Raw genomic sequence first — 138,463 nt, forward strand, 5'->3', positions numbered from 1 at the left:
CGCGCCCCTCCGCACGCGGGAGCAGGCCGCCCGCCAGCCCGGCCCGCGGCAGGCTCGCCTCTGGGCCTCCCGAGCCCCCGGGACCGTTCCCGTGCACACCCACCTTCTGCTCCTCTGCGGAGGCTGCCTCGGGGACTTCCGCGGACATAGTGCTCCCTCTGCAAACGAGACGCCGGGAGGGGACGCGATTACCGGGTGGCCGAGGCCGCCCGGCCGCCTCACCGCCTCAGGCCCGCCCGCCCCGGCTCTCCGAACGCCCTCTCTGGCCGCCTCCGCCCGCGAAAATGGCTGCCGTCTTATGACGACACGGAGCCTCGCAGTGCTCGGTGGCCGGCCACTGCAGCTCGCCGCGGCCCTGCCGCGCGACACGCACCGCGCCCCGGCCTACCTTACCCCGCTCCTCCGGCTCTGCGACGCCGAAGCACTTCCTTTCTTCCTTCAAAGGTCGCGGCTAGCCCCTCACCTCACATCCGTCTGCCAGATGCTTTCTGGGAATTGTAGTTTAGAAGTATAGCCGCTCTACACCGCCCTTTCCTGCCTATTCCGGGAACTTTACTGTTTCTACTTTCCCGGACCGGCCTCATACCGTTCTTCTACTCGCTCCACGCAGTGAAGCCACGCATACTTTTTTGGGGGGTGCTTCAAAGCTCTGTGCTACTTCCCTCCACAAGCCTCTCTCCTCTCTCCTTTGCCTACTTAACCATATTCATCTTTTGCTTCCCAAATTCATGCCCTCAGGCTTTTCCTGAGCCACTACCCTGGGTCAGACCCACTACTTAAATGCCTTCACATCTCTGTATGGCCCTTCAGCAACACACACTGTACCATTAGACATATGATTATTAATGACACCTTTCCTGCCCAAATAACTACATCAGGCTAGGGGCTTCGTCCATATTTGCTTATGTTTCATCCCAGAGCCCAGCATTTCCTAGATGCTCAATAAATATACGACGAAAGAATTCAAATTCCGTTCATTTGTCCACTCTTGGAGGTCCACTCTCACAATTTTACTGAAACCCCTGCTACCAAACTAATCCAATGACTTCTTAACTACCAAATCATTTGGCTTTACATTTAATCCTCATAATAGTTAACATCTGAAATAGCTACTGGCAATACTGTATAGGGTGATTTCAATGACCAGTTTCTCAGAAACTTGGGAATAGGATTGCCCTCTCAGAGTTAAACTAGTAAAAAGCAGCAGATAATGAATGCAATCCTGTGGGAATTTGGAAACCATCAAAAAACTCAACCAGAGTTTCCTAGGAAGAATCTCAGATAGGAAGAATTACATAAGGATTGCAACTTGAGAAACCCAAGTGTTACACTGCACTCCTTTTGGAGAAAAGAAGGAAGAGGTTTGTCAGGCAAGCAAGTACTTAAAATAGAATTCAAGATGCTAACTCTTTGACAAAGATATCCCTTCAGAGTGTTGTTAGCTGGACCAGCTGAGAAACTTCTTAGGATCAACTATTTGTTCTCATTTCATACTCACAAAGCAACCTACTGAAAATTTTCCTCCCCTTCACGTCGAACAATAGGAAGAAAGGAGAATGCACTAGATTAGCTAGCTGGAATATCTAACAGTTGTATTTTTACTAATAAATTGGCATTCTGGTATATATCCTATATCAATGTATTTCGAGCTTGAGTTAAAATCTAAGACACACACATAAAAAAATCAGTATATGTGATCTTGGATAAAGACATTCTGTTCCTGAACTCAAGATTGAATTTCTGGGAGGGAGACTTTGGTCACTGGGGAATTTACAAAGGTGACTGCCCCATTGTGGCCACTGAGAAGCCATCCTTCCCCAGGTAACACTCCTCTACATCATTAACCATTTTCCTTAATATTTAATATTGCACACTGATCCCTAGAATCCGGTTTTTCAAAACTTATTTCTCTTGACCTCTAGGATACTACTCTCTTAATCTCTCCTACTTCTCTGTCCATTCCCTCTTAATCTCCTCTTTTGAGTCTTTATCTGCCTCTTTTCTTTCTTTTCTTTTTTTTTAGTTTATTTATTTATTGAGAGAGAGAGAGCAGGGGCTTAATCTCTCTTATCTCTCCCACTTCTCTGACCCTCCCCTCTTAATCTCTTTTGTTGAGTCTTAACCTGCCTCTCTTTTTTTTTTTTTAAGTTTATTTACTTATTTACTGAGAGAGAGCAGGCAAGGGAAGGGCAAAGAGAGGAGGAGAGAGAGAATCCCAAGTAGGCTCTGAGCTGCTAGAACCCACAAGCTGCAAGATCATGACCTGACCCAAACCCAAGAGTCAGATGCTTAACCAACTGAACCACTCTGGTACCTCCCTTCTTTTTCAAGTTTTACACTCTCCGGATCACTTCCACCTCATAGCTTCAACTGCTATATATATCTATAGCCCAGATCAGTGCTATACAACAGAACTTTCTGTGATGATGAAAATATTCTCTATCTATGCTATCCAATGTAATTGCTACCAGCTATATTTGACTATCAATATATAGTCTCAGTTTTAGACTGAGTACAACTGAGAAATTGAATTTTAAGTTTTATTTCATTTTAATTAATTAAATTAGCCACAGGGATTAAAATCACTAAGAAACCCTATTATCAGAGATCCTCATTAGGGCTAGGGCAAGGTTCAAGTATTCATGTTTTACCAAAGCTCCCCCTGGTGATTCTGATCCATACCTGCACAAGGTTTTCAGGCTTGGAACTTGGTAGGTGTATAAAAGCTTTTAAAAAAAAAACAAAACACCAGAGGTCTTTTAGAGGTTTAGGTGCCCTTGCTCAAGAGTTTATACAAGTCAAGGAGATAGTTTCCTACCCCATCCATTCCTCGAGCAGCTGAGAGAGGAAATCCACCGACATCACTGCTGATATTGTAGCAACAATCAAGAACAGAATACCTTAAACCCCTGAGGTTGTGTTTCACATTTAATTGGCCAGAGTAGAGAGGGCCTCCTCTCTGTCACCAGAGGTGCTCACAATTTCTTCAGTTGCTCCAGGCTTGGCCTCTGGGGTCCTGGGGGTGGCTGGGCATGACGGGCATGTCCCAATCATCTCAGAGGGATGCTGGATAGATATACGATGTGGCCTGGTCAGTCATGGTGACATATTTGATGAAAGGGCTTAGGGTCGGCAGAATTGTAGCAAGGCCTTGATGGGGAAGTGTGCAACCAGCACTAGTTCCATGGTCCAGGTATCCTTGAGGAAGGTGGCATAAGCCCTTTTATTTTATTTTTTTTAGAGATTTTAAGTAATCTCTAAACCCAGTGTGGGACTCAAACTCACAACCTTGAGAGCAAGAATTGCATACTCCTCTGACAGAGCCAGCTGGGTGACCCAAGAACAATATATTTTTACAAGACCAGTGCTCTAAGGAACAATATATTTTTAATGAAAGGAAGATAAGGAAGAGCCTGGAAGATCCACAGGGGAAGCCACGTGAGACACTGAGTGCCATAACCCCTGAGGATAAATGGTAATTTCTGAGAGCTAAGCCCAGGAAACAAAGATTACCTGAATAGGTAATACAGGTCAGATAACTATAGAAAGCAGTTTCAACCACTCGAATATTGACAATGGAATTTAGAAATTGAAGGATGCCACCTCTCTAGGGACTGAGATGAGAGATCTTTATATGAATTGAAAATTCAAACAAAAACTTTGAATGAATTAAAAAGAATGATGAACAGTGGGGTCTAGAAGAGACTTCATAAACTTTAAATCTTTTAAATCTCATAAAATATTTGCCACAATGTGTTTCTGAACTTTCTCTCAACTTCACTTCCATGCCTCCTGACAGTATACTAAGTTGAATGGCCTTTGATTTGGTTTAGGACATTCCTTCCTTCTTTACGTCTTTTCAAGTCTTTTTTCCCCCTAATGATTAATAGGCATTGCCTTATACATCTCACTTATCACATGCAAATTATAAGCTCTATTGCCAAGGATATTGATGAAAAGTATATTTTATGCTAGGCCAGGCCATAAATACTAAAGGAAGAAAGGATGGAAAAAGAGGCAAAATGCCCAGAGTGCAAAAGACATAAGCTTTAACTCAGATTTGATTCCTGATTCTTCTAACAGTGACACTTTGGGCAAGCTCTTCAAGCTTCCTTTTCTTTCATTATAGAATATCTATACTCTCTGCAGTATGGCAATAAGTATTAAATAACATATTAATTGTTTACAGTGCCTACCATATTCATAGTAGGCATTGACATGTTCTCTTCCTCCTCCCAGTGTCTAAGATTAAAATATATATCTTGTCAATTATACTTAATGTAATAAACATTTTTAGAAAGGACATCATTTTCATAGATGATCCATGATAGAGTAAAAGGGGCTGATTCCAATGCACATATAGTTTTAGGAACTGAGAATGAATTTCTACCATGATGAAAGCCTTCTTCCCATCTAGAGAGACACCATATTATTAGGTCTAGTAGACCATATGGAGTGTCAAATACCAAAATTTAAACAGTGACCACCTCTGTAAAATGATAGCTACAAAGGTGAACAGAGAAAGGGACTTACATATTTACATAATTATGTAGTGTGAAAATTTTTATAATGAACATGTATCACATGAATTTCTAAAATTAAGCTTGAAAAAGGATCACCACTTCATTCACAAAACTAATTAAGAAAGAGTGAAGAGGGAGAGAGGGCAAGATGGCAGAGAAGTACGGAGCTATGTAATTTTCACTCACCCGCATCTATCAAACTGAGAAGGACTGAAGCCACAATACTTTGACCAGCAAGAGCTGGAGGAAAACACATAGAGTTCAAAAAAGAAGACAGCCTCATAGGTGCCTGAGTGCAAACTGGGGAAGTAGAAAAGGGCTGGGCCCTGGAAGCGCAAAGGTAACCCCCCCCCCCCGCCAGCCCAGCACAGAGCCAGGGAGAGCATGCAGGGCCTCAGAGAGATGAGCGGAAGAGAGAGAGAAAGACTGAAAATGCTCATAGAGCTGTCTCTAGAGAAGAGAAAAACCTTCCCCAGGACGGAGAGGGATACTATCATCCCATATATAACCCCTGGGCTTGGGGAGAGAAATACGTCCTCTTTAGCTGGCCCATTTTCCTTGGGCTCCAAGTGCCAATTCCAGAAGGAGCCAGGAGAAAGCTGCTCCCCTGTTCCCCTATTTAATCCCAGTTAGGAAGCTGCCACCTGCAGGAGGTACATCTCATCTCGGTGGGTATCATTAAAGTGCATGGACTAGGATTTGGAAATGAGGTAAGGCTTAGAAAATACAACTTGGCATGCCCATGGCACAGGGAGATCTGACTCAAAAGAGTGACTTGCAATGCTTGGTTCAGGAAGGGCTTGGGGTGCCCCCATTCTTCTCCCCACAACCACCAAGATGGGGTCTCGGAGAGCAGCCCCTAAGACCTACCTACACCAAACCACGCCCATCCACTCTGGTGCACTGCTTCCTGGAGCCCTGGAAAGACCAACACTGATTAGATCAATTCTAGCCATTCATATGTATACTTTCCCTTATCTCATTCTTATCTTTCCCCTCTGCCAGTTTTATGCTTTTAGACTGTCTTTGTCTTTCGTTGTCTCTGTCCCCTCACCATTTTCTTTTTCTTTTCTTTTTGTTTCATCTCTGTTCTTTTCTTTCCCCTTTGGATTTGCTTGTTTGTATGTCTGTGCATTTGTGTGCTTTTGTTCCCTGTATGTTTGTCTGTTTTCCTTTTCAGGGCTACCTCAAGAAACAAGCCAAAGTATGCATGGTGGAGAGTTCCAAATATCACTGAGTAGGGAAATAAAATAACGAAAGGCACAACAAGAGAAACCGAGAGACACCATTAAAAGAACAATTCCTGAACGGACAGGCCATGGACAGTCAATGAGCCTCCTTTAAAAAAGCAATACTAACAGATGGAGAGTGCATAATGAGCTCTTAAAGCTGATGAGAGACAGAAAGCTAGCATAAATGATGAAACAGAAGAACTCTCCTCTAAAGAAGTTCCAAGAAGAAGTCACAGCCACAGAACTGCTCAAAACAGGTATAAGCAACATAACTGAGCAAAAATTTAGAACAACTGGCATAAAATTAATTGCTGAGCTTGAAAAAAGCATGGAACTCATCAGAGAAGCTATTGATATAAAGACTAGGGACCATCAAAATAGCCGTGACAAGTTAAAAAATGCTAAAAATGAGGTGCATAATAAAATGGAGGCAGCCACTTCATGAATTGAAGACGCAGAGAGGAGAATAGGTGAATTGGAAGACACAGTTAGAGCAAAAGAAGAAGCTGAGAAAAAGAGAAAGAAATTGATCCAGGAGCACAAAAGGAGATTTTGAGACCTGAGTGATACAATCAAACTGCACAATATCCATATCATAGGAGTTCTTGAAGAAAAAGGTCCTGAAGGGGTGCTTGATCAAATTATAGCTGAGAATGTCCCAAATTTAGGGAAGGAAATTGACATTGAAATCCAAGAGGCACAGAGAACTCCCCTCAGACATAACTTGAACAGACCTTCAGCATGACATATCATAGTGAAACTGGCAAAATATAAAGATAAAGAGAGGATTCTGAAAGCAGCTAGGGATAAAAGGGCCCTAACATACAAAGGGAAATTATCAGTGGTTACATACCTATCTACAGGCCAGAAAGGAATGGCAGGAAATCTTCAATGTGATGAACAGAAAAAATATGAAGCCAAGAATCCCTTATCCAGCAAGCCTGTCATTCAAAATAGAAGTAGAAATAAAGGTTTTCCCAAATAAACAAAAATTGAGAGAATTCATCACCACCAAACCAGCCCTACAAGAAATCCTAAGAGGGACTCTATGAGGGAAATGTTGCAAAGAATACAAGGAGTCAAACCACAAGAGACTCTTAAATACTGAAAACAAACTGAGGGCTGAAAGGGGAGGGGGAAAGGGGAAGGTGGTGATCGTCATGGAGGAAGGCACTTGTGGGGAAGAGCACTGGGTGTTATATGGAAACCAAGTTGACAATCAACAAAGAAAGAGAGAAAGAGAGAAAGAGAGAAAGGAAGGAAGGAAGGAAGGAAGGAAGGGAGGAAGGAAGGAAGGAAGGAAGGAAGGAAGGAAAGAAGGAAAGAGTGAAGATCCTTAGAATGAAGCCTTGAAAGAGAAATGCTTTCCTTTCTATCATGCTGGGAATGATGAAGACCTGGTGGGAGAAAAATGGCAGGAAAAGGCAACCTTCTTATCTTCCATCCAGTCCCCATTTCATCACTTACTATTTTTAAATCTTATCTGATAAGAAAATTTCTAAAGACTTTCTACAGGTTGTTTGTGACCTGGAGTTCCTTTTTAAAGCAAATCATCAGTATGATTCATTGTTTTAGTCTGCCCAATTGTCAAGTGAGCCTGAGGTAAATGAGGAAATCTCCATTACCTATGACAGGGGTATCTTTACCTGCATGCCAACACTCAATCTAGTGACATAATCTGTGAATACAAAGAGGTATGATATGGGAAGAGTGGTAGAGTCTCAGCCTTTGACAAAAGAAGGTTAGGAAGAGAACTGTTACAAAAGAGATGGTGCTAGGGCAAGTGAGAGCAGTAAGGTGCTGGATCACCATACCACAAGTGGGAAAAACAGCATGAACAGAAAAGACCCTGAGAATAACAGGGTCAAAATGCCAGCATGTTTCCCTTGAACAAGCATGCCAGCAACGGCATGGAACCAGATGTTTCAATCATCTTCCTGACATTTTCTTTAAAAAAGCCAGAAACATGAAAAAACATGTACTAAAATAAGTCTAGAAAGGTTAAAGTATCCACATAAGAAGACACCCGCATCCAACATATATCACTAGTTTTTGGATTACTGGAGAGGTCAAAGAATAACTTTTAAGTTTTAATTTTATTAAAAAAATTTTTTTAATGTTTATTTTTTTGACAGAGAAAGCATGAACAGAGGAAGGGCAAAGAGAGAGGGAGACACAGAATCTAAAGCAGGCTCCAGGCTCTGAGCTGTTAGCACAGAGCCCGACATGGGGCTGGAACTTGTGAATCTTCAGATCATGATCTGAGGCCAAGTCAAGTGCTTAACCAACTGAGCCACCCAGGCTCAGTTTATTTATTTTTTTAAAAAGCATTTTGATGGTTTAACTACTTGGTGTTTTCCAAGTTTCATTAAAATTGTCAATATTTACTTTGGTCAAATGAATAAGAAATCTGGATACATATATTGGCATACCTATTTCAAAAAATCAGATGACAGAATTTAAGAAGGCATATTACCAATACTCTCACTCCATCTTCTCAATCACACAGACACAGAAAGTTTAGAGGATTCCTAAGATCAGTGCCATCAGATACTATTAGAATGTATACAGTGCTATTGTAAATGTGTAGAATTACAATTTAAACATTTTGGGTCCTAATTCTGTATCATTTCCACAGCCTGAACATTAAAAATAAGTCTTCAAAATTGTGTACCATTGAAAAGTTGTTTTTTTTTTTTTTTAGCTCTATGGAATGTAAGTGGCCTTTTCTCTTTTAGCTGGTATTTTACTTATATATTTACTTATTTACAAGAGGGAGAAAGAGAATGCACAATCAGGGAATGGTGGAGGGGAGAGAGAGAGAGACAGAGACAGAAACAGAGAATCTTAAGTAGGCTCCATGCTCAGCAGGGAGCTGGATGTGGGCTCAATCTCACACCCTGGGATTATGGCCTGAGCTGAAATCAAAAGTCAGATGCTCAACTGACTGAGACACCAGGGGCCCCAGCAAGTATTTTAAAAGACATTTATAAGAGGCTTCTTGCTGGCCACCCCACAGCCTGCAGCCACCTACTCGGTCGGTCGCTCAACTGCAGTCACCTACTCAGTCGGTTTCCTTTGAATAGTCTATCCATATCTGGGTCCCAAGGTAAGGACCTCTGGTCTCCCAAATTCCAAAGTGCTCACCTGGTTCTTGGCTCCCGGGTCTCTTGGTCTGGCCTACTTGAGTAGTACATATTCTCTAACCTGCACTTGCAGCTTTGTACCAGTATTCCCAGTACCTGTGCCTTGTTATCTGATCTGCTGTTTCCCACTGTCCCTGTATAAACATCTAAAACCACTCTTCTTTTTAAGGGGGATGGAGGGAGGGCTTTTGAGGCACTCAATCAAGTTCCCTTTCTCAGTGGTTTTCTTAGTTACCAAACCCCTTCCATAGCGACCCTGAGCAAGAATGTGATAAATTTCTTTGGGGAAGAGGCTCAAGACATCTTCCTTCTTCTCTTGTCCACCGTAAAGCTACAATGGAAACTGTCTGATGGCTACCAGAAATTCAATCACATGAACATCTCATCTAAAAATAAAAGCCAAATACACATTTCTTTGTTTTTTGCATATATTTACAATATAAATACTAATTTGTTTTCAAAGTACATATTCTTTTTAACAATTTGCAAAAGTTATCTAGCATGGGACAGCAATTTAATGTAAAGCCTCTGTAGTAGTAATTAAGGAAAATAGAACTGTTTTGGGAATAAGGAGTTCTAGAAGGAATATGAATGGGCATTTTGATCTGAACTTGCAAAGGGAATGTGAAGCAGCTCAGTCCACGTTGCACTGCCAAAATAGCTTGTTACAGGACCAGTATGTCAGACAGCAACCTGGATGGGGTACTGTAAAAACTAAACCTGGGAGATATAAAAAGTACACATGCTTGCATAGTGCGTTAATCTTAAAGAAGCTCAACATTTCATTCTCATTTTCAATAAATTAAATGAATAGTACTTAAAACACATCACACAAAATTAAAGATTTGTGCATATATTTTGGATTTCAACATTAATGTCAAAAATACATAGTATGATTTTACGTAGGATTTGTGCTACATTAGAACACTAGAGACAAACATCACTTGAGTATTAAGGAAAACATTAAATATTAAATAACTGAGAAATAAAATGTGTAAACACTAATCTAACTGCCGGGGCGGGGGGCTTGCTATTGCAACACGTCCAATGAAGTGGTTTCAACAGTACAAAACGAATTAGGACATGAGTGTTTCCAGTCTACTTGGAATATGTGGATCTCATTCCAGGAATCCTTTAATAAAAACTGGTCCAGGATAACAGGAGAGGATCCACCCTCCTGGTTGTTAATTGGTGCACTCTGTTCTATGCTAATTTTTACTTTCAAACTTGGGCACTGAGCAAATACTTCAAATTGTCACTCCTTATCAACATCTTGGTGAAAACTGAGGGTTTGTTGGCGATTCAGTGTAAGATTTGAGTTCATACGCAGCACCGCTATCAACTTCCATTGACTTTCTAGAGAACAGGAGCCGTACATCTCTATGGAGGTAGATCTTTCCAGATTTAGAACTCTGGAACCTATACAAACAAACAAAAAGATGCATTATTTCAGGGGATGAGTCTTTAAAACAAAGTTGAGTGAGTTTTGAAAGCAGGAAGAATTAGTCTTGCTACCAACGTAGAGGTAACTATTTAACAAGATAGTCGTTTTTTTTTTTTTTTTTTATTTTTATGTCTTTATTTTATTTTGAGCAGGAAGTGAGCAGGGGAGGGGCAGAGAGAGAGAGAGGGAGACACAGAATCCGAAGTAGGCTCCAGGATCTGAGCTGTCAGCAGAGAGCCTGATGTGGGCTCGAACCCATGGACTGTGAGATCATGATCTGAGCCAAATTTGGTTGTTCAACTGACTGAGTGACCCAGGCGCCCCAATACTTAGTCTAACATTGCCAAAGTGTGTGCTGCTATTTAAGTGCCTCTTTCTTACTATTTTCTAAACATTCCATACTCCTTTTCCTTCTTACAATGTCAGAGATATTGTTTTTTTTTAAGTAATCGTTGCTCCCCTATGTGGGGTTCAAACTCAAGACCCTGAGATCAAGAGTCACATGTTCTTCTGACATAGCCAGCCAGGTGTCCCAGAGATGCTTCTTACTTCTGTAAAGTTTATTTCACATATGATCCTGTTTTTCATCTCTGACACCATAACACATGCACCTTCGTTCATCTATAGTGTCAAGTTCTAGTTCACATTAGCCAATTATACTACATTTGGGCTTTGCAGCCCTAGCTAGCACCTTATAGTCACATAGACTGCCTCATTTCATATAACTTGCCCTCCCCCAATTTTGAGTACATTAAAATGGATTCCACATTTGAGAAGTCATCACAGAAAATAATCAGCTAGTGAGGACAATTACTGCTATCATCAGTAATGGCTAGCTAATAAGGCCTAAACATCATTAAAAAGATAAAAATTGGTAGTAAAATGAAAATGGTTATCAATACTATATACGGAACTGTATCTATCCCCTGGAGTCTTTTGTCATATAAACTTACCTGGAAGATAGTCAAATATACCTTTTGGTGCTAATCTCTCTGATTTATCCTTTGCATAGCAGACATACTCTTTGGGTTTATGAATTTTATTCCTAAATTAGATGAAACATATGGTGGCCAGCTGTATGCGAGCTGAATGTCAGCTTGCTATTTCAATGTCTGAAGTTTTTTCCCCTTCTCAATCTAAAGGAGAAAATGGAGAGCTTTGGAAAGTATACCATACTTCTATATATATATGATATACTTCCCAAAGAGCTTTCTTTACAGCATTTAAAGAATCTAATCACTATGTAGGGATTATATAAAAGCTGGTGTAGTTGATGCTTACTTTGATGAATGTTGGTTAGTTATGGTGGTTAAACTTCAGGAGGAATAGTATCAAATGGAAGTTTAGAGAGAGTTAAATCTTATCCTAGCTCAGGCTATTCTTATAGTCTGCTCTTTCATTCCATTTCTCTTTTTCAAAGTCTTCAGAGTCTGTTTTCAGATTTTCATTCTCACAATCTGTATAACATTTCCTAGGCTCATGTCAGGGAGGGTAGAATTGGGTTTAAACACTGCACCAGTTCATCATGTCCTTAGAATACAGAACACCAGGCAGAGGACCCCAGGATAAGAGTACCAATTAAGCAGTACTATGTGGGAACCCATTAATAGACTTTTTCAAGTATGGGATTAAGTGGACAGCTCAGTCTTCATTCACTCCAGATGACCACAAGGCAGATCTCTTGAAAGATAGCTGGCAGTCACATCAGCAGCAGATTAAAGAGGTCTTCTGCCTGTGCCCTAAATGACAGGTGCCTCTTCCTCATGAATAGGATCTTTGGAGTAAGGAGTTAGGCTAAAACGAATTACTGTCACTGATGTGGTTAAGAACTTACTATAAATAGCATCAGAAAATTACTAAGAACAAAGTTACAGGCAAATGACTATTCAGCTCTCTAGCTCTCTCTTAACTAATAGATTTACTTATTGCCTGAGAACCGCACTAGCATGTCAGGGCCAAAAAACTTACTCTAGGATACTAGCAACATGGGCTTCAAGGGCAAACAAATGGTTTTTCAATACCTAGCACTGTGACCTGGGTAGTAAAAGCTAGAGGAAAGTTATTTCTGATGGAATTGCTAGAATATAAACTCTATGAGAAAAGAAATTTTCACACTGCTGTTTCTCTAGTGTCCAAAAACATACTCAACGCATAAATATTTGGTAAATGAATGAATGAAAGGGTTAAAAACTTCCCTGTCCAATACAATAGCCACTAGCCACATGTGTCTACTGAACATTTGAAATATGGCTAGTTCAAACTTAGTAGTAATGTTAGTAAAAATCTATATTCAAATAGATTTCAAGTATTTAGTATAATAAAACATAAAATAACTCATTCATAATTTTGGTATTGATTATATATTCAAATTATCACATTTGGGTATGTTGGGTTAAAGGAAATATTAATCTTTCCTGTTTCTTTTTTTTCTTAATGTTTTTTTTTTTTTTTCAGAGAGAGTGTGAGTGGGGAATGGGAGGAGAGAGGGAGAGTGGGAGAGAGACAGAGAATCGTAAATCGCTCCACGCTCAGCATGGAGCCTGATGCAGGGCTTGATCCCATGACTCTGGGACTTAAACTCACAAACCATGAAATCATGATCTGAGCTGAAGTCAGACATTTAACTAACTGAGCCACCCAGGCACCCCTCATCACTTTTCTTAGTGTGGTTACTAGAAAACACAGAACATATCTGGTTCATATTACAATTTTTTAAAGATTTTATTTTTAAGTAACATCTACACCCAAAATGGGGCTCAAACGCACAACCCCAGATAGAGAGTCCCATCCATGCTCTAATGACTGCCCCAGCCAGGTGCCTTCCTATTACAATCCCACTGAACAGCACTGGGTTAGAAAATGTGTTTCACTGGCCTAGTTAATCAGCACTTGTTTCGATATAAAATACTTTACGTTACATAGTTATAAATGAAAATTTGAAACTCCCCTAATTCAACAAGTAACAATGAATGAAGATATGCTCTGTGTTTTCTGCATCTTGGCATATGAAGAGTTTCCAAATTAAGCAAATTCCAAGGGGCCACTGGTCTAGTTAGGGTGACAGGTGTTAAACAAAAACATATGGAGTTGTTCTTCTGAAGTAACATATTTTCATATTTATCTGAAACATTACCTCAGATGTATGAGGTAGCGCAATAACCGTTCTTCCGTATGTCGGATGTTTTCTTTATTAACACTTCTCTTCATTTCTTGTTTAACAGGTACAGAAAAAGTTCTTTGTCGTAGGAATGTCTGATGATTAGCTGGCATATCTCGTAAGTCATATATCACAACAAACATCTTCACCACCGTCTTATTAGGATTAAATAAGGTCTGAAGAAACAATATAAAAATTATTTTTTAAAAAGTGATTTATTGAGTTGATGCAAAATGATTGTGCCAATAATAAAATAGACTTTTTAAGAAGAAGTTAATCCCAGTGGATATAGTTTACTTTTGGGAACTAAAGTTAATTACATTTTAGAAGTTTATGAAATGATATTCAGTATTTTAAAAAATTGTTTGATTTATTTCTTATAACAAATCAAAATCTTTAGTCAAAAATTTCATATCAGACAATACATAACTTTTACTCTTTTTTCAGGTTTTAAGAAATGCTTCCACTAAAGTAAGCAAAATACACCCATACAGGTTTAAAATATTCCAGTCACTTATTTCAAACATTAGTTTTATTAAAGTGTGTCAACTCCAAAGTACTGAAAATAGAATGTTAATTTTTATCACATTTTAATCATGAGTAAATAGAAATCTTTTTAAATAAAAAAATCTAGGTAAAATTAAGCTTTTTGGTATATTAAGTATGTATAGTTATTATAAAATTAAAAATATGTTCTCAAAAAAGAGACCTTTTCTTATTTTTTTTTCCCAAGGTTAGAAAGTAAAGTTTATTATTATTAGTTACCAAATAGGCTAAATAATACTTCATGTTCTCACAGTTGGATTCATTTCAAAAACTGTAGTATAAAATAATCAGTATCATAATAGACCAAAATATGTATACTTGGTTAAGACTGAACTAAATTCAATTGATAATTGGCTACTAATAGCCAGAGGAATATTATTTTTTAAAGTACTATTTTTTAAATAAGATCCAAGCTGCTGATCTGACTTTAACCAAATTACCAACACATCAATAGGTAACTTGGTGCCCATGCTTTCAGAAGCTCATCCGTGGCACTGGACATCACTCACTGAATCAAAATGAGAAATATATCAATATTATGATCCAATTTTTGAAATCTAGTGAGTCTTAAGATTAAGGCTAATACATTCAACAACCACAATGAGTAGCAAGCTACAAGTTCAAAGCATGTTTATGTATAATTAAACTATATAAGGAATAAAAGACACCTAAGTTTCAGACTTAAAATTAATCATTAATGTTGGCAGTCCTCAAACCAAGAGGTGTGAATGTGCTGCCTTGGGATTTATGCCTCATTATTATGACAACCGATAGCTAGCTTCCCAGTGACCCATGGTTTCACCTGAACTATATAGCCAGAGGCAAGAGAACAAGAAGATTATCACTCTTTTAAGTTCCAGAAGTCCATTTAAACATAGAAGTCTTACTTTAATATGCAGTGATTCTACCTCAGTAAAATTATATATGTATGTATTGCAATATGTGTACACATATGTGTCACATAATACCATGTTTCATCCTTTTGAGATAAACAAATGTACAGAAGACTCCTTGCTATATTTGCACAATGGTGATGAGTAAAAGTGGTCTCGTTAAGCACTGATCACATTGAGGACAAAAGGCATAAAAAGACTTGTTGAATTAGACCAGATCCTGAGCTAACGGACTTAGCTAGATTTATTATTTTTTGAAATTTCAGCGTTATTCAAGTATAACTGAAAAATATCAGTTAGATTATTTTCAGTCTGCAAGAGCCAGCTTTGTAATACACTTTTAGACCTGTAAGATTATCCTGGGTCTGACTTCGAGATGAACCCAATTGCAAACTGGCCTTGATATCAAATTACTCTTCTGAAAACCCAAGACCAATGATGATGAAATACTGCTTTGGGCTACAGGAATTCTCCTGAGTCCAAACTAGATCAATACCTACACCAAAAGGAAAGATGCTTTCTCTGCCCTCACATCTGTCAGAATACATTTCTACTTGGTGTAACCGTTTTAGTAGACTAATTTAGACATTATTACACCAGGGATAATTTTGTTTCCCAAGTTTTCCTGCCAAAGCAATACTAGTATTTGCGGTCTCCTTTTAAATAGGTCAATCTCAGTCTGACTATATTAAATAGAAGGCACTAGTAATGTTAAGTTCTCATTACACTGAAAACAGTTCTATTTCTGACTAGAGATAAACTGTCATGTACTATTTTTCTAAAGCATTCACCTTGATTACATTATTAATGCTTTCCTTTTATGGAGGTCCCCACATGGCCATTCCTGGGGCAGAGCAGGGAAACTCCAAAGAAAGCTGCAGCCCCACTGTTACTTACCAAAGTTGTTGCAGCAGCAGTAGCAGGAGAAAGGGCTAAGTTCTATATGTATGTGAGAGAATGATTATTGCAATTGTAGACTATAAAACACATACCACTTGTATTGTTCCTGAAGGAGGTACTCGATAACCCCTTTTACCAAGGGACTCTAAAGTAATCACACCCTTAAAATAAAAGAAGACAAATTGAGTACAAACTGATGCATATGTATATGAAAGAATAAAATAAGTATAATAAATCATGTAATTACTAAAATTTTAGAATTATACTTGTGTGCAAAAACATTCCCATCAATAGATAAATTCTGAGTATTAAATAGTGAGGGTCTCCCCCTCAAAGGAAACAATTTACTGTTCTTCCTGGAGATGTCAAAATTTCTATTAATATATACAATATAGAAGTTCCTTAAAAAGGGAATACAGTGAGAAGGTAGGATTATTTCCTTGTATCATCTGAAGGAGAGAAATGAAGAAGCAACCAATTTATTGTTCTTTGGACATATAAAAAGTCAGGAATGCAGAAGTGTCTGTAGTTAATTCTTCAGTCAGTGAGTTAAATTACATACATGGATTTCTGACTAGAGATAGACCAGCATCATCAGCATCACCTATAAACTTGTTAGAAATGCACAATTTATAGTTTCTCCCTAGACCTATCAAATCAAAGCTGTATTTTAAGATCCTCCAGATGATATAATATGCACATTAAAGTTTAAGAAGTACTATACATTTTATAACACAGGAAGTAATTTTCTGAGAAGGATGTTCTAATCAATACAGAAACCAAAACAATGGGAAACAGATATAAATTAAAACAAGGAAAACTAGAATTGAATGTATGCCAGTTTCTAGAGTACTAAAATGATCAAATAATCACAGGTGGTAATTGTGAGATTTCATTCTTACACAGCTTTAGGAAAGGGAGGCTGGTTCATTGGTTTTAACTGGAAAATAATTTCGAGTAGTTAAGTGGAATAACTGCATGCTTTGCATTTCATATCCCATCATTTTACATTGTGCATGCCCAAACATGTCAACTTAGGTAACAGCAAATATAAAGCAGGACTGTCCCATTAGACCTCTTTGCTGTTACTTGTAAGACAGACCACAGTTGATAGGCTAAAAAAAAAAAAAAAAAGTGCACAAAGGTGAAAGGGAGGGCCAGACTGCTATGTCAGTCAAGTGCCATACTCAGACTGTTAAATTAACACATTGATATTAGGAAATGTTTGTGTAAATGGGCACTGAAAGGACATATGTTGTTCTTGTCTAATCTGATTTACCACATGGTCATTTAAAGCATAAAAGCAGCCTGAAGACAAACTGCATCCCTAACCAAAACAGCAACGAAGCTTTAACAATTCCTTACGATCCGCTTTATGTGAAAAAAAAGTTATAGCATATAAAGCCCCTCTTCTTCCTAGTTCCAGAAAAGAAAAGTGAAATATATCCAAATAATTGCTACCTTTCATCATCACATTGCTATAGGCAATACATTACTGTTCTTTCCTTGCCACCTTCCCCTAAATACAGGTAAGAAAACTGGTAGGGCAAAACTACTACCAAGTCTATACTTATTTCCTTTAATACATAACAATTCTAATAGTTTTCAGAACATGGTAACAGTAATTAAATCAACTTATTTTTTATTTTTAGTTTATTTATTATTGAGACAGAAACAGAGCATGAGTGGGGGAGGGGCAGAGAGAGAGGGAGACACAGAATCTGAAGCAGGTTCCAGGCTCTGAGCTGTCAGCACTGAGCATGACGTGGGGCTCGAGCCCACGAACCATGAGCTCATGACCTGAGCCGAAGTCGGATGCTCAACTGACTCAGGAACCCTGGTGCCCCTTAAATCAATTTATAAAGACAGTATGTGTATTTTTAAACCTTATAGTTTAACCCAACACTTTATAACCATCTCTAAATGATGTAAGATAAGTAAGAAAAATTAGGAATTTTAGAAATTAGGAAATTATTTGTAACTTTATTAAAATTTAGTTAGATGGTCAGCATATTCATGTTTCTACCTATAAAAATTATACTTATTGTATTTATTTTTTTAAGGTTTATTTATTAATTCTGAGACAGAGAGAAAGTGCAAGCAGTGGAGAGGTAAGAGAGATAGGGAGAAAGATGGGGAGAGATACAGAATTCCAAGCAGGTTTCCTGTCAGTGCAGAGCCCAATGTGGGACTCAAATGCACGACTGTGAGATCATGACCTGAGCTGAAGTTGGATACTTAACCAACTAAGCCACCCAGGTGCCCCAAAAGTTACTTTATTTAACCTAAAGAAAAATACATTTTCATCTAGCATTTAACAATGGAAATAGGTTAAGATAAACTGAATGGAGTTAAAATCTTACACAAAAACTCCTCAAATTACTCTGCTCTAGAGAACATGCAATAAGTAAACTGAAAAAGTTTACCTTACTTTGGTGAATTGCAAATAGAGAAAGATAATATATGGTCCCGTTAATCTGATAATAACTGAAGTCGTACTATGAATTTACCACCGGCATACTTTCTTTAGACCATTCTACCTGTTTCCACTATTCAATAGTTTCTAAACAGTGAAATATTGTTATATAACAGCTGGAGAACATTTTTATCACTGATACCCTAATTGGAGAGAGATGATATATGGCTTTTTGAGTTAATCTTTAAAGAATTATTTCATGAAAAGTCCTGTACCAGTTCTATACCACAAAGACAGAATTCTCTGTAATTTTACCTTTGTGAGTCGTTTGTATTATTTGTGATGAGAAGTCCCAAGGTAATAAGTAGGAATTTGGTATCTTAGCTCTGCTGGTCTGTGATATATATTATCTTATCAAAACGTGATCAATCCTTTAAAAACACACTAAACTAACAAAATGTAAAGAAGATTCCCTGAAGAAACATGATTAATTTTATTAACTTATAGTAGGAAAGACTTGTGGTCTAAGATTTGGTGGACTGGTTCATTTGCAAAAGGGACCCATTCCTAATGAGTAAGCTAAAAGAAAAAATTTAATTACATGATGGAAAGTTTACTGAAGAATATTATCAAAGAAAAGTAACTCAGGGATTCTTTAATGTTTGTTTGGTTTATTTATTTTTAATTTATTTTTGAGAGAGGGGGGTTGGGGAGGAGCAGAGAGAGACAGGATCTTAAGCAGACTCTGGGCTATTAGCCCAAAGCTGGGTACAAACTCACAAACCGTGAGATCTGTAACCTGAGTTGAAGTTGGACACTTAACCAAGTCAGTCAGGGATGCTTAAAGGACAGACTAACTCAGCTCAATAACCTGATTTCATACTGTTTCCAATATCTATTCAAAAGTTATAATCATTCGTGTGTACTTTTGGAGACAGTGACAAAACTCTTTATCACTTAATCCTATCTTTTTAAATGTCAACCAAGGTTAAAGATTAATGCTATTCTGCTTTAAAAAAGCATAGTTCAAATTCTCTCTTGCTTGTGAATTTCACTCAAAAAGTATATTTTTGAGCTGATTTCAGCCATTCATTCTTATCTTGTTTCTAAGCCACTATAATGGTCATTAGTCCGGGACTTTATACATTAATGACAGATTACAATATTGTAGACCTCATCTTTCCATTCTCTAAATAGTAAGTGCCAATCGAATATGTGAAATTGATAAGGCTTGTTGATGTCCTGGTAAAACAAAATGGTTATCTTTACAGCTCTATTCGAACACTGTAAGCATGCCAGTATGATGTCTTTATTCTGATACTGAGCTTCTCTCAATTGTACATTATATGTTATTAATTATCCCAAACTAGATGTTATTTTTCCAAAATTATACTGGAAAAGTGGATACAACTTTCCATGGTAAATGAATAACAGGAGGCTTATAGATCACTCCTTATTGTGAAGGAGTGGGTCTCTGTTTTTGATAATAATATTATGCCTTTTTATGGGTTATGATCCACAAGTGTTAAGGATTACTGGTAAAAGAAAACTGAATAAATGGACAGACATCACTGTGTTTTTTCATTCGAAGTATGAAACACTGATCAGGCTCTTGTCTAAAATTTTTACCCTTAGAATGGAGTAAATCTAAAGCAACTTTCCTTGAGCAAACCAGGTCAACAATGAGTAGGCTATATTTAGGTCCCTAAAAATGCATAATTTCCTTTCTTTTGTTTTCAATTACATAGAACTCCCTTTTCACAACTGTTAGGTCTTGAAAATCTAGAAGGTTTTGGAAAGGTATTAGGAGAGGAAGCAATTGGGCCATGTGGTAAGCTGGGAAATTCAAATATCAAGGCCAGAGCTGTATACTTCTATAACTGTAGCAGTTTGTATTTCTCTAAGTAAGACCTAACATGAAAACACAGATCTGACCACTTACTTGATACCATTACTGTAAACTTTGTACAGATTTGCATTATTAGCCACTTCTGTTTCTTTGTCTTTTGTAAAAGGGCTGATACCAAACATGCACCAAAACCTAGTATCATTTTTGCAGTTAAAGGCTTATTTTATCCTCCAGAGATAATAAGAAAATGGGAAAGCTGTAATCATAGGATCATAGGCTCAAAACTGTGCTCTTACTTAGCTATCTTATTCTCCACTAGAACATTAGTGTGGAAAACAGAAATAGCGAGTATTCTCAACAATGTTAGGGTTAGAAAAAAACAGTCTCAAAACAAACAGGATAAAGAGAGTGAAAGAGTCTTACAGAAGACTTAATTCACCAAATCTTTACCTAAATCTTCCTAAAATGAGGATCACATGTGAAGGCAACATTTATGGGACCAGAGTATACAGTGAGTACCTGAAAATTTGTGTGAACTCAGCAAAATATGAAATCACAATGTTACTAATCAAAGATTTATCATGTTTTTAAATCACATAGAAACAAGTAAGTTTTCAATAGAACCTCGAATGCAAAAGAGGATTATATTTTGCTAGAGCTAGCTCAGAAGGAAGTTGTGAGGTAACATGTTGGTGCTTTCGTTTCTATTCAGCCTTCAATTTTCTCTTAGGAAATGCTTTATGTTTTCAAGTATTACCATGATGCAGGATTAATTTTTTTAAAATTTAAAGATATTTGCCATTAAGTTGGTTATTTTAGCAGACAAAGACATTTTTAAAAAATACTTGCCATATAAGGAGAGGGAGCATTATCATCTGAAACACTGTAGAATGATACTTCAACTGGAAGGGTCAAATGTGTGGGGCAGAAAATACCACTTGCCCCTACCTCGGCAGTAAAACCATCAACAATACCAAGAGGATCTAAACGATAGTTCAAGACAGACTCCTGGAAGACAAAATAAATTTAAGAAACAAATTTTAGAAGTTGACACATTCATTTCTTTTTTCATTTAAATTAATACATTACTATGATTTCTGGTACCAGAAAAATGGTTGCTACTGAAACAGAATCCAACAATACATTTAAAAAAATCATTCACCATAATTAAGTGGGATTTATTCCAGGAATGCAAGGATGGTTTAGTATTTGCAAATCAATCAACATGATAGTCACTTCAATAAAAGACAAAAATCATATGATCATTTCAATAGATGGAGAAAAAGCATTTGATAACATACAATATGTATTCATAATAAAAGCCCTCAATGAAGGAGGTAGAGGGAACATATGTTGACATAATAAAGGCCTTAAGTAAAAACCCACAGCCAAAATCATACTCAATGAAGAAAAACTGAGAATCTTTCCTTTAAGGTCAAGAACAAGACAAGGATATTCACTCTAAAGTCCTAGGGACAGTAATTAGACAATAAAAAGAAAAAAAGGAATCCAAATTGGTAGGGAAGAGGTAAAATTATCACTCTCTGCAGATGACATGATACCATATTTAGAACATCCTACATACTCCACCAAAAAACCTATTAGAACTGATAAATGAATTCAGTAAAATGTCAGAATACAAACTCAGTGTGCAAAAATCTGTTGCCTTTCTTTTTACTAACAATGAAGCAGAAGAAAGAGAAATTAAGAAAACAATCCCACTTAAAATTGTACCAAAAATAGTAAGATATCTAGGAAGAAACCTAACCAAAGAGGTGAAAAGACCCGTACTATAAAAACTATACAACCCTGATGAAAGAAATGAAAGAGGACACACAAAAAATGGAAAGATATTATATTCTCATGGATTGGAAGAACAAATATTGTTAAAATTTCTATATTACCCAGAACATCTGCATATTAAATGCAACCCCTATCAAAATACCAACAACATTTTTCACAGAACTTGAGAAAAAATACTAAAATTTATATGGAATCCCAGAAGACCCCCAAAACCACAGAAATTTTTAAAAGTTTGTTTATTTTAAGAAAGTGTGCAAGCAGGAGAGGGCCAGCAAGGGGCAGAGAGAGAGAATACCAAGCAGGCTCCACAATGTTAGTGTGGAGCTCCATATTGGCTTAAACCCGTGAACTGTGAGATCACGACCTGAGTGAAAATCGTAAGTTGGATGCTTAACTGACTGAGCCACCCCTGTGCCCCAACTAAAGCAATTTTGAAAAAGAGAAGCAAAGCTGGAAACATCATAATTCCAAACTTTAAGTTATATTACAAAGCTGTAGTAATCAAAATACTATGGTACTGGCACAAAAATAAACACACTAGGTCAAAGGAACAGAATAGAAAACCCAGAAATGAACCCACAACTATGTGGTCAGTTAATCTTTGAAAAGGCAGGAAAGAAAATCCAGTGGGAAAAAGACAGTCTCCTCAACAAATGCTGTTGGGAAAATTAGACAGCTACATGTGAAAGAATGAAAGTGAACCACTTTCTTATACCATACACAAAAATAAATTCAAAACGGATTAAAAACCTAAATGTCAGACACCTAAAACCATAGAACTCCTGGAAGAGAGGAGAGGCTGCTATATATATACACACACACACACATATATATCCTCACACACATATTATATATGTGTATATATAATGCTACACACATATACACACACACACACGTGTGTATGTGCATGTGTTCAATGGACTATTATTCAACCAAAAAAAAAAAAAGAATGAAGTCTTGGCATTTGCAGGAACATAGATGGAGTTACAGAGTATAATGCTAAGCAAAATAAATCAGACAATTACCATATGATTTCACTCGTGCGATTTAAGAAACAAAACAAGTAAAGGAAAAAGAGACAGAGTTACGCTAAGAAAGACTCTCAACTATAGAGAACAAACTGATAGTTACCAGAGGAGAGGTAGGTGGAGGGAAGGGTGAAATAAGTGATGGTGATTAAAGAGTGCACTTGTCATTGAAGAGCATAGGCTGATGTATAGAATTGTTGAATCACTACATTATACACCTGAAATTAATATAACACTGTATGTTAACTATGCTGGAATTAAAATTAAATTAAATTTAAAATAGACTAAAAATAAACAAAATAAATGACACGTCAAAAAAATATGGTTGCTACCATTTATATGTCCTCATTCAGATGTTCATCTAAATTGAAATCAACTTTTTGCTCTCAATCTTCTACAATCCTATGAAATTTGGCCTCCTCTCACTATTCCCACCCACACTGAACTATCCTTAAACTTCACCATTGGTGAAACCTAATTATTTAATATGTTACACTTCTCTCTCTAAATAAAACTATATTCTATCAGAGCAGGTATGATAAAAATTTTCTTACCCTTCATAGAACCTATTCAAGGTGCGAGTCATAGAGAAGGACTTAAAATCTTAACACTCTCAAGCTCACTTGATGACATAATCACCTGTAACAATTTAGGGTTAACTTGCTAGGTATAAGAAACATTTTCGGGCACCTGAGTGGCTCAGTTGGTAGAGCATGTGACTCTTGATCTCATGGTTGTAAGTTCGAGCTCCATATTGGGTTTACAGATTACTTAAAAAAAATCTTAAAAATATAAAAAGATTTAATATTCTTAAGATTTGACTTTTCCACATATTGATCTATTATCAATGTAATCCAAATAAAATCTTGGCAGTCTGTTTTGTCAAAATAGATAAGCTAACTCTAAAACTTGCATGATGAAGGGGAAAGGATCTACAGTAGCTAAAGCATTTTTAAGAAAAAATAGGGACCTGGATGGCTCAGTTGGTTAAGCATCTGACTTCAGCTTAGGTCATGATCTCACAGCTTGTGTGTTTGAGCCCCAGGTTGGGCTCTGTGTTGACGGCTCAGAGCCTGAGGCCTGCTTTGGATTCTTTGTCTCCCTCTCTCTGTGCCCCTCCCACACTTGTAGTCTGTCTCTCTCTCCCCCTCGCAAAAATAAACATTAAAAATTTAAGAAAAAAAGAAAGAATAACATGTTAAAGAACTCACATTAGTTCATGTCAAGACTAGAATTGGGTTTCATGTTCATAAAATGAAACCTGACGATAAACTACTTATCATAAATAAAAATCAACTCAAAATGGACCACACAACTAAATCTAAGAACTGAAACAATAAAACTTGTAGGAAAAAGTTTTGTGCCAGAGTTAGGTAAATAGATCTCAAGCAGGGTACATATGTGAGTGTTTAGACCAGACATTTTTTACTGCTATAGCTAGGGGGTTAGGGGCAGATGATGGTACTGAACTCTAATGGATAGAGGCCGAAGATTGTACTAAATATCCTACAACGTACGAAACAGATCCTGTAACAAAGAATTATCTGGCTCAAATATCAACAGTGCCATGGTTGAGAAGCCTTGGGTTAGGAAAAGATTTTTCAGATACAACATCAAAATTAAGATCCATAAAGGAAAATAATAAATTGGATATTAACAAAATTAAAATTAAAATCTATTGCTCTTCAGGGGTGTCTGGGCGGCTCAGTTGGTTGAGCGTCCAGCTCTTGATTTCTGCTCAGGTCATGATCCCAGGGCTGTGGGCTGGAGTCCAGCGTCAGGCCCGTACTAAGTGTGGAGCCTACTTGGGATTCTCTCCCTCTGTCTCTCTCCTCTGCTTACGTTCTCTCATTCTCTCTCTCAAAAAATAAATAAAAATAAATTTTAAAATATTTTGAAAGTCTATTGCTCTTCAAAAGACATTATTTCAAATATATAAATTGAAACCTCAGAATTAGAGAAAATACGTCCTTACTTGGGAAAGCAAAGCTAAATGATGAAGCACAGAAAAGAGGCTTAACAGTATGAGTTATTAAGGAAATACAGATTACAACCACAGTTCAGTAGTATTGCATAACTACTAGAGTGGCTAAAATGCAAAAAGACTAACCAATGCAAACACTGGCAAGGAGATAGATGATCTAGAACCATTATACACTACTGGTAGGACTTTAATATGGTATAACCACTTCGGAAAATAGTTTGGGAGTTTCTTAAAAAGTTAAAGATATACCTACCATACTACCTAGACATTCCATTCCTAGGTAGTTACCCAAACAAAATGAAATCTTATGTCCACACAAAAATGCATACATGAATACTCACAGCAGCTTTATTTGTAATAGCCCCAAATTAGAAATGACCCAAATGTCTAGAATCAAGTGAGTGAATAAACAAATAGTGGTATATAGTGGTTTATCGCTGTATAAATCAATAAACTCTTGATACAAAGGACAACTATAAATTAAAGAGGATTTATGGGTTGGACAGTCTCAGAACTTCTCTGTATTTCTCTAGTGAAGTCAAGTGAACATGTATGCATATCTGCACAAATAACATTCCAGTGTACTGATCTTATAACCACCTTTTCTTTCCTAAGATTTTCACATAGCAGATGTTCTTTTTCCCCACTCACACATTTTCTTCTAATACAAAGGTTGCAGAATAAGTGACACTCACAATGGCCTCATGACATTTTAAAAAATGACAAAGAATACAGAGCTCAACATCTCTGAATACCTTGAAAATGACTGGAAAAGAAATAAACTTATAACTCTTTTTAATTTTAAAACTTGAAAGATGGCTCAAAATTAAAATATAGTTTTAAATACAGTGCACTTGTTAACATATCAAACTGCCACAATTCCAGTAAAGCTATTTAAATTAAAACTACTATTTTAAAATTATTTTCCCAGAAAAAACTACCAATTAAATTACTTTTAAAAAACACCATTTACAGGTTCATGTTTCAGGTTGTTTTTCTTTTTTTTTTTAATTAATGTGTAGTTGGCATACAGTATTAGTTTCAGGTGCACAACACAGTGATTTAATGTTCAAGGCTGTTCTCTAATTAAAAACAACTAATACCATAGTACATTTGATCCCAAGTAAAAATATTCTTATTAAATGAAATACCACATTATTTGAGACTAACCATTCAATTTTTTTAAATAATCTTATTTTAGAAGATATTTGGGGGTGCCTGCGTGGCTCAATTGGTTGAGCATGTGACTCCAGATTTTGGCTCAAGGCTGTGGGATCAAGCCCCACATTGGGCTCTGCATCAAGCATGCGGCCTGCTTAAGATTCTCATTCTCTCTCTTAGTCCCTCTCCCCTGCTTGCTCTCCCTTTCTCAAATAAAAATAAAAAAAGAATAGATTTAGATTTATTAAAAAGTTACAAATAGAGTACAAAAAAAATTTTGATTTTGAAAATCAACCTCCTTGATCATGAAAGGGCTGCTATCAGCCCACCATCCTCCTTCCAGGGTCTCAGAACCAGTACGACCAGGTAAGATGTGGTCAAGTCCCTACTCTGGCTACAGTAACAGACACCTCATTCCACTTTACCTAAGTCCTTTAACTCCCCTACAAAACGCCCAGTTCTAAAATGTCAGTACCAACAATTCTCCTAACTTCACTTCTCACAAAAAGGAAAGGGGAAAGGAAAAGAAAAGAAATAAGGTGATTTTGAGACTTTGAATAATATAATCCACTTATTTATTTCCCTTTCACAAAAAAAATGACATAAATAACATCCTGGGTCTAGGTTAAGAAACTTCAACTCTTAAAATAGTTTTTAGAAACATTACCTCAAAATTTCCTAAGAGACTAAGACTTGTTATAGGTGGAGCACTAGAACTCAGAAATGGTTTTTCATGAATATCTGGATCATCTTCAGTGTTTAAACACGGCCGAGAACTATTAAAAAGAAAATCGGCAAATGAAGACATTAAGCACAGTATTCTCTAATTTACTTTTAGCATAAAATTAAATTAGAAGAATATGATCAATTTTACTTAAACTACATGATAAAAAATTAATCTAACCTAATTTTAAGATATGAAATATCTAGTTTAAAATCCTGATAGATTTTATGGTCTTTGTTATAATATTTGACAGAAATATAATATTATAGGTTTCAAGACAGAATTTATAATATGCCACACAGTGGCATCTACTAGAACTATAACACAGCCTTCTTTATCAATCTTCATTTTCAGTTAAAAATGAGAATATAAAGGCAAAATTATGTGACTAAAGAAAATAATGAGAGTATTATTCATCAACATGGACACATTTCCAAGGCTTTTTTTTTTTTTTTTTTTTTGCAAAGAAGGGTAAGGTAAAGGAGGTGAATGATCAGAAATATTCAAACCTACTTTGTGAAAGCCAATGTATTGATTATCATGACCAATATGTAGTAGCTACTCATTTTTAAATTTCTGCCTTCATCCTTAATAACTGTGTGTGAAGTTAATATTGAAAATGATAACTAGAAAATAACATTTCTATTAGAATTGTGATTTTTAAACATTATTTATTAAACAAGAGTAGAAATGAGTAGAATATTATTTCAAAAACACAAATTTGTTTTAATATAAATACCTTCTAGATGATAAGCTTTTCAGATGCAGTAATGAAGAATCCAAATCAAAGCAACCTGATTGTGTCTTTCTTTGAGGAACCTAAGGTCAAAACAATCATTTGTGATATTTAAAAAGACTATAATTTTTTCTTGAATTGATAGAACACTTTTCAAATGAAAGCTAAGCATATCTTGCAAATACTGTAACTTCTCTCCAGTCTACTTACAAGCATACTCTTTATTACATATTGTCTTTTTGTTCTCATTTTATTAACTGGTGGGAAAAAACAAATGATTAATAAAAGCACTTTTACTATGTTTTGACTTTTTAGGAAGCATAATTTGTTTTTTTCTAAAACCAAATCTTACATGGAATCCCAATATATAATAAGACTTTTATTTTTTATACAGTTGACTCTTGAACAACACAGGGATTAGGGGGCACTAACCACGCCTCCCAGCCCCTGTAGTTGAAAATCCACAAAAAGTTTTGGATCCCTCAAACATTAACTACCAATAGCCTACTGTTGACTGGGAGCCTTACCAATAGCATAAACAGCCTATTAACACGTATTTTGTATATTATATGTATTATATACATGTTGTTCAAAGGTTGACTGTATTGTGGGTTTTTGTGGGGGGAATAAAAGACTTATAGCTTAAAAATAAAAATAAACCAAAAAGAATTAAATGGTGATGGGAACCTGGGGTCCTACCAACTTTGCTGCTTTCTTTGTCCATTCCTACCCCACTGTACATCTCTAAGAACCCTGAGGCTTCACAGAGAATAGGTTTGAAAAATACTACTCCAGGTGTTCAACCACCACTGTATACCACATTACATTTAAGACCATGATCAAACCACCATCTAGCTGAAAATATCCTACAAAAAAGACCCAAATGTAAATTAAAGGTACAACATGCAATATGCAAGTTAGAAAGACTTGTTCCTAGAATATTAAATATGTACTGTATACAGTACATTAGTGGCTAAGAAGAGATAATACTGAAAATCTAAACAATCTCAATATTTTTGAGATTTTCACAAGTGCACCATGATTGTTTTTTGTAATCTGAACTTAATGTGGGGACCCTTTGGTGGCTCAGTTGGTTAAATGTCTGACTCCTGATTTTGGCTCAAGGTCATGATCTCAGTTTCTTGAGTTTGAGCCCCAAATCAATCGGGCTCTGTGCTGACCCTGCAGAATTTGCTTGGGATTCTTTCCCTCTCTCTTTGTCCTTCCCCTGTTTGTGCTCTCACTCTCTCAAAATAAATAAACTTTAAAAAAATTATATAGGGGCGCCTAGGTGGCTCAGTCGGTTAAGCATCCAACTTTGGCTCAGGTCATGATCTGACAGTTGTGGGTTTGAGCCCCACGCTGGGTTCTGTACAGACAGCTTGGAGCCTGAATGGAACCTGCTTCAGATTCTGTGTCTCCCTCTCTCTCTGCCCCTCCCCCACTCACACTCTGTCTCTTTCTCTCAAAAATATGTTAAAATATTTTTTTAAAAATTATATATAAAAAAGAACTTAATGTGAACTTGTCAATCTAAACTCTCAAGTCTTCAATTCTGAAAAGTTCTTTACCTTCATTTCTTCTAATACTGTTCCACCTAGGCCTACTTCTAGAATTTGTACTTGACTTATATAGAGTATCTCATTTTATCCTCCATGGCTCTTCCATATTTTACATCTCTCTTCCTTTCTGTACTTTATTCAAGATGCTTTCTTAGTACCTGTTCACTCATCACTACACTGCTATTCAGCTGATTCTGATTCAATGTTAATCCTTCTGTATATGTAGGCACACGTGTGTACACAGCAATTAAAATATTTTTCATATGTAAAATTTCTATTTAGTTATTTTTCAAGTCCCTAAGTTCTCGCATTCCTACCACATTTGTACCTGTCCCAGCAGATGCATTAAACCCTAGGTTCAGATATCCCAGAGGGCCATAACTTGCCTCCAATTAGTATTTGGAGATTTATCTTTCTTTCTCTTATGTAATATTTTGTACTTAAAGGTTATATCAGGTATTATGTACCATTTTGTATTAAAGGTTGTACATATATACATATATATTTTAATGTTTTATTTATTTTTGAGAGAGAGAGAGAGAGACAGCGTGAACAGGGGAGGGTCAGAGAGAGAGGGAGACACAGAATCCAAAGACAGGCTCCAGGCTCTGAGCTAGCTGTCAGCACAGAACCCGACACAGGGCTTGAACCCACAAATTGCGAGATCATGACCTGAGCCGAAGCCGGACGCCCCTTAAAGGTTATATTCTATCTATGATTTCTGTGTTTGAGGAGGAAGAGTGTTTCTAAATAAACTCAGTCTACCATGCTGAACAAAAGTCTACAATGCCCTTTATATTTGTATGATGCTGGCCAATCTTTTTTCCTAATCACTTGGGTCTTTCAAAAGCCCCTCATACCTAGGTCAAATGTTTGGGGTTATTTTAAAATGTTTGGAATGCAGCTTTTCTAAGATAAACACCTGAAGTCCAAGTTATAAATTTAAATTCTAGATCTCTTATTCAATAATTATTTCTTGAACATAGGCCAGATATTGTATCCTTTGAATTTATTTAAAAAACACAGATAAAGTCGGGTGCCTGAGTGACTCAGTCGGTTAAGTGTCTGACTCCTGGTTTTGGCTCAGATCATGATCTCATGGTTTCGTGAGTTTGAGCCCTGCATTGGGCTCTGCACTGGCAGTGCAGAATTTGCTTGAGATTCTCTTTCTCTCCCTCGTTCTCTGCCCCTCCTCCATTTGCATCACACATAGATCTACAAATTTATTTTTAAACATAGAGTGGGGAAATTTCTAAGTCTCAAAATAAGATGTTGCATGGGTTCCAAGTCAAAAACAACCACAAATTTGATTCCCAAATGACCCAGCTGGTGGTGTCAACCAGCTCCAGTGCTAAGATATAAATTTATCTATATACAAACCCATTTGACACTAAATATTTTCTTTGTATTTAGTAATAATTAAGAGATTAGACAAAATAATTTCAGAGAAATTTTATAATCCTAATTTTTTGGGGTATTTTTAGCCTTTTCTAATATTAACACATAGCTTTTAAATATATTAAAAAAATAAAATGTTTTCTAACTGGAAATTCCTTTTAAATGCATTTAAATTTTTTCAATTACAGTTCAGATAAAATAATTTGCAAATATTTTAGATATTTATAAGTATAAATATGAAATACAAGAAAAAAACCTTACAGGGCTTGAAAGAAGAGGCAATCCAGTTCGAGGATGAAAAGCTCTGGTTGAAGTCCCATCTAAGGAATGAAAATTATGTTTCTGCCAGACACTTGAATGTTTCAGTGGTATAGTCTTCTGCTAGAAAAATGATAAATTTTAATGATAATATTTAAGTAATTTTTGGCTTTAGTTTTATTCCTGATATGTACTGAGGTATTATATCTTGGGTGGTAATGTTAATAATCTATAAGATATAGATCTACACACACATATACACACTTTAATAAAAATATGTCTAAGAGTTTTTTCTAAGATACTGAATAAACTCAAATATTCTAAAGAAAGTATGTTCAAATATAATTGCTCTATCAATATATGCTCATATTTATAAATACTCAGAGTCTAACATCTGGTAAGCTAATATTTGATACTGGCAATTTGTGAAAAAACAACTACTCATAGGTAGAAAAAGAGTATTCTGAAATATAAAACTGTCACTAATAGCCAACCTCAAAGCATGTAACTTGGTAGAGCATGACACAAAAATACAATACAATAAATACAATATAATAAAATAAATACAATATAATTGTTATTCATAATAAATCTGAATTTAAAAATATATCTAATGAAATTGCAGTACCATGTTTTTGATGTGATACACAAACAGGCTACTTCTTAAGAATTTAGGAAAGCTTAAACCCAAACATGAGAAACAACACATAAAAATCAGAAAAGACTCATTTGTGTCCTGGCTCTGCCACTTACTAGGTTTGTGACCTTGGGCAGGTTACTTAACCTCTCCAGTCCTAGGGTCCTCATTTGCAAACTGGAGTTAGTAATAACACCTAATCTCATAGTTTAGTGGAAGGATTAAGTATGTCAACATGTATAAAATATTCAGAAGACTGCCTGGGCACTTAATAAATGTGTGATTATATTTAAAACAAGAGCATGAAAAAATGAATCTCAGTAGCTTGAAAATTACTATGGCCAAATTAAGCCTTCCTATTAAGTATCAGAAAGGATTATGAAAAGCTAATTGTTTTTGTAACAAATATAGTTTTAGAGAATTGGAAACTACCGTTTGATACAATCCATGCTAGAAACATATTCTGTTGAAAAATAGAAATTGGAAACATGGTACAATTATTAAAACTCTTAAGTCTAGCAAAACGAATTTTAGTGATCAAGAAGATAAACTAAGGTCCTTCAGATTTAGATCAAGGCAGTTAAAAAGTAGTTTTCTAGTGGCACCCGGGTAGCTCAGTCGGTTAAACATCGGACTTCAGCTCAGGTCATGATCTCTGGTTCGTGGGTTTGAGCCCAATATACTGCTCTGCACTGATGGCTTGGAGCCTGCTTTGGATTCTCTGTGTTCCTCTCTCTACCCCTCCCCTGCTCATGCACGCTCTCTCACAAATAAATGAACATTCAAAAAAAAGTACTTTTCCATATAACTGAGATTTAAATTTGTGATAATACATGGAGAAATAAAGGAAATTTAAGCCTAATAATTTTCTAAAGTTATAAAAATGGTTTGGTAAAAGTTAAATAAAACGTAAATAAGTTAACTATCTTATAATTATATAATGCATTAAAGATTTACACATTTTAAAGTCTATTATGTGACTGTCACAACTCTGAGATAGGCAAAAGAAATTTATCATTCTCATTTTCAATGAGGAGACTGAGGTTTTTAGAATTTACATGGCTTATTCAGTGTGACTCAAGGACCAAATTGTGAAGTCAGGACAGGAATTCAGGCATTCTGACCAACAGCCTTGTGACTTCTCTACAGATATTCCTAAAATCTTTAGCTGAGCATTGGCATAACACAACAGGTACACTGTGTTAGGCAGAGCTACAAATATGTTAAGCTGATGTGAGTTTCATTTCTGACTCCTATTTACTCTCCAGCAATTGTCCACAGTATTTAAATAACCAAAAAAGGGCAATGGGAAGAATTCACCTAGCATTTGCTCTTAAGTAGGTTATTTTGCAAGGATGTTAATACTATTTTTGTAGCAGGCTTAGTAGAACTGATTGTATAGTATATAGTACAGTATGTGCTATAATTAATGGAAAACCTGGGCCTTTGTAACTAGATATTCTGTAAACAAAATTCAAACCATTATAAATGTTTGAGAATTGTATTTGAAAGATGTTACCTACCAACACCTCTGTATTTTTCAGTTGCTCACATGTAGACAAAGAGTCTTTTACTTTCTTTCTCTGAGAACAGTTTTGAGATTTTTCATCAATTATGTCTTCTTTCTTATCCTGTTCATTTTTTAATAGGTCTGGCTTTTTGCATTTGCAAACTTCTTTATCTTTATTGAGATAATTTTCTATACTATTAAGTTGAGTATTTTGCTCACTTGTCTTGGGCTTTTTTAAGTCTTTATTTGAGCATGTGCTTTCATTTTTGTTCAAATATTCAGACATTTCCAACATAGCTTTTATTTTTGAGTCATTTTTTGGGGAATTATCAAATTCATGATTGTTAAAATATTCTGGATTACAATTTTCATTTTTTATTCTTTTTTCCTTATACTTATCTGTGTAAATCTGTTGGTCGATACTGTTGCAATTTGAATACTTTTTATCAATTTCATTGCTAACTTCTTGCTCCTTAAATTGACACTCAAAAAGTGTATTTTCCAATCTGACTGTCAAATCTAAATTATTTTTTTTGCAGTGAGGCATTTTTGAGGGAGTCAATAAATTAGTGGCTTTGTTCTGTGTCTCTTGAAAAACGTTTTGGATGGTTTCACTAGGATTGTCCTGATACAGATTTCTTCTTATTTGAGGTTTCAAAGAGGATTTGACTTTACCATTGCATTTAAAAGAACTAAATGATTTATTAGGTATTAAATTTTCCCCTTCACAACTGTCTTCTAACAAGGAAAATTTTGTATTGGAAATGGAAACAGAGGTATCATCCTTGTTTTTCTTCCACAAAGTTTTGCCTTCATATGTATTCCTAAACACTTTAGAAGCAACTGAACTGGACTCATGCATGTTGAATGACTGCCGGGGTATATGTGATGCTGTTGGGTCAATATGCTCCAAGTGTTGAGCAATCCTTGCAATAACATCTTGTCGCTCCTGGAGTAAAGAGCCAATCAAAGGATTTGTCTCACCAACAGACTGACGAGAATAAAGACCACTGGAATTGCCAGTTTCACTTCGAGAAGTATCTGGTTTTACTTGAATTTTCCCCTCACTGGTGTCTTCTGAGGAGGTGAGGTCTGGACTACCAAAAGAAATGGAGAAAGTTTCTTTATATGTTCTCACATTTTCATTTTCTTTTGAAACTCGGAAAAGTTTTGAATTAAGTGAACTAGAGTCTTGCATATTAAATGGATGTCCAGAAACAGGTGAAGTGCTTGGATCACAATGAATCAAATGCTGAGCAATTCTTGCAATAACTTCTTGTCGCTCCTGAATTAAAGAGCCTATTAAAGGATTAGTCTCACCAACTGACTGCCAGGAACTCTGGTGGCTAGAAATCCTGGAATCAATCATTGAAAATGATTTTAAAGTTCTCATTGGTGTTTCATGTGACCGTTTGTCTCCTCTACCACTGAAGCTCTGAATATTGGCTTGACATGTTCCATAGTCAGATTTACTGCCAGTGCCTGGATACAGTTTGACATTTCTGACAGCTGCAGTATATTCTGAAGTTGTGCCATTTTTGGCATGCAATATGCTTTCAGGTGCCATGGTCCAAGGTTGTTTGCTACACAGATGCTGTGAACTATTCGTACTACATTGTTCTACTTCATTAGAATTGCGGTGCTGATGGACTTTAAGTTCATGGTCTTGAATTCTTTTCTCATAAAGGCCAATATTCGTGTGAATACTACAGGTCAAAACTGGATAATTAGATTGTCTGGGCAAGGAATGAACGCTGACTTTCAAGGCCACATTGTGAGAAACATTAGGAACAGGAAACACATGTTCAACTGGGGCCTGTGAAAAATTCCACTGTAGGTCTACATCAGCAGCACTGATTCTAGAATCATACAGAAAAATAAAGAAATACATTATAACACTTATAACATTATTGTATAAACAATATTAAATATTGATATGCTTATCTTTATTTGCATTAATTACTATTAAGGTTTTACATTCAGCTACTTTGCCATGCATGTCATTCTGATAAAAACAACATAAAATGCACAATAGTCTATGCTTAGAGATGATCTTTTTAAGAACACAAGACTACTTAAGCATTAAAGTTCAAGAATACTATAATTTAGAATTATTTGTTAAAACAGAAATAAACAGACTCTGTATTTACTACTAAATAAATGGATTCAGCTAATTCTGTTATAAGATGTGATTAAGAGATACTCTATCTAATGGCCACCAGCCTAAAGAAACAATTAGACAATTGCTCAGCAGCCTACAAATTTATAGTTTTCAGGATACAGAAAACAAACAAACAAAAGATGCAGAAATTAAATAAGTCTACCATTATGGAAACCCAGCAGCCCACAATGATTTTCTATTTAAGCCCATTGTTGGTTTTTAAAGCTAAAAAGCTCTCTGAAAACCATTCTATCCCAGGGGCATCTGGGTGGCTCAGTTGGTTAAGCGTCCAACTTCGGCTCAGGTCATGATCTCACTTCTCCTGAGTTTGAACCCCATCTCAGGCACTGTGCTGAGAGCTCAGAGCCTGGAGCCTGTTTCAGATTCTGTGTCCCCCTCTCTCTCTGCTCCTCCCCCATTCATGCTCTGTCTGTCTCTCAAAAATAAACAAACATTAAAAAATAAAAATCAAATAAAATCAACATTCTGTGCTAAATTTAACCCAAAAAGTAAAGTTCTTACTGATTCGCATTTAAATTTCTCTCACTTGTTTTATGAAAAACTTCAGTAAATATGATTTACTTCCATGTAGAAATGAAGGAAATAAATTGCTTTTAAGGTAAAATATCATTCAGTAGCTAACCAACAAAGTTAAATATACACTGTCCTTATTTTGCCCAAGACATACCTGTAAAGAATATTTCGTGGAATAGCACCATGAGAAACACTCAGCCAAGCACTTAATTGAGAAAAAAACACAAATGAGCGGACAGCCAATAGAAGAGTCTTCTCTTCAATAAATCGATCACCACTCCTAAGAGAAGTAAAAAGTATCATTTAAATGTCAGCAAGTACAAAATGATTGAATTTTAGAAAGAAGCTAAAATAAATATATTCTGGGTATGTGCTTTCAGGAGTATAGAAGTGCAGTTACTAGTGTCACTTGAATTCACATAAGTACGAAATGTCTAAATTTTACTACATAAAGAGAGTCAAAACATGATATATTACTAAAATAGTTTACAGAAAGGAATCAAAAACCTGATTTACCAAGAACAACTTGAAACACAGTTTAACAACTTACTGTCGAGGAACTGGCTCCAATATCCATCTTTCTAATAACAACGCATCTTGCTTAATTGCAGGATCATTGAGATCGATTCCATCTGTGGTGGGCCCATCATCACTGTAGCAGCAATCTGGGAGTAACATCACTTCCACCATGATTGGAAGGTTATTCTTCCACAAGAGTGAGACCTCTGACCTAGTTCTCCTGGCTTGGCGGCACTTAAGAGAAAATGAATATAAGCAAAATATCTCAATAACCCAAGGAATTTTATATTTACACTTTAAAGTTATAATTGTAAAACAGACATCTATATGAGAAATGAGTCAATTTTTATTCAATTTATTCAAGTCAATAATGCTTATTTATTTAGATTTCCTCATTAAATAATGGGTTAACACTAGTGAGTTCTAGAGTGCAAGGATTAGTACTGAACATTTATGATGTAAGTTTGCCGGGGGGGATACTTTTGCTATATTTTGTGGAAAAATAACTGCCATACATGTCTGACAGGGCTTGAGGTGGCCCAGTCTATTCTAGTTTTGTTAATTATATCATTATTACAAAACAAAAATTCATTCTAAAACCAAAATATTAAGACTCATTTTCATTAAATGCTCAAAATAGACAAGATTTTAAAAATGTAAAATTTTGGTTTATATTTAAGGAACTGTTATGAAAATCCTTATAGCATATTATACACTACCTGTCAAAATAAATATCTTTAACATTATATAAAAATACTACTATGATAGCAAAAAGTATCCTTCCATAGAAAAAAATATAAAAGGGAAATTGGTTAATTTGAAGAAGACAATCATAATTTTACTCAATAAACATAAAGTCAATAGCAATAATAATCATAAATCTGGCATATAAAGAGGCAGGCATGAAATTGGCTGTCAACCTGCATGCTGCTCTGCAAAGGTACCTACTATGCCTTTAAGAGCATTGCTTAATTAAGAGTCAGGGGTATCAGCCATGGTCGAAGGTTAGGATTTTTTCAGTATAGTTATAACTGATTTCATATTTAAATGTGAACATTATAATTGTCATATAACAAAAGTGGTAACAGAATTTAAACTAGTTTATATGAAAGAGAAAGAACAAATACTCACCTGAGCCAGCTTGTCACTACATTCATGTTTGGTAGTTACTGGATAACAGGACTGTGCTGGAGGGCAATGGAAACTTTCTGTGCGACCTTTTACAGAACATTCAGGTGTTCGTCCCTCTGTTATTAACAAGGCCAAAGAGACCAAGAACTCCTCTGCATCATATTCAAAATATTCATCTAGAGTATCTGGTATTAAAAAAAACAAGGAAGAGGAGTCCCCAATTTAATGTATTTGTAAGAACTCACCATTTATGCATAAAATACCTAAAGTCACAATCCATATTCAATTATATTCACAAACAAAGAGTGAAAGGGGGAAAAATGAGGCAATTAAAATACAGCAAATTCTTGATTCACAAGGTATACAAGGTAAGAAGAGTACGGATAATTCCAAATTCCAGTTAAGGCCAAGATGGTTGAAACTACAGCATAAAATTATTTTTATGTCAACTTCAGTTAAAATGTCTAAGATTTAGAAATCATTTATAATTGTATAGATATTTATATTTTCGTATGTCAAAAGCAAAGTTTTCACACACAAAATTTCACCAATAACCAAAAGGTTAAACAGTCTTATTATATTTCTCTTAGCTAAGATATTTTGTTACTATTATTAAACATTAAAGATGCAAATTCAAATACATGTTTCTCCCTTTTTTTCCCTTGTCTCTTTCTTATCTAGTTCCTTATTCTTAGAACCCGTCTGTGCTGTGGACATTCAGAGCTATGGAGACCTTCTCTGCCTACGCTGTACATTATGAGTAATGTCAAAACGAGAAATGCTATAATCATCCAGCAAGAAATGCAGGCCCAGATTACAATATATAAAGTGTGATTTTTTTTGGTTACTATGCAGTTCCAAACAATTTGATATGCAGGTGTTTTCACGTATTTGCAGTAATTTTTATATTTCTCACAAGTGCTCCAAATTTGTGAAACAGTTAAATTTCATAAGCATTAGCCTGTTACATAGGTTGAACACTCATGCAAATGTACACACACAAAATTCAATTTGTTGTGCAATCCAATTCAACAACACATACTTCAGGTACTTGCTACACCTTATTATGTGACAGGAGATACAGAATCGTAATGCAGCATAGTTCCTATCTCAAACGGTTTGTGATTCATTAACCATCTTAAAAACAAATGGAACACTATAGCAGTTAATGAATTCCAATGTGTTCAGATAATAGAGATAAAATTTTGCAAAAGAGGTAGGCATTGAAATAAACAAAAAGCAGAGTCAGATCTATAAATACAGAGAACAAATTGATGGTTGTCAGAGGAAAGGGGTTTGGGGATGGGCAAAATGTGTGAAGGAGAGTGGGAGATACAGGCTTTCAGTTGTGCAATAAATAAGTCAAGAAAATAAAAGGCACAGCATAGGGAAAATAGTCAATGATATTGTAATAGCGTTGTATGGTGACAGATGGTAGCTACACTTGTGAGCATAGCATAGGAAAGCTGAATCACTGTGTTATACACATGAAACTAATGTACCATTGTGGAACAACTATACTTAAAATATATTTTTTTGAAGGAGATAGGCATTGAGCAGAACCAGGAGAGAGAAAGTGCAACTTTATTAGAGAATTTGTATAGAGAAAGCATGGAAAAGAAAGAACGGGAGCCAGATTGTGAATAGCTTTGAAGGAAATGACAAAGAATGCCTATTTCTAGACTCAGGAAGGCTTATCTGGAAAAGCAGCAGCTTTCAAGCCAACTTTATTGAGCTGGTATTTTAAGACCATTCAGAAAATATTCCCTAAAATGACCATCTGCAACATATGTAAATGACAGTAAACACTTCATAACACTGTCAGACATTGCCAATTATAAGGCCTTTCTACACATTAACTCATTCAATACTCAGAGCAGCTCTGAAAGGTAGGAACTTTACCATTTTAAAGATAACTGAAGCACAGAGAAGTTAAGTAACTTGCGCAAGATTACCCAGCCAGTAAATAGTGAAGTTGGAATTTGAATCAACAGTATGGCTCCAGAATCTGATTCCTTAACCACTACTACCTCATACCTGCTTTCTTTTATTGCAGTTATAAATACTGCTATGACATACTTTAATATATGTTTATAAAAATATAAGTCAAATAACACATATGCAACATATATATTAACACATATTGGAACAGACAGCCCCTAATCAACTTACTATTTTTTGACTTGATAATGGTGTGAAAGTGATATGCATTCAGGAGAAAACTTACTTTGAATTCTGATCTTTACCCAGACCAGCAATATGGTAGGGTGCTCTCTCGTGAGGCTTGGCAGCTGCAGTGAACTCCAGCGCCAAGTCAGCCACGTGACAGAGACAGCAAACCACCAATACACTTACAACCATTCTGTAGTGATACAACCATTCTCTTTCTCAATTTCAGTGTAGTATTCAATGAATTACAGGCATATTCAACACTTTATTATAAAATAGGCTTTGTTTAGATTATTTTGCCCCATCATAGGTTAATGTAAGTGTTCTGAGGACGTTCAAGGCAGGCTAGGCTAAGCTATGACATTTGCTAGGTTAGGAGTGTGTAAATCCATTTTTCACTCAAGATATTTTCAACTTATGAGGGTTTATCAGGATATAACCCCACTGTAAGTCAAGGAAGACCTGTCGTTTCCAGACCCTAATTTGTAATAATGTGACAAGAAAAACAAGAGAGGTATCTCAACTTTCAACTTTCTTCCAGGAACCAATTAGATTATAAATCAAGGGTCTCCTGTAGTCTTCTGGGATTCACTGAGTTAAATCCTGGTGTCTTTCAAGGGAAAGGAAAAGATGTAAAAAGAATTCCACTGAATCCCATTTTCTGGTGGTTCTGTGAGTTTTCATAGCTACCTCACGCTTGGCATGAACTATATGATAGCATGATTTTAGCTCCTGTGATATTTCTCTGGGCTCATTATGTTCATTTCCCTGAGTCTGTCAGATAATCCTGGAAAACTAAGAATTGTGACAGAGCAGTGGTTCCTAATCTTTGGAAAGCCAGATGATGCCAATATGTCAGCTACTCCCTATGAATACCAAGGATGACCCATAGCCTAAACAATACGTCTCACTTTTATGTGCTACTATATAAACAAACAAACAAAAAATGATACTTAAGAAAAACCCTACAAGGTCAGATTAAGAAAGGGGGAAGGGCACAAAGAGTGGGGAGTATGAGAGTGTTGTCCTTATGTCTGCAAAACTATAATTTAATCTCTAAAGCCCTAGCAAAGAATGCCTTACACACTAGGAGTCATCAAGTTTAAAGTGATAAAAACTAAATGATTACAAAAATAACTTTTCCTTTAAGGTTTATTTATTTTGAGAGAGGGAGGCGCAGAGAGAGGGAGAGAGAGAATCCCAAGCAGGTTCAGTGCTGCTAGTGTACAGCTCAATATGGGGCTCAAACTCACCAACTATGAGATCACGACCTGAACTGAAGTCAAGAGTCAAATGCTCAACTGACTGAGCCATCCAGGCTCCCCCAGAGTATTAAATGTTTAAATGAAAAATTCAAAGCAAAGAGAGATGATAGCAGTTATCTGTTAGCTATCTATGTAACTATTACATGAGAATTGGAGGTCATTTGGGTGGCTCATTAGGTTGAGCATGTGACTTTGGCTCAGGTCATGATCTCGCAGTTAGTGAGTTCGAGCCCCTCATTGGACTCACTGCTGTAAGCCTGTCAGCAAAGCCCACTTTGGATCCTCTGTCCCCCTTTATCTGGCCCCCCCCCACTTTCACTCTCCCAAAAATAAATACTAAAAAGGAATAGCATGGATTATACTGTGGTATTATGAAAAATGAAATATTACCTAAATGCATGTGACTTGGTGGTGACAACCTTAAGGAATTGTCAGGAAAAATGTATGGGTGTCTGAATTTTAAGAAATGAGAATACTAAATCAGAGCAGCCATTAGAAAAGTTGTATGGTTAAAATTTTGGTAATGTCAACCTCTAAAACACAAGACAGCAGAGTTTACCATAAGGAATATGAACAATAACTGAGAAATATGTCATGCTAAGGAAAATTCAACCACTATAACTTGATATTTTGAGTTTATTCTAGAAGTTATGATTTTAGGGCCTCTGAAAACAATGTGCCTTTATAACAACAAAAAGTGTTTCCTATCTAGACAAATATGGATTGTAAATCTTACCTAGTAGTTACATATTTTAGAAGAAATAAATTATTTGATATAAAGCATAGAAGTGAAGCAAACAGAGGATGTATTAAGTTTTCACAGTCCATGAAGTACAGATCTTTGGAGACTGGGGAATCAATGAATTAAAACATAGTTCTAGAATCCCTCTATCTCTAAGACCTCAATAAGGATTGTGTTTACACCAGTTTGACTGAGAGCCATGACCAAACTGGCTGCTTTTGTAGTAGCATGTACTTCTGGCTGTGGAGTTCAGCTTTTTCTTATAAAGTTCCCCATCTGTTCTGTTTAATAAACGAGATGAACAATTTGGTAACCAAAAAATCTTTGATCAGAGTGATCTACATATAAAATGGACTCCCAACAGAAGTAAATTTTTTATCATCAGGAATATTCAAGGACAGACTGAGAGACACATGCCAGGGGTGTGATTAATGGATTTAGTTAGTAAGTGGTAGCAAGAGTTCTTTCAACCCTGAGAGTCTATGAATCTCTGTTTTTCAGAAGCAGCACAGAAAAAAACCCAGGAGAGAAGCCAGAACCACTACATCCTTCTAAGGAGCCCAGGAACCCCTCTGAACAAGTACTCATCATATAGTGATTTAGAACAAAACTCCAGGATAGCTTGGAGCTACTTCAAAGCCCTGCCTAGAATGGAAAAAGAAGGTCTTACCCATTACTGGGCTGCTAGATAAGCTGTTCAGTTTACTTCTAAAGCCTGGCAACGTAGCTGAAAATTCCACACTTCTAATGACATGGAAGACAATGACAAGAGAAGCAGGAAAATAACCTGGGGGTTGCTAATAAGAAAAAAAAGTTTCTCTAACAATAATGTCCTTTCAACTTCATAGAAGACAATCTGATAATATGAATTAAAATCTTCCTTCTACAAAATAACACATACACTGAGCTGAATATTAAAGGATATTTATTAAAATGTTTATACCAATTAAAAAACTGGAATAAACCTAAAGGTCCTATAACATAGGACTGATTAATAAACTGGGTACAGTTATATCTAAAATAATGATATAGGTCTACTTTTGACAAGGGAAGTGTCAAAAGTGAAAAACAGTGTTTCAAAAGAAAGAATGTTATGATCATGTGCTGTGGGATTACATGTGCCACATACAAAGACATACATACAACAAAATATTATCAGCCCTTTCATAAAAGTAACATACAAACACATAAAATTTTAAATAAACTACTGTCCTCTAGTTAGTATCAGATAAATGATAAGGCCTTTTAATTGAAAAATAACATGTAAATAAAAGCATTACCTAGTATCATGAATTTTAGTCCCTGTCTTATAGAACTCCTATTTAGTAGGCCATAGTTTTATTTAATATAGGAATTTGTGAAGACAAACATAGGTAACAGCATTGGTTGAAATATTGGAACTTAGCAGAATGCTTTTCTTGGCTTTTTAAAAATAAATTTTAAAAAATTACGTGAAAGGGGCGCCTGAATGGCTCAGTTAAGCATCTGACTTTGGCTCAGTTCATGATCTCACAGTCCATGGGTTTGAGCCCAGTTCGGGATCTGTGCTGACAGCTCAGAGTCTGAAGCCTGCTTCAGATTCTCTGTCTCCCTCTCTCTCTGCCTCTCTCCAGGTCACTCTGTTTCTTTCTCTCTCTCTAAAAAAAAAAAAAAAAAAAAAAAAAAAGACATTAAAAAATTAAGTGAGATCTAGAGTCTCATACTAATAACATGAGAAACATATATGTAGGGAACTGAGAATGGGTGTTAAGAATTAGTGGAAAAGGTTATGCTCAGAGAACTGGACTCAGTATAAAAGTATTAAGACTCCATTTATTCAACAATTATTTATTATATATCTATTGTGTGCCTGGTATTTTCCTAAACACTGGACTTTGAGCTTATATTATAGTGGTGGTGGAGAAAAACAAGAACAAATTAATAAGAAAAACATCAGATGGGGGCACCTGGGTGGCTTAGTCAGTTAAGCTTCTGACTTTGGCTCAGGTCATGATCTCATGGTTCATGGGTTTTAGCCCTGCACTGGGCTCTGGGCTGACAGTTCAGAGCCGGGAGCCTGCTTCAGATTCTGTGTGTATTTCCCTCTCTACCCCTCCCCCACTTGTGCTGTCTCATCTCTCTCAAAAAGAAACATTAAAAAATTAAAAACCAAATAAAATAAATCTAAGGACTTAAGGATGGAGACTCAGCCTTAGGTATTTGTTCGCTTAGTATCCAGGTCATTCTTACTGTTCTTCCTACTGTATCAGTTATCCAGCCTCTGAATGTTGATTGTGGTCCTTTGCTATAAAACATCTTGGTGTCTAATCCTCAATCCCTGTTTTCCTGGTAATTCGAACTGGACTTTCCAGTTTACATGGCCACTTCACTCCTCCCAGAATGGTCTGTTTCTCTGCCCATGCAAACCTTCTGAATCCCATTTTTTGCCACTGAGACATTAGATGCTTAACCACCTTAGGCGTGCTTCCTTAATATGTACTATATCTGATATGAATTGCTATATTCCATGATCATCCAATCCTGACATTTTGAATATTTCAAAATAAGAGTTATAAATGAGTGAGAAAGCACCAAAGAGGGAAAAGAAGCAGGAATTAAAAGGAAGAGATGCAAGAATTAAAGGCACCTTGGTGGCTCAACCGGTTAAGTGTCCAACTCTTGATTTTGGCTCAGGTCATGAACGCATGGTTTGTGAGCTCTAGCTTTGTGTTGGGCTCCACACTGATAGTGGGGAGCCTGCCTGGGATTCTCTTTCTCCCTCTCCCTCTGTCCCTCTCCTGCTCACACTTGTGCTCTCAAAATAAATAAACTTAAAAGGGGGGGGGCTTAACAAAAGACTACAATGCTACAAACTGCTTATTTTCCAATAGAGAAGATGAAATCTTTCGACTTCTTTATAGTCCCTGATTTCAATTAAATTTCAGCTTAGGTGGGAAGCAGATACAGAACAAAATCCTCTCATAACTTTCATGTGTTCCTGCTGTAATTCTCACAATACTATAATGGCTGTTTGTCTCTAATTTAGACCATAAACTATAGGCATGTAGGAGCCCGGTATAAAATAGTCATTATTCTATTACTTGTACCTAAGACAGTGCCTGGCATTTAAAGGTGCACAATGAATACATTAGCAAAATGAAAAGGTGCTTAAGTAGTTATTTAGCTAATTAAAAAGTGTTGTCATTTTTTTTTAATGTTTTATTTATTTTTGATACAGAGAGAGACAAAGCATGAGAGGGGGAGGGGCAGAGAGAGAAGGAGACACAGAACCGGAAGCAGACTCCAGGCTCTGAGCCAGCTGTCAGCACAGAGCCTGACGCGGGGCTCGAACCCACAAACATGAGATCTGACCTGAGCTGAAGCCGGAGGCTTAACCGACTGAGCCACCCAGGTGCCTCAAAAGCATTGTCATTTGTAAATCAGCTTAAGATTTATGTTGAAGTATGAGCAGCTCTGAAGAACTCAGATATTATAGGTAAACATCATAATGATCCCTACAATCAACAGCAGGTTGAAGGTGGTCAGTATATCAGGCAATGTGCAAGAAGTTCTTCAACTTCTATTTAACATTCTATTTATGTTTTTAAAATATAGAACTTATTCATACTAATATTTAAAAAAAGAGTTGTTAGCCCCCACCACCGCTGAAATTATTATATTCATGTATATTCCTGGGCCTTAGTAATCTGTTTTTCAAGAGAATTTATTTCCTTAATTCCAACTTGATAGGCACTTCTATCATCTGACAGGGTCTTCTCTAAAATACTGAGAACAGGTAATTTTGAGGGGTAGGTCTCAAAGATTTCATCACAATAAATCTTTAACCAACAGAAATGACAAAAGATATCTATGTTTAGTGATTTGACATGCGGAAATTAGGGTACTTCAATTATTTTCAATGCCTTAAAATGTTTCTTAAATTTTCTTAATGTCGCTGCTCATGTTTGTAGACCTTCTGACTTACAGCTAGTATTTTGCAAATTTTATGTATATAAATAAAAGTTTAAGATAATTGTAAACAAAACCAACATAAGGTATTCACTCAATCATTTTAAGTTTAATAGTATTTAAGAAAGCACTTTGAACTTAAAACAGGATCTAAATAATATTAAAAGCAAAATATTTCTAGTCCAAAGACTAAAAATTACCTTAAAAAGTCCTCAAAGTATAAAAAGTGTGATGTGAGGGTTGACAGGCCTTGTGTACTCAGAACTCAGGCCACACTGAGTTTCTATGCTCTCTAAGTTACTTACAGCCAAGTAATAAGTCAGTAACCCTTTTTCCACCTTCACACATATTGTATAATATAAAACAACTACCTACTGACTTGAATTTATCATAAAACCATTTACTATAGCAATGAAAAGTACAGTGGTTTATAGTTTTTAAAGCACTATCCTAGACTGTAGCAAAACCTTAAAATGGAGTATATTTTATGTCACTTAAACTGCTCAGGTATTATAATATAAATAGATTCAAACTATATGACAAAAATGTGGCAATTGTGATTAGTATTTATATATCTTCCATGAAAATAACTTTAACTAAAAATGCTACAAAGGCACAACAGAAAACAATTTTTTATAGTAGTAAAAGCAATTAGTAAGCTCATAAAAAAGTTTCCATCTACTTAATGCAACTTATTTATTGTTAGATTTCCCTCCCCAAATGTTAGCAAAGATGATATTTTCTAGGCCACTAAAATAGAGTTCATCAGAGACCAAGGAAGGTAAAATTGTATATCATGTAACTCTGAAAGGGAATTCTCTTTCCAGAGGACTATAATTGGGGTTCCTAACAGACATCTTTTCCTCTCCAATTCAAATTTCCAATTACACAAAGCTTCCAGAATGTAAGTGCCATCTATATTTCCCTCCTGGCTACTTACCAACTCAAGTATAGTCATTTGTGTAAGGAGTAAGGGCATTCTTTCTTCCTTCCTTCCTTCCTTCCTTCCTTCCTTCCTTCCTTCCTTCCTTCCTTCCTTCCTTCCTTCCTTCCTTCCTTCCTTCCTTTCTTTCTTTTTAAGAAAACAATCAGAAAAGGGGCACCTGAGTGGCTCAGTAAGTTAAGTGTCCAGTTAGTGGGTTCAAGCTCTACGTTGGGCTCTGTGCTGACAGTCTGGAACCTGCTTCACATTCTGTGTCTCCCTTTCTCTCTGCCCCTCCCCCATTCTCTCTCTCAAAAAATAAACATTCAAAACTTGTTTTTAATTTGAAAAAAATCAGAAAAGAAAAAATAGTTAAGATTTGGAATCAAAATACAGAGAGAAAAGGGGAGGGAAGGAAGAAAGAGAAACAAAATAAATGAAGAAGAAACAATAAACAGCAGGAAAACAAGGGAGAAAATATAAAAGGAAGAATAAAGAAAATAGAGTACTAGTAGAGCTAGAGGAGGTTGAACAAATAAGGAGTAAGGGGTGGAAGTCTTCTAAGGAAAACCAATACTTTGTTTCCTAATGGTTTCTCATGATTTCCCCAAACTCCCATCTTTCAAACATTCCAAAGTAGGTCTTCCTGTTTCCTCACACATTTCTACTAGCACCTCTATAAAAGGAGCCCCAAACTTCTTTTTGAGAGTGGGGGCAGGGGGACAAAGAGAAGACACAGAGGCGAAGGCAGCTAGCTCACAGGAGGGACAGCAGGGAGCCTGACATGGGGCTTGATCTCACGGACCATGAGATCATGATCTGAGCCGAAGTTGGTCACTTAACTGACTGAGCCACCTAGGTACCCTTAAAAGAATTGTTTTAAACTATGTGGTCCAAGTGGGTCGTTGAGTTAAACAGTTGCCTGTATTAAATGGTAGGCTGTAAGAAGTTCTTGTGGAAGGGGAGCAAAGTGCTACACCAAAGGCACCATAGAGGCTGAAAACAAGCCCAAAACAGGGAGCAAAAATCTGTAATCTAAATAACCAAAGATAAACACCTGGAATATTTTACCTAAGAACCCTGAGAAGCTAATGAACATATGATGCTGAGCTTCCCTAATCATCTTAAAATATAAATTAAATCCACAATGACATACCATTTCAAAATCACCATATTTAAGGGGAAAAAATTAGTCTGACCAAATAAGTGTTGGTAAATGGGTAAAGCAACTGAGATACTCATTACTGCTAGTAAAAGTATACTAAGGTACAATCATTTGGAAAAATAACCTGGCATGATCTAGCAAAGAAGTGCATGTCCCACAACTCAATAATTACTCTGCTAGGGTATATAACCCAGAGAAAATTTTCTGCCCATTCACTAGCAGACCAATATGATAATATTCAAAGAAGCACTGTCTGTAATAATAAAAATGTGAAAGCAATAACAAATGTCTATCATCTATAAAGTGAGTATTTTGTGGTATATTCATATAATGGGGCACAATACAGCAATGGACATAAATATGAGAAAAGTGATAGATACAAACAAGTTATAGACGATTATAAGTAGGATGATTCTCTTTACATAAATGTGTAAAAAACAAGAAACATTAAACATACTTGATGATCACATACATATACGGTCAAAGTATAGTGAAGTACAAGGAAATAATTAACACAAAATTTAAAACAGCGGATATTTTGAGTGTGACTGGTGGAGCTATAACTGAGGCAAGGCACAAAGGAGTCACCACACAAGGGACTGATAATGCTTTTGGTAGCTACTGCATGAGAAATTATAATGTACATACTCTTTGTGTGGATAATGTGCTCCATAACTTAAAAAACTTACTATATTCTTTTATAAATGGGATAAAAATAAACCAACGCATGGAAAACTGACATGTGAGAATGCTGCACTGTAAGACAGTAAGATCTAGTGAAAAATAAGCTGGGACTCATGAGGTCTACATTCTCCATTATTAGCCTCTTTTGTTCTAGGTTTCTCTGACTACTTTCAGACTCTACCACCTCTAAATCACCTTGCCAGCTTTGGGATTCTAGGAACTGATGAAGATATTAAGGTGAAGAATCACAGCATAAAAGAAAGAAAAATACTCCATTTCTAATACTTTTTAACTTTTTATAGTATCTAAAGCTGATAAATTCAAGTAATAGGACAGATATCGAAGGCTAATTTGCCATATAGGTTATTTCTAGAATAAATTTTACTTTTTCGCACATAAAAATCAAGCAAGCTTTCAAGCAAGACTTATTTTGCATTGAGCACAAATGAAAGCTACTATTAATGAAAAGTTAAGAGATTTCCCTGTTGGTTGGATAAGTAACTAAAATGCTCTAAAATACAATGCTGATCCACGTAATTACATGGCTCACATATTTTCTTTTGAAATTGAATAAGCAGCCCTTTGCTTTCAATATTAAATTGCTTTTAGGGTAAGTAAATGTCACTAAATATACAACAGACCTAGTCTGTACTACAACAAAGTTGTACAACTACCACTTACTTCCTTAGGGTGCCGTTGGCATCTTGTGATGTAGTCTTCTACAAGCCTCTTTTTTGTTATAGAACTTAAATCACTTCTATTAGCCAAGTGATTCCCCTTACAAACTATGAGATTTAGTTATTTATATTGTTACTGCTTGCCTGCTCCCTGTAAACTCTACAATGGCAGGGATTTTGGTCTGTTCAGTTGACTGGCATAGCCTCAATATACAGGGACTATGACTGCATATAAAAGCATTTAAAACTATTTGTGAACTTTTTCTCTCTCCAAGCCATCTTGGTGGCTGCTTTTGGTTGGGGCCCTCCCACACCTCAGGCAGGAAGATGGTGGCCACAAAGATGAAGAAAAAGTCTCTGGAGTTGATCAACTCTAGGCTCCAACTCATTATGAAAAGGGGAAAGTGCGTGCTGGGGTACAAGCAGACTCTGAAAATGATCAGACATGGCAAAGCGAAACTGGTCATCCTCACCAACAACTGCCTAGCCTTGAGGAAATCTGAAATAAAATACTATACCATGTTGGCCAAAACTGGTGTCCATCAGTATAGTGGCAGTAATATTGAATTGGGCACAGTGTGTGGGAAATACTACAGAGTATGCACACTAGCTATTATTGATCCAGGTGATTCTAATATTAGAAGCATGCCAGAACAGACTGGTAAAAAGTAAATCATGCAAAATTTCTCTCTCTATATATGTATTTGTGGAGGGGAGCCTGGGTGGCTCAGTCGGTTGAGCGTCCCACTTTGGTTCAGGTCATGATCTCTGGGTTAATGGGTTCAAGCCTCACATTGAGTTCTCTGCTGTCAGTGTGGAGCCTGCTTCAGATTCTCTGTCCCCTCCCTACCCCTACCCTACCTGCACTCTCTCAAAAATAAACATTTTTTAAAAATTTGTGGATATAAGTTTTCAATTCGACACTGTGAAGAAGCTAATTATCAATATCAATCCTATATCTAGCCAAGGACCATGTTAGTCTTTCTTAAATAACATTCTCTTAATTATAAGAAGTTAGCTGTATATCCACTGATTAAAATCATTTTAAAGTAGAAAGACCAATTCAATGAATTTTAGTTCATAATAGTGCTCAAGAGGTACAATGCTTTAGTTTAGTAAGCATAAAATATTGACTGAAACTTAAGTACTTCTCATAATTATTTCTCTGGTATCTAAAAGATGACTTATTATTTGATAACTATATTACTTGTATTCATTTCTTCTATTGGTTTTCCATAAATGATCTTAAAAGATTAATTCTGCTAAGGGTTAAATAAGATGCCAAAATTATAATTCATCTTAAACCCAAAATACTGAAATTTGATACTCTTCTATAGTACTGTGATAGTTCTGTACCTGTGGTCGAATGGGAGAAAAAAGTAAGCTTTATGATCAAGTAGATGTAAATTCAAATATTGAGCAACTCTAAGCAAGTTAAAATAATAATTCTATTCTCTGACAAATTTCTGAGAAAAAAAGAATCTACCCTTGATTTTAGAAGGCATATCCTTCTATGGCAGGAATTATGACATTAGGTATCAGTTATTATTGAACCTAAAATAGCACTCAGTGTTAGTTGCCAAGTATTTAAAAACCCTCTATAAATGCATTCATTGCTCCTTATAGTCAGAAAACATATCTAGTGGAGTTTTCACATAAAGGGCCAGAATATAAATCAAGAAACTATTGATTTAATGGGGTATTTCATTCATAATATATTTAATTCAACAAAACATAAAATCTTCCTATCTTTAGAAATGAAATGAGATTCTATAAAACATAACTGATGGCCAAAGTAAAAATTAAAATTCATATAAAGATTGAAAACAAAGCTGACCTTTGATAACTATTTCATAAATGCAATGGTTAAAGTATTCACTGTAGAAACTGAAATTCAAAATTTTACCACTTTCACAAAGACAGCAAGTAAGATCCAGTGTCAATCCTAGGCGAGTTCAGGCAAGTTATTTAGCTTCTTCCTTTATAAAATGGTAATAAGTGTTAGAGGAAAAAGAAACTTCTTCCTTTTACTCAGGAGGGGTCTCTGTACACAGGGAGAGCAGGACTTTACCACTAGCCTATCTTTCCACCAGAGGACATAAAGAGAGGAAAAGGCTCATTCCATTTTATGAATTTTTCCACAAGGCAGGTGAGGTGGCTAGTCTGACTGCTTTGATTTTGGTAGTTATTGGGCTCTTTCCAGACAAATAGAGTAAAAGGGACTTGATTTACCCACATACCTTAAATCACACAAAATACACAAAACAACTATTTTCAGACACTGGACAAGAGACAGTGAAAGACAATGTTCTCTGAGAGGGAAATCAACAGGTGAACCTTTCAACTGCCATCCTTACTGTCTTGAGTAAGTTTCCAAGCTGAGTGCAGGGAAGGGGAACCAGATGGAGCCTAATAGTCTCCCTGAATGTAGGACAAAGGCATTAGGGAGAAGGGAAGTCAAGGTGGCTAGAATCACAGGGTGAACCGACAGACGGGAAAGAATAGCACACAGAGGACAGCTCTAGACAAAAAGAAAAGTAGTGACAGAAAAAAGGAAAACTATCAACCTAGAATCCTTAAAAAAACCAAGCAGAATGCTTCTTCAGACACACACACACACACACACAGTGAAAAAATTAATCTACAACAGACCTGCACTATCAAAAATGTTAAATAAAGTTCTCTGTCAGAAGGAAAATGACACCATGTGGAAATGTGGATCTACACAAACAGCATTGGAAATCATAAATATATAGGTAAATATAAAATTATTTTTAAACCACTTTTAAATAGAATTAACTACTTAAAGTAAATGTGGTTTATAATAATATAAAAGTAAAATGCATCATTACAATAGTATAAGGGCCAGAAGAGGGTGAAATGGAATTATATATTATTGTAAAATTTTATACTATACAAAAAGTGGTATAATGTGCTTAAAGGTGAACTTTAACAAATTAAACATGTTTATCACATACCTTAAAATAACTAGTAAAATGCCAAAAACAACAAAAACCAAAAAATGAATCAAAATCAAAACCAAAACACCCACAAAATTAATTATAATTAGTAAGTTAACAAAGGAGATAGACTAGAATTTTTAAAAAATCCAAAAGACCAAAAAAAAAAAAAAAAAAGGAACAAAGAGGAACAAAAAGGGGCAAACAGAAAGTAAATGATAAGATGGTAGATTTAATCTCATCCATATCAACAATAACCTTAAATGTGAATGGTCTAATTAAAAAGCAGATTGTCAGATAGGACTAAAAAAAAGACACAATTACGTATTGCCTATAAAAACTCATTTTGAATATAAAGGCACAAAGAGGCTAAAAGTTAAAAACTAGAAAAAGATACACCATCCTAATATTAATTAAAAGAAAACTAGAGTGGCTATATTAATATCAGATGAAATAGATTCCAAGGCAAATGATATTGCAAGTGATAATGATAGCTATTTCATAATGTTAATGAAGCCAATCCATCAAGAAAGCATAACAGCTCTAAACATTTATGTACCTAACAAAATAGCTTCAAAATGTGTAAAGTGAAAACTGATAGAATTATAAGGAGAAACAGATTCACAATTATATTTGGAAATTTCAACATCCCCCTTTTCAATAATCAATAGAACAAGTAAAAGAAAATCAGTAGGAATACAAAAAACTTGAACAGTACAGTCAACTTGACCTATCATTTATAGAATGCTCCACTCAACAAAAGCAGAAAACATATTTTTACTAGGTACCCAAAAACATTTACTAAGATAATTTGACCATATTCTGGACCATAAAAACAAATTTTGATAAATTTAAAATCAGTAAATTTAAATCAAGCAAAGTATATTCTCTAGCCATAATGGAATTAAATTAGAAACCAGTAAGAGAAAGATATTGAGAAAATCTCTTACTCTTTTGGAAACTAAATGAATGGTGTGATTTTAAGCCATTGAATGACCCCTTAAGTGAGGTTAACCAAATACTATGGACTCAATTGTATCCCCTTAAAACTCATATGTTGAAGCCCAAACCTCCAGTGTGACTGTATTTGGAGACAAGGTTTGAGGAGGTAATTAAGGTTAAATGAAGTTACAGGATAAGGCCCTAATCCAATAGGAATGGTGGCCTTATACAAAGAAGAGGGATCTCTTTCTCCAGGCACAGGTACCCAGGAAAGACCGTGTGGGCATGCAATGAGATGACATCTGGCTGCAAGTTAGGAAATCCTTACCAAAACCCAAATCAGCTGGCACCCTGATCGTGGACTTCCCAGCCTTCCTAATCCATATGCCAAAATGGATTTCCTGTTGATTAAGCTACCTAGTCTATGATGTTTTGTTATGGCAGCCCCAGCTAATACATAAAAACTAACAGCCATTTAGCTTCATTTGGCCTCATATTTCCTGTTCTTTCCTGAAACTCAGAGGAGGTAGTCTGGTATTTAGCTCTAGATCCCTGGATAAGGCAAGCTGAAGCTTGTCCCCTACAGCCTACATATTCCCAATTAATATAAGAGGGAGTGAAAACACCAGGCATAAATGGGTTTCCAGAAGCCTTGTGCTTGTGGGATTCCAGGGTGCATGCCCAGTTGAATAAAGTGATACTTTCTTAATCTACTATCAATCATGTGTACATACTTCTAGTTGGAACTCAGAGGGAGAAAAAGTGGGTAGTAATGTGACTTTCTAACAATTATAATAACTATGTAAGCACCTTACATAATTCCTGTGATCATCAGAAGTCAGGGATGTCAAACACTGAATCCTTAGATTGCTCTTTCTCAAAAGGGGGGCAGGGAAACCCCTTTTGTCCTACGGCGTGACTACTTAATGAAGTCAAGGTGGAGACAAGAGGAGAAAATTAAGACAAAACAGCGAGGAATAAAGGGAAATTGAAAATAAAAATAAAGATTAAATCCATTTAGAATTTACTAAGTACAATATTATATCCTACTTCCTCCCACCAACAATGTTCCTCCAATGCCAAATTTGCTCTTCCCTCCTGAGTTTTCTATATAGTCTTACATTATCCATGCTCAACTGCCCAAGCCAAAAACCTGGTAATTCAGCCCTATAAATTGTACCTCCTAAACAACTCTAGCCACTTTCTTCCTCACTTTATGACCTCTGCCCAAACTACTATGGCCATGATCTCTTGCAATGATAATTGCAGTAGCTCTGTGATTAGTCTTCCTGCAACTAGTCTCTTACACTTCCCATCTAGCCCCATTCCCCTTATTAGAATTCTAAAATATAAATGTGATTGTGTTGGCTTAAATTTCCATAATGGTTCCATTACTTACAATTTAAAGCCCAAATTCTTATTACTTAAGCATCTGTTTTAAAAAAATCACATAACAGAGGCACAGGTGAAACCTCCTTACTTCCTCAGGCAGATATTTCTTATTACATGTATTGGTATTACAGTTACTACTTGGTGAGCCTTCTGAAGACAGAGCTCAGCTCATTCATTCCTATATGCTTCATATTAGGGTGTCCTATGTAAAATACAGAAAACAGTATGTCACTTCAAATAGAATTTTGCTTTTTTATTTCCAGTTTGTAATGCCAATTTCTTTTTCTTACCCTATGGCACTGGCTAGGTATACAATGTGCTATAGAAGTGGCTAGGGTACATGCCTTCTTTCTGATCTTAGTAAGAAAGTGTTCAATATTTCACCACTAAGTGTGATGTTAATTGTATATTTTTCATAGATGTTCTTTATCAGGTTGAGAAGGCTGATAAAAAGTTGCTTTGATTTGATAAATAAGCATGTAAAACAAATCCCACAAAGAAATGCCATTTTTTACTTAATTTAGAATGCCCCATGAGCACAAAAGAAATTTTTTAAAAGCCAAAAAGCATCTGGACAAGAATTGCCAAAAAACATACCATTTTTCAATGTATCTTACTTTTCAGTTAAAATAACCACGTTAAAAAAGATTTACCTGCTATAAAATGCCAGAAAAAAAAATTTTACTGAGAGTGAACTTTAATGTAAACTGTGGACTTTGGGTGATGATGATATGTCAACACAGGTTCACTGATTGTAATAAATGCACCACTGTGGCATGGGTAGCATGGATATTGAGGATGTTGTACATCTGTGGGGATGGGAACTTGTACTTTGTACTCAGTTTTGCAGTGAAAGTAAAACTGTTCTAAACAAATAAAGTCACTAACTTAAAAAAATTTACCTTTTATAAAAAACTGCCCCCCAAATTTTAATTTTTCCATTAAAAAAAATAAACATCAATAATGAAAATAGTATACTCACTTATCCTAAACTTATACTTAAGGTGATTCCCTCAAGAAGTGTCAATTATGAAGAAAAAACCCAAAAATTATAGAAGGCAACTTTACAACCAAAAAATAAAAGTATCTAAGCTCAGTAGTCTTTACTGGTCTAGAACCAAAAAAAAAAAAAAAAAAAAAAAGGAACAAAAGCCTTCTGTACAAACTTACATTAACACAGTTTATGTTTGCATAAGCAGTTTAATGCTTGATAAGTATGAATATATTTAGAAGTCCTCAGGGCCTGGAGAAAACAGGTTAACTACTAGAAGAATGGAGAAATGCTGTTTCTGTAACATTATTTGTTACTGGATTTGCATCACAAGTAAAAAAATTGTTAAGTGAGAGAAGACAGTTCTTATAATAACTGACATTCTCAAAGTCTACTGACAATAACCTTATCTCTCATATAACCTCTGATACCGTGTTTCTTGAACAAAATTCCCCTGGATTACGCATTAATATCTATACATATTCAATTCTACATTTTGAGACTATGCCAGATATAAGAGTCCCTAATGAGCAGTACAATACATTGTACGATGATGGCTTTCAGCAGTTTGTAAATACGGCAGTCTGGGAAATATTAATTTAATGCCAGTTGGATTTCTGTTAATAAAAGGACTTATAAATAGAAAATAGCTGGAAGGGTGCCTTGGTGGCTCAGTCACTTAAGCGTCTGATTTTTGATTTTGGCTCAGGTCATGATCTCATGGTTCGTGGGATCCGGCTCCACGTGGTGCCGAGAACATGAAGACTACACAGGAGATAATCCCTGCCCCCCACCTATATCTTTTTCTTTCTCTCTCTCTGCTCCTCCCCTGCTTGTGCGTACTCTCTCTCTCAAGATAAATAAAAAAACATTTAAAATAAAAGACAGAAAATAGCTGTAAAATGGTTTATTCCATTTATTTTTTTAAATTTATAATAGTTTATTGTCAAATTGGTTTCCATATAACACCCAGTGCTTCTCCCCACAAGTGCCCCCCACCATGACCATCACTCCCTTCCCTCCTCCCCTTCCCCCTTCAGTCCTCGGTTCCTTTTCAGTATTCAATAGTCTCTCATGATTTGAAAGACTGTTAGACAATGCTCTCTCGTCTATGGCTGTGGATCTGTCATGCAGTTTTAACAATGATAGTTATAATCATAGCTGATACTTCTTAAGCTCTTACTATGGTGCTTAGATACTATGATGAACATCTTATTTAATCTTTACAAATACTAGTAATTTTTCACATTGTTTTACCTTCAAAAATAGGCTGTTTATATATGGAATGGTCATCTCATGTACAATCAATTCATCAAATCTAAGATGTCATCAATTTTAAGATTCCTTCAATTTTAAGACATACCTATTTTATCTCTCACTAAGAAAATAATCTACCAAGTAAGCTACAATGTTCTATAAAGTATAAGAGGTAAACTGATTTCAAAGACTTAAAATGTAGGTGTATATGCTTCAAGCCAAACAAATAATTGAAATTATCACCTTTATCAGATTCAGATTTAAATGCAATATATTTTAATATTCTTGCAAACAAAAAATGAGCTAATGATGCTTTCTCAGCCTCATCTGAAAAGAAACCCAACCCTGAAGAATAAAATCATTTACCCAACAAAATTTGGATTTTTGAATTTTTAAAAATTAAAAAAATTGTTTGTTTTTAATTTATCTTGAGAGAGAGAGAATGTTTATTTTTTTTTTTTAAGTTTATCTTGAGAAAGAGAGTATGAGCATAAGCAGAGGAGGGGCAGAGAGAGAGGGAGAGAGAATACCAAGCAGGCTCTGTGCTGTCAGCGCAGAGTCTGATGGCAGGCCTGAATTCACAAACTGCAGGATCATGACCTGAGCTGAAGTCGTTCACTTAACTGACTGAGCCACCCAGGTGCCCCTTTAATGTTTATTTTTGAGAGAGAGAGAGAGAGAGAGAGAAAGAAGAGAAGAGAAGAGAAGAGAAGAGAAGAGAAGAGAAGAGAAGAGAAGAGAAGAGAAGAGAAGAGAAGAGAAGAGAGTGAGCGCACATGCAAGCATGGGAGAGGCAGAGAGAGACAGAGAGACAGACAGACAGACAGACAGAGACAGATACAGAGACAGAATCTAAAGCAGACTCCAGGCTCTGAGTTGTCAGTACAGAGCCCAGTGTGAGGCTCTAACCCACCAACTGTGAGATCATGACCTGAGCAGAAGTCAAACACTTAACTGAATGAACCACCCAGGCTTAGCTGTGCTGACAGCTCAGAACCCAATGTAGTCTCATGGACCATGAGATCATGACCTGAGCCAGTTGGACACTCAACCGACTTAGCCACCCTGGCACCTATATCCAACTAATTTCTTAATTGAAGGGGGAAAAAGACATAGTTATAGTGCAGGTATTCATATAAACCGCATTCATACTTTATGCTTATATATTTCTAATCTAAGTAAAAACTACTTCTATTAAAATATGTATTTAATAATGATCAATTAAAGTTAATCTGTAGTGCAATAATGAGGTAAAAAGACCGGATATTTATAGTTTTATGGTTAACAGATAAGTTGAGTCCCGGTTCTGCTGCTAGTATCTATGTAGTTAAGGAAACATATTTAGTCTCTTGAAACTTCACTTTCCTGAAAAATGGAGGTAATATCTATCTCATAGCATGATCAATTTCCTAAGTAATAATATGTTATGTTGAACACAGTGTCTGGCATACAATAAACACTATTATATAAAACATAGTTCTACTGATAAGCCAAAGTGTCTTAGAAACTTTCAAGAGTCTAGGGGCACCTGGGGGTTTAGTTGGTTAAGCATCTGACTTCAGCTCAGGTCATGAGCTGAGTTCAAGCCCTACAATGGGTTCTGCACTGACAGCATGGAGCCGGCTTGGGATTCTTTGTCTCCTTCTCTTTCTGTCATTCCCTGCTCGTGCTCTCTCAAAAGTAAACAAACATTTTAAAAATAATCAATTCTATCTAGATTCACTAACAAATTTAATGTAACCTCAGTCAATATTCCAAAAGAATATAGGGAGAAGGTAGTAAATATCTGAAATTTATATAGAAAAATACCTTATTTAGCCTTTCCACAATAAAAATTATTTATTAAATTTGGTATATATGTAGTTTGAGGGAAAAACATTGTGTATCTACCATATACTAGAGGTGCTCAAATGTTAATTTTACTTGTCTAAGTATTGTGGTAGACAGAATAATGGCCCTTCAAATATGTCCAAGTCCCAATCTCTGGAATCTATAAATATGTAACTCTGCAGTCAAAAGGAACTTTGTAGACATGATTAAGTTAAGAATCATGAAATAGGGAAGGCGGTTCTGGATTTTTCTGGTGGGCCCCACATAATCACAAAGTCCTTATAAAAGAGAGGCAGAAGGTCAGAAAGGAGAGATCTACATTGCTAGCCCTTAAGATGGAGGAAGGGACCATGAGCCAAGGAATCTAAGAGGCCTCTAGAAGCTTAAAAGTCAAGGAGACAGATTTTCCTCTAGAGCTTCTGATAGCACCTGTAAGATCCTAATACCAAGTATCATCTCAAATGACTATTCTCAGGTCCTATTCCCTCAGATTCTGACTTAGGTAGCTTGCATATTTAACAAGAAAGCTCTCCGGCCTCTGAAACATACTTGGAGAAACAGCACATTAGATTGTACATCAAAATAAACACCTCACAAAATGGTCACATTTAAGATATGCAAGTAAACCTCAGCGACACTGCAGGTTCAGTTCTAGACTACCACAATAAAGCAAACCTCCTAAGAAAGTGAGTCAAATAAACTTCTGGGCTTCCCAGAAGTTATGTTTTCACTATACCGTAATCTACTATAAGTAGGCAATAGTTATATGTCTAAAACAACAATGTATATACCTTAATTAAAAATACTGTATTGCTAAAAAATGCTAACCATCATCTGAGCTTTTAGGGAACTGTAATCTTTTTGAAGCTGGAGGATCTTGCCTCAATATTGATGACTACTTACTGATTGGGGTGATGGTTGCTGAATTTGGGGTGCTGTGGCAATTTCTTAAATTAAGACAATGAATTTTGCCACATCAATTCATGCTTTCCTTCATGAATGATTTCTCTGTCACACATGATTCTGTATGATAGTATTTTACCCATAGCAAATGAGTAAAATGGGAGTCAATCCTTTCAAACCCTACCACTGCTTTATTGACTAAGTTTATGTTGTCTTCTAAATCCTGTCTTGTCACTTCAACAATCTACTCACCAAGAGTAGATTCCATCTCAATAAACCACCTTATTTTCGTATCCATAAAAAGCAACTCGTTCTCTGTTAAAAGGCTGCTGGGAAAATGGTGCCAACAGACTTGCTCAACCCAAGGCTGCCATAATCCTTCAATCTGTAAAAACACCACATCTGCAAAGCTCATAAAAGTGAAGTGCAATGAAATGAGGTATGCCTGCAACTTTTATATGGAAACTAGCAGAATATTCAATATGTATTTATTTGACCTGGAGAATAATGAGGACTTTTTCAGCTTGGAAATAGAAAAATATATACAAGGGAAAATATTGCCAGATTAAACTATATAAAACCTAAATATTCCTGAAAAAAAAATAGAAGTGGAAATATTTCTATAATATGGTAGATAAAGTGTTCCTATTTCTATTGTATTATTCTATATGCTTTTTTAATTAAAATATTGCTATTTCAAAAGTTAAATGAAAAGAAAAAGAATTCACATAATGTGAAATAAAAAGAGTAAACACATAGGAATGTTTAATCTCTCCAAAGATGTTTTATCAAAGGAATAAAAATTAAAACTGTATTGAAAATCTATGTTATAGTTGCTATAATAGGAAAGTTAAAAAAATTTTTTTTAATGTTTATTCCTTTTTGAGAGAGAGAGAGAGAGAGGGGGAGAAGGGGAGGGGCAGAGAGAGAGAGGGAGACAGAGAATCTGAACCAGGCTCTGCACTGTCAGCCCAAAGCCCAACATGGGACTTAAACTCACAAACCATGAGATCATGACCTGAACCAAAGTCAGATGCTCAACCAACTGAGCCACCCAGGTGTCCCTAAAAAAATTTTTAATTTACCTATAGAAAATGCTTTCAGTGATGTCAACATGGTGAAATATCCTACAGCCATTAAAATACTTTTATTATATAGGAAACTATATGATAAAGTCCTTTAAGTTAAATAGCAACATATAATTTATATTCATAATTTTTTTCAATAATGCATAAACTTAAAGATGACCTGTATCAAAGACAATATAAAAATTTCCTTAAACATTGCTAACATTTGCTTAAGTTTGCTAAAATAAGCTTGCTAAAGCTTCTTGCTAAGGAGTTTTGCTACTAAAAAACTTTAGTGGAGGGGAGGGGGGAGAAAGAAGAGGGGAGAGAGAGAGAGAAAAGAGAGAGAAGAGGAGAAAGGGGAGAGAGGGAGGGAGGAGCGGAGAGGGAGGGAGAGGCAATCCTAAGCAAGCCTGGCTTTCCTGGCAGAGCCCAACAAGGGACTTGTTCCCACGAACCATGAGATCATGACCTAAGCCAAGATCAAGAGTTGGACATTTAACCAACTTAGCCACCCAGCTGCCCCTACTAAATATTTCACTTCTTAAATAAGAAGATAAGAAAAGATATTACCTATCTTTTACTTTCACCATTACTTCAGAAAAGAAAAGGCATTTAATAACAAAAAATGGGAAGGCATAATCACAGAAAAGAAAGTACCTCTTGAGGAAAGGCTGCCACCTTTGCCATGGACAAATGAAAAGCTAAGGTTAGACTAGCATGGGTTTGAGGACCAGCCTTTGGGATTCACCACCATAAGGTACTAAGCTGATAGCTATGCGACTGTGTGTGTGTGTGTGTGTGTGTGTGTGTGTGTGTGTGTGTGTGTGTGAGAGAGAGAGAGAGAGAGAGAGAGAGAGAGAAGAGAAGAGAAGAGAAGAGAAGAGAAGAGGAGAGGAGAGAGGGAGGGAGGGAGGGAGAGAGAGAGAGAGAGAGAAAGAGAGAATAGTAACCAAGAGCCTAGCTAATGAGGTCCTTCTCCCTCTCCACTGCTTTTACCTCAAATAGTCTGAAAGTTTATCATTTGAAAGAGCAATGATGAGAAGGGTAGAGATCATGTTCCATCAAAGTGGGAAATTGCCAATTCTTCAAAAGGGGGCAATGAACCAGAAGTCTATGAGAATGAGAGTGTGCCAGAAAGAAAATGAGATGATGTAATAGTACCAAGAAAGAATACCCAGTGGTCCCTTTAGTGGTTCAACCAGTTGAAGCAGGGAGACAATGCCACCCTTGTAACCATCTATTTGTTCAAGTAGATTCATTCATTAACCTCTGCACAAATGTGGGGAGATCAATTATTTAGGATGGAAAATTAGAGTTTAATTTTAAGTGGCTATTGTAAGGATATCACCTCCCTATAAGGGTGGGAGAACAGAAACAATACTCTCTTCTAATTTTTTTCCACAAAGGCAGTTTCATATGGCTCTATCTCCTTTAAAATGGTAACTCTGCCAAAGGCAATATCCTTTGATAAAGATAATGATCGAACAAGATTTAATGCTAATATAAATGCTTTTAATTAATGTTTTATTGGATGACTCTGTGGTCATTATCGTCAACTTCAGTCAGGCAAGTATAGAATATTTCCTTGAACCAGATTAAACTGGCTTTAGTTCAGCCAACTCACACACAATTAGAACTATAGGCAACTGAACATAGCTATTATGATCAAGCAATTATTTGTTGTTGTATTTTTCCAAAATCATCTGTTTAGAAAATAGATTTGCCAATCTGCTTTCAATCCACATTTAACTTAGATCCTTCCCCTAAATTTTGATATCTAAATAACAGATCTTAATAACAAATATACTTGTAATAGAACTTTAAATTCATAGATCCCCCAATAAAACAAAAATCTAATGAAAAAAAGTGTTATAGTAACTTGCAAAAAGTGTGAAAAATCCATGAAGAGCTGGATTCTAATTTCAGCTTTGTAATAATTTCAGCCCCAAGACTTTGGGAAAGGTCAATTAAAATCTGTAACCCTCAGCGAATTCACTTGTAAAATTAAAGTGTGTGAAACTAGATGTTCCCTTCCACTTTAAACAATATCTTATTCTACTTGTGCATTTTTGGAATCATAAAATACTACCATCCCATTTATTGTTAGTACCACTTTGGCCATAAGCAGAGACTGATTCTGGTACACCTAGTCACCCACAAACTGAAAACAGTCTTGGGGTTGCTGGTGGCATACAATACTTGTTCCAAGCATAGCTATTTTTGCATTTTGTGACTTGAAATCTTAAAATCATCTATGCCTCCCTCTTTTCTCTTGTCCTCAATAAGCCATCAGTGATAAGGTCTGACTGTTTCTATTAACAACCTCCCATACTTGATCCTTTACCATCCCCAATTTGGCTGGTATACTGGATGCATAAAGGAGAGTCAAGAGAGATGAGGTGAAAAAGAACACTATCTATATTTTTTCACTTCTCTCATTACTGCCTTTAAGCACTCAATGCTCTGGCCAGACTGATCTACTCATTCTCTCCTAGAGCTACCCCATGATATCCCATGCTCTATATTTCAATGACTCATTTAGAATTCCTCCTGTTTCCAGCACTCCTGTCATAGCTCTACCTCAGTTGCTTTAATCCTTTTCTCCAACAATGCCAACATTCTTAAAGCCTTACCATAGAAAAACTCTGTGGTACTGTGTGATTCATCCTTTTGTGCATCAGGAGAGCACCCCAACTCTCCTAACATTCATACTGTTTTTCTGGTCTTCAGATACATCACTAATTATCAATGATTCCCCCACATTATAACTCAATAATCACTTCAACTTCTTAAAAAGGCATATTAAATATTAAAATCTCACCATTTATGCAAGCCTTTTAAAACACTCTTTGGCAGACTTTTTAGATTTTCTTCATGGGGTGCCTGGGTGGCTTAGTCAGTTAAGCGTTCAACTTCGGCTCAGGTCATGATCTCATGGTTCCTGGGTTCGAGCCCCACATCGGGCTCTGTGCTGACCGCTCAGAGCCTGGAGCCTGCTTCAGATTCTGTATCTCCCTCTCTCTCTGACCCTTCCCTGCTCATGCTCTCTCTTTTCTCAAAAATAAATTAAAAAAAAATTTAAAAACCCAAATTTTCTTCATAAAGGTCTTAAAATTTTCTATTGAGTGCATCCAAGATTATGTTTGTTGCTCTTGTGCATGATTTTTTTTCATCACATTTTCTAACATAATTTCTACTCAGATGGAGTTAAAAATTTAACTTTACCACCTGATTAAAGTTCTATACATTGGCTCTGTTGGGAAAGCATGCGACTCTTAATCTCAAGGTCATAAATTCAAGCCCCACACTGGGCACATCTTATTACTCTAAATAAAAAGTTCTACAGATTTAAAAAAAAAAAGGCATAGTGTGGGGGGGATGGGTAAAATAGGTGAAGAGGATTAAGAATATGTTTTACTGTGATGAGCACTGAGTAATATATAGAGTTGCTGAATCACCAATATTGTACACTTGAAACTAATATAACAATATAGGTTAAGTATACTGGAAAATATATTAAATGAATAAATAAATAAGTAGGTCATAAAATAATGAGATCATCTTAAGGCACCTGGGTGGCTTGGCTCAGTTTAGGCTTCCAACTTCAGCTCAGGTCATGATCTCATAGTTTGTGAGTTTGAGCCCCTCACCCAGCTCTCTAATGTCAGCACAGATCCAGCTTTGGATCCTCTGTCTCCTTTTGCACTGCCCCTCCCCAACACTATGTCTCTCTCTCTTTCAAATAAACATAAAAAAAATAAAATAATGAAATGATCTCTATTATAGTTTAAACATATAATTCATCATTAAATCTTATCCATCTCATTTGATCCCATTACACTCGTTCAGGGCTTCTTATTCTTTTTATAAGAGTTCATTGCACCTTATGCTTACCCTTCTTAAAAATTAACATAAAAAATTAAATCATTATTTGTATCTCTCCTCTAACCCATTAAGCTCCACCAGAACAAGTTGGTCCTGTTGCCCAGCCTAGCTGCTTGGCATGAACAAGCACTGGAACACCTGTTGAAATAATGAGTGGTCAATGTTCCATTATATCTTATTTTCTTTGTATTTCAGCTTACTTCTGATTAAAGTGAATAAAGCTTGCTGTTACCCTTTCCAGATCATTATTTTATTCTTCTCTTGGGTTTAATTGCCAGCTGGTTTTCTATTTATAACATTCTACAAATCTATCACCTAAAACACTGCACTAAATCTAATTAGAACCTCCTTAACTTTCTTTGCTTCCTATAGCAGGTCTTAATTTAGTCAATAGAGGCCTAGTTGCTGCTCCCTCTTTTTCCCTAAAATAATTTTGTTTTTAATGCCCTTTATTAACAGAATTAAGTAAACTCTACACCCAACATGGGGTTGGAACTGACAACCCTGAGATCAAGACTTGCATATTGTACCTACTGAGCTAACCAGGTGCCCCAATAGAATTCTCTTGGAAAAAGGAAACATTTGTTTTTAAAATCATGAAATTAGATTAGGTAATCACTAAACCTCTAGCCTGGGGTAAAAACACTTAAACTGTCAGGGGTGGGGGGGAGAGAGAGAGGGAGGAAGGGCGGGCATTTTCTAAGTTCTAATTTCCATATTGACTATTGGTATTTTGCCTTTTAAGGATTATAGAGAGAATTCATCCTAACAATCTACTGGCTGCTTATATGATAAGTATGGAAGAGCTTAAGCTCTAGAAAAGAAAACGAAATTTTAAGTAATTTTAAAGACTGGCTAGAAGGTAAAAGAGAAGTATCTTCCTGTCAAAAACATCCCTGAATCTAACTCTTCTCCCCAAGGCAATGGGAGATCAAGCTGTTGTGCTGCCTTCAAGTAGAGGGCAGTCTGATGGAGATGATACAGCTAAGTCTAATTCATGGTGATGTGATAAATGGTAACAGGGGTAGATTAGGGTGCTAGGAAATGCTCAGGAAGAAACTCAATCTTTTTTAAAAAATGTTTTTAAAATGTCTTATTTATTTTTGAGAGAGACAGAGAGAGAGACAGCATGAGCAGGGGAGGGTCAGAGAGAGAGGGAAGTATAGAATCCGAAGACAGGCTCCAGGCTCAGAGCTGTCAGCACAGAGTTTGACATGGGGCTTGAACCCACGAACCACGAGATCATAACTTGAGCCAAAGTCAGAAGCTTAACTGAGCCACCTAGGCATCCCTCAATCTTTTTTTTTTTTTTGTTTAATTTATTTTTGACATAGACAGCATGAGCAGGGAGGGGCAGAGAGAGAGGGAGACACAGAATCCAAAGACAGGCTCCAGGCTCTGAGCTGTCAGCAGAGAGCCTGACGTGAGGCTTGAACCCACGAACCCAAGACATCATGACCTGAGCTGAAGCTGGATGCTTAACCAACTGAGCTGCCCCAAAAAACTCAATCTTGGAAATCAGAGAAAGCTCCCAGAGGACTTGATATTTAAAATATAAGAATTAAAACTAGTCAATGTTATTGAGGAAATTTCCATTTGTCTTGCTTCCTTAAAGTTCAAGCTTCCACAATCATGCTTTTAAGCCACACAATCACGGATAAATGGGCACAAACTTAGAGCTACACCAAGATTACTCATTTCCTTCTTACCTGCACTAACCCTATTTAATTTGATTTCTCAGTGTTCTGCATAAACCATTAGACCTAACTCATCACTGTTTCAGGGCCGGAAAAATCCTCAAGTAGGAAATATTGTCCTCTTCATTGTCATTTGTAGGAGTATTCCTGATTATATGGTTTAATCACTCCACAAAGAACCATAGGACGAAAAGCTGAGAACAGGGTCACAGAAGGAAGCAAATACTGTTTCTCAAAACCACTAATTCTAGATTTAGCGATACACTCAGAAGATTACCCTGTGCTAAAAAAGCAACATTCCACTATTCTAGAGCTGTTTTGTTCTGTTCTAGCTTTACGAATCCCAAATAACTGGCATGTAATTTTCTCAAATTATACTCAAGCTTAACTTAGTCTTACATTTTTACCTCATGGGAATATGGTTACAACATAGGCTGGTTTCCAAACATACACTCTGTCCTTTCAACCTCCTCCCCACATGCATGACCCCTATTTCTTCTAAGTACTCTCGACATTCATATTTTCCACTGAGTGTGCGTTTGCATGTGTGAAACCGAAAACTCCTGCAGAAATAAAAAGTGGATGGAATAGAGAATTGTTTTTAATTAAGAGCTAAGAAACTTGAGCACATACAGTAAAATCAGTTCTGTTTGGTTCTCCTGAATAAAGAAAGAACTAGGTGACATCCATAGCAGTGGACTTGTCATCTCTAGTGCAGAATGATTTCTGGGGGAGGGTTCAAGTGGTAGCCTAAGGCAAAAAAAGGTGTCTTTTAGGTCTCCTGTAATCTCAGTCTATAACTCAGAGATGGCATGTAGGTCCTGGGGATCTGGACACTGCATTCCAGGCCTGGTCATTTTATGCAAAGTTCTTTATCAGAAGCCCATCCAGAATATAGGAGTCGGCGCAGGAATAAAGGAGACTCTCCAGGGAAAACCTATCTGCAAGAGCACTAATGTGTGGAGTACATGTTGGAACATCTTACCATTTTTTTTATAAGCTACAAACCAGTGCCCCATGGTCACTACTTCATATTTTGCTTGTATACATATCCTATACTCCTATCCAGTCTATCTTAAACCTCAATTTTTAAAAATTAATGCTTTTATTTTTTGTCTAAAACCAAGATATGTTCGATAAGATTTCTTTTTAAAAATTTTTTTAACTTTTTTTTTTTTTAATTTTTGAGAGAGAGAGACACACACAGACTATGAGCAAGGGAGGGAAGGTCAGAGAGAGAGGAAGACACAGAATTACAAACAAGCTCCAGGCTCTGAGCTGTCAACACAGAGCCCGATGCGGCTCTAACCCACGAACTGTGAAGATTATGACCTGAGCTGAAGTTGGTCACTTAACTGACTGAGCCACCCAGGTGCCCCTGTTCAACAAGATTCTTAATCTAAGAGAACTTATGAATCTCTGGATATTTTTCTACAAAATCAAGTGTGTATATGCATAGATGTGGTGTTTTCGGTTTTGGGGTTTTTTTTTTTCCCAAGAAGATTGATAATTTTCAGCAGATTCTCAAAGGTCAGTGCCCCAAACTGAGAAATATTGACAGAGAAATTTCTCTTTTGTTCTTTATCTATGTGGGTTTCTTGAGAAAAGTGACTTGAAATATGTATCTCTGCCAACCCCACAAAATAAACCAATGCAATGCAATTGAGTAAACCAGAATACTTATCTCTAAAATGGTTCTTCTATCCTTTTTATCAGTTGCATAACAGTCTCTGGACCCAAAGCAAAAGCTAGTTGGGCAATGTTACTGAACATACTAACAGTGATAAAAAGGAGTACACTTGAAAAAGATCTTTTTTTTTTTTTTTTACATTTGCTTGTTCTCTGATTCTCAGTAGGCTTAACCGTATCTTCAGCAAATTGGAGAGCTAAATAATACAAGTTTATATAGGAATCACCAGATCTTAGCACTTGATGAAAATATGACAACTAGGATGGGAACTCAGATTACACCTCTCTCCCAAAATAATGTTAAATTATGACCACTCAAAGGAATGAAAATAATGTGGTCAGTTGAAATTCTGTATACTTGTTAAAATGACTAAAGAGTGTTTTCTGAACACTTGGGCTTAGAAGTTTGAGTTTTCAAGATTTAGCCCTACAATACTAGCTTTTTCTTCCTGAAAGTTTGTGTATTTCAACACAGTTACATTCATTATGTATGTGACAATATTTAATTCCTGGCCTCCAGGCTGCTGGCTTGTCCCTTGTCATTAATGCACGTGGCAAATACAAGGTTACCTTAGCCTAATCCTACCTGAGGGACTCAAAACAAAAATCAGAAACAAGTTACTTCCCAGTAAACAAATACCCAGTGGATTTAGCAACTCTAGTCATTCAGCTCTGCATTTGAGGACACTTGTGTATATGTATACGCGCATGCACACACACACATACACACCCCCAAGATGACACTATCAGTTTTCTGCCTTCTCCTGTTTATCTTCCTGTTTTAAACACATTCCCTTACTATTATTGACTATCATCTTTCTTCAGAAATTTAGTCATGTACTTCTCAATGAAACCATGCCCTTTCAACGCCCTCACTGCCCTCAATGAAATGGTGCCCTTTCTCCTACCCAAATACCAATATTTCCATGACTTCCTATATCATGAAATATTGGAAAACTGAGAAAACTAAAAGCATATCAACATATGTGAAGCTCATGGGTAAAGTCTAAAAATCTATACTTACTATTCCCAGAACTTAAAAATGTAGAAGAATTTAAAGGAGTTTATTATAAAATCTCACATTTTACTGAGCATTAACTCTGTGCCACTAACCTTAAAGTACTTTTCTTAAACTCCACAATTACCCTAAGATCATCTTATACTGATGGAGAAACTAGTGCTCCAAGATGTGAAAACATGCTCGATATGACATAACTAAAAAATAACAAATCACATAGAATAGATAAGACAAGCTCTCTCATATTTCAACCAATTTTGTTTAATGTTTGCTCATTTTTTAGAGAGTGCAGCAGGGGAAGGGCCAGAGAGAGGAGGACAGAGGATCCGAAGTGGGCTCTGTGCTAACAGCAGAGAGCCCCATGGGGGGCTTGAACTCACAAACCATTAGATCATGACCTGAGCTAAGGTTGACACTCAACCCACTGAGTCACCTAGGTGCCCCTCATGCTACCATTTTTTACTCAGTCTCATCACAAAGGATAATATAAACAGATTCTAGCAATAGTGCAAACAACTATATTTTAAAACTTGGGTCTTTGATTTTAGATACAGTAACATCTGAAGTTTAAAAAAATATATATTTTCAGGGGCTCCTGGGCGGCTCAGTCGGCTAAGCCTTCCACTCTTGGTTTTGGCTCGGGTCATGATCTCACAGTTCGTGAGACTGAGCTCGCATCTGGCTCTGCACTGACAGTGAAGAACCTGCTTGAGATTCTCTCTTTCGTTCTTTCTCTCTAGTCTTCCCGTGCTCCTGCGCTCTCTCTCTGTTTCAAAATAAGTAAACATTCAAAAAACTTAAAAAATATACATATTTACTATACTCTTCAAAAAGCAATACAGTATATGTAACAGTATTGTTGCTAAATGAAAATGCCTGACAAAAGTTGCCAAGCCTATTCCCTTGACAAATCTTTTTGGGATTCAGAACATCAACAAGCAATGGAATATTTCCAAGGAAGAGGCAAAACAAAAACAACATAGTGTCTTACAGCACTTATGCACATATACAGGAATCAAACATTTGGGTAATATTTGAAGTAGGAACAAGAAAAAAAATTTTACAGAAGACCTGGAGAAAAAAGAAAACTCATACTGTTACCCCTTTCTGAGGTTTTAAATCACAGAACTTTTTGAATAACTGTACATGGAACACTATTTAAATATTACTGCCTGGTGATTTCAAAATAAAACAACTTTATTTGAAATAAAATCAGTTATATCATTGTATCTAATAAATATTAGTACTTCTATTTCTTATTCTTTGTCAAGTGGCCAAGACAAAAAAAAAATCACTATTTTCAAGAAGTGAACTATTTCTCCTGCTAGACCTATCAGTGAAAACATATGGTATCTTTCCATCTCTGCCTGACTTACTTCACTTAGCATGATTCCCTCCAGGTCCATCTATTCTGCTACAAATGGCCATAATTCATTCTTTCTCATTGCCATGTAATACTCCATTCCATTCCATTCCACATCCTCCTGATCCATTCAAACTGAGGGCTGAGTAAGGAGGGGGAAAGAGGAAGGAGGTGATTGTCGTGGAGAGGGGGGCACTTGCAAGGAAGAGCACTGGGTGTTATATGAAAACCAACTTGGTAATTAACTTTTTAAAAAAATAAGTGAATTATTTTTTTATATAACTATTATAGCCAGTTTAAAGATTTGACATAGAATAAGACAACGAAAATTCTATTGTCAAATAATAAATACATTCAAAGAGTTGAACCTTCCTAGCAATGTTACTATATTTGCCTAGACTATAAACATCAGTTATTACTCTGAGGTTTTGATACTAGACAGAAACTTTCAGATGTTCCAGTATAAAAAACATCTTTGGTGCTGAGCCCAGGAATAAAATTTGAGGGTCTGCCCAGACTATTCTTCCTGCAACACAGTGGTAACGCTTTTGTGTGACACAGCATGGAGACCCAGATTTCTTGCCAATATTAGATTCCTTTATCTTTTACAGCACATGAATGACACTAGCCTGCTACTTCCCAAGAAATAAACCAAGAGGAAAAGATAGCAAATCAATTCAAGGAGAACTTTAGTTTTCATAGTTCTATAGTTAAGAAACAAAACTAGTAACTGATGCGAATGATACCTCTAGAAAACAGAAACAACTAGAATGGCTCCCATGTGGTTAAGAGTTATATTTAATGAACCTGGGTTCTCATCATCCTCTGCCTCCCAACCTCTGGCCCCCTCACAGTTCTTCTTCTGTACATGAGTGCTTTATATTGTGGGGACTACCAAGATCAAAGAATATAATAGCTTTCTTTATTTTGCTACAATTTTAAAAAAGTTTTTATTTAGGGGCACCTGGGTGGCTCAGTCGGTTAAACATCCAGCTTTGGCTCAGGTCATGATCTCACAGTCGTGGGTTCGAGCCCTGCGTTGGGCTCTGTGCTGACAGCTAACTCAGAGCCTGGAGCCTACTTCGGATTCTGTCTCTCTCTCTCTCTCTCTCTCTCTCTCTCTCTCTCTCTCTGGCCCTCTCCTGCTCGCGCTCTGTCTCTCAAAAATTAAAAAATTTTTTTTTTCTAAAGTTTTTAAGTTATCTCTATACCCAACATGGGGCTTGAATGCAAGACCGCAAGATTAAGTCACATACTCTTCCAAGTAAGCCAGCCAGGTGCCCCCATTTTTCTATAATTTTTATGATATCTCTCATCAAGTTCAAGTTTGGGGCTATACCTAACAAAATGAAAAAACTAAGAAATGCCAGAGGTTATTTTTTTTTTCAAGTTCAGCAACATGCAGGTTTGTGTGAAACATTTTAATGTTTAAGGAAAATTCATCTTATACATTTGCATCTATTACTTGAAGCCTTTAACTTAATACAAATATATGTATCATTAAAAATGATCAGTGATGGGCACCAAAGCATGAGCTATATTCTTTTCTTTGAAAAGAACTCTCTCTTCTCACTTATCAAATTATGCTAACATTGACTGCTAAATTTACTTAATAACAGGCACCTCCTGAAAAGAGTAACAACAAAATCAATCCCTGTAGAGATGAGAAATAAAGCTCTAATATCAATTAATATTAATATAGTATATTAATTATATTTATATTAAACTTATATTATACCCATTTTATTCATCATACATAAATCACTGAGTGAATTAAAAAGGAGCCGGTTACACAACCAGGTGAAAATGAATAAGCAAAAGAAAACTGTTCATAAATGGGTAATATGCTAGTTTCCTGCTTTAATTTTAAAGAATCATAAGCTAAATCAACTGTGTAAACTCTATATGAGAATATGTAAAAAAGAAAAAAAAACAACATTTGTTTATCTAAGATAAAGCTTTCATGTAACCAATCAATTGGATAAACTGGTTTTTTCCAGATCTTATAATACCAAATTGTAACGCATAGTCTGTTCAATTATTATAAATATTGAATCAGTGAAGTTTAATTTAATAAGATTTTTACTATATTTGCAGCATTAACTAAGACAGATATAGAAATATTACACCTAAGAGACTTGCTCTAATTTTAAAATATATCTTAACCATTTGTGGTATGTTGTCTTCAACATCCCTTATTTTTCCACTTTCCATTTGGACATTTAATAGAACATGATACTGACTTTGCTAGTGGTTAATATGACTATCTTTTATCTGAACTGCACAGAAATAGTCAACAGAGCAAATAATGGCAAGACTATACAATTTGAGGTAGTATCTTCAGAAATCCTTTATAAAAAGATAGCAGTCAATTTCCTAAACTATGCCAAAATTCTCACTAGGCTAAATTCTGATAATCTGTGTCAAATTCAGAAACAATGAATTCAGTTCAAAATATGTAACTTACTTTAAATACATTCTCCGTAGGGGCTTTTATTTAAAAAAAAAAAAAACGCTGCTCCCAAATACAGTTAATGCTTCTGGCTAACCCCCCATTCTCTTTCCCAGTATTCTCATTTTTATCACATTCCCCCCGCTTAAAGTGAACACATTGTATTTTGGTTTCTTTTCTTCCTACTCATTGTTCAGATCAGCATTTTAATAATCTTTTAAGCAATGCTGTTCAAAGAAAATACGAAGCTAAAGAAAATTCTCTAAGTTCAATGTTTTTCAAAGTAAAATTTTTCTAGATCTATTACAAATCTATGCATAGCAAACACAACTGGTCAACAGCTACAGAAAATTGAAAGTTCAAAAATAAAGCCGTTAAAAACACTTCGTTACACACCTTCTCTGTGAAGCCCTTTGTTTCCACTGAAAACCATACTGGAATCCTTGTATAAAAGAAGTTGCCTTCTGGCTGTCAATAGCTACACAGTCAGTAACTGAGGGATCCAGATGTCTGCAGTGGTTAAAACAAATGTTCAGCGGTGGGTGCTGATTCCGCTTCCCTCTGTGTAAGGTTTTCCACAAAGGCAGCAGAGTAAGAGTGCACATAGCAACAGCACTCACAGCTGATTGGATGGAGGGTGTGCTCAGCCGCCCCTGCCTGCTAGGTCCACTACAGCTTCCTGTCTACTTGGCAGCACTATCATGTTGTCTTTGCTCTTCTTACCAACTCAGCTGTGTTTAGGCAACTTGAAAGGAAAGAAGAGTAGAACAATAATGATAAAAGCATTCTAGCATACACCCCTAAAATGTGTGTCTCTGGGTGTTTTTAAAAGAGGAGTTTGTAAGGCAAACATTTATTTCAGTATTTCACATAAAAGGACAAAGAAGGGTAGTGGAGGGAATCAATTTATTATTTCACACTTCAAGTAAATCAGGTTCTATACCAAGAGAAACCCTCTGAAAACACAGAAATATAAAGATTTATAACAATTAGAATAAAACATCAGCCTCCATCTACCTAGAACAAAGAATTATTTTACAACAAGCTTCACAAATCCCTAACAAAGCACAATCTATTAGTTAAAATGGGATAGGGCATAAAGTAGCCCCCTCAAATGAATGCAGTGTCTTTCAAGAGGATAAGAAAAACTGAGTTTAAGAAATTAGAAAAAGATCTAATAGTTTCTAAGCAAACTCTCACAACAATAAGGATTTAACTAAGTATTTGCATTAAAACACCTCTTTTTACAAAAAGTAACAAGGACATTTAGCCTGAATTCATTTATTTTTATCATAAAATTATCTGGAGACACTGAAGGCATAGTATATTTTCTTCAGGTTTCAAGTACTGGGATTCAATGTTATCAATCCAATCCATCTCCTCAAACTCCCCACCTTACAAAGATGTTTTGGGGGAGTTAGTGCCCATGGTAAGAGAGAAACAGGTATGAAGGACATAAAATTCCCATTTAGGAAATATTTCCCCTGAACATTACATAAACTAGGATAGTGTTTTTTAAACCTTTAAAGCAATTAAACTCTATTTACATTCTTCCAGTAAAATAATTGTTAATGGGGGCTTTAGGATTTTTATCAAAAGAGGTTTGTGGCAGAAAGCAGAAGCCACAGGAGTAGCACACGGTTGATCACTCAAATCTTTGTTTATCTGGAGTATCTCGGGGGTGGGGAGCAGAAGCTGATGGAAATGTTGGCTCTATTAAAGCACTCCATGAGCAATGTGAGGCTATTTATAAATGAGAGGCCACAAACAACGCAGCAGTTTCAAATCAGCCCCAGAGTCCATAAGATTTCACCCCTGAAAAAGCTTCTAGGATCCCTGGAGTTTTATAGTATACAAGTAAGAGTACAAAGTACACAACCTGTGAGGGTTAAATGTCATTATTACCTCAGCATAAAGAAAGAACCTGATCTTTGGCTCCACAAGTAGCCAGAGGGCGAGCTGCTAAGTCCTCTGAGAAAATAACAAGAAATGTTTGGAAGCATAAGAAGCTTGTGAGGTAAGTGACTCAGACAAAGAACGGCATAGTAGAGAGCAAGAAGTTTGGAGTCAGGCCAACCAATGTGGGTAGAAAACATGAAACTGTCATTTATAAATAGTAATACCCTATACAATTTACTAAGCTGCTCTGAGCTTCTGTTTTCTTACTTATAAAATGGAATCAAAGCCTGAAATAGGACCAGGCCTGATTTCTATCTCATATGATACTTGGTTTGATTTGATTTCACAACCATGGGGGGTAAATAGAACAAGAATCATTATCTGCATTGTTCCAATAAAATCAGTTCTAAAAGTTTATTTACTCAAGTCAAAGTCAGACATCTAAAAGTCAAAGGAAATTTTTTAAATTTCTGAATGAATAACTTTATGATTTAAAACTAACCTCTCCCACTCTCCAAAAAGGAAAAATAATACATAATCCCTAAATTATTTGAGTATTTCCTCAATACTTTTAAAGTAAAGGCTAATGGTATCCACTATAATCTGAAACTATTAACATACAAAGAAAACATAAAAATATTGGATTTTGTCATAATCACGTAATTAGAAATGAATAAAATGTACAAGACACATGCCACCTTAAAAAGCAAAATCCAACAAAGAGATTTAATGAAATGTTTCTTCTGTGGTGCCAGTTTTCCAATAAATTTCAAAATGGCACTTTGAAGAATGCTTGCTTTTCCCTGCTTTTGTTTATCTTAGTACACAAAACTATAAATGGGTGTGCTATAAAAGAATGGCATGTTACTACTCTGTAGGTCTCAACAGTCTACAAGAATCTGAATAATATAAAATTCTGTAGTAAGTGCTACTTCCAGGTTCTCAATTTGCAACACCCAACCGTGAACAGCTCCCTTTTCTGCCTGCAACTCACATATCATTGTCATATTTGTGCTCTACAAATGGACAGTTCAAGAGATACAAAGTGCTTATATTATCCTAATAGAAGGAAATAAATTCAAAAGGAGATCTTCCATTATTTTTCAACTACATATTTTAAATATAAAGTAGAAAAATTCCAACATCAATGATTTCAGGTCACTATGCCCTCTGTTAGCAGAAATAATGGGTAACTATTTACTTTTAAGAAAGTTCAGAGATAATCATGCTAGCTTAGATATTTTCTAAGCTAAAAGATATACTGCTAGTAGGGGAAAAAAAGAATTTATTAAAGATAATGATTCAGTAGTTTCTCTATGTGTAGGCCCATGGACCAGGCATGGTGTTAGTCTCTACATACCTGTCACCTTTGACCCTGTGGTACGTACTATCTCCAAAAATGAGGAAACTGGCCTGCTACTTGCCCAAGTAACTAGAATTAAGTGGGCAAAGCCAGGATTCAAGTTTAGGTCTTCCTGAATCTAACACGCATGCTCTTAACCACTGCTATACTTCCCTTAACAATTCCTTTCTTATGGGGCACTTGGGTGGCTTAGTCAGTTAGTTGAGTGTCTGACCTCATGCTAGGTCATGATCTCATGGTTCCTGGGTTTAAGCCCACATCGGGCTCACTGCTATCAGTGTAGAGCCTGCTTCAGATCTTATGTCCCCCTCTCTGCCCCTCCCCTTCCCTTGCTCACTCTCAAAAATAAATAAAACATTTAAAAAACCAATTCCTCTCTTATATACATTTCCATTCTTATATATATTTCCATAAGGCAAATATGGCATCATGCAAGAATAAAGTGTAATTACAGAAATCTCAAGTTACCATTTTCCATTTACTACTCATTCAATAAGCACTGTTACACCCCCATTACACCCTGAATCTGTCAATGGATAGACCACTTATACTGTAGGAAAACATGATTTGACTGCTAAACAAGGAGCCAGGCTATAGCTATTGTGTGATCACTACATGGAGACACAATAAAAGATTCAATCTATAAAACTTCACTACTTTATGATCATAGATCATATACATGATCCAGAGAAAGTAAAAGAGGTAGAAAAGAACAATGACCAGGAACCACAGATGTAGGTTGTAGTTTAAGCTCTACCTCTAATCAGCTTTGTGATCTTAAGTACTCCTGAAATTGCTCATTTCTAAGTCAGGAATCATTTTTTATTTTCTATTTTACCTGAAATGTTGATTTGTTGTTAGGATCAAATAAGATAGGATAAAATTATTTTGAAAACAGCAACATTCTACAAAATTAGAATATCATCTTCCCTGGTGATCTTCTAGGGAAGGGCAGTGTGAACTAACATGACTGCACAAAAATCAACCTCATTAATGGAATGATCCTTTAAAGCAGCAAGATAAAATGCAAAAGAGTCAGAGACTCTATGAGCTCGAGATCTTTCTCCTTAACAAGCTGTGCTATCACATTATTTGACCTAAGTCTATTTCCTCATCTGTAAGGTGGGAATAATAATTTAAGAATTCTAAATCACCTAGCCCAGTACTTGGCTCTCAAGCAATTTAAGTTTCCTCTGTTGCTTTGCAGATATCAGGTCTACAGGATGTTAGTGGAGGGCAAGTGTACACACACACAGACACACACACAAATAAAGGACAACACATTACTAGTATACCACATTAGTAACAATAAGGATAAAATTTAAATCTTGCTTTAGTAATCAAGACTAAAAATCACTTGCTTTGACTACTAAAGCAAGATTTATGACACTACTATTCTTAAACTTTCTCAAATGTCCTTTAACAAATGTTAAATAAACATTTAACAACAGATTTCACAACTCAATAACTAATTTGCAATGAAGACTAAGCAATAGCTAAAACTTAACATTGTTAACACTTGTGGAAATTTATGGGTTTTTCTCACTAAATCAGTTTTTATACAAAAACAAAATGCTTTTTTTTAAAATAATTTTTTATTTATTTCTTATACAGAGAGATGCAGAGCATGAGAGGGGGAGGGGCAGAGAGAGGAGGAGACACAGAACCAGAAACAGGCTCCAGGCTCTGAGGTAGCTGTCAGCACAGAGCCTGACGCGGGGCTCGAACCCACGAACGTGAGATCTGACCTGAGCCGAAGCCAGAGGCTTAGCCGACCGAGCCACCCGGCACCCCCAGAAACAAAATGTTTTAATGTTAGATCAGTACTGGGATAAATTAAGCCATAATAAGTTATATTAATTTCCACTCACACAGAGATTTCTAGCCATCATTATTGCCAAAATGAAAAATGATTACCCTGTGATTTGTATTCATTATGAAATGGTACGAAAAACCTAAGTGGCCAAACAGCAATCCATAAATACTGTGTTTTTAAGAGCTAAAACATTTCTTAAAATTAAAATATTAAAAAGTACCTAGAAACTGAATTGGGTTTCTCCTCCTTCAAAAGATTTGGGGTTATCATGACCTAGATTAGCTCTAGGAGCAGAGCCTTGTTTACAAAATCTCAGATCTTGGAGAGAAGAAAATGTTCTAGCCTGTTTTTTTGGCATCATTTAAACTATATTGTATAAAATGAGCTAGAACAGGGGTTATTTATAATCTAAGCTCCTGGACAAACACTTTGTCTAATAACATCTTGTACATACACTAGTTAGATATAGTAAATATCAAAATCAGGTACAAGAATGAATTTTAATATTCTAAGGTACTCTTTATAAATTAAAACCATCATTATTACATAAAACATGTGCCAGGATGTATATGGGTTCCCCTTTACCTATACCCATACTTCTTAAAGACAAGTTCCAGTCCTGATATTATATTATAAAGAATGGTATGCTTGATACAGCCTTAAAATCTAGAGCCATCATGAATTTTTTTATTCTGCTAAAAATGATGTTTACTAAAACTATTTCCCTGGAAAATAATGGATCTTACACTTATTTGTCCCTCTGACAATCTAATTTTGTGAAATGAGAATATTTTGTAAATAAAGAAATTCAACCATAAAGATTAAGGAAGCTGGTGGGTTACCTACCTAGTTGAATCACCTAACCCAGGTTTAATTCCAAGTCCTTTGCTTTCTTTTTCCACAACTACCTATCAATGGTACATGTCTCTACCTCTACTAATTATGCCAATAGTCATACAAATGACAGATTCTGCATTTCAAATTCTGGAGAATGTTAGCAGAAATCTGGTAAAATTAAACAGCTGTAAAATTAAGTAGACCTCGTGTAGCTTTAAGTAAGACTCAGTTGTTAAGTCCCCAAAGCTCTAGTACTCTGCTGGATCTTTAAAAAATTTGCTAACTTCAGACCATTTCATAGAGTCTTGTTTCCAAATAATAGGACTAAACTCTCTGGCTACCTATAACACCTCAAATTCTAACCTATCTAAAACTGACTAATTTTTCTCTGAATAAAATTCACCATTATATTTACTCTCAATTCCCTAAGCTTGCAAACTTTGGAGACAATCAAAATAGCCATGAATTATGTGCTTATTAAATACCTGACACAGAGGTGCCTGGGTGGCTCAGCTAGTTAAGCATCCAACTTTGGCTTAGGTCATGATCTCCCGGGTTTGTGGGTTCCAGTTCTCCTTCGTATTCTTTGTCTCCTTGTCTCTCTGCCCCTCTCCTGCTCATGCTCTGTCCCTTTCCCTCTCAAAAATAAACATTAAAAAAAAATCTGGCACAATTGCTCTCTTCAGTTATATCATTATAAAAAACCCATGAAATGAATACTTTTATTACCTCAATTTTAACTAAGAAATTGAAACTCAAGAGAAGTTAAGTAATTTGATCAAGGTTACACAGAGCAGTTGACAAAACTAGAACTTGAACACTGGTCTTTGTAATTCTCCTAAATGCTGTAACAATCTGTAGGATGAAATGTGCTATCAAATTAATTTAAGTGGTTGGAACTATTACTTTCTTTTTAAATAAAATAGGAAAAAGAAAACATTAGCATTAGCCCTGCAAGTATTGACTTTGATTTGGGGGAGGGAGTGTTGGGATGGAGCAGCAGAATCAATTATCTTTTTAACTGTGGGCTGACAAAAATTTTAAAGCCACTGCTCCATGTGATAATGTCTCTCAATTGCTGTCATCCCCTGCCATGTCCCCAAATAGGTATTTGGTTCAACCTTATATTCAACCAACATAGACTTTGGAAGCACGTATTAAAGGCTGATATTGTTTTATTTTACTACATAAAGTTTAAAAAAGAAGTAGGGGCAACTGGGTGGCTCAGTTGGTTAAGTGACTGACTCTTAACCTAGGCTCAGGTCATGATCTCAGGGTTTATGGGATTGAGCCCTGCATGGGGCTCTATGTTGACAGAGCAGCACCCACTTGGGATCTTCTCTCTGCCCCTCCTGCATGTGTGTGAGGTCTCAAAATAAATAAATTTTTTTTAAAAAGGCAGTTACTGGAGATTTATTACAACCAAAATTCACACACTTCACATGTTGCCACAATTCAGTTCTATAAACCCTTCTTTACGAAGGGTGACAATACACTAGTAGAGACACACGTTTATAGATCTTTAAAAGATGAAAAATGTACAAATTCTGTAACTTACTGCATATGCCTTTTTGTGGACAGTTTTCTTTTTCCAAATTTAAATGCCACAATCAATCTGTCAAAGCTATTCATTGTCAATATTATTTTTGTTTATACAATTTTGTCACCCATAAAGCCAGTGGAAAGTACTTATCATTGACTACCTCAACAGTTTATAATCTTTTAGACAGGAAGGTTTTAGCTGCATTGCCTAGAGGGCAAAATCAATAAGGTCTCATGAACTGAGCACCTCAAGTGAAACTTAAATTTACTGAGAAATAAATTTCCATTCTTCATTCTCCTAAATAAACAGAATTCCCCCCCCCCGCCCCCGCACACACACCCTATACTCAGAAAATATTTGAGATCACTATAAATAGAAGAGGGTAGTGTTATGTAGGAGTTCTGCAGATCTGATCTGTGCAGGCCATCTAATATGTCCTTCCACTGGGCCACTCCCCCTACTCCCCACCTGAGACTCTTTCAATACAGCACAGGGTAACCTCTAGTTCTGATTTGTCTGTTGACTCAAGAAAAAAAAAACTCAGAAAAGACCACAAATTCCAGAGGCCAGAGACCAGGTTAGTTCTTACTCATTATTGCATTTCCAGCCCAGTGCTCAATGAATATTTGTCCTAGAGAGGAGAGGGAAAGGAATACAAATGTCTAAAGTGTTACTACATATAAAAGTAAATTCTAAAAATGATAAATCATTTTACCAGTATTTTATGTAACCATTAATATTTATTGCAGAAGGCATCGTTCATAAGAATTCAGATGACTTTGAATAAAAAGGATATTTTGTTAAAATATGTGCACTTTTGTAAAATTAGCTTAGAAATCAATCATGTCTGAAACAAAGTCTGTGTTTTGTACTAAATCAAAGCAAGCATTCCATGTTATCAATAGCACGTTGTCCACATAAATTATAAAATATTGTATGTACTCTCCTATAGAGCATAGCTGGGGCAAATTGTCTACCTCAAGCTATATTTAAACTATTTTAATACAGAAAGAAATAGGAGTTATAGAGTGCTCTAGCAGTACAGCAAAATGACTAATAATTAGGGTGACCATAAAATTCTTTGTCCAAACCATGATGCATTTAGAATGAAAGACGACAATGAAAGAGGATTGGGCACAGAGGTAATAGGCATAAACCAGGACTATTTCCATAAGCCAGGACTATTTCCATTCTATCCCCTAAGAAAATCTGAACTTCACATCACAGTTAAATAGAAATATAAAATGGTTAACTCAAATTATTTTTTTATTCCATGAAACTCACTGATCAAAATGTAAAATTTATATTTTTATATTTGAAATACTTGACAATTGCATATCAGTTTTTCAGATGCTCTTTTAAAAAAAGAAGTCACCATGTGCAACTCACTGCATCCTAACTTATATTTGTCTGAAAGGAGAAACATCAAATCCTCAGCCATAAGGCACTGATGGTGATTATGCATGCAATAGGCACTTAAATGTTTTTTCAACTGTCTAATAAATGCCAACTCCATACCAACCACTGTTACAAGTGAGTGAAGAAGTCAGATGTGTCCCAGTCCTTGGAGAACAAATATTCTAATAAAGGGGATAATCTAAAGAGAGCAGATGAAGGAAATACAAATTATGGTATATGGTCTGTTCTTACCTCAGTTCCTAAAGTGTGCCAGGCTCTTGATAAATTCAAGACTATTGCACATACTATTGCACATACTCCCTTGGCCTGGAATGTTCTTTCCCTCAACCCTTACATAGCTGACTCCTTCTTATCCTCACTCAACTTTCTTAGAGAGGCCTTACCTAATCATCCTGAACAAAGGGGCTTTACCCTTCCCTCGGTTAAGCCACCTCTTAGCCTTTCTAAGTTTCCTTCAGAATATGTACTTATCTTACTTGTTGAAGAAATGTTAATACCTTAATAATAGGTAACATCTTATTTCTTCAGAATCAAATACTATTCTAAGCACTTTACATGGATTACCTCATTTAAGTACTTAACCCTGTTTTTCATATGACAAATTAAAGAGATTTTTCTTTGTGTTTCTAAATACTAAGCTTACACTAATTCTCAATTTTTATTTATTTTTAAAGTTTTAGTTTGAGAGTGCATGAGCGTGAGCAGTGAAGAGGCAGAGAGAATCTGAAGCAGTCTCTGCAGAGCCTTGCGTTGGGCTCAAACTCATGAACTGAGTTCCTGAACCCTGTGATTATGACCTGAGCCAAAATTAAGAATCAAATACTTTGACAACTAAGCTACCCAGGCTCTCCAAATTCTTGATTTTTAAATTTTAGATTTTTTCTCCAATTCTTAATTTTATTATACTTTTTAACATCCTGTTTCAAGGATGAAATATACCTTTCACTTCCAGTCTATTATCATTTGGCTTTCTTCTGAAGGAAGGTATATTTTATTTGTAAAACAATGCTATAATATAATCAAGTTCCCTTATGAAGGCTGAATAATCATTATGTCATTTCTGGTGTAGAACCTAGAGACAATTGTGCTCTTGCTAGAGACAGAAATATAGAAACACTGGACTGGCTAGTGGAAATTTGAGTTTTACTCTAATAGCTGGACAGGTTACTTCTCTGGGTCTTAGGTTTTCTTAACTATGAAAATCAAAGAGACTCACACTTTCTAAACACCTTTCCAACTGTGATTTCTAGCAATAGCATGATTTTCAGAGTAACTTCAGAATAACAAAAGGATTTTAATGTCCCACGCTCTTTGTAATGGAATTTAATCTGTGCCACAATGTAACCTAAGGATTTTTTTCATTGTTAGCTATTCAGAGTTCTCTGGCAGATGCCTGAACTCTGCAATATAAGCTACCAGAAAAAACAAGGTCAGGGTTGTTATATATGCCTCTGGACCAGCATTTAATCGACACAGTAATTACTAAGACTTGAATACACTTCCTCAAAGGCATAGGTATTTATTTTCCTTATTCCAATTTCTGAATGAGAATACCAACTTAAGAACACATCCCAAACAATTTTTAAGAAGTTATAAATGAAGAGATCTAAGATTTCCTGCTTTGTGCTCCATCACAATACACTGAACAAATCCCTCCTACGGCCAAAAAGATTTCTTTAAGCTTTGGTGTGAAAGTATTTATTTTGGTTGAGTAGCAGGTAGGATACATGTCCATTCCCTGCTTAACACAGGAGGAAACCTTATCAGTATTGTGGAGATCTCTTTGTACTCATAGTTCACGTGTGGTTGGAAGGAACAAGGGCCTATAATCCCAGAGTTTATGAAGTCTCTCCCAGCAACTGTCTGAAATGAGAGGGAAAAACCTCCATTTTATCTTGTTTTGTTTGTTATAACTCACAGCTACTTTAAAATAAATAGTGTAGTTAACTCTGACAAAAGATTATCATACAACAATAGCTATGGCCTTGTCAGAATTGTGCACCATGTTAATATTCCCAGAAATTTTTATAAAAGAGAACACTAATCCTTCATATATTAAAGAATGGTGGCAAAGGGAAAATAGATGAAGAAAAAAAGATTAGCCAACAGAGATGAATGTCAGGTAATTTTTATAATACCAAGTCAAAATGTAATTTTAAGGGCTAAAAACTGATTTTCAAACTGCTAGATATTCAATAATTCTTTGCTAGTTTATAATGAATTAAATAGAAATGTACTGCCAAATTATTCTTCCATAAATCTCTCTTTAATCAGACCAAACTACTTAATAGTGCCTATCAGGTGAATGAAGCTCAAATCCCTTAGCTTGACATTTGAAACTTCAATTTTCCTTATACCTAAGAAATCCCTACAACTCCCCTTAGTCTACCTGCTATCTCTTGGACACCTTAATTGCTCAGATTGTCCTCTCCTCCAGGCCTCCTCCTATCTCTGTAAAGTTCCACCTATCCCAAACATACCTGTCTTTTAAGGCTCAATAGAGCTGTGGACCCTGACAAGGACAGTCTGTGCCATGAAATTAATCACTCTAGCTGATATTATTTCTTACAGACTCTGCTGGTAGACATTTTTACCATTTATTCAGTTATCAAATATTTTGTTTGTGTAGTTATTTTATTTGATCTTCTAATAGCCTTGAAAGGGGTCATAAATATTCCCATTTATAAACAAAAACTGGTATTAGAGAGTTAATTCTTAGGCTTACAAGACTAACAAATCATAGGAAAAGAATGCATAAAATTTTCCAGTAGTAAGTTTTATGGTACATCACAAAGATACTAAAATTCATGCAAACATTCATTTAATAATAAATATTTATTGAGCAGCTACTAAATGCCAGGCACCAGTCCACGCATGGGGAAACACAATCGTGAACAAATGTCACTAAGTCCCTGCCCTCATGAAGCTTACATTCCTATTGGGGAGAAAAACAAATAAGTAAATAAATAATATAGAACGTCAGGTCAAGCAGTGATAAGGACTACAAAGAAGATTAATGCAGTGTAAAGAGAAAATAGAAGAGCTGTACTTTTCTTGATAGGATGGTCAGGAAGACTTCTTTGAGGAGGTGACAACTGAGCACAAAGTCAAATACAGTAAAGGCCAGCCAGCATCATGAGACTTGTATTCCAGAATGCGACAGCAAATACAAAGGCCCCACGGTGTTAACATGCTTCTGGTCACTGAAGAACAGCAAAGACTAATGTGCCTAGACTGCAGGAATCTTACAAGTATTCTAAAAAAAATGTGGTAAGAGAGGTAGCCTGAAGCTTTAGGATTAAAAATATAATTCCTCCCCAATTCAAATATAATTCATTTCAGTCAAGAAAATCTTAGAATATCATCAGTACTCATTATTCTCTTAAATCTATTCTGTCCATGTAATTTTTTAAAGCTAAATAAGAAAAAATCTGCTAAAATCTTAACTGTCCTATATACATGACCTAATTTTTTTCCCAAACACCAATGCTTTCACTCACTTATTCTGTTACCTATTCTTATTATATAATCTAAAACCTTTCTAAATGTTGTTCAACATCAGGATCTAACTCCCTTTCTGTAACAGAAAGTGATTTACTTCCTTTAAAATGCAACATGATTAAAGACAATATTGGGACAACTTGAGAAATGTGAATATACGATGTATATTAGATATTAGCATTGTACCAGTGTTAGATTTCTGGAGTATGATAAATGCACTGCAGGTATGAAGGAGTATAGTCTTACTTTTAGGATATATATGCAGTGGTATGATAGTAAATGTCGACTAACTGGCTCTCCACAGGAAGAAGCACCTTGTTTGCAGCACTGTCAATTTCCATGTTGTAAAAATTGGCCACTTATTGTCGATTACAAGCAACTAACTTGATACAGAGTTGGGAAGAAACGTACAGTCAGCTTTCACAGGCTGACACCAGTCAGTTTCATGTTGAATAACTCAGGGTTGACGTGTCATGTTTATAACGTACTCTCAAATTTTAAGAACAAAAAATAAAAATGAAAACTTCCTTGTATCTATCTAATCTACCCACCTACCACCTATTGAGAGAGATAAAAGTGGTAAAATGTTAACAATTAACCTATGAAAAGGCACTTGATTATGAAGTATGATTCAGCTTCTCTTTGGGATTAAATATTTTACAAATTGTATATAAATTATAGAGCAACCAATGTAGTACGTTTAAAGAAATTCTACAGCCAATTCTTCCACAAAATGACTAAATCAGAATTCTTTTTTGTGTACCAGTATCTTTTCATCAAGTACAGAGAATGTGATATAGAGCTTTAACTTATAAGAACACCTCTAAAAAACGCAATTTGTCTATACCAAGTGCTAAAATTACATTGTTTTACTATTATAAATTTAGAAATTACCTAGTAGATAATGTGACAAACTATGATACCCCCTCACACACAAAAAAACTGATTTTATTAAAAAATGTTAAAAGAATTTTCTAGATGTCAGGGTAAGCTTTAGTTTTTTTTTTTTTTAAGTTTAATTATTTTGAGAGAGACAGGTGGGGAAGGGGGGGGGGGAGGGAGAGGGAGAGGGAGAGAGAGAGACAGAGAGAGACAGAGAGAGAGAGAGAGAGAGAGAGAGAGAGAGAGAGAATGAACCAATCAATCAATCCCAAGCAGGCTGTCAGCACAGAGCCTGATGCGGGGCTCCAAATCAAGGACTGTAAGATCATGACCTAAGCTGAAATCAAAAGTCAAATGCTTAACCAACTTGAGCCACCCATGTGCCCCTGATTTCAGTTACTGATACCAAATTTTTAGTTTATTCAAGAATATTTAAGGTGGGGAAATAAAAAATGCAAACTTCATACTTATTTAAAATGCTAGTCTCCAATGATAAATTGGTTGCATTCCCAAGGGATAAGTTTTTAAGTGCAAATAATGGTCATACTTGGAATAAATATTACTTATAATGTGAATTATGACTAGATTCCCAGGCTAGCCTACCAAACATTTCTTAATCTTTAATGGCCATTACTTGCAACATTATAAAACAAGTCTAAATTCAAAGAAGTGGAATGGCCAGGCTCTAAGCACTAAATCAATCCTGGGTAATATTCTGAAATGAGGAAAGAGACAACTTGGGGCACCATCTCACCATTTTAACATTTTCCATCAAACTAATAGGGTCCACCTCCACACCTCAATCTCTTTACCTCAACGCTGCTCTAAATGCTCATTGTGGTGTATTATCACCCAGAAATAGTTGGTGTGTTCCAATTATCTACTTTTTCTCTCATTTCATGCACATTATATATGTGTAGTTCAATGCTGATTTTGAGTTCCTCTAGTTATATGTTGAAGAATACAAGTTTCAGAATAACAAACAATTAAGAATCTATTGAACTCTTATACCTGTAATGACTAGTCTTCACAAGAGCACGAAAACACTCCTCAGTGCAGATGATTCAAGCTGTTTTTCCTTGGAAGTAAAACACTTACCAATCCCTATCCTGCACCAGGCATATGCTAGGGTGCTGAACCACAGATTCTTAGTTCATCTCTCCCACAGTCCTTAAGGCTGATGTTGTTAGAACGCAAAGACATGAAGTTCAGATAGGCTGTGCAAGTCACTCAAGGTTATTTGGCTGGTTAAGTGAAGTCACAGAACTGTGACAGAATGGGTCCCAAATCTAAACCCTAAATCCTTTTTTTTTTTTAATGTTTTATTTATTTTGATACAGAGAGTGACAGAGCATGAGAGGGGGAGGGGCAGAGAGAGAAGGAGACACAGAACCGGAAGCAGGCTCCAGGCTCTGAGCTGTTAGCACAGAGCCTGATGTGGGGCTTGAACCCACGAATGTGAGATCTGACCTGAGCCGAAGTCGGAGGCTTAACCGACTGAGCCACCCAGGCGCCCCTAAACCCTAAATCCTTTGAATCTTTTTCCTATTAACCTATCCTACCTCTTGCACTCATAAAACTGAAATTCTTCAACCAATGTAATCTCTCAGAGAAAGAGCCAACAGGAAGGAATTCTGCATGGTGGGTAGATGGCAGAGAGCTTCCAGCAAATGCCTGTCTGTGGATCATTGGTTAGTCAGATACGTACAAACAAGGGACCATCTATACCAAATAGCCCTTGCCTACTCCTTTGTTATTTTACAATGTTGTATTTCAATTCAATGAGAATGAATTCAATTCAATTTTTAGTCAATTTAAAAATATATGCTTCCTTTAAGTAAGTTATGGGCAAACGTATTTTAAATCTATTTTTTCAAAATTGGGCATAAAGTTGTGATAACAGCCTAAGAGTCAATAATTCAAAGAAATCTCTAAACTGGCAGAATTCCAGTTGCTGTGAGTAAAACAGTCAGTGATGACTGACCTCTTCTTATACTCCTATTTGCTCCACAAACACTGAGACACCCTAGTCATTCTTTCTTTCACCAAATATACATTAAGCACCTCCTATGCACCTAGAATGCACTACCCTATACAAGGATGTCTGCTAGGCAATGGCAATACAGCTGTGAACAAGAGACAAGGTGCTTGGTCTCAGAGAACTTAAAATCTAGATGTGGAGACAAATAATAAACCAACAAACCTTTACAAAATGTGGTAAATGCTGTGAAGAAAACAGATTGCTGAGACACAGAATAAAGCACGTCTAATTTAATAAGTATAATAGCAGCTAACATTAATTGAACACTTTATATAATAAGGGAAGTCAGAGAAAGCCTCTATGAAAAGTGACATATAAGCCAAGATTAGAAGGATGACAATGAGCCATCCATTTGATGCCTGGGGAGAGAGAGGCTTTTTAAGCAGAAGGAATAATCTACGCGAGGCCCTGGATCGTAATCAAAAACCTAAAAGGTGACCAGTAGGGCTGGGCATGGTGAACAAGGAGAGAAAGTGAAAAAGGCCTTATTATAGTTTTAGTGGATCAATATCTTTTATATGAAAAGGAAAATATGAGAAAACTCAGCTCCAATGATTGCTGTCTTTGGTATCATACATCGATTACTGTCTAATATTTTGGCTTGGTATTGGCATTGTTACCCAGTCCATCCTGTTTCAGTTTAACAGGAAAGTCTAATATAATGAATGAACTATTCTGATTTTTCAACCATTTGAACAAAGACAGAATTAACTATTGACAAATTGGTTTACATACTGAAAAATACTGCTTCCAGGTACCAGAATTTTGGGGTTTTTTTTTTTAACTACAAAAAAAGTCAGTATTAAATTAGAATCTGAAATTTGATATTACCTGTTTTTAATATCCTCAGCCTCAAATGAGAGAAAATATTCCCATAATTAGATATAAAATTGAGAAAACAAAAGAGTAAATAAATATAAATGTTTTTCATTTAACCATTTTTTTTTCTGTATTTGTTCACAATGCAGAATGCTCAGTCTTCATAGGTTTCTTCACTTTTTCAAGCGGAAATCACCTCTTAAGTCACATTCCCTGTACACACATTAGCCTCTCAATTCTTCCATCCAATTATCTTTTTTCTTATGCTTCAAAGAAATGACAGTGTTCCATCCACTGAATCACTTCCTTCTTACTAGACAACTGGCAAAAACAGACAGGGAATGTCTATGTCAATCCTGTTAGTATTTGATTTCAGAAGTTTAATCAAGCCAGCAATTATTTAACGGCTACTGATGTGTCAAGACCCATCAGTGTAAATGGATGATAGGCCAGCAGTTAACTTCTGACTTGAGATCACAGAGAGTATACAAAACATGTACAGTTGAATTAGCGCCTTTCCTTTCTCCTCTAAATGACTGAATTCTTAGAGTAGGTCTAATAACAAAAGCAGTTCACATATGAAAGTTTACCATGTGCCAGCCACAGTTCTCAGAACATTAAATACATTTATTTAATCCTGAAAACAACCGTAAGCAACATACTATTACTTTCCTCATTGTAAAGATGAAGAAGGTGAAATGCAGAGATGCAGAAAAGAGAAGCAGTCTTCCAGGATCACAATACTTACCAGATCTGTTTTGTGTTTTCCTTAAGCCAATTTGGTCCCAGTATCTTATAACATCAGAGGATTAAAAGTATATACTTGAGACTGCTTCAAATCTGAGCTAGCCCTCTTGTTACCTATGTGACCCTGGGTAACTCACCAAATCTCTCTCTGTGACTCAGATTCATTTATCTATAAAATGAAGATGACAAAAGCATCTGCTTCCCGGAGCAACTGTGAAGATTAAATGAATTATACACATAAACTACTTGGAACAGTGTCTGGCACATAATATATACAAGAGTTACCTGTTATTAACATTACCGCCACTACCTCCACCTGGGAATTTAATAAAAGGTTTATTAATCTAGACTACTTAATCTAGTCAATATTTTTCTTTTCCTCCAATCTCTCATTTCTACTCTTTGATTTACACTGGCTAACAATAAGCTATTTTAAGCAAATAAGCAAGCCAACTTATTCCCTTGCCAATTGTTTTTCTAGGTCTAACCATTTCTTTTCTCCTATTTCAGTTGCCTAGGAAGGAATTGCTTGAGGTTAATAGGGTTGCATTATACCCTAGGTTAAGTTCAAAAGTCACTGTTACCCTAAGGCTAAAGCCTAAACTTGTAATATAATAAAAAGTGGGGAGAGTCTCTTAGCTCTTCAGGCTGCTGTAACAAAATACCATAAACTAAGTGGCTTATAAAAAACAGCAACTTATTTCTCACAGTTCTGGAGGCTGGGAAATCCAAGATGGAGGCACCCGTGGATTCAGAGTCTGGTAAGAGCTGGCTTCCTTATAGATGGCTGTCTTTTCACTATGACCTCAAATGGTAGAAGGACTTTCTTGCGCCACTTTTGTATGGGCACTAATGCCATTCATGAGGCCACCATCCTCACAACCTAATCACCTCTTGAAGGCTCCACCCCCTACCCACCATCACTATGGAGTGTGAAGATTTCAACACATGAGTTTGGGAAGGGGGGACACAAATCCCTAACAAGGGAAAAAACTAAGATTGCACTCCTCTCAGTTTTAACTTAAAAAAAAAAAAATCCATTTGGAATTTGGCATCTGTTTGGTATTTTATTTGTGAAACATGTTTCATACTAATAGTGTTTATTTAACAATCATAAATCACCAATAATGTGTATTCAAATATGAATTGAAATATACTTTAAATTATTAATTTATTGATTTACTAGATCTTACAGGTGGCCTTCATTTTTCATAACATTTGATAAGCTCAGATGAGGTCAGATACTCTTAGAAATGTCTGAGGAAAAAACTTTCTAATCAAAGCATAAAGCACAGCAACTTTTACCTTTATAATTAAAAAGATTTTGATTTTGATGCAATATCGTATTTAGGACTTCAAAAATATGAGACATTTCTAAAACAAATAATTACTAAATGTTAAAATCATAAGGTGTTTTAGTTGTTTCTATGCAAAGGCCATGCTTTAGACTTTTAATATTGGGCATTCAATATCTATCTAGGACCAGGTCCAAAATTTACTACATGGGTACAAGATAGAGTCACATTGTTGAACCTCCCAGCTACCCTACCCAGCTCTAGTCAGCAGTTAGCACATTTAATAGATTTAAAAATCTATTCCCAGGAAGCTTAGTCCACCCATGCCACCCCCTACATTATAAGCTATAATTATAACAAATGACAGTATAAAGAAATTATACATATATGTCAGGCATCCTTTCATAGCTTTTCAATTTTCTCAGATGACTATATATTAAAAGCCAATTAAATGTGCTTTAGCTTTAGCAGATTGAACACTATGAATGCAAAACAGAACAGTATGAGGTTATTGCACATTGATTATTTTCTTTCCTCAAACATTCTTTTGTAACTGGCCAACTGTTAGGCATCTACAATGTCTTAACGTGACAAAAGGTACCGCTTACATAAAACCTACTGTGTGTTAACCAATGCCTATTTCATTCTAACAACTATGAGAAATTAGAATTATCCCCATTGTACACAGAATCTGAGACTCCCAGGGATTAAATGATTTGATGGAAGATTACCTAACTAGTAAGGAAAGGAACAAAGATATAAACAGGTCTGATCCCAAATCCTGTGCCAATGATAACATCAAAGACTCATCTTCGGCTGAGCTGCCCAAGTAATGTTATGTAAGTACTTAAAAATTTTTTAAAATTTTTTCTTTTTTTTACCTCGGACTCTGCTAAAATACTATGAACTATTGTTACTATATAGGACAATGGCTATATTTCACATCTTAATTATCTGAAAGTACAGAAGCTTTCCTAGCCAACTTTCCCTTAATCAATGAGCAAGATGGACCGATGCTTTCCGCAGTCTCCATAAAAGCAAACTAGCTGTTAACAGGGTACTTTCTAGTGGTTTGCACATTTCTACTTCTACTAGTTGAATTGTACACTTGATTAGAATCTGGTGTTTGTTCTCAAAAGCTATTCATGCCACTATTTAGAATAACTAATTTATTTCAGTATTGTATAAATCAAATGAAATGAGTACAAAAAAGGTTATTTCTGGGAAAACTGCTGAATGCTTTGCAAAGAACGTATTTGATGAACATATATTCCCTCTCCTTCCGAAACAAATTCCTGTTGATTTCTGTATACCCAAGACACATAAAAAACTAGGTGAAACATTATAATTTTAAAATGTTTTTAAGTGTAAATGACACCATCCCCAGACTGCTCTGCAAGGTCTTATTTCACTTTTAAGAAAGCAAAACTAGAAATCTAAGAAAAAACAAATAAAACAAACTAGAAATCTTAGGTGCATATTTTTGGTGTGATTTATATAAGAGCATATGAAACTCTGTAAAACTGACCCCATTTAACCCCCCCCAAAAGAACCTTGAGCCTGCATAAAAAGATAGGTGAATTAAAGCTGTTATATTTATGGTTCCTCACTCAAACTACCTTTTTTTTTTAAACTAGCCACCCAACTACCTATATAGAAACTCTCTGAAGCACAGCTGTATCCTGCTAAGCAAATATCTCAGTCTCTCTCTACACTTAAATTCACACACTTTACTCAGATTCTCATAGAAATTTGAAGCATTATCCTATTTCCTCTTAATTTATAGAGAACTCAATGTAAGTATAGTTGCCAAGTTCTCTAGCCCAGACACTAAAAGCAGTGAAATTAAAAGGAGACAAGAATAAACATATTAACAGCAAAGACTGTTGGCAGCATGAGAATTTAAAAATCAGATTTTACAAAAAAAACAAAACAGGTGAAATGATTTAAGCTAGAGGCAAAAACAAAACCAAACCAAAAACTCAAAAAGCTCATGAATTCAAATATCTCTGCAGGGCCTTTCTAGCCCTATTTTAGAGGTCTGGCCACACATCATGATTACAGTTGAAAATATTTTGGCATTTAAGGAGTGAATTTTCAATTATACAGAGAATTCACTCAGTTTCTTAGATACCAGTGTAGAAAAAAATGAAATATTACTATCATTTAGCTAAGTACTGTCCATCATGTGCCTTTCCAACTGCAGGTCAAGAAATCAATTCAATGGGTTGTGACAGCAGTTTTTAAAAATAGAACAGAAAAGACAAGACCACACTCACAGAATAAGGGTAAATACATTTTGTGACAAGTTTATGTTTGTATTTCTATTCTATTTGGCAAAGTAAAAGATACTACTTTATGGCCATGGGCCTAAGGACCCATATCATGATGATGAAACATAATCACAATACTAAACTTGCATTTCTATCATTTTTACATCATAATGCTAAAGAAAGCTACAATTTTAAAGAGAAGAACATTACGAGTCTTAATGAATAAAAGTATTTATTTTTCCTGGTAATCTCTATCAGTATATAACTAACATTCTATTGTGTTTGGTACTAGTTTTGGCTAAAATGGAGATGTGTGCAATATTATTTTTTAAGCTGCCTATAACCTTAAAGCAAATTTTAACAACAACAAAAATCCCAAAAGAAATAGTGACTTTGATTTCGTTTGCTTATTTATTCTGACATGTAATTCCTGATCTTGGTACCATTTTTCCAAAGTCACTGATACACTCTAAAAATCTCAACTTGGCATTCTACACAAGCAACCTGCTAATAACAATACACTTGCTAATATTTCATGCATACATAGCTGATTTTAAGAAACAGCCAAACATGTAAAACTACTTTAAACCACTAACTCAGGTATGGCTTTCTCCACTTCTTCTTAGTGCATTTTAAAAGACACCACTACCAAAGCCATATCTTAACTAGGAAAGAAAACTGGCCTTTGAATACCCTTGAAAAAATAGGGAAATATTTCATTACATATCTTTTAAAAAATGAGCATCTAATTTATTTGAAGATAAATTATATTTCCAATCCTAAAGTCTCAACTCGGTCCCCTACTACAACTCCCTACCAAATACAACAATCCTCTTCCAACAATATTCCTTGGAATCAAAAATCTGCATCTAACTCTAAAGCCTTCACTCCTAAGTACTACCATATTAATAACCTCCTAAACTTGGTCCTTGTCCTTAATCAAAAGAAGATTGACAAATTAGTTTTTAATTCCTTTGAAGTCCTTGAAAAACAGAGTATATGTTATTCTCATAAATCCGGAAAATACAGGTTAAGAAAGAACACATTTACTTACACTTAAATAAGGCCCTGGACTGCTTTGCAAACTTTTAGTGTTTGCCTAAAGCACAAAAATCAGCTAATAAAAGCAATAATAGTAATAGATGATTATTTGTCAACTCAGTCTTAAGTTTTCTCAATTTACCAAGTTCTGAAGTTGAATATTTGTAAACTGTAAAGGTGAAGATAGATTGACTTTACCTAAAAAAACCTGAATCTAAAAAGATGTCAACTATTGTGGCAACGGATACAAATGCTGCTCCTGATAATTTCGAGTTACACTAGAGTATCTCTTGAAATTACTACTTTACAAATACTTTTGAAGAATATTTTCTCCCATCTAGATTCTAAATCTGTCTTCCTTGTGCCCTCCTCTATCTCCCCAGCTGGAACCTGTAACAGAAACAAGTAGGCATGTGTAACACGCAAAGAATTGATACTGCCACAGAATTAGGTTAACACTTACAAAATGGGGCACAGGGGGGAAAAGATCCTACTGAAGTCAGTCATTTACCTCGGTCTGGCTTCATTTTCACATCCAATTTCCACCCAAGATGCTGCGAAATACACTTGTAGGTTCTTTCAACAGGCTCGCCGCGGACTCTGTGGCTACAGCTCAGTTTTCAAAATGCTGAAAAGAGACCGAAATAAAATTAAGCTAGCCTGGCTCTGACACCCAAACCTTGCAAGAAAACTACTGTGAACAGGCCTCTTCCTGGCGCTAACTGCGGTGACAGCAACCAACGGCAGCTCTGAAGAAAGCAAAACTCTGTGCCCCGCCTGCCCCATCTCCTCCGGACCCAGCACCCCTCTTCCCCGCCCGTGTGCTCTCCAGGCCAAAGTGTCCTTCCTTGACACAGCGTCTCTGAACCAAAAGAAAGATCTATTTATAACCTGGAGGTACAGGCAAGAAAAAAAAAATGGTCAAGCAACACAAGCTAACTAACCCCTTCGTCAAAAACGCCGCTGGCAACAGAGGCACCTCCGCAGTGGCTGGTTAGAGAAACTCTCCGTCCAGGTGCCAGGGCGCAGGAAACGCTTCAAGACCCCTAGCGCCTCGCCAGGAGCCCCGCCCGCCCCGCAGGGCCTCACCTGGGTAATTACCCTCTGGCTAGCCTTCCTCGGGCAACCGCGGCCAAGTTTACACAATAAGAGGGTCAGAAAGAAACGCGAGCCGTCTCCTCGCGCCCAGCCCCGAGACCCAAACGAACTCTTCTGGGCTGTCCCGGGTCGCCCGCCCCCCCCCGTCCCACCAACCCCCCAGCCCTGACTGGCCAGGCCTGAGGTCGGCCTGAGGAGAGGTGTTTACAGCTGAGCGCTGGCCCCCGCTCGGCGCAGCCTGCCCACTGCGGGCACCTTCCGTCCCTCCGCTGCCCCGGATATCCTTCAGCTTCGTCGCACCGAGCGCCGCGCCAGCCCCTCTCCCCGCCGGAGGGTTGTTTTCATGGCTCCCTCAGCCCGACCTCTGCTGACTAACTCGCTCTCCTCTCCCGTCCCAAACCCTCCTCCTCTTGGCACTACTCTGCGCCGCTCGCCCAGCGGCTCACATCACACTCCCACCTCAGACCCGAAGCTCCGAGAGGCGCAGGGCCAGCGAGAGCGAAATGTGGCGCGCAGCGGTCCCCGGGGCTGCGTTAGTGGACCGTGGGGGCCCGAGACTACAAGCCCGACGCGGCTCCCCGGCGCCCTTGTGGCCATCCACCCCCGCCGCAGCCGCCGCTTCGCCTCACTCCCAGCGCTCAGCCCGTCCCCCTGCCCGACTCGCAACCGAGCCCCGCGGCTCCCGGGCTTCACCCGCCCGTCGCCCCGGCCGGCCCGCTGGCCCCGCGCCTCGGCCAGCTCCTCGCCCGCCCGCTGTCTCTAGCTCTGGCGCCCCAGCTCCCGATCCCCCTCGCTCGCCCAGTTCTTTCTCTGCTGTTTGCCCTGTCAAAACACTGCCCGGGTCACGTGTCCTAACAACAGCCAACCCACCGCTCGTCACTTCCTCCCCGGCGGCCTCCTCTGTAGGAGCCCGGTTGTTATGGCAACACCCCGCGCGCCCAGGGCCGATAGCCCTGGGGCCTGGATTTCTGTGCAAGTGCCCAGAGGCTGCACAGGCGTGGGGAATGGCAGCTGCGAAGGGCCGACAGACTCTGGGAGGCTCGCGAGGCGCTAGGGCCCCGCTCGGCCCCTGGCCGCGCCGAGAGCCGGCTGCAGCGCGTCTGGGACCAGGAATCCGAGCTGCTGCGCTATTAGAACACGGGGTAATGGGGAGATGTCATCCCGGGCCTGCCCTAGACGTGGAAGATAATTATAGTCTCCTCCTCCTCCACATGGGAGGTTGGCTCTGGGTTGTTACCGAGCCCAAGTGGATTGCATGCAGCACACGGTGGGACCCGGGTCTAATGTAGCCGGGGCAGGAGAGAGGGCAGCCATGCGCATCAAGGAGTGAGGAGTTCAAGAACAAGAAGCCCCTCTCACTCTAGATTTTCCCAAATCACTAAAGGGTTTAGTAGGATTTGGAACACAAGCTCCCAAGATACTCGCTGTGCTAAAAATAACTTTTATAACGCCTAAAACCCTGACTCATGGCAGGAAGACACTTCTGACACTGTTATTGTTGAGGAGCTGTAATTGTTGTCCTATAACAATGTGACATGGTGACATTTCGTGTTGTGATGTCGTGTCATTACTTCAACACAAACAGATGAATAGGATCTGCTGTAATTAAAAAAGCAGTACTAACAAGGGCTGAAGCTATTAGCTACTCAGTTTATAGACAAAGTACATATGGGGTTGTGAGCTCAAAACAGAGACAAAGTACCCAATTTGCAATATTCTTGAGGTCATCTAAAAAAAATTTTTTTAAGATGTAATATTTCATATAAGAATTAAAACAGGGACACCTGGGTGGCTCAGTCGGTTAAGCGTCCATCTTCGACTCAGGTCATGATCTCACGGTTTGTGGGTTTGAGCCCCGCATTGGGCTCTGTGCTGACAGCTCAGAGCCTGGAGCCCACTTTGGATTCTATGTGTTTCCCTGTCTCTCTCTCTCTCTCCCCCGCTCATGCTCTTGCTCTCCAAAACAAATAAAACATGAAAAAAAAATTTTTAAACAAAGAATCAAAACAGTAAAGTATTAGGGTAAGTATAAAGGTGATTTATTTTAGGTGTGCCTGGGTGGCTCAGTCAGTTAAGAGTTTAACTCTGGATTTTGGCCTCAGGTCATGATCCCACCCCTGGTGGAACCAAGCTTCCCATGGGCGACGTACTGACAGAGCAAAGCCTGCTTAGGATGCTCTCTCTGCCCCTCCCCTGCTCTCTCTCAGAATAAATAAATCAACATTCTAAAAAAGGTGATTTACTTTATAGTCTTTGTACTCCTTTATCATTTCCAAAGTTTTACAGTATTACTTTTACATCAGAAAAGTTTTTGCATTTTTTTTGCCTCACATCAAATACATGAAACTTTAATTATGAAAAATGTTAATTTTCTAAATGTTATGATATGTAAGGAAAATCACATGGACAACTGCAATGATTAACCTTAACTCTAAGATTTTATTTAACCAAAACAAGGGCAGAACATTTAGGAAGGTAACATTTCATTTTCAGTAAAATGTTCTCCTATCATGAAGATGAAACTTCTAACAAATGCCAACAGTTCCTTAATCTCTGTAATGGCTACATAAGTTAACTCCTAGTGGATTTGATTTTGATATTATTCAATACTGTGTTATGTAGTTTCTGAAGTTTTACTTGTACAAATCAACCTTGGTAATGAGAGACAGAAACAACACTTCCAGATAATCCAAAATCCTAAATTTAGCACAACAGCTGGGACCAGATAACTATTATAAAAGGCCTAGTAAGTGAAGAGATCTGGAAGCTAGATCTGTGATTTAGCTCCTTTTCTCTGCCTATTTTGAAAAAGGTATAAAGACCAGAAAAATGTTGAGAGCAGAAGCTGAGAATACTGGATAATATGGAACACAAATTAAAAGAATTCTCTTTTAAATAATTAAGTTTAATAGCACAGAGATAAATGATGACATCTGAACATGTTAGACTAACTTGAAGCTTTTTATTAGGAATTTTAAATCTGTTTAACAATTGGAGATAATTATAGCAAAGGAAAGAGTACTTAAAAGTGTTCTTTTTTACCCATTCTTCAAATTGTTTCATTTACTTAACACATTTACTGAGCACCCACTATTTGCTAGGCACATGCTAGTCTCAGAATAAAAGGTGATGAAAAACAAGGTCACTTCTCTTATGAAGCTTGCGGTATTGACTAAGTTACATAGCTTTGGTCAAGTCACATTCTACAGCCTTTTTATACCTATAAAAATGAAGGGTTTTGACTCTCACAGAAGGTAATTTCTTTCCTTTCCAAAACAATTCTATTATTGTAGAAAACATATCCCAAGTGGTTGGAAGTAAGGACCTCCCCACAATGGCAACTCTTAAGTGTTTGTGATAAATGTGTTTGCACTTGAGGCACCCAAGCAAAACAAACATCTCTGGTTGCTACTTGGCGAGGGGTTAAGGGTCAGTGAAGCAAGGCAGTCAAAACAGCTGACAGGAACCTTCCTCTTTTTCCATTTGATATGCTCTCCATTTTGCTTTCCTCTAGTGTTCCAAAGACTTATAATTAATTTCAAAAAAATTCATTCTTCTTCAGCAAGGACATAATCCACTCAACTTTTACAGATTTTGTTGACATAGAAGTATGTAACAAAACGGTGTATTTAATCGGGGTCTCTATAAGCTCTTTTACGGATGTTGAAGATAACTTGTTTGCCCACTTTATTAATACAAAGCTGTTACTGTTACCAAGGTCATGGGACCAGTCCAGGGTACCAGAATGAGCTCTACCAAAGTAGAGATGGGTACCCTTTTCTTCTTGTATCTCTAGCACCAAGCAAAGGACCTGGCACAGAGTAGGAGTTCAATACATGTCAAACTTTATATTATCCAGAAAAATTTTCGTGTACATGCCCCAAAACTGTACCCCTAATACTGATTGGTATTTCCCCCCTACTGTGTTAAAGCTAGGGAGTTGGGAAATCAGTGAGTGGCACAAACTTCATTTGTGAAGGAAAGGCTTTCACTGTCCTCATGGTACTATCTCATAATAATAGTAGGAACGTGTCCTGGTTTGAACTGTGCCCCCCAAAATATTATGTTGAATTGTTAATCCCTGTACTTGTGAATGTGACCTTATTTGGAAATAGGGTCTTTGCAGATATAATCAAGTTAAGATGAAGTCATACTGGATTCAAGTGGGCCCCTAAATCCAACTACTAGTTTCCTAATAAAGAGAGAGTGATTTGAAGACAGAGTAGACAAGGGAAGATGGCCATGTGACAGAGACAGGAATGATACAGCTGCAGACCTAAGGAATGCAAAAGATTGCCAGGAGCCACCACAATCTAAGCAAGAAACAAGTAAGGATTTTCCTCCCAGAGAGTTCAGTGGGAGCATGGCGCTGCCAATACCTTTGTTTCAGCCTTTTCACTTTCAGAACCGTGAGAGAATAACTATTATTGTTTTAAGGCACTCAAGTTTCTTGTATTTTGTTACTGTAGCCTTATGGAACCAATCTAGAACTCTAGCAAACAATATCGCTACAATTTTTTTTCTTGGCCTGTAAGCTATATTGTTGATATTTCAAGTTTTCTGAAGTCCCAGGCTCTGGTCATCTAAATATGGATATCTTTAATTCTGTAATAATCACAGTAAATCAGTTGCAAATGTGAAAAAAAATCTCTCAAGTGTTGAAGAACAATTTTGACCATAGCTAAAGGATTTTCATGAATAAGTGGTTGAGAATCATCAACTGAAAATACACTATTTTAAATATGGTGAATGGTCAATCTGTCTCATCACAAAGTCTTGTGAAAATAAAGAAGAGTAGAATTAATTATTGTGTAGATAAAGCTAGTCTTGCATTTTAAGTAAAAAAAAAAAAATTGAATTGTATACTTCTGGTTCTTGAAGCAACACAAGGAAAGGCAAGCTATCTCTTCATAAAGCTAAATTGTTTCCACTGGTTGACTTAAATTCATTGCAGTTCATGTGTTTCTAAGGGAGAAAGATTGTGGAGTTGTTAAAGTATCATTTCTAATAAACAATGCTTCACCTTCCCTTAAATTGACTGGCTGGTTTGTCTTTTTTTTTTTTTTAATTTTTTTTTTGAGGCTCCTGTTTGTCTACCTTCTCTAACCACAAGTATAAGGAAATGAAAAGTGATTCTGCTTCCTGTCTGCAGAAGTGACTACAGTACTTAGAAATACAAAAGCGTCTAAATTTCAAGCCATGGAATCCCTTAATCAGATATGCTGAGCTGCTAGAGGTCTCTGAGTCATCAAGATTTAAGATCTTTTCAAAAGTTAATTGTTCATTTTTGTGACAGTAACTGTGCTTAGCAGTTCATGTATATTATACATTTTATCCTGTTACCACCTTCTTATCTTGTGGATTAGGAAACTGAGGCTCAGAGAAGTGACTTTCCCAAAGCTACAGTTACTAAGTAGGAGTCTACTTCCTTTAATGGGCTCATTTGATGTCTATAACATTATGAAGTCAGTTAAATTATTCCCAGATTTTCAAATGGGAAAACTAAGGCCCAGGAACACTGAAAATAGTTGCTTATTTAGAATGTAAACTGGTTTATATAAACTTGGACTCAATGTTGTGAGGTACAAGTTCCAAATAGAATGGAGTTTATATATATAAAAAACCAGAACCAAAGAGCAAATAGCCACACAGTTAATAACAGTAGCTAATATTTCTTGAACATTTAAGTGGTAAGCACAATTGAGTGCTTTATAGGAATTAGTTTGTTTAATCCTCACAACGTCCCTGTGAAGTGTTATTATCCCTATTTTATAATTAAATAAACAGGAAAAGCAAAGTTAATAACATGCCCAAAGTGAAGCAATTAGGAAGTGGAAGTGCCAGGATTCACACCCAAGGAGCAGGTCTTTGGAGCCTAAGTTCTTAATCACCAACTGGTATTGGTCCTGTTTAAGTTTGGTTTTCCATCCAAACACTGTACTTTCCTGCCACTGAGCTTTTGCCATTTCCCCATCATGCATCCCTTCCCAATTCCTAAACCTTTCTGGACTTTGAAGGTCAAAGTCCTAACTTATCATGTGTTCTATAGTCCACATCCAAGTGTTTTCTCTGAACACATATTTTATTTATACTCTTAAAACCACATTTTATCTTTTTAAGGACACCAATAAACTCTGACTTCAAGTTCCTTTGTATTTCTTATGTTGAGTAGCACCAGAGTGGGCACAAAGACTCCAGTAATTTTTGAAGACCTGAAGCCACCACTATTCTCTACAACTGCTCCAGTCAATCAGTAGCCACTAGTCACATGTGGCTACTGAGCACTTCAAATGTGACTAGTGAGAGAAATGGAATTTTTAATTTTAATTAATTTAAATGGAATGATGGGTTCTTGGTATCAATAATAGAAAACTATGTATGTTTGGAAAAAGTTGCGTATGTGAATCTTCTTTTCCAACTGCAAATTTTAGGGTATCTAAATACAGAGCAGTTATTTCTAATGTAAGTTTAGCACCCAAACTGGAAGTATAAAACATATACCAGATTTCCAAGGATTTACTAATCAAAAGAAATATAGAATATCTCTATTAATAATCTTACACTATTGATTATGTATTGAAGTGATCATATTTTAGATTAGATTTCTTTTAAAAATTGTAAAGTATGGCTACTGAATAATGGAAAGCTATATATATAGCTCATGTAATATTTTTATTAGAACTGATTTAGAACAGAAGACATTTGAAAATCAGCTATCCTCTTCAACCAAGTGATGCCTTCTAGGGGTGCAAATTTTGAGATAAGGGAACTTGCTGCTTGCTCCAGTCCTATCAAAAAGACTTCCACGCATCCTAATGGGACTGAAGTGCACCACAACGTAGTAAGAATGTGCCTTAGATTTGGTAGGAATAGCAGTGAATGTTCCTTTAAAGCATTTTTGATTCAGTAGAGTTTTCACAAAAGTTCTTTTTTTCCTTCATGCCTGTTCGAAGATCACACACAGAATTACCTTACCCCGAACAGTGTGAGCTATTTTCAGAAGTAGCGATGGGGGGACTTCTAGAAACAGTTCAACTCTCCATGAGTTGGTAGAGCCATGAAGTCTATTATAAATCAAATTACTGATCCTTTTCATCAGAATATATTAGTTCATTGCATTCTAATGAGAATTCTACAATAGTGCTTTTCATAGTAAACAGAAGAAGAAGATGAAGAAGATGATGAAGAAGAATCATCCATATTATTTGACACAAAAAGTGATAAAAACAATGAAAATCTCTATTTCAAAATGTGCATAGTAAACTAAATAATCAGGTATTTCAGAAAAAAAATTGGAAGCAGAGTTTTTGCCTTTAAAATGTTTGTAAGAAAATTATTTTTCTTAGGTTCTATTATCTTAGGTTTAAAAAAAAGTTTTTTAAGACTGCACAGAAATAATGCAGAAAATCCCAACTCTATTTTACAATAGAAAAACACATAATTCAAACTAAATCTTCGCATATACAGGATAGAGCATGATAGAACAATCTGTAATGTATTTTTAGTAAATCAAACTTCTAGTGATTCTATCAGAACCTCAAGAACTCAGTTCAGCATAAAAAATTCTAGAAGTGATTCTTTTCTTTGCCTGTTGGGTGTATCTCAATAATTTCATACCGCCATGCTTCAGAGAGAAAGGAACATTAGCTGCCTCTTTATTCTAAATTGCACAGGCAAAATTCTGTACTTGCAACTCAGAGTAATTGGTCTTTATTTCCAAAATGTCATTTGTGTCTAACATAAGCATAATTCAATTCAGCATTCATTGAACTTTGTATGCCAAATACTTTGCTGGGCCCCTAGAGAGACAAAGGCCAGAAAAGCTAGTACTTACCCTAAAAAATTTTATTAATCTAAAAAGGAGATAGCCATGTAAATAAATAACTACAGCTTCGTTTAATTACAGGGAAAAAAATTCATGCATAAGGAACACAGCTCAAAAAGGAAAAAAAAAATCACATCTCTCTAGGAGAAGGGGTTGCTAAAAAAGAAAGAACATCTTAGCCATGTTTTAGAAGATGAAGAGGAGCTCATTGGACAGGCAAAATAGGGTGATAGGAGATGAGGGAAGTTATTCCCAACAGATGAAACACAGCATGTCACTGAAGCAGGAGAGAACACACTTTGTTCAGGATGCCATATTAGAAGGTCAGATTTAAGAAAGTTAAATACAAATGATTAGATACAGCATTATACAAAGCTTTTTTTTTTAATACACACACACACACACACACACACACACACACACACACACACTCAACCCCAGTTCTTTATCACTCACCCCACCCCAGATCCATGCCTTTCCCATATAACTGCAGTCTCTCTCAGTAATAGGTCATAATAAATTTCCCAGCTCCGGGTTCAGCCACGTGACTTGTTTTGAGGAAAAGAATGAGGCTTAAGTGATAGTTTAGAGCTAGACCTTAAGAGGCATTGGCTGTTTGCTCTCTTGTACCTCTGCCATTAACATGAGAAACACTTGCTGGGACTAAACTACTGGCCCCTGAAAGAGAAAAGTGGAATGAACTCTAACCACCTTTCCTGACCCACACATCAACCCAGCTTTGATTAGCAGAACCACCACAACCAACCCATATGTTCACATCCCTGAGTGTAAATTGTTGTTTTAAGCCAGTAAATTTTGGAGTCATTAGTTAGGCAGCATTATTGCAGCAATAGCAAACCAATTTAGCCCAAACAATGAATTTGGATTTTATCATGTGAATGACAGAAAATTATAAAGAATTTTAGCAGATAATTAAATTGTTTCAGAAACAACTGGTTTCAGCAACAAAGTGGAGGATGGAGATGGAAAGAGGATGGTGGGAGAGGTAGTGGCAAAGAAGCTCTTTTAATGGGTCGACCACAAGAGTATGCAGATCTGAACTAAGGCAATGGCAGTGGAAATGGAATAGAGAAGACAGACTGGAAAGAGATTTAAAAGACAGAATTGATAGAAAAAAGAGAAAGGAACATTTTTGCCTCCACTATTCCACCTCAACCTGGCTTGGAATAGTTGGTGGATCAACATGTACTAGTAGGAAATAACAAAGAAAGATCAGATTGGCCACTGAGTGCTGGGGTGGGGGTAGGAAACAGGAGTATTTAGTTTAAGGTACATTATGTCTGAAAAACCTGTAAGCATCTAGACCAACATTCTGAAGGTAAAGAAAGATTCTTCTCTGGAGATTGGGGATGAGGTCTCATCTAGGCATGTATTACTCAGGGACCATTGCATACAAATGGTGCCTACCCCATGGGTGCAGACGGAGAGATGACGGGATACAAGAAGGGTAGGTGCTCAAAATGTTGGCTGTTGCAGAGAAGTAAAAAAAAAGACAAGACTGAGAAATACTCTTTGGATTTGGCAATCATGTTACCCATAAGAGAAAAACTACTTTTACAAATGGACAGAAGTAGCCTGCGCCCAATTGAACTCACTGTGTATTCACAAAATAACCCACAATTAGGAAATTCACAGTATAGTTGCTTTGAATCAGATCACTACTTTGCACCAGGTCAGTGCAGCATAATTCTGAGAATAGTCAATAGATTTACCCTGAACACATATTTTGGGGATTCAACATCATCTGTAGTACATCCCAGAAAGGCCATTATCCAGGATCTCATGAAGTGTGCTGGCAAAATCCAACATGCAGAGATCTCAACAAAATTGTTTTTATGAGAGTAATGCACTTCAGAAACGTTTTCTGATTTATAGGCATGTCACATATGAAAAAGCAAGAAAAAACTCTCCCCAGCTCTTATGAATAAGTGCCCATGTACTGCATTTCTCTTCAGTGTGCTCTTTGCGTGACATTTTCCTCTCAATAAGTTATGGCTTATTTCTGTCTCTTCATCAAAATACACTGTGATGATTCTAGGAAATAGGCCTGGTATTGATGGCTTGTAGGGCAAATGAAATTCACAGAACAAAGATATGACAACATGAATATAAAATAAAACCAGTATGGATGTTTGGATTATTATTTATAGAGGACAGAGCCTGGACATGTTTTTAATAGGAAAGTAGTACTAGGCCATGCAAGAGGACTCAAGGGGCCTGCCTCTTTTGCAGTTTTTTTTTTCTTGCCATGTAACCCTACACCCTTGGTCACAAGTGACTCAATCAAGGATTAATACCTGACCCGAAGGAAACACTCTATATGCTGGCAAGTAGCCTGAGAAGCAGTTCAGCCCTAGAGAACTCAGCCCAGAAGGAACACAATATATTGGCTAGTGCCTAGCTAATCATCATACTCTTTATGACGGTGGTGGTAGAAGGGTAGTGATGCACTTCAGGCATACAGAGTTGGTCACAGTTGGAGCAGAGCCCATACACAGTGGATTCCCTCATAGTGAACAATGGAAAAATGAGTAAGACACACCCAATTCTAAAAGAGCATTAAGTGGTGTTAAGCCAAGAACTCCAAGTAGGCTGCTAGGGGTGTTTCCAGTCCCAAATGATGGGAATGATGGTCCATTTTTCTGTAAAGCCTGGCTAAGTTCTCTAAGATTTTGTTGTTGTTGTCTTTCATGGTTCCATAAATCCTTCCAATAAACCCTTATAACAAAGGCAACCTGAAGATCCCTGATAGTAGAAACTGCAAAGTATCTCACACAATTTTATATTACTTCCAAATCATGAATGAAAAGGTCAAAATACAGGGGCACCTGGGTGGCTCAGTCTGTTACGCGTCTGACTTTGCCTCAGGTCAAGATCCCACTGTAGGCAAGTTTGAGCCCTGAGTCAGGCTCTGTGCTGACAGCTCCTCTGTGCTGACAGCTCGAAGCCTAAAGCCTACTTCAGATTCTGTGTCTCTCCCTCTCTCTCTGCCTCTCCCCTACTTGTGCTTTTGCACTCTCTCAAAAATAAACATTAAAAAAAAAATGAAAAATTTAAAAAGTCAAAATACATTAATGAATTAGATTCCCTACAGATGTCAATTAATTATTCAATCAATAATATGTAGGGATTACCTGCCATGTGCCAGACATGTACTACCATTAATAGTGAACAAGACTGACAGGACTCCTGCCTGTATGGGCTATGGTCTAGCCTGGAATACTTTGACCACTTGACTCTTAATAGGTACTATATGGACAAACCTAAACTTTTTTTTTTTAATGTTTTATTTATTTTTGATACAGAGAGAAACAGAGCATGAGAGTGGGAGGCGCAGAGAGAGAAGGAAACACAGAACCGGAAACAGGCTCCAGGCTCTGAGCCAGTGGTTAGCACAGAACCTGACGCCGGGCTCGAACCCACAAAGGTGAGATCTGACCTGAGCCGAAGTCGGAGGCTTAACCGACTGAGCCACCCAGGCGCCCCGACAAACCTAAACTTAATAGGTTTCAGAAGCTTGTGATCTACGTTTTCTTTTATTAAATATTCACGGTTTTCCAAATATATTGCATTGACAAGTGTGTGGCATATGTTAACACTTTAATCTAGGGATACCAACATTTATATTAGAATAAAGTTTAGTTCAAAGATTTTTAAAGATTTTCTGTATTTGGAAACAAAGCAAATGATAGAAAATGGGGCTAACAAAACTTTATTAAGTAGTAGAACATGGCCACTGAGTAGAGCCAGAAGGACAGTAAGAAGATGAGGCTTGCAGAAATCAACAGAAAAGAATCTGGTGATGACATTTATATGCCAGCATTTTGCAACAGTGGTAATGTGCAACCTACAAATGAAACTGATTCCCAAAGTAAAAAGGCCATTTTTCTTCGTCCTCAGTAAAAGATAAACTGAAAATTAATGGCATGGATTGCCCAAGATAACAAGGCTGAAAATAAAGATATAGGTGATTCATTAATCCACATTGAAGAAAAATGGAGAAGATGGAATCTGGTGCTTGGTGAAATTGAAATGTCAAGGAATTGACATTGATGCATCCTGCTGGGGACTCAATAGTCAAGAAAAAATTTTTAATGCTGTATTTCTTAGATTGACTAAAATAAGAGTGAATGTATTTCCAGTGAAAATAAGATGGTCCAGTGAGAGTAGAGAGTTTTGGGAACACTCTATAGGTCTTCAAAGGGTCTCAGATTCTCTAGCTATTGATTTACTTGGAGCATCAGCAGACTGATGCTTTTCTTTATATTCTACCATTCAAATTTTTTCATGCTGTCTCTTCAAAATTCCCAAATCCCTCAACACCTGAAATTCTACCTGCTGTAGGAGATAGTCTGATTGCTATAGTGCTGCTATGGAAGTTATCTCTTATTGTCTTCAAGTCAATGGATTGCAATTTCAATGTCTGCAGTTTAAGGAAATAACATAGACAAATTAGAAATGAGAGCTGCTGTAACTACAGCTGTAGAAGATAATTTTAATTACCACAAAGTTTTATTTATGTAATTTTATACAAATTTGAAAATCTATATGAAGTGGATAATATTATGGAAAATGTAAACCATAAAATATAGTCGAGAACAGGTAGAGACCAGACTAGACTAATCATTATCTAAGAAATCAAGTAGCCAGGGTGCCTGGCTCAGTCATTTAAGCATCTGACTCTTGATTTTAGCTCAGGTAATGATGTCACAGTTTGAGGGATTGAGCCCTGCATTGGGTTCTGTGCTGGCCACGTGGAGCCTGCTTGGGATTCTCTCTGTCCTTCTCTCTTTCAAAATAAATAAATAAACTTAAAAAAAAAAAAAAGGAATAGAATAGCCAAAGATCTCCTAAAGAGTCAGGAGACCCAGAAGCCTTCACAAATTTACATGAGAATTCTACCAAACCATCAAACAGATGATTTTTTTGTTATACCAACTGTCCAGAGCAAAAAAAAAAGTAAGAAAAAAGATAAAAACTTCACATTTCATTCTGAGACCAACATAATCCTGAATACAAACCAAAATGTAAATTACTGTTTCCCCTCCAAAAAAAACCAACTAGAAACAAATCATATTTATAAACATAGAGGCAAAAATCCCAAATACAGTATCAGCTCAGAATATGGTAGTATGGTGAAGAAATATATTACATAATGACTAAGAATTTATTGTAGGAATACAGAACTGCTTCAACCACTTCAAGCATTTTTTTTTGGGGGGGGGGAGTTTTTTTAATTTAACAGAAAGAAAGAGCAGGGTAGGGGCAGAGAAAGAGAGAGAGAAACCCAAGTAGGCTCAGTACTGTGAGCACAGAGCTTGACTCAGGGCTTGATCTCACTAACCATGAGATCATGACCTGAACCAAAATCAAAAGTCAGACACTCAACCCACTGAGCCACCCAGGAGCCCCTATGAAGTCTATTAATACAAATCACCACACTATCCATTTAAAGGACATCGAAACCAAATGATCATCTTAGGCTAAAAAGTACACTTGACAAAATTTAATACCATCCCTATTAAAATGCCTTAGAAAACAGAAGAGAGGAAACCTTCCTTATCAACAATTTAACACAAACTTACAGCAAGCATCATACCTAATAGTGAAACATTCAAAGCAAGAATTTCCTTGGGGCGCCTGGGTGGCTCAGTCGGTTAAGCCTCCGACTTCGGCTCAGGTCAGATCTCACGTTCGTGGGTTCGAGCCCCGCGTCAGGCTCTGTGCTGACAGCTAGCTCAGAGCCTGGAGCCTGCTTCCGGTTCTGTGTCCTTCTTTCTCTGCCCCTTCCCCTCTCATGCTCTGTCTCTCTCTGTATCAAAAATAAAACATTAATAAAAAAAAAAGAATTTCCTTGAAAGTAAAAAAACAATATTTCCACCACTGCTATTCACTATTTAAGGTTTTCATCAACACACTAAGAGAGGAAAAGAGACCTAAGATACAAGTAAATGGAAGAGATGAAACAAAACTATTTCAGAGGTTATGATTAAACTATTAGAGCTAATGAGGAAATTCAATAGAAGATCACTATTTGAAAAATTAATAGCTTCTAATACTCCAACAATAACCAGTTAGAAAATATTAGGGGAAGGTGATCCACTCACAATAGCAACAAAACTATCACATCACTTAGAAATAAACCTAATGAAAAATGACCAAGAATTATATGAAGAAAACAATGACATAAAAGATGACAAATAGCTAGAGAGACAGACAGTGTTTCCTGGATAGGAAACTCCAATGTTTTGAAGAGAAGGTTTTTCAGTATACAAAAATCAATGCAACCTCAATCAAAATCTCCAAAAAATTTTTAAATGGAATATGATAAGTTGGTCACACAAGTTTATGTGAAACACTAGAATTATACTTAACACAGTAAAAAAAAAAAAAAAAAGAGAGAGAGAGAGAGCCTACACCAAAAGCACGTGAAAACTATTAACTAATGAATTGCCTCCTCAAGGCTTGCTTTTCATGCTCACTTAATAAAAGTCAGTAGTTGGGGCGGCTGTGTGGCTCAGTTGGCTCAATGACTGACTCCTGATTTCTGCTCTCAACTCAGGTCATGATCTCACGGTTGTGAGCTCAAGTTCCATGTCGGGCTCCACGTTGGGAGTGGAGCTTGCTTAAGATTCTCTTTCTCTTCCTCTACCCTTCAAATGCTTGCTCACTCTGTCTCTCTCTCTCTCTCTCTCTCTCTCTCTCTCTCAAAATAAGAAAAAAGAGACAAAGAGAGACAGAAAGAGAGACAGAGAGAGAGAGATTGGTTGGGGGGGGGAACAGCAGAAATGAGTGCTGCACCATTCACCCTCTCCCCTGAACTCTAGACCACCTAGCCATCTACACCCTTAGGACAACCTAAAGATCCTTCTTCAAAAGAGTCTATCAGTAACATTCACTTCATTTCCTAAAAACTCCTGCTACTTTCCTTTCTTAGAAATGCATCATCATGCCCTGTTCATTCACACAGTATCTATTGAGCATCTGCTATGCACCGATCACTGTTCTGGATGTCTGGAACCACAGTGACCAAAACAAGGATCCCAGTCTGCAAGAACAGATAGATAATAAATTGAGTAGGTGATATGGTATATTAAAGGGCAGGAATAAATAGAACAAAGTAAGTGAGACTTGAAGGTGGCCCAAAGCAAGAACATTCCCTTATATAGCTGAGAAGAGTAACTGGCTGGAACCTACTAATGGGGGAGGGAGGGGAGTGGGTGGGGTGAAGGGTAAGGTGAGGAGAGAAGATGGAGGGCCATACCATATGGAGCCTTAAGGGCTAATGGAAAGACTTTGACCATTGCATGGCTTTGACAGAGACATTATGTAATCTTACTTATCTTTAAAAGGTTCCCTGACTGCTCTCTTGAAATTAGACCTTAGTGAGTAAAGAACAGACCCTATGAGCTAGTTAGTAGGCAATTATGACAATCCAGCTAAGAGCTAGTAATAGCTCCAAATGCTGTCATCTCTCTTACCCAAGCTGGGAACCTGAGAGAATTCCTCCTAGGCACTCTCCTCTCCCATTTCTCAAATAATTTCCTCACCCTCCCAACACACACTCCTGGATTCTCTTTCCAAATACCAACCACTTGGGGCGCCTGGGTGGCTCAGTCGGTTAAGCCTCCGACTTCAGCTCAGGTCAGATCTCACGTTCGTGGGTTTGAGCCCCATGTCAGGCTCTGTGCTGACAGCTAGCTCAGAGCCTGGAGCCTGCTTCCAGTTCTGTGTCTCCTTCTCTCTCTGACCCTCCCCCTCTCATGCTCTGTCTCTCCTATATCAAAAATTAATAAAACATTTAAAAAAAATTAAATTAAAAAAAAAAACAAATACCAACCACTCACTGCCCTCCATTCAGGCTTATCTGGACCACTGAGACGGCCTCCTAACTGGCCTCCCTTTCTCTGGCTTATCCCTCCTTTTAGTCTATCAGCCAGGATATCTTTCTGATCACAGTGTACCTTAGCCTGGGATACATACAGAGACTCACTGGGTCTATGATACTGAGAAAAGCACATTTCTATTTTCAGTAACACCTAACTGAAATTTAGTATTTCCTTTGATTATGAATGTAAGAAACAACCACAGTAGTAGGAGGACCCATGTCATCATCAATAGAAATGACAGATATTTTCATATCACATTACAGTTGAAACCTACATCTCAACATCATCTATAATCATTATTACTTTAAAATTATGATAGTTATTAGACCTACCACTAGATCTTTTTAAAAATGTGTTAATGGTGGGGCACCTGGGTGGCTCAGTCAGTTAAACCAAATTCGGCTCACGTCATGATCTCATGGTTCTTGAGTTTGAGCCCTGTGTCAGGCTCTGTGCTAATGGCTTGGAGCCTGGAGCCTACTTCAGATTTTGTGTCTCCTTCTCTATGCCCCTCCCCTGCTCACACTCTGTCTCTGTCTGTCTGTCTGTCTGTCTCTCTCTCTCTCTCAAAAATCAACAAATGTTAAAAAAATGTTTAATTTGTTTTAAAAATAAATAAAATGTGCAATGGAACAAATGTAATTAAGAAACATTTGTATTTCAATATTACTGGATTTTTTTTTACAAGACAGGCGCTTTAACCAACTAAGCGATGGTGGATTTTTTTTTTTTAAATGTCAATTTGTTTTTGAGAGAGAAAGAGCACTCAAGCAGGAAGTGGAAGAGAGAAGGGGAGACAGAGAATCCCAAGCAGGCTTTTCCTTGTTAGCACAGAGCCCAAATGCGAGGCTCAAACTCACAAACTGTGAGATCATGACCTGAGCTGAAATCAAGAGTTGGTCACTTAACAGACTGAGCCACCCATCTACCCCATGGATTCTTTTGTTTTCTTTTTTAATAGTTATTTTTGAGGGGGAGGCAGAGAAAGAGGGAGACAGAGGGTCTGAAGCAGGCTCTGCAGTGACAGCAGATATGGGGCTTGAACTCACCAACTATGAGATCATGACCTGAACAGAAGTCAGATGCTTAACTGATTGGACCACCCAGGTGCCCCTACTGGATTCCTTTTATTTCCTATGTATTTTATCTTATTTGTTTTTAAATGTTTATTTATTTTCTAAGACAGAGAGCTCGAGCAGGGAAAGGGCAGAGAAAGAGAAGGAGAGAGAGAATCGACGCAGGCTCTGCACTGCCATTGAGAAGCCCAATGATGGGCTTGAACCTATAAACCCTGAGATTTTGAACTGAGCCGAAACCAAGAGTCAGACTTCTTTTATCTGGCTTATCCCTTCTTTTCGTCTGTCAGCCACTTAACTGCCACCCAGGTGTCCCCCCCACCATGTATTTTGATTTATACATTTAAATTATTATTCCTTGGAATTTGTAGGTTTTTACCAAACTTGCAAAGGGGTTCAAAGCCAGAAAGGATTAAAACCCCTGCTCTAATCATACCTAATCTATCTGGATCTGATCTTACTACTTCTAAACTTTCAAAATCCTCAGGTGGCTTGCCGGCACACAAGATAAAGTCCCAAATTCTAACAGTGGTTCAGATTTCTCCACATCCTCACACAAGGATGCTACATTCTGAGCATCCTTGATCTCTACTGCTCCTGGGACTTAGCCCTATCATTCCTCTGGGCATTTGCTCCTTATGTTCCCTTTTGCTGGAAGGTCTGCCCAACCATGGAAAACTCCATCTTCAAAACTCACCCTTTTCCAGTATCGCCTCTTCTCAGGCCAAATTAATTTTCTCTTCATTCACACTTACACTGCTCATTAACATGTGTTTTCACATCCTATGGCCGTCTTGGTTGACTTGCTTGCCTCTCGTGCTCAACAGTAACACCTCATGGAAAGAGGCTATCTTAATTACCTTGGAATCTCTAGAAGGCTTTAACAGATGCTTCATAAATGGTTCGTTGAATTCAACTAAATATTTTAAAAAAACTTGTTGGGGCCCAGTAGGCAAAAAATACCCTCAATATTAGGCCTCCTGGGCCCCACATATGGCATCTGTTCATCCTATGATTTTCTCATTGCTTTGCAAAGAGGCATATACTTTTAGGCTTTGAATCAACTTGGGTCAGTCAATGACCTTCCCTTACTTTATTTTCTGGCTCTTTGTCTGCTGTTGGGAGTGAATATAATCCTCAGCCAAAAGATTTGCTTATAAAAGGATCATCATCTTACCCTTGAATAATTGATGAAGGGCCTTAAGGAATGTATATCTCCTCATAGAATTCTTCAGGTTTATCTTATGTTTAAAACCAGACTATTATTAGGGGATTCCTCTTTTGTAATGACTTAATCCTGTTACTTACTACTGTCCTGATAAGAATGACCTTATCCGGAGCCTGTCTTCAAGGACCTTGAACTATGTAACCATTAAAGAAATGATGTAATCACCCATGGTATATAAGACCCTGGCTATCCTAATAAAGTCTGGCTTTACCAACCACCATCCACATCGTCTGTCTAGTCTGTCTCGTCTGTCTTGTTCGTCTTGTCCATCTTCTTTTCTAGAGATATTGCGCCGCCACCAACCCCCTACTCGGGACCTTTGGACTGTGGTGCCTGGGTTGGTCCCCCGAAAAAACTGATCAGAGATGATGACTCAGTTCTTTAATTTATAAGAACATGGTGAAGTAGGCCTCAGAATTTCCCCCTCAGTTTTATCATCTTTAGATTAAGAATCTGAAATTCCTTTTGCCTATAAATTTGCTTCCAAGTCACAGACCAGAAGATATTTGTAATACATATATCTGACAAAGGATTCAGAACCATGGTTAAAAAGGACACCTACAACCAATAAAATAAAGACAAACAATCCAATAAAAAATTGGGCAAAAGACTTGAACAGGAACTTGGAAAAGGCTTACTGCAAAGCCTGCTTCAGGCCCTCTGTCTCCCTCTTTCTCTCTCTGCCCCTCCTCAAAAATAATTATTAAAAAAGAAAACAAAAGGTTCCATGGGGTACATGGGTGGCTCAGTCTGTTTATCCACATGGGCAATAAACATATGAAGCAAATTTCAATAGGACTTTATATGACTCATTAGGGAAATGCATGAAGACCACAATGAGAAACTACTATTCCAGAAAGGCTAAGAGTTAGAAGGCTGACAATATCGAGTATTTTTAAGGATGTGGATCTCATATTGCTGATAGGGGTATGCAAAGTGACAATCTCTTTGGATAATCATTTGTTTCTACTAGGGTTAAATATGTGTTAGCTTTATGATACAGCAATTCTATTTTTTATTTCTAATAGAATTGAGTGCAAATATTGTATCATTTGTACATTATATTCATAGCAGCTGTATTCATAATATTCAAAGATGAAACAACCCAATGTTTATCAACAAATAAGTTGTGACACATTTATGTAATGGAATACCACCCATCTATTAAAGAATTAATTGGCTCCAGCAAAAGGTTGGAGAAATGTCAGATACTATGTTGCAGGAAAGCCTGACAAAAGTTCTATTATTAAATTTTTTAAATGTTTATTTTTGAGAGAGAGAAACTGAGAGAGACAGAAAGCAAGAAGGGGAAGGGCAAAGAGAGAGGGAGACCCAGAATCCGAAACAGGCTCCAGGCTCTGAGCTTTCAGTACAGAGCCCAGCATGGGGCTCAAACCCTCAAACTGTGAGATCATGACCTGAGCTGAACTCAGAAGTTTAACCTATGGAGCCACACAGATACCCCAAAGAGTTCTATTATATGATCCCATTTATATAAAGTTTAAGAACAGGTAAAAGTAGAGGCACCTGGGTGGCTCAGTCGGTTGAACATCTGCCTTGATTTCAGCTCGGGTCATTATGTCATGGTTTGTGAGATCAGTCTTCACTCTCTCTGCCCTTCCCCCACTCTCATGGGTGTGCCCACGCGCGCTCTCTCTCTCTCAAAAATAAACTTTAAAAAATAACAAGCAAAAGTGAAAGATGTTGTTGAAAAGCAAAATAGTGATTAATGCTTCAGGGAATAGAATGAAAAACACACAAGAGAATCTCATGAGGTACAGGAAATATTCTATAGTTTTATCTCAATGGTGGTTATCCAGACATATACATATGTAAAAATTCAAATTATATACTTAAGACTAATGCACTTTATGTACTTTACTATGTTTTATAAGTATAATAAATAAACTTGGTCAAATCTGTAGGAGTGGTAGCATTCTGGGAAACTCAAGCCATGGCATAACCATTTAGGAAATGTGAGTTTTTTAACATTTATTTTTGAAAGAGGGAGAGAGAGAGAGAGAAAGAGAGAAAGAGAACGAGAGAGAGAGAGAGAGAGAGAGAGAGAGAGAGAGAGAACATGCAAGCTCATATGCACAAGCTACTGGGGTAGGAGGGGAAAGAGAAGGAGGGAGAGAATCTGAAGCAGGTTTTGCCCTCACAGCAAAGAGCCTGATGTGGGGCTTGAATTCACCAACCAGGAGATCATGATGAAGCTGAAATCAGACGCTTAACCAACTAAGCCATGCAGATGCCTCAGGAAATGGTTTTAATATAGTCCAAAACAAACCTTCAGTTGACTCAGTGAAAAGAATAAAGTTATTTTGGATAAATGAAAGGGAGAATGAAAGTAGAAGTATTTTAGAAGTAAAAGCACACTGCACAAATGCACTATGTTAGCACAGCAGGTCCAGCCTTGGACCAATGAGAACCTGAGTTAAGCCAATGGCTCAGGAATCACTGAACACAGTTACAATGTTGGCCTAACTATCTGTACATTTTTAAAGTTTATTTTTATTCATATATAGTTCATATATATCATTGTTTAAGGTATACGATATATTTTAATCAACATGTTGATTTGATACATTTATATATGATTACCACCACCTTAGCATCAGCTAACACCTCTGTTCTATTTCCTCTATTCTCTCCTCTTTTTTTGCATGTGTCTTCATACTGGTAGCACTTAGGACTGAAGACTATTTTATTCCTACTGCAGCCAGGCAGGAGATGGAAAAATATCTTTGAGGGAGATAATCTGGGCAAGGGACAAGGGGATTCACAAGGTGCCATCTCAAAGGGCTAACTAACACTCCACATCCTCGTGAGTGTATCTCATCCTCGTGAGTGTACCACCATCCCAGGTAGGTCCTCCCAATGCAATCCTTAAATCCCTGCCTCCACCTGCCACTGACATTTAAGGCCCTCAGTGTTGCTCAACTACATCCTCTGCATTTGTCTTCTTGCTTCAGCTCTCCTCTCCACCCTGATTCCACTTCCCAACAGCCAGAATGATTTACCCAAAAAGCAGGTCCAATCAGGTCATGTGTTTCCCTTTGTCTCATAATAAAATCCAAACTGATGGTAAACAGCCTTATCTTCCCAGCAGAAATCCTGTATAAATCCTCAGAATGTGATAACAAGTGGAGATGTTCCCAAGTTAGCCTTTGCAAGATCACTTGGCCCAGAACTCTAGGGGAGTCTTACTCTTGCCCCCTACTGTGGCATTTGGATAGTGTTTATGAGAATCTGAAGGATACTAGTGAAATCAGCAGCAATTCTGTCATTTTCCTTCTTACTGTTGTCTCCTTGAATGGTCGCTCTCAAGTTTCTAGATTTCCAAACATGAACGACATTAAACACCAGACATGAGGCTTCTCCAAACACAGGTCCCTCATCTGTAAGGTTCAGAATATTTATGGGTGTGGCATCAAGCACTTTATTCTTAATGTATAAATCCCTCAGAATCTGAAGTTTAGATCTTTAGCAGGAAATTAGATTATCTACCAGTGAAGGAAGAAGGTAGATATCTATTCTCTTTTCTCCTACTTTCATAGGTACAACACCACGATCATCTTCATTTGGCTTTGCATGCCAAATTGAAACTTGCTGGGTTAACAAACTGTGTTAAAGAAACAACCCTCAGAAGAAATAGGGAAGCCTGAACAGTATTAAGGTCAGTATGTAAAGTACCCAAACTTGGATATCACCTACACAGCTGTAAGGTGGTAAACTTGCTATATAATTCACAGTGCAGAGGTTCAAATCTAGCATTCAGAGACTTGGCATTAGGAAGTCTCTGTTCCCTCCTCCATATGAAAAACATATATTTATGTATTTTGGAAGAAAGGGAGTCTATAGTTTTTAGACCTCTCCAAAAAAACCCCCAGATAGAATCTTAGAGTGATTAGACTTACGATTTTTACCCAGAAGCAACTACCCTTCAGATTTGCCCAGAGCACATGCACAGAAGGGATATCTGTCTAACTTGACAAAATATCAACTTAGACCTAGATGCTTACAATTCCTGTACACCAAGAAAGTTGACAATATTGTTTTTAATGTTTATTCATTTTTGAGTGACAGAGAGAAAGCACAGAGAAAGCGGGAGTGGGGCAGAGAGGGAGACACAGAATCCAAAGCAGACTCCAGGTGCTGAGCTGTCAGCCTAGAGCCCAACGCAGATCTCAAACTCACAAACTGAGAGATCATGACCTGAGAGGAAGTCGGATCCTTAACTGCCTGAGCCACCCAGGTGCCCTGATAATACTATTTTAAAATAGCTTCTTTCCTGGGGGGCTTTTTATTTCTCCAAAATAAAATAAATGAAAATAAATAAAATTGCTTCTTTCCTTTATTGGAGAGAAAGTGAGACAGACTTTTTTTTTTTTTACCTGTCTCATGGAAGTAATATCTGGTTCAGTTTTCTTTTTAATAACTTTTATTTTACTTTAATTATTTTTTTAATGTTTACTTATTTTTGAGAGAGACAGAGACAGAGCATGAGTGGGGTAGGGTAGGGGCAGAGAGAGAGGGAGACATAGAATCTGAAGCAGGCTCCAGGCTCTGAGCAGCCAGCACAGAGCCCAATGAAGGGCTCAAATTCACAAACAACGAGATCATGACTCAAGCCTAAGTCAGATGCTTAACTGCCTCAGTCACCCAGGTGCCCCTCTAAATGTTTTCATCTATTGGGACTTAAGCTGTGGTCTAACATATGGCCTGTCCTGGAAAATGTCCCGTGTGCACTTGAGAAGAATGTATTTTCCATTGTTCTGGGGTATACTGTGCCATATGTGTCTGTTAGATCTAGCTGGTTCGTTGTGCTGAGCCCTCTGTTTCCTTGAGGAGAGAGGAGAGTAATGGATGAAGAGTTGGATATGGAGGAGAGATGGAAGGAATAGGACGAAGGGAAGGTTAGTTGGAGGGAGCAGACTGGAGGGGCAGAGGATTTACAGATAAGCAAGAAACCTCATGGCTTGTTCAGATTAATTTTTTATTTGCTGTTTTTACTGTTAATAAATCACAACTATTAATAATAATGCAATTAATACAAGCCTGGTCCATAGAAACCTGATACACAATATTTAGTATTTTCTTTTTTAATTTTAATGTTTATTTTTGAGAGAGAGGGAGAGATAGAGTGCCAAGGGGGAAGGGGCAGAGAGAGAGACACACAGAGACACACACACACACACACACACACACACACACACACAGAATCCGAAGCAGGCTCCAGGCTCTGAGCTGTCAACAGAACCCCACACAGGGCTCAAACTCAGGAACGTGAGATCATGATCTGAGCCAAGGTTGGATGCTTAACTCACTGAGCTACCCAGCCGCCTCTAGTATTTTCTTTTAAATCGATGTAATGACTTCTTTACACAGTGAATGTACTCATTTACTGGTTCATCCATTTGTCAAACTATGCTGGGTGATGCTGAGGATATGGTAGTGACCAATATGGCCCAGGTCCCCCCCTCCCGGGGTTCACTGTCCAGTAAACAGAACCTCCCTGAGAGACCTGTCCCCAGACAGTGATGACCTAGAGTTGGCAGGGCTGGAATGCGTGAGCTTGGTAGGGTGGTACAGAAAAAAACAAAAACAAAAGCCTATACATGAAAACAGAATAGTACAATGTACACTTATTTACCCATCAGCCCTTGATTCAGGACTTTTCCCCGAAGCTTGCTTCATCCAGTGGGGCAGCACTTACCATCTTTATCTAAAGCCATATATAAAAATCAACACAAAATAGATCAAGGACCTAAATTTAAGACCCAATATAATAAAAATTTTAGGCAAAAAAATTAGACAAAACTTCATGATACTGGATTTGACAGGGATTTCTTGAATAGGACATTAAAGGACACAGGAAAAAAAGAAAAATGGACAAGCTGCGATACGTGAAAAATAAGGTATTTTATCCATCAAAAGACACTGTTCACAGAGTTAAAAAAAAAAAACCCACAAAATGGGAGAAAATATTTGCAAATCATCTATCTGATAAAAGATTAATATCCAAAATACATAGAGAATTCCTAAAATTCAACAGGAAAACCCCCCAGGAACCCAATTTAAAAATGTGCAAAGTACCGGAATGGACATTTCTCCAAAGATCTACAAATGGCCAATGAGCACATGAAAAGATCCTCAACATCTCTAATCATTAGGAAAATGCAAATTAAAACCACAGTTAAGATACGGCCTCACACCCAGTAGGATGGCTACCGTCAAAAAAGAAAACAAGAAGTGTTGGCGAGGATGTGAGAAATCAGAACCTCGTGCACGGTTGGTGGGAATGTAAAACAGCACAGCTGCTGTGGCAAATAGTGTAGCACTTTTTCTAAACACAAAAACATACCACCATACGATCCACCAATTCCACTTTGGGGCATACACTCAAAGGAATTGAAAGCAGGGCCTTGAAGAGGTATTTGTATATTCACAACAGTTTACGTGTGCAAGCAACCCAGTGTCCGTCAATAGGCAAATAAACAAAATGTGGTGTATCCATACAATGGAATATTATTTCACCTTAAAAAGGAAGAGAATACTGCAATGTACTACAATGTGGATAAAACTTGATGGCATCACACAGAATAAAATAAGCCAGTCACAAAAAGACAAATACTGTATGATCCCACTGAGATTCTTAGAGTCGTCAATACCATCGAGAGAGCATAGTGTTGCCAGGGGCAGGGATAAAGTGTTATTGCTTAATGGGTAGAAAGCCTCAGTTTTATAAGATGAAAGTTATGAAATGGTGATGGTTGCACAATATGAATGTGTTTAATACCACTGAATCATAAACTTAAAAATGGTTAAGATGGTAAATTTTGTATTATATGTATTTTCCTATAATAAACCCCACTGAATGTACATTTTGAAAGGGTGAATTATATGGTATGTGAATTTTATCATGAAAGCTATAAACATATATAAAGTGGCCAGCCAAGAAGGGAAGACTCTCCCTTACGACAGAGGTCATTTGATAAATAAGGAGGCAGTGGTGGTATAATTGGAAAATTACCATTTTGCAGCCATCATGGAAAAGACTGGTTTGAACAGGAATGGATGCTAAATCTAGGGGAAAAAAGCTTGATGAGGAGCAGAGTATCTGCATGAACTCATGGTCTTTCCAAAGCCTGCTTATTGATTCCAAGAGTATGAGTAATAAATATACAGAGAAGAAATCAACAATGACTGGGCGGTTAAAATTATCGTCACCCATTAGACGCAGACACATCTCATATGACTCCAGATATGTCAATCGGGGGAAAGCACAAAATCATCAATGTAGTAATTCTACCCAGAGTTGCTTAATCTGAATGTAATTATGAGGAAACACCAGATGAACCAATAGAAGAATATGTAAAAAAAAAAAATGGTCTACATTCTTCAAAAATGTCAAAGTCATGAAAGATGAAGAGTGAGCAACTATTCCTGATTAAAAGAGACTAAAAGACATGATAGAATTTTATAGGGAGGGTAGAATATTATTTGGACAATTGACAAAATTGGAATCAGGCTGTAGATTAGTCTGTCCAGATTAAATGTCTGGAATTTGTTAATTATATTACGCCTATGTAAAAGAGCATCCTGGTTCTTAGGAAATATCCACTGAAAGACTGTGATACGTGCTACCGACTTTCAACTGGTCCAGAAAGAAATAAAGCAGAAGGGAGGTGTGCGAGGAAGAGAATAATAAAGCAAATGCGGCAAAAGTTGAAAAATTGGTGAATCTGGGTACAGGTTATACAGAAATTCTCTGTACCATCCTTACAATGTTTCAATAAATAAAAGTTTAAGTAACAGAGTAGTTGTAAGAAATGCTCACTGAAGACACAAAATGAGATTATTAAATTCCTTTGCCTTTTGTATGTGAGCCCCTGAGAGCAGTTTTGTTTAGGATAGCCGGGAAAATCTTTGTCCCAAAACCACACTATCTCGCTGACACAGAAACTTTGTCACCAGAGGGTAAAACCACAGGAAACTTAAGGAGGTTTTCTGGAGAAGGGGAAAAATGAAAAATGAACAAATGAGGGGGAGGCTAATCCCTCGGAGTGAAACTGGGGTCGGTCCTGCTTTCAGCAGCTGAGGGGGACTGACTTTACAACCACAACAGCCTACTGCTGCTAGAACTTTCTCCTTTCACTGACAGGAGATGGAGTTCCAATGTCCTCTTCCTCAACAGTAAAGGGAGGGAAGGTAGGAGAAGGATTTTCTTCCAGGTTCCAAAAGGTGAATTAACTATACTGTCCATCTAGCCTTGAAAGGGAAGGCTGCCTGATTATCACTCCCCACCCCAAAAACTCCTCACCAGAGTCTTAATCCTTTAAACAGAGAGCAAAGCCTTTCATTTGTGATAAAGTCTTCAAATGCAAGTAATTGGCCAGTGTAACACAAACATGCAAATGTATTCATGCTAAAGTGTAATCAGCTAACAATCAGTATAATCCATAATTGTAAAGGATAAAAAAAAAAAACAACAAACAAAACAAAAAACCCACCACCACCACCACCAAACAGACCGAACAAAAAGGAATAGATTTTCTTGTTTTGGGGAAAAAATGATGAACTGAGGAAAAGGAAGAAATTACTGGGAAGTAGAGAGGGAAGAAAGAGGAGATGTCCTTAGAACCTTTATAAAATTTGCTAGAAAGTTAATCCTCAGATTCCTGGTGAGCCAAAGCACTTGAGGGGATCATTGTTATTAAGCGGTCAGGCACACCTGCGTGCAGGGCAAGATTTATGATGTTGGCTTATCATTATGTACAACAGACCCCAGGTTTTGGAGGATTTTTTAAAAGTTTATTTATTTTGAGAGAGAGGGAGGGAGAGAGGGAGAGAGGGAGAGAGGGAGAGAGGGAGCTGAAGAAGCAGAGAGAGAATCCCAAGCAGGCTCTGGGCCGCCAACATAGAGCCTGATGTGGGTCCAAACCACAAAACATGAGATCATGCCCTCAGCCAAAATCAAGGGTTGGGCACTTAACCAACTGAACCACCCTGGTGCCCCTCAGAGAATTCTTTTTGAATCAAGGCGTGGGTGTTAAAATTGACTCCATTTCTCAATCTATAAAATGGGAATCGTTAGATTTGTAAAAGCTACCCCACAAAATTGTTAGTATTGCTGAGAGGTTCTGTTAAACTGCTTGAGGAAAGAAATAACATAGCGCCAATTTAAAATTATCTAATAATTCTATTCCAGTTTTCTGAATAAATTTCACTTGAATACTTATATCACCCACCCCAATATTAACCAACTGTTTGTAGGTTTCTTAGTTGACCAGTGGTCACAACTTCCAACTGTGCAGGGCGCAGCCAGGTAACACAATTCCGTGAAGCTGGAAGGGGAGTGTTAGGGAGTGGTGAGGAATGGGCCAATGGAGATAGCATGCCCTGCCTGAAGGCCTTCACGACACAAAACATGTCCAGGAAAGTGGGTCAGCTTTGCCTCCTCTATTAGAAGATGTCTAAATTCCCTGTGATTGATTATTTTGAAATTTCACATTTGGCATTGGGAACCGGCTTGGAGCTCCTCTCCCAGTATTTATTAACCTGCACGGCTCTTGTGGGTCATAGATCATTGCAAAATCATTGGCGTTTACGTAGTAAAGTGGTTACTACTGAATTGAAAAGTTCACATATTTCATTTATTTGCAGAACTTTGCCCCAAAGCTCGAATTCTGTTTCCTCTCTTAAAGGACCAAGCTACTGGTTACAAAATGACAAGTTATGGGCTATTTCTCACAGTGACCTTTTGTTTCTTTTTTAAATACTACTTATTTTATTTTATTTTATTTGAGAGAGAGAGAGAGAGAGCACAAGCAAGGGAGTGGCAGAGGGGAGAGAATCTTAAGCGGGCTCCATGCTGTTAGTGCAGAGCCCTATACAGGACTCAAACCCACAACCCTAGGATCATGATCTCGGCTGAAATCAAGAGTTGGACACTTAACCAACTGAGCCGCCCAGGCATCCCCACGGTGACTTAACCATAACATGTATACAGGTCAAGTTCACCTCTCCTAAGTTTGCACCCAATTTCTGCTTTATCTCCCTTGAATATTCCAGCTAACTCTTACCTCATTTGATTACAAATCTATTTGAGCCCTTTGTCCTGCTTAATCTCTTCAACCTCTTCACCCCACCATGTACTCTCATACGGCCCCATCCCCTTCCATTCCCTGCTTTTTCCAGACACATACCTAAATGCCATCCACAGGGACCAGAAGGGTTCTCTGCCACAGAAGTTAAGGTCTGAATCTGGAGACAGCAGCATGTTGGGTTGCTGCTTCTAAAATAAATAGGCAGAGGGAGGAGTCTGTGGGAGGGTTAGCCCAGAGGGAAGTCCTTAAAGAGAGAGGCCTGGAGCCCTGACTTCAGAGGAGGGGACCCTTGGACTGCCACAGCCTAGCCAACCCCAAATCGTTTTTTTAAGGTCTGATTCCTGATACTGCAGTAAAGTAGCTCGAGTTGTTTTTTATTGTTATAATGATAATGATGTCGAATCAGGTTGATATCTGCCTCCAAAGAACCCAGAACTCCAAATTTCTAGAGCTAGTGAGCTGCCGACCAGTCCCTGGCATGCTATATTGCCGGCAGCTGATCCCAAAGAAAGGCAGCAGTGAAGTCAGGTGTTCTCAAGTTCAGAGGCCTGGTCTGAGACCAGCACCTGCAGCACCTGTAAGGTTGCCAGCTGTAACCAGTGAAGTTTCTGTTCCGGAGGTGTGAGTATTTACATGTTATTTTGGGTCCACAAGGGACTCTGCAGCCCCTAGAATCACTATCACAGCTTCCAAGACCTTCCCTGCTCTGTCCCTGCCAGCATCTCAACTTTATCCCCTAGCACAGGGCCTTTTTCCACTAAGGTCCAACTACACTGTGTTCTCAGTGTAACATGTCCTTTAAGTCAAACGAATTCTGTCTCAGGACTCTTGCACTGGTTGTATCTGCTACTAGAACACTCATCCCACTGTTACTGCTCTTCCCTTTCCATAAACATCTGCCTACCCGTCATTCATAAGTCAGCTCACTGATACCCCTGACTTTCCCCTCGATCACCAGACGGTTTTGTTTTCTTCATAGCTACTAACGCTACTTGGTATTACTGAGCTGACATGTTTCCTTGGGTATTTCTCCAGTCCACTCCCCTCACTACACTGTAGAGCCACAAGAGCAGAATTGGGCCTGTATTGCTCATAACATTATCCCTGCCTCCAAGATCAATACCTGATCACATAGTAGGTGTGTAATGGATGTGCACGGACTAAATGAATGGGATATAGTTCATTCATTGACTAAGTCTCATTGTGTACTTGATGTGTGCCAAGCACTGTGCTGAATGCGGCAGACAGAACAGCAAAAAAGACAGGCAAAGCCTCCCCTAGGGAGCCTTCCAGTGTAGAAGGGAAGACAGTCATTAAAATAATAATCAATTCATGGAAGATATATCTTAAAAAACAGTAAACAAATAAGAAATTGTTTTTTCACAGATTGCTATGAATGAACATTTCAGAAGTGGTAGGGGGGTGACAAACTGTCAGTCACAGAGCCCAGAATTCTCAGGAATCCAAGCTGCGTTTATGAGCTGATAAAAGGTTTTATTCCTGGAAACTTGATGGGATCCCATAGAGCAAATGACACCCATTTCTGGTTCTCAGACTAATTTTCTGCGGAGGAGTCTAATCAAGACTGCCCTGTGGCACCAGCATATTTATCCAGCTCAGTGAGTTTAATCTGAGGCTGACCTTTGAATCCATGTTTCAACATTGAAAGAATTCAGATTCTGGGGCTGTCCTAGAACTCCAAGTGTCTTTTGGAGCTTGTAAAACAGATCTGGCATAAGGCAGGGATTGCAATAGGCCAACAGGGATTACAGCTGGGAAGAAGGGTGGAGAGATTGATTGGTTGAGGGTTGGAATCAAGTGGAGACATCTTCACTCAGAGGTCTAGCAGTTGACACAGGCGACTGAGTAGGCACACCTACAGATGGTCTGTCAGTGCGGTCTCTCTGCACAAGCTTGCTTGGACTTCCTCCCAGCATGGTAGTTGAATTCCAAGAATCAGGGTCCCAGGAGAGCAAAGCAAGTGCGCACAGCAGTTTTATAATCTGGCTCAAAGTCTCATTATAGGGAGAGAATGTGGGATGGAATTAGTGCAGGCATCTTCAAAAAATATGATCTGCCACAGTGACAGATCTGACTTCCAAAAATAGCTAAAAGTCATTAGAAGTTAAGTTTGATGAAAAATGTAAATGAGGGGTGCGTGGCAGGCTGAGTCAGTAGAGCACAAGACCCTTGATCTCAAGGTCGTGAGTTCAAGTCCACGTTAGGCATGCAGCCTACATTTAAAAAAATGTAAATGGCGCTCCTGGGTGGGTCAGTCAGTTAAGTGTCTGACTTTGGCTCAGGTCATGATCTCACGGCTCATCTGGCTCATGTGTTAGAGTCCTGTGTCAGGCTCTATGCTGATATAACTCAGAGGCTGGAGACTGCTTAAGTTTCTGTGTCTCCCTCTCTCTCTGCCCCTCCCCCGCTGGTGCTCTGCCTCTCTTAAAAATAAGTAAACATTACAAAAATGTAAATGAGTGAAGCTGTTTTCAATTTAAAAAGTGAGGAATATGACCATAAATTAATAAGAAAACTTCCTTTTGTGGGTCACTTCCAGTCCAGAATTCAATTCCTAAAGATCTTTGTGGAATTTTTTTTTGAAGGTTTATTTATCTTGATAAAGCATGGGTAGGGGAAGGGCAGGGAGAGTGAGAATGCTCAACCAACTGAGCCACCAGGTGCTTCTTTTGTGGAATGTTTTGAAATACTTTCAGGTATTCTCTCTCCTTTTTTTTTTATGTCTATTTTTGAGAGAGAGAGAAAGACAAAGAGAGAGAGAATAGGGAAGTGTCAGGGACACACAGAGACACAGAATCCGAAATAGGCTCCCTACATTGAGCTTGAACTCATGAACCATGAGATCATGACCTGAGCTGAAGTTGGACGCTTAACTGACTGAGCCACCCAGGTGCCCCTCCGCTTGTGGAACTTTTAATAAAAAAATTTTTTTTACGTTTTTAATTTATTTTTGAGAGACAGAGAGAGACAACGCGAGCCAGGGAGGGTCAGAGAGAGAGGGAGATACAGAATCTGAAGCAGGCTCCAGGCCCTGAGCTGTCAGCACAGAGCCCGACGCAGGGCTCAAACCCACGAACTGTGAGATCATGACCTGAGCCGAAACCAGACGCTTAACTGACTGAGCCACCCAGGCGCCCCCTCTTGTGGAACTCTTAAAACAACTGGCATCATTCCCCCAATTACCATGACAGATCTGATTAGGCATTGTATTAAGTATATCTCTCCTAGGGGTGTATTTGACGAACTGACACTAGGCAGGTAGATTCTTATGTTTGGGATTTCTAGGGAACAAATAACCTCATCATCTTGTATCAGATTTAGTACATAAAGTCATCACCAAAAGCTACATTTTGCTTTTGGTATAAATTCTGAGGTGCTAGCAACAATCAGTGTATCCTAAACGCTTTCCCAAATGTTTTCCAAAGCTATATTCTATGCATTAGTTTCTATGAGAAATCTTCCTCCTTGAGATTAATAATTAATAATCCCTCTAAGTATTAAGAGCTCTCTACAAAGGAAACTTTTTTGATATTGTTCAGCCAAGTGACAAAAACCTCCCTTTTCAAGGCGATCCTATTAATATCCCCTGGAACAGCTATACAGTGGAAAATATTGCCCTGTGGTCTTGTCCCGAAAACTGTTTGGAATAGCTACAAGAACAAAACAGCCCTCCTGTTGGTTGGCCATTTTGTCCCCGGTGTTCATATTTAACTTCTGATTAAACGGGTGCCACTTGATCTGATTAACCTCGGAGGATGGAGGCCACCTGGGGCCACTTGATAAAGACTCATTAATATAACACAGCGGTGCTGCCCAGCTTTGAAGGCTGCTTTCACACACGTGGAACGCAATCTGGGGTATAGACTGTAAAAGAACCACAGAGCTGGAAGAAGCCCTGGAGATCATCTGCTTTAATATCTTAAAGACGGAAACTGAGGCCTGCCTCTATTGGATGACTTCCCCAAGAAACATTTGTCAGTGCCAAACCTGAGCTGGAAGCCAAATGCCTTTTCTTAAAGTAGTTTTTGCAAGTATAAAAAAAAGATACCTGTATGTCTTAGAGTATAAGTCTGGATCTGGTACCCTCTAGAAGCAAAAATTTGGAGTTAGGCCTTAGGATAGTCTGACATTTATTAGCTGTCTAATTTTAGGCAACTCACTAACTTCCCTTCTCCAAGCATGTCTCCTCTGGAAAAGTGAATGATACCGTATCTTGGGTGGCTGGGGCGGAGGGGTGGGGGTAGCTGTAAGGGTCAAATGAGGTAACGTCCTGCATCCTGCATGAAGCCTTATGCAAGTATTGCTGGCAGGCTGGTTTCCTTGCTCTCAGCTAGGATGTAGAAATGTGACTCTGGATTCCTCAGTAATTTGATTGGTTGGAGATGTTGACGGACTTACCAATGCAGTTAGTCATTTAAACTATCCGCTTTCTTTTTTACCTCCGTGAATGACACAAAATGAATAATTAAGGGTAAAACCTTGAAGCACATTTCCAAAGATTCTTAAATCTAAAATCTAAGATAACAATGGGGCTCCTGGGTAGCTCAGTCCATTGAGCATCTGACTTCAGCTCAGGTCATGATCATACGGTTTGTGAGTTCGAGCTCCGTGTGGGGCTCTGTGCTGACAGCCCAGAGCCTGGCACCTGCTTCAGACTCTGTGTCTCCCTCTCTCTGCCCCTCCCCTGCTCATGCTCTCTCTCTCTCTCAAAAATTAAATAAACATTGAAAAAAAAAATCCGAGATACCACTGATGTCTGCCCATTGTGCTTTAGGAATTGGAGACTCTAATGTGCATCTTGAAAAATTCTGGGCAAAGGGAGACTAGTTAGACAGTTCTCTTTCTAATGCTAGTAAGGCTCAGGCAAGAGGAAAACCAGAGGCCCATATACCATATGTCCCTCAGCTGTATAGTATCCTTACTTTGTGGAGAAGGGCTCGGTCAAAAGAGGGGCAGGGCAGGGGTCTTTCTTGCCTGGGTTTAACAGCACTGTAGCTTGCAAAAATCCCAGTGAAGAGGGATAAAATGTGACCAAAGGAGTGAAAAGGAGACAGTAACTAAGAAGTTCACATAGGAAACCTCCGGGGTAGGGACACCTGGGTGGCTCAGAGCAAGAAGCCTGCTTAGGATTCTTTCTCTCTCTCTCTGCCCCTCCTCCTGTTTGCTCGCTCTCTCTCTCTCTCTCTCTCTCTCTCTCTTAAAATGAATAAAAAGAAACTTAAAATAAGAAAAAAGAAACTACCAAGATAGAGGAGCACAAAAAAGAAAGGAGGCAACAGAGGATGCCAAATTGTCAGTGCTGGGTTATTGGTGAGGTCAGGAGGGAACCTACTGACATAGTTAATCTTAGATTTCTTTTAGCATATATGATTTTTCATGACTGAACAACACTCTTTCTCAAATATTTTCAGACAGAATTGTCATCCATTCATATGTGTTCAGAACAGTGCAGGTACTTAAGCATTTACTTTAAGCATCAGATATAAGAAATGTTTGCTGAGACATGTTAACAGTAGGGGCACCTGGGTGGCTGGGTTGGTTAAGTGTCCAACTTTAGCTCAGGTCATGATCTCGGGGTTTGTGAGATCTCTCTGTCTCTGTCTCTCTCTCACAAAAATGAATAAACATTTAAAAAATTTTAAAAAAGAAAGATATGTTAACAGTAATATCTTGTAGCAACATAGTTTAGGAAAATATGCAATCTCTATTTAAATATTATGTTACCTCAAGTCATGTAAATGAATGTCATTCTGTAGCCTTTATGGTAGAGAATCTGGTCAGCTGGATAATAGGGCTATTAAACTGTTTTATCATTAATTTTAAAAATACACCTCTAGAGTGGAATGGCATGAGATTTTACTAAGCCTAAGACCTCAAAAATCTAAGACATGACTTTTCCTACCACAGATCAGCCCTGCTAAATCGTGGGTAGAAGTATATAGATGGAATATAATTATTCTAATTGGAAGATGGCCATGACACCAGCCAGCCAATATTCCAGCCACAAAAACAATGATTATTTTTTTGTCTCATTGCTTTTTACGAGACATTGCAATAATGGTTTGTGCCAGATAGCTCTGACAATGTAATTGATTTCTAGAGTTATTATTCTAAACTTGCAATATAAGAAACACTTGTAATATAAGAAACAAAAATGTGTCTTTCTTTAAAGATAATCCATCACATGTTCGCTTGAAAGAGAAAAATATTTAGTCTTATGAAAGGTCCTATTGATAAATAATAAATTATAGAATTCCCACAGTGGTTTTTTTTCCTGAAGAATAATGAATAGTAAATAGTAAATTGTTTAAATGGTCTACTCTTTCTTAATATTGATAACTGTGCAGGGAAACCACATAACCTTAAGTGTATCTTGGACTGAGGGCCTTCAGAGCGTTGTAAATACATTGGTAATCCATAGTGTGACCCGAATTAGAGCCTGGGGAACAGTGAAAGGGAGCAGAACAGGATGTAACATGCAGGTGTCTGGGTCCTCATCACCAATACTAGGTCTTCTCCAGCCCACTGAATACAACTGACCAACCCCACGTCTCACATGGGGCTGGGAGTGTGGGGTGAAGACTAGGGGTAGAGGTGAGGGTAGGGCTAGATCTCTAAGAAGATCTATCAGGATGGGTTCTTGCTGTTCAGAGGATTCTGAGAAGCAAGGGAGTAGAAGCCTCTGCTCAGCAACTCTCCCTAAGTCACCATTGAAATCATAGGGCCCTGACCAATCAATCACAGGTTTCCTCCTCTCTGGTTCTGAATCAGTTGAGAAATGGGCATGCAAATCTAGTGCAAATAAAACAACAATTTTTTTATGAATGTTAAAGCTGGACTAGAGCACACTGCTTGTACTCTGGCCTAGGTAGGGACTTCAGCTCTACCTCTGCATAGGAAAAGCCGTTCTGCAGAGCGTACTTGACCTGCCTCTGCAGGAAAAGCAGTTTCCACCCTCATTCCCTATTACACTCAGAGAGAAGCCCCAGAGAGACATCAGCCTCCAGAAGGTAAGCCTGAGCCCCTTTCCAGATCAACTTGCTTCGTAGGAACACAATCAGTGAGGAGAAGGTGCAGGCAGTTCTCAGCCAGAGAGAATGAGCAACAGTGTGACCTTTACCCTTCTGCCCGGTCCTATCAGTCACTGCTCCCAAAGGGCAGAGCTGGGGGCTGCTCTCTCACTTTCCTGAGAGGACAAAGTGTGGGCAAAAGTTACTATTTTAGGGTCAACGATGGAACATGAGAAAAAGGAGAGGAGTGTTCTCTCAGCTCTCATGTGATTCAGTCTTATCCCAGCAGAAGAACATTCCAGAACAGGTAGGTCCTGGAAGTTATACCTTTACATGAACCCAAGTTTTAATCAGGGCAGAGCTAGGTAACATCACTCCCTGTGGCTCACAGGAGAGTGAGTTTGGGGAGACAGATGTATTTTACAATTGAGTATTTGCGACTGAAACTCTGAGATCAGTCCTGAAAAGGAGCCAAGGATTCCCTTCTGAGAACCCTGCCGACTTGTTTGGAGGGAAGAAAAGAATATAAATGTTTTTTTTAATTTGAAGCTGCTCTGAGGGATGGAAGATGTCTCTCTTCTGGGGCTGTCAGTCAGGGGAAGAAAAGCCTGAGGTGGGTGTGAGGGCAGGAAAGGGAGCCTAGAATGCGTACATGGGCAAGGCTGAGCTTTGGCAAAAGTCTGAAAACTAGGTTTATCTCCGGTATCCTCATCCTTCTCTTCATTTGACCAAAGCCCTCCTGCATGATTCCCTCTTCATCCATATGACCTTCCCTTCCACCTAAACTTGTCAAAGCAAGCATTCCTTCATTCCGTCCAGCACAGCTTGAAGGCAGATGGTAGGAGAAAGAGGAAATAATTAAAATCATTAACAATGAAGTGGGACTCTCTACCCTCTTTAGCCACCTTGGGTATATTTATATTTTGAAACAAAGAAAAACTGGTTTACGGTTATAAATATCTCAGTGGTTTAAATTTCAGGCAGAATTCTGAAGCTGTTTGCCTGGGAATCGGGAATGGCATTGTTCCCAGTGCCCAGTGGACAATACAGCTCTCTGTGTAAACGTGGCATGAGTAAGGACCAGGCTCAGCAGAGGTCAAGAAGCATGAAGACAAATGACCATTGGTTGGCATAGAATGAGGTCATTGGTATTAGAAAGGAATCAGGGAGCAGTGGTAGTAGTGATGATGGACAATTATATAGATCATATGGATTCATTTCAGCCAGTAGCTTCCCGTGCTTATTATCTGCTAAGCCCCGGGCCAGATACAACCTAAGCTGCAGGGAAGGAATACACTTAAATGGAAGACAGAACCAATGCTTGGGAAGGGTAGTAGAATGAAACATTTTAATTACCTGGACACCTGCCCTGGTAAGTATATATTGCATTTTCTAAGCAAACCACTAGTCTTATTTCCCACCCGCCCCCCCCCGCCCAAACCCACAAGTCTTGAACAAAGAAAACGCCAACGCCAACGTATCCCTTTGTAACTGCAGGACTCATGCTCTACCTTGATGGTGAGCTCTGCCTTGGGTCAGCCTCCTCATCGACCAAAATATATGTTCTATTCCTACCCTCTGCAGTCCTAATGCTCAGCCAAACAGGCACTCGACTGATGCCTCGTATCCTTGACTCTTCTCTCCTTGCCATCTGTGCACATTGTTTTCCCTGCCACTGCCCCAACCCTGTTCATGCCCCTTCTGAATTTTGCTTCTCTTTCAGAGGTGACTCAGGTTTTCAGACACTTCCTTCTCTGGGCAGGATTCTCTGAATACCAGGATCCCTACCCCATTGGAACTTCCAAGTATTGTATTAATAATCTTAATAGCGAAGTGCCTGGGTGGCTCACTCAGTTAAGTGTCGGATTTCAGCTCAGGTCATGACCTCAAGATTCACAGACTGGAGCCTCATGTCGGGCTCTGAGCTGATAGCATGGAGCCTGCTTCAGATCCTCAGTCTCCCTTTCTCTCTCCCTCTTCTGTGCATGCTCTCTCTCTCTCAAAAAAAATCCTAATGGCAGTCGTCATCATCATGATCATCATGATCATCATGTACTACATTCGAATACTAAGTGTTTTTTTATTTTTAGAGCGGGAACAAGCTGAGGAAAGGAGCAGAGGGAGAGAGACAGTATCTTAAGTAGGTTCCACACTCAGCCTGGAGTCCAACATGGGGCTTGAACCCATGATCCTGAGGTCAAGACCTGAGCTAAACCAACTGAGCGACCAATACCAAGAATTTTTTAAAATCCTGGCACATTCTTTGTTACATGTGTGCATCACAGAATCATTCAACAGATAGTAAAGGATTAATATTATTTCTACCTAAAACCGAAATAAAACTAAAATCAACAAGGAAACTGAGAGCCAGAAAAAGTAACTGCTTCTTCCAGGGCCACATGCTCCAGAATGTGTTGTACCTGCCATTTGGGTCTTTGTAATAAATGATTTCTGGTTAAATGCGATCTTGCATGGTTTTCAAATTGTTTTCTATGGCTCATCATGGCTCTGAAACAAGAGTATACTTTTCTTCAGAGCAGGAAAAATCCCTTATGCATTTTAATAATTCCTCAGTACCCAGAATTCTATTGAGTACACAATTTTGGCTTAGAAAATGTTGCAATGATGATGTGGAGGGCCATGTATTTGTGTTTCTGCACATTGTGTAGGTATGGACATTTGAGTCTGCTGGAATATATCATGGCCCTGTGATTCCATTTGACCTTATTCTGGGTGTTAGAGATCCTGAGGTACACACACACTGAGGAACCTTCTACTACTCAGTGTTCGTGGCTACCAGTACTGACCTAAAAGATTTCAGTGTGGATATCAAGATGGCAAGGAATGAAATATCTCTGCTTAATGTGTCACCTTCATAGCCCCTACAATCTTAACCTGGAAATATGTGCCCTGCACCCAGCTGCTCTGAAATTCCGTGCTTCCCCCTCCCCATATAGAGTGACGTCTGGCCTGTACCCGCTTCAGTGGGGAAGAGGGAAAGCACATGACTCGCTGACTGACACAGCGATAAAGCTGGTGAAGAGAATGAACCCAGAGGGTCAGTGATTGTGCTGGTGACTTGGGCCATCTGAGAGAGGAACCTGGAGGGTCATGAATGCTCTTTCTCTCCCAGGGGTTTGCAGAGGAAGGATGGTCTATGGGTTACTGCTCTGGCTCAGTGATTGGCCCCCAGGGGAGAGGAAAGACAAGAGATCTGCACAAGCTCCAAACCAGATTCCTTGAAGGTGACGCTGCTGGGAATCATTGCAGTGAGAGGGTCAGGACAATTTGGAGTTCAGTTCAAGGATGGGCTGACCCCATGTCCCAGGAGGGATTGATCCACTGGTTAATGTATCCACTGGCTTGTTGCCATGGAGATTTATGTCTCACAATTAGGGTGTGCAATTGCAAAATACAATGACATCATGAAAAGTTGCTTAAATGTATCGCTTAAATGTACTCTGTAAATAGAGTAGAACATTGCAGTTTCAATACTTGAAGCAAATTGTACCAACTATTTATTCATTCATTTGAGCCAGCATTCAAATTCAAGTATGTGAGCATGCCAGTCAGATTACTGAGGCAAAAAATATCAACGTATACCTCCTGATTTCTGAGCCAATCTTGTGTATCACTTTTAAAAACATATAGCACCGACTTCTAAATGATGACATTAAATGTTCCCAGGGAACTTGACCTTCTCCAAAAGGAAACCAATCAAACTATGACAATATAACAAATATCTTGAAATAAAAATAAGAGCCAGGGAAATTTTTTAAAGGATTTTCATTCCTTTTTTTTTTTTTTTAATGTTTTATTTACTTTTGATAGAGAAACAGCCTGAGCAGGGGAGGGTCAGAGAGAGAGGGAGACACAGAATCCAAAGCAGGCTCCAGGCTCTCAGCTAGCTGTCAGCACAGAGCCTGGCGCAGGGCTCGAACCCATGAACCGTGAGGTCATGACCTGAGCCAAAGCCGGATGCTCAACCGACTGAGCCACCTAGGCACCCCAAGCTAGGGAACTTTTTAAAGTAGTTATTATGATAAGAATTATTTCCTTTCCCAAAATCTTGACCCTCTGATTTATCAGCCAGAGAAGTCCTAGAATTGGCTGTAAAATATAAAGACTAATTTTTTTTTTCCATAATATTTTATTGTCAAATTGTTTTCCATACAACACCCAGTGCTCTTCCACTCAAGTGCCCTCCACCATCACCACCAAAGACTAGTTTTATAATTCTGAGTCAGAAAATATTTATTTTATACATATTATAGGATAAAATACTATTAGAGAGCCAAGACTAGCAACAGGAAATAATTAGAAAGCAGTGCAAGATAATATTTAATCAGAGGAGATATCTAAAAATCAAGAGATCAAAGTGGCAGATACAATGCATGGCTGGAGTTTAACTCATGATTGAAAGTAAAATAGCAAACATTCATGTAGTGATAATTATATGCCAGACACTGTTCTAAATCATTTTTATATATTAATAGATTCACTTCTCATAATGTACCAATGGGATAAGGTTTCATTATGCTCATTTTACGGATGAGAGAACTGTGCCATAGATTGGTTAGGTAATTTGTCCAAGGTCACACAGCTGGTGACAGTACTGAGGATATATGACCCTAGGCAGTCTAGTTCCAAGGTCTGTGATATGAACCTCATGATAACTCATACTTCTGTTCCTAGTAGTCATAGTAACTTTTAAATTATTATTTTCTATGTCATACATGAAGTAAAGCTTCAGGTGTTAAGTGAAATACATGTATGCATGTCTCTAGTCTTAGTTTCATAATAAGCCAGATCCAGAATATCCCATCTTCCTGTCTCCCAGGCTATAATGAACAGACTGTGTCAGCAGCTGACTAATTACCCAGCTCATGCACGTGAAGCCTCAGGTTGTGTGTAGGTCCACAGCTACTTTATTGCGAACCTAGGTTGTAGAGGTTGCTTCAATTTGTGCCATGGAGACACGACCTGCCACCTCAGGGGAACACCTGCTCGAAGGCAGCCATCTAAAGGCTGGCTGGTGATCTTGGGCCTCATCTGAGTCGTTTGGCCAACATTACAGTGACTGGATCGGTCAGACTTTCTCCCTCTGAGACTTTAACTGTAAGGCAGAGAGGGGATGCTAAATAACGGAATTTTGTTGAAGTAGAGAGAGAAATGGAAGAAGCAGCAAAGAGGCATCAGGAAGCAGTAGAAACCAGGAAGAAGCGGGAGCTATGCAGTGGACAGGTAAAGTAGGGGAGTCAGTCCACTGCAGAGAGGGAGGGAAAAATCAAGAGATAGCAGGCTCTGAGGACCTGAGTCACAAACTTGGTCACTGAGGAGGACTGCAGTGAATCCCTGAGATGATACCAGATTACCAGAACCACATCTGAAATGTCATGAATGACATTTTCATGAGGCCAGCAAGGCAGTCACAGAAGTGGCTCCTTGTCCCTTTTAGGTTTCCATGGATACTCATCATATAATCCCATTTGTGGAGATATTCTATTTTTTTACATTTTGTAACCTGAAGAATCTCACTAATCCAGGGATTTATAACTCCATCCAGATTTCTCTTTGTTCCCTCTCCTGCCATATGCCATTACACAACCCTGCTAAATTTGTTTTCATTCCCCTCTTTCTATAGCTACCTCTTGACTGTAAGACTTTAACCCTCCTACCCATATGGCTTCAGTGGCCTCCTGGCACAGCCAGCTTAAAAACTCAGAAACAGGGGCTCCTGGCTGACTCAGTCAGTAGAGTATGCAACTCTTGATCTTGGGATTGTGAGTTCAAGTCCCACATTGGGAGTAGAGATTACTTAAACACAAAAATCTTAAAAAAAAAACACCTCAGAAACATTATTTTCTAATTTATTTAAATATTGCTCTGATAAAGAATTTCAATGGGATATGGACTCATTTGTTTAAAAAAAAAAAAAAAGAAAAATCTCGAAATCAGCCCCTTCTGATTAGTATGCTATTACCACTGATTGAAATCAGATAACATGGAAATTTCCTAGCTGAATTTCAACAAAAATGCTTGTATAATGAGTGTGTGGGATTGGAAAAATAGTAACTATTGTGATTTATAAGCATACTTCTTCCTCTGGGTCTGCTTTGCTTTCGTGAGGTATCTTTCATCAGCCATGGCCGCCACTAAAACCCAATGTCAAAATATACCCATTTTCCTAAGTCAAGATTTCTAGAATAATGAAGCATAGCTCAGCTTATTGCTCACATAAATTATTGTGTTTTAAAAATATATTTATTTATTTTTAAAGAAAGATAGTGACGGGGTGGGGCAGTGAGAGAGGGAGATAGATACCAAGCAGACTCTGCACTGTCAGTGCAGAGCTCGATGTGAGGCTTGAACCCATGAACCGTGAGATCATGACCCAAGCCAAAATCAAGAGACCAGTGCTTACCTGGCTAAGCCACCTAGGCACCCCGAATTATTGTTTTTAAGAAAAAATATTAAGAACTATTTTTAGGGGCACCTGGGTGGATCAGTTGGTTAAGTGCCTGACTTCTGGTCAGGTTATGATCTAACAGTTCAAGCGTTTGGACCCCAAGTATGGCTCTGTACTGACAGCATAAGCGTGCTTTGAATTCTGTGTATCCCTCTCTCTCTGCCCTTTCCCTACGTGCTGGCTGGCGCTCTCTCTCTCTCTCTCTCTCTCTCTCAAAAATAAACATTTTAAAAAAGAACTATTTTTAATGCTTATTTAACTCATCTAGCTCATTAATAATTCATTTTAGTGTATGTTTTATAATATACAAATATTATATACAGGTGCACAAATGCAAACATATTAATGGATGATGTGTGTGATAAAAAAAACCAGGGGAGTGCTCAGTTAGTGAAGTGTCCGTCTTTGGCTCAGGTCATGTTCTCATGGCTTGTGGGTTCAAGCCCCACATGGAGTTCCGCTCTGATAGTGTGGAGCCTGCTTGGGAGTCTCTCTCTCTACTTCTCTCTCTGCCCCTCCCCCCACTTGCTCTCTCTCGAAATAAATAAACTGCGAAAAAAGAGAGAGAGAGAGAAAAGAAAAAACAAGAACAACAACAACAACAAACTGGGGACCTCCTCCTGCAGGACAGAATGTTAAGTCTTTGAGGTTTGTTCTCCAGCCTAGTTCCTGCATTGCTGTCAAGCTTGCTATTTCTGGAAGTTCCTGCTACTCTAAGCTGTTATCCCAGCTGCTCTTTCATCAAGTGACCTCAGTTAACATACCTTTAGGTTCCTTCTACCAATACAATTGGCTCAACTTTATTCCTTTAAAAAAATTTATGGGGGCACCTGGGTGGCTCAGTCAGTTAAATGTCTGGCACTTGATTTCAGCTCAGGTCATGATCTCTGTGTTCAGGGTTCATGGTTTGAGCTCCTCGTTGGGCTCCATGCTGATAGTGCAGAGCCTGCTTGGGATTCTTCCTTTCTCTCTGGCCCTCCCCTGCTCATGCTGTCTCTCTCTCCAAATAAGTAAACTTTAAAACAAACACACAAACAAACTTATAGTTCCGAACTTACTTTTTTGCCTATAATAGTGATACAGCCTCTAAAGTCTCCTAGCAACCAATATTTTAGTTATGTTCTGTTTTGTTTTGTGTTGGACTATATAGTAGCTACTAACATTCTTGTTTTATACTAACAGTGTTGAGATGTACCTGCACAGTTGCTCGTTAGTATTGCCTCCTTACTCTTTTACAGCGCAGCAGACCTTCCCCTCACACAAATGTTTTGCAGTTTTCCTGCAGTACAAGGGTAGCAGGCTTTGCCAGTGGTGCTTTCATATCCACTCAGCACTTACTATCTCCAAGCTCAGCTGGTCCTGCCTTCTCTGCCTGAGGACTCTGGCCACTGTGTCCCTTTGGCTCCTGCCAGGCACAGGCAAGAACACAGAGGAGTAATGCCTCCTGGGAGCAGCACACTAGCAAGTTCTGAAGGGAATGGTGGATTTCCCAGCTCTCCTGTCCTTTGGGTAGGACAACTCTGACTCCATCCTACACTGGCGCCATGTTCCTCAGTAGGGTGAAGCTTCAGTGGCTTATGGTGGTGACTTGCTTGACAATGCACTTTTCCAGGCGTCCTTTACATTCCTGTCTCACTTCTCTACTTGCTTACAATGTTCATTTAATCAGAGTTTACTTTTGGGGGAGCCCCAGAGAAGACAAGATCACTGCGAAATTCTCTTTTGGCAGGTTTATTGGTGGCAGATACAGTTTTTGTTTATCTGAAAACATCTTGGGGTGTCTGGGTGGCTCAGTCTGCTCACTGACTCTTGACTTCAGCTTAGGTCATGATCCCAGAGTTGTGAGATCGAGCCCCGTGTGGGGCTCTGTGCTGGGCATGCTTGAGATTCTTTCTTTCTCCCCCTCTGCCCCTCTTCCCTGCTTGTGTGGGTTCTCTCACTCTATCTCTCAAAATTAAAAAAAAA

At 37.6% G+C, this 138,463-nt stretch overlaps 3 protein-coding genes and 1 long non-coding RNA gene across 10 annotated transcripts in view; 2 read left to right on the plus strand and 2 right to left on the minus strand.

The window, feature by feature from the left end:
* Nucleotides 1-432, minus strand: part of ARPP19 (cAMP regulated phosphoprotein 19) — a 22,802-nt gene extending 22,370 nt beyond the window's left edge. Inside the window, exons 1-2 of one of the 3 annotated variants that reach the window (XM_029950930.1) lie at nucleotides 389-432; nucleotides 104-158 (exon numbers count right to left, since the gene is read on the minus strand). In XM_029950930.1, coding sequence (XP_029806790.1) covers nucleotides 104-148 — 45 coding nt within the window. In that variant the 5' untranslated portion in view covers nucleotides 149-158; nucleotides 389-432. The other 2 variants (XM_029950931.1, XM_029950932.1) reach the window with 2 other exon arrangements.
* A 9,306-nt stretch (nucleotides 433-9,738) lies between these two features.
* FAM214A (family with sequence similarity 214 member A) lies at nucleotides 9,739-95,672 on the minus strand. 4 transcript variants are annotated; one of them, XM_029950555.1, is made up of 13 exons: nucleotides 95,307-95,672; nucleotides 94,261-94,377; nucleotides 37,253-37,437; nucleotides 36,153-36,355; nucleotides 35,757-35,882; nucleotides 32,921-34,766; nucleotides 30,764-30,883; nucleotides 27,546-27,625; nucleotides 26,750-26,858; nucleotides 20,956-21,114; nucleotides 15,934-16,002; nucleotides 13,479-13,678; nucleotides 9,739-10,320 (listed from the first exon to the last, which is right to left on the minus strand). In XM_029950555.1, exons 2-13 carry the CDS (start codon nucleotides 94,274-94,276, stop codon nucleotides 10,167-10,169), a joined length of 3,267 nt encoding a protein of 1,088 aa, XP_029806415.1. In that variant the 5' UTR covers nucleotides 94,277-94,377; nucleotides 95,307-95,672; the 3' UTR covers nucleotides 9,739-10,166. The 4 variants fall into 4 exon arrangements, 3 of the variants coding, with proteins under 3 accessions (XP_029806415.1, XP_029806416.1, XP_029806414.1); XM_029950556.1 differs by lacking the exon at nucleotides 95,307-95,672 and adding an exon at nucleotides 94,694-94,994 and having other exon boundaries at nucleotides 30,764-30,880; XM_029950554.1 differs by lacking the exon at nucleotides 95,307-95,672 and adding an exon at nucleotides 94,694-94,994.
* LOC115300948 (60S ribosomal protein L30-like) lies at nucleotides 49,152-49,496 on the plus strand. Its single transcript, XM_029950557.1, has one exon. The coding sequence runs from the start codon at nucleotides 49,152-49,154 to the stop codon at nucleotides 49,494-49,496; it is 345 nt and encodes a 114-aa protein (XP_029806417.1).
* On the plus strand, nucleotides 74,211-94,696 carry LOC115300949. 2 transcript variants are annotated; one of them, XR_003912933.1, is made up of 5 exons: nucleotides 74,211-74,290; nucleotides 89,851-89,901; nucleotides 91,124-91,274; nucleotides 92,642-92,723; nucleotides 94,133-94,696. It is a non-coding gene; the product is annotated as an uncharacterized LOC115300949 (long non-coding RNA). The 2 variants fall into 2 exon arrangements; XR_003912932.1 differs by lacking the exon at nucleotides 92,642-92,723.
* Nucleotides 95,673-138,463: the final 42,791 nt, after the last annotated feature.

Source organism: Suricata suricatta, chromosome 9 (genome assembly GCF_006229205.1).
Source record: "Suricata suricatta isolate VVHF042 chromosome 9, meerkat_22Aug2017_6uvM2_HiC, whole genome shotgun sequence".
Lineage (NCBI taxonomy): Eukaryota > Metazoa > Chordata > Mammalia > Carnivora > Herpestidae > Suricata > Suricata suricatta.

Coding starts and splice junctions, on each gene's coding strand:
- FAM214A (XM_029950555.1), bottom strand. Junction 21,115..26,749: donor GTCTCTTAGGAAATTTTGAG/GTAATGTTTCTA, acceptor TTTGTCTTCCAG/GAGTCTGTCTTGAACTATCG. Junction 10,321..13,478: donor CGCTACCTCATACATCTGAG/GTAATGTTTCAG, acceptor TTGTTTGTATAG/GTTCCAGAGTTCTAAATCTG.
- LOC115300948 (XM_029950557.1), top strand. CDS start 49,152: ATGGTGGCCACAAAGATGAAGAAAAAGTCTCTGGAGTTGATCAACTCT.